At 42.3% G+C, this 124,916-nt stretch overlaps 2 protein-coding genes and 1 long non-coding RNA gene across 16 annotated transcripts; 2 read left to right on the top strand and 1 right to left on the bottom strand.

Moving 5' to 3' along the window:
* The first annotated feature begins 17,367 nt into the window (after nucleotides 1–17,367).
* Nucleotides 17,368–67,274, top strand: TTC1 (tetratricopeptide repeat domain 1). Of its 6 annotated transcripts, none has more exons than XM_005298006.5 (8): nucleotides 17,368–17,758; nucleotides 18,699–19,045; nucleotides 26,711–26,771; nucleotides 29,517–29,629; nucleotides 34,011–34,047; nucleotides 41,787–41,935; nucleotides 52,794–52,848; nucleotides 66,621–67,274. In XM_005298006.5, exons 2-8 carry the CDS (start codon nucleotides 18,710–18,712, stop codon nucleotides 66,755–66,757), a joined length of 888 nt encoding a protein of 295 aa, XP_005298063.1. In that variant the 5' UTR covers nucleotides 17,368–17,758; nucleotides 18,699–18,709; the 3' UTR covers nucleotides 66,758–67,274. The 6 variants fall into 6 exon arrangements, with proteins under 6 accessions (XP_005298063.1, XP_005298061.1, XP_005298062.1 ...); XM_005298004.4 differs by having other exon boundaries at nucleotides 17,375–17,690; XM_005298005.5 differs by having other exon boundaries at nucleotides 17,637–17,789.
* A 15,154-nt stretch (nucleotides 67,275–82,428) lies between these two features.
* On the bottom strand, nucleotides 82,429–123,205 carry PWWP2A (PWWP domain containing 2A). 9 transcript variants are annotated; one of them, XM_024100237.3, is made up of 4 exons: nucleotides 121,913–123,205; nucleotides 102,380–103,347; nucleotides 88,861–88,980; nucleotides 82,429–85,529 (listed from the first exon to the last, which is right to left on the bottom strand). In XM_024100237.3, exons 1-4 carry the CDS (start codon nucleotides 122,707–122,709, stop codon nucleotides 85,516–85,518), a joined length of 1,899 nt encoding a protein of 632 aa, XP_023956005.2. In that variant the 5' UTR covers nucleotides 122,710–123,205; the 3' UTR covers nucleotides 82,429–85,515. The 9 variants fall into 9 exon arrangements, with proteins under 9 accessions (XP_023956005.2, XP_005298056.2, XP_005298058.2 ...); XM_042850793.2 differs by lacking the exon at nucleotides 82,429–85,529 and adding an exon at nucleotides 85,549–87,094; XM_005297999.5 differs by lacking the exon at nucleotides 88,861–88,980 and having other exon boundaries at nucleotides 101,644–103,347; nucleotides 121,913–123,204.
* Nucleotides 92,689–96,221, top strand: LOC135973166 (uncharacterized). The gene is made up of 2 exons (XR_010589873.1): nucleotides 92,689–93,454; nucleotides 95,044–96,221. It is a non-coding gene; the product is annotated as an uncharacterized LOC135973166 (long non-coding RNA).
* Nucleotides 123,206–124,916: the final 1,711 nt, after the last annotated feature.

The raw sequence follows: 124,916 nt of genomic DNA, 5'->3' as shown, positions 1-124,916 counted from the left end.
GAGCCGTATAAGTACATATACAGACTTAATGTACTGCACCTTGGGTCTGATCCTGATCCCATTGAAGTCATTGGCAAATCTCCTGTTGTGTTTAAATGGCCCAATCCTGCTCCTACTGAGTTGCAATTTCCTCTTAAAGGGACACTGCTTATTAAAATAGAAAGGATTTTAAAAATCTTTCCACTCTTTTTGCCGCTCATTTATTTTTTGTATTCTACTCCGCTCAGAAAAGGAAGCTAGACTGGATGATTTTGCTTTCCGCTTGTGCTGCACTAGGATATTCCTGTTCTCTTTGAGTTTCCCACAGTGCAGATGACTGTGTGGGGTTCTTTTGTGTAAGTTTTCATTTTAATTTTTGGAAGGGGTCCCACGGGGGGAAAATGTTCTAAAAACATTTCTAGTCACATTAGGTTTTGTAAATTATTGTTGATTACAGATCAGAATTTTGGGCCTAACTGTTTGATAGTGTCCTTCTACGTTTAGCTTAACAAGTGAGTCATGCAGTGTAAACCCAAACTAAAACAACATCTATCAACTTTGGAGAACTTTTCAGAGCTGATGGTAGAAGGCGCAGCACAGCCAGCATTTCACTCCTCTAAAGCCTTTAACAAAGCAGCTTTGAAAGACTGGCATTTCTTTTTATTACTTTTGGTTCTTAACAAAAGCTGTCTGATCCCTGATAATCATTCAAGCTCCTTAAATAATTGTATTTCATTTTAACGAGATTTCTGTAGTCACCTGTGGCAAGCCTTGAAATTTGATATTGTGCCACTCCTTGCTGGACTGATCTATAAGCACTTGTCATTTTTATACATAGGATACTCCTTACAACATCCAAAGAAAAGATTCATCGCTGCCAATTTAGCTTTTCAAATTTACAAAAGGGAATCTTGATCATTTTAGTGCAGAAAAACCATCTCTCTCCAAGTAACAGAGAAGGAAACCCAGACTGATCAAAGAAATCTTAACTAAGCTTCACATTAGTCCATACCATTTGTCCAGTACCTCCCCAAATCCTCCATTTCATAATCACAGCCAACGCATCAGAGGTAGCTTGCCGGGTGAGATACCACCTTCCAAGAGTAACAAAAATCCAGGAGACGTTCTGTTTTAGGATCCCTGCCACCTGGGAAGATAACAAGAGAAAAGTTAACTTATTCAGCATGGGAATAAAAATGTCAAACAGTTACAGCCAGCCAAAAGTAAATGTATACTGTACTTTCTAAGGCTATGTCTACACCACAGTTTATGTCAGTATAACTCAGTGGTTCTCAAAATTTGTACTGGTGACCCCTTTCACATAGCTAGCCTCTGAGTGCGACCCCCCCTTATAAATGAAAAACACTTTTTTATATATTTAAAACCATTGAAAATGCTGGATGCAAAGTGGGGTTTGGGGAGGAGGCTGACAGCTTGAGACCCCTCCATGTAAAAACCTTGCGACCCCCTGAGGGGTCCCGCCTCCCAGTTTGAGAACCCCTGGTATAACTTATCCCGCTCAGGGATGTGAATAAACCACCCCCTTGAGCGACATAAGTTACATTGACATACACGCTCGTGTGCACAGCGCTATGTCAGCGGCAGAGCTTCTCCTGCTGACATAGTTTCTGCCGTTCACAGAAGTGGTTTTATTAATCTCTTCACCAGACACACTGCAGCGGCGCAGCTGCATCAGTACAGCTGTGCAGCTGCAGCACTGTGCATGTAGACATGCCCTAAGTAAAACATTTCCTCTACAGTCCACTGTAGGCATTCAGCAAGCCAGGCCTTGCCTGGAGCATCTCATTCAGAAGTGGTTCAAAAGCTTCACCTCTTATTGCCATGACATCGGATGCATTACAGAGTGATTGATCCCACAGCTTTAGTGGACCTGTGTGAAAGCAAACAATGCCAATGGAAGCAGTGAGGTGAGGTGACACTTGACATGTAAATAAGACATTATTTCAACAAATTGTGATGTCTCATTAGCTTGAGTCATATTTGTTATCCTATAATTCCTATATTTGGCACCCTGTTCCTCCACAAAATGTGGGGATTCCTCAGATCTCTTTGCAATTCATCTCTCATTCTTTTTTTACAGCCATTCTGGATTCCCCATGACCTCCCTTTAGATATTTCATGATCCTCCTCTTCATAGCTTCCTGCTTCCCACTTGTAGGCTCCCTGCCTTTCATCTCATGAGAACCCCAAGTCCACCTTTTTGGAGGGTCTCATTTTGGGCCGCATGGTTTGGTTCTGCATGGAGCTCCGGTGCCACTCTGGCACCTTTGGGAAGCAACCTGCACATACATGTGAGGTTTCTGTAAAGTAGTGCCAAGCCACAGTTCGAACCTGCAGACAGACTGCCAGGGAGAAGCACCTCACCTCTAATCACAGCATCAACACATATCTGAGACCCCATTACCAAACACAATGTAAAGACCAGCGTGAAGGACTCAGACTGTAAAATGGACTTGAGAGCATCCATTTGTGCCACCTATGAAGGAAAGTAGGGAGACCTGCAGGAGGAATATCTATCATGATTACATTCCTGTCACTGCTGCCCTGGGTTGGGTTTGAGCTTATGGCCAGAAGCTCCATATCCTTTCTCAGAGGAAATCTACTCTAATCTCTTTATTGTACCAGTAGAATCTTTCCAAATCTGCATCCAATCAAGTCCTGCCCAAATGAAGTCCTGCACATCTCTCTATTTTCCCTCTGTTAAGGCCTCCCTCCATTGCTGCTTCTTTCTCTTGGTGAAAAATTAGTCAAGGTAGAGCATCGTCAGCAAAGCTCATGCTCCAATACGTCTGTTAGTCTATAAGGTGCCACAGGACTCTTTGCATGTGAAACTAGTACTTCCTTACGCTACAGCAATGCTCTCTGGGTGCATTCAGAGTCATTGGAGTAGATCTCCATCTGGGGTAAATAAGCATCAAATTACACTGGATAAAAAGGAATGTTCTGAGGTAGTGGCTCCTGTAGCTCAAAACCAACTAGCTCTGAGAGAGCGAGCTGGATTCTATGCTGGCTTGTGCATCAACGGAATTGCTCACTTAGTTCCAAACTGCTCAGGAGATGATGGGGCTCGGTAGATGTAATGAGGCAGAGATGGCCTGGTGGTGACAACACACAAGACAGAGAGAATCCAACTCGACTTTCAAATCCAGGCTGAGTTTGCAGGGCAGACAGTTAGGAAGAAAGGTCGTTTTAGCCTTTGAATGAAGCAGATTTGATGAGACGGTAATTATGCCTCAACTACCCTGAAGGCCCATCACGTCATTTTTAGAATCACTCTAATGCAGAGAAAAAAATGTTTGCAGACGGCTGAGGGGTGGAGCAACAAGAAAAAATGTTCACTGGAACCTTTAACCTCTGGAAGGGTTTGGACAGGGAGCTCCTCTCCTTGTGAATTGGCTGCCAGACTTTAAGGTTGTTGCTGCTGGAATTTTAAGTGTGTTTGCTCTGTCTCTGACCTCCTGTGAACAAAGAGATTAAATCTCCTGCACCTCTTTCTTCCTTTCCTTCCCTGCTTGCCTCCTCTCTAGCTATCCCTTCCCTTCCCCAAGACCCATAGCAGGAAGACTTTGAGCTTAATTCTGCCCTCAGGTATGCATTTACAGTTCTCATTGATGTCAGTGGGGTTGCACAGGCATAAAATGAGGGCAAAATGTAGTCCTTTGATTCTCTTTTATGGTACAACTTGTCCTTTAGTTAACATGGTGGATGGTTTGCAATCAAAGGGGATTTTTTGCCAGGAGGAGCTGTGTCTACAATAAAGGTCTCCAGTTCCAGTTTTGGAAAAGGAAAGTCATGGTGATGTGTGTGGGACTAACTGAAGGCAACCCAGGTTAAGCTTGTTCAGAGCAGGAATCACTGTTGATCAAGATTTCAGTCCAGAGTTAAAATATATGCTGCGGAGGTGTAGCAGTGAGTACCAAACAAGGCAACATCTTGCCATTCAGTGGATTTACTGCTGATTTACACCAGTGTAAGTGGGATGAGAATGGCCCTAAGTCAGGAGGAAAAAGGCCCAGCTCCTCAAAGGCATTTAGGCATCTAACTCCCACGGAAATCATTGGGAGTTAGTACCTACATAGGTTTGAGGATCTGGGTCTATGCTACTGAAAGTAAGTGTTTCTGCAGTTGAGGTAATGGAATATATGGGACATTTCCAGTATGTCTTCTGCCTCTGAAGTCCATGCAGATTACTAAGGCTATGTCTACACTACACAGCTTTTGTGTCGCTACAGCCGTGCTGCCAAAAGTGGCGCAGTGTAGTCGCTGTTTGTCGGCTCTCCTGACAACCAAAAACTTCCACCCACAACGAGCAGTGTTTGCATTGTTGGCAGGAGAGCGCTCCTGCTAACAAAACACTGTTTACACTGGCACTTGTCATGGCAAAACTTTTGTCTTTCAGGGGTGGGGTAGCTAACGAAAAAAGTTTTGTTGTTCAATTGCCACTATAGACATAGCCTGAGACTTATGTGAGTTCATCAACAGAATAAACCCCACAATGTCTGCTCACAAATGCCACCTGTAGGCAATTCTCAAAGGAGCCAAGCTTTCTGGGAATCTTACTGACACCACTCTGCAGTGGAATATGTGGATGTTAGCACATGTCTTGGGTTTCTTTTCCATTCATGCAGCCAAGGTTCATGGATTTATTAACCCTGAAACTCACATTTCCTCCTGTTTCGTATGGTGGTTTAAGACCAGTACTCTACAAGCTTCTTTAGTTATCCACATATATTTTTTTCCTTTGTCAATTAATTTATCTTATGCTTTCCTCACAACAGTTGAATACATTGTTAGAGAACTCAGCAAGTATGTTAAGAAAGGGGGAAAACTTCCAAAGGCTCACATAAGAAAGCAAAACCACACGGCTGGTTTTGAACCTAGACTTTAGCTCACTGCAGCCAACTTCTCAGCCAGTATGCCATAAATATGTAAGAAGGGGATGTATTTGGTGCTATGCACATATTTTCTGAATCACTGAAGTTTTTCTCTAGCTATTATTTCCTACTTAAGTTTCCATATACATATAAATCTAAAAATACCCATGAGTCTCTAGGGATCTGCCATTTCTGACTCCATCTCTGAAACAGGGAAATAATTTCCCTGTGTAAGTGCAGCAATCAGGAAAAAATAATAATCATGACTTTTGTTGTCAATAAGGATGGAAATCTATGGCCTTTTCTTTTCCTTTGGCCTCTACAGAGACTCTTGCATCAACCAGCTGGCGACATGTATGGCCTTTGAAAGGCACCCATCATCTTGGTATCTATGGGCAGATGCTGTATGTAATTGTAATATTTTATGAGAACAAGAGAAAGAGTTCTACACAAGAAAGAGGCATAGTCTAGCTACTCCAAGCAGGGTCTTGGCATCAGGAATTTACTGACTTCTAATCCTGGCTCTGACCTCTGCCTCAGCTCTTCATCCGAAAAATGGAGACGAGAATGTTTATCTCCCAAAGCTGGTATGAGGAAGGATGAGTTAATGTTTGCAGAGTGCTTTGAAGATTCAGGTACCGATCCTGCAAACATTTACGCCTTGTTTAATTTTAAACACTACTCAAGTGCATAAAATTAAGCATGTGTTTGCAGAATTGATAACTATAAAGACTGAGTATAAATTATATAGATGAGGTTAACCTCATTTTTCTGTCAGTTCAATTCACCCTTGTGACAACAGTATGATATTAATGGCCTCAAACTTTTATTTGTATGAATCAAGTTTTCTATTACCCTGGCCAGATACTTTGATGAATGTGCTTGTGAAAAAATGTATCATTCATTAGCTTGGGTGTATTTTTAGACATTGTTTACCTGCAATGCTGAGGTTAGTAATAACCATAGGATCTCTTGGTAGCCTAAAGCAAGGACATTATGTCAACTTGTGTTGCTGTGGTGTTTGCAGACGTGTCTGCATTTTTTATGTTCTCCTTTGTTGTAGGGGAATAGAGTTAGATTTTATTTACATTCACTTGTAATTTATTGACTTTTGCTTGAAAAGCTCTCAGTCTCAGGAACTGTCCATTCCACTTGGGGGTGCAGTTTGATTAAAACTTTTAGCTGAAAGAAAATGTGATTGAAGTTTTAATTTTTTCCACTCATCCACTAATGAATGTTTTCTTTTGACCATAATAAAATAGCAGCCTCATGTTAATTTTACATTGGTAGTTTATTCCTGGAGCTGGGGAATTCCAGAACAATCATTTGCATATCTGAGCTACTTAGCTTTCACAGCCAGTACCAGTACGGGCACAGGTCTAAAATCCACACAAAAGAGAAACATGATCTCTATCACGACTAGGATGACAATCTATCTCTGCAAATTGAAAATGCTTTTGGGTGTACACAAATGGAATTTATAACAGGCCATGGGACTCACAGCTGCAGAATTGAACGGAGGCAAAAACCGTGGCTGTTTTTTGTTTTAATGGGCTAGATAATTTTATGATCACTAACAATAATTGTTACATGTAAACTCAAATAATAGGAGTAGTCAAATCTCATGGTTAATCTAATTTGGCAGAAGCCTCTAGCTGCATATTCCATTCATGTAATTTTAAAAGCCGTAAACTCAACCCAGCCCAGCCCCAGTACAAGTGATAAAGAGTATTTCCTGTGTTTGTTTTTCCCACAGCTCGCTGCCCTGATTTCTAAGCAGGAGTAAGGGGTTGGTGTGAGTTTAGCCTCTGAGAGGAACACATCCTTCTTTGAAGCTGGTGAGCCTCAATAGGTGCAACTGCATCTAATTAGCTTCTGGCTAGGAGGGCTTCCCTGAACAGCCTCTGCACAACAGCTGGGGATTAACCCCTATGTAACTCAGCAAGGCTTTCTGCCAGGGACACCACTGGAGCAAGGAATGGCAGGGCATTGGGGTCCTCTTCATGGAGGGCTCACCCCCAAGACATGAATTTCACATGACAACCCCTCTCCATACACACACACCCACAAACACCCCTTTATGAAGGTTCTCAGTATTTTTTGCATGTACTGAGACCTCAGAGGGAAGGTTATGAGACAAACAGAATGTAGAGACACATTGACAGGAGTTGGCAGGCTCTAGAGGGGTTTGGACAGGGGGCTTCTCGCCTTGTGAATTGGCTGCCAGACTTTAAGGTTGTTGCTGCTGGAATTTTAAGTGTGTTTGCTCTGCCTCTGAGCTTTCACCCCACTCCATACAACACTGCACAGTTGCCTAGATTGGGGTGTTCAAATATTTTCATAGCATGGGGTACATCTGAATAGAGAGATTTTCTGATGGTTGCCTCCCTTCCCATTCCTTGTACACGCTGCATTTCCTCCCCTGCATGATGGCATAACATCTCTGCAGAAACTGATTGCATTGAATAATCACCATAAATAACCAGTGTATTGTAGCTGCCTTTAATCCAATAAGTGTGTTTTCCTTTTAGAAGATCGTCAAGCACATTCTGTACTTTTGCTCCCCCTCCCATCTGTTTCATTTCTTCCAGCAGTAGCATCATGTGACCAGCCAGCTCTCTGCAGGCCACCTGGAGGTGGTCCACAGACCAGAGCTTGGGAACTGCTGGACTAAATACATTAGGGTTTTAGGTTGGCTGGTTTGTGGGTTTGTTTGGGGGACGGCAGATTAGTATCTTCTGAAGTAGCAAGTATTGCCCACAGCTGGGGCAAGCTATTTCTCTAGAAAGTGGTTTGATTCATGGCAAGTCCTAAGTGACCCACACACTATGGTCCAGATATTGCTCTGGTATAAATCGGCATCGTTCTATTGAATTCAATGGCGTTAAGCTGATTTACACCACCTAAGGAGCTGATCCCGTATTTAGGACTGATTGTGTGTAAGGAACACAATGAAGGCAAAGAAAACCATGACTCGACATAGCTCGGAGCCTTCGTTTACATCATCTCAACCTGATCCAAAGTCCGGTGAAGACAATGGGAGGCTTTCTATTGACTTCGATGGGTATTGGATCAGGCATTTTCTAAGAGCAGCAAAGTAGCATGGACGGGTCAGCCGAGGAAGTCTGGTGCCTTTCATGAAAATTCTTGTGTCAAAATATGTCATTAAAGACAAAACAGCACATGTCCTCAGCCTGTTCATTTCCAGGCTCGTCCTCTAAAATCCCAATAAAAAGTTATGAAGAAACAAAAGGAGTTAATGTTAGAAATTAATAAGGTAAAAAAACTCATTCCTTTATTCAGTGAAAATTGGAAAGTGGATATAGTCAAAATGTTATTATATAGATTTAAAAGGCTTTAATTTGCTCTTTCAATATTTCCTTTTAAACATTCATTGGGAAGCCCAATAATCTGAATCCACTGAGACAAGTGTGCAAATGTTTTACTCTAGCAAAGAATCTGAACTTTATATGACCTCTTGAAAATAGTAATTATTTCTTTGGTCTTTGCTTGATGCGTCGAAACTTTGATTTCCACGCTTTGAGGATCCAATAGGGGGAAAAAATCACAGTGCTAAGTTTAGCAGAAGACCTGGTGGCATGGGTGGTCATGCTACAACTTGGTCCTTTTCTTTGAGCTAGTTAAGGGCCTGATCCTGCACTACTGAAATCAGTGGGAGTTTTGTCATTGACTCTAATGAGAGCATATTAGGATCTATATGAGGTGATTGCAGCTGCTGGTATTTAAGATGCAATGGTGCCACCTACTGGGCCCACATTTCACCCATATTCCAAATAATAGCACAAAAAATATTTTAATTCTGCTGAGTTTGGGGGATTTCACACATCATAGTTTGAGCCTCTGTACTCATTCTGTATTAGAAAAGTCAGAGTGAGATTTTCAAGCTACATGGTCTGCAAAGAATGTTTTTAAATTATTTGATGCTTTTTTTGTTTATGATTTTTTTATCTTGGAACATCAGGAGCGTTAACTCTGATTATCTCTGGTGTTGCTGGAGAACTTCTTAGAGGTCTCAGAGATTAATAATGTGAGTTCCCTTAATCTAAGAAGCAAGATAGAATTCCTTTTCTCCCAAATGTTAGATAGGTATTCGTGTAAAACAGCTGTTAAAAAAATGAAAAAGCAAAGTGTTTTAAGTAATCTGACTAAAATTCCCCTTCCCTCTCGCTGCTCAACATTCACTTTTCTGTATTTTTTGATGTCCTAACTTCTTCAGCTCTCAAGTCACAACAGAGTCTTCTAAGGTAGACAGCAACTGATTTTTTAATGTTAAAAGGATGTAGGAAAAAATCCGTTTACAAAAACTTTTTAGACACCATAAAGAGGGCACAAATCCATTTTTTCTCTATTTGTGGGTAACCTGTAAAGCAGGGAATTAAAAGAAAAAACAAACAAAAAAAGCCCACATACTTTCAAGTAAATTTTTCCTATGCTTCTTTCAACATCAGATGGGAAAAACTGAATCAGCCCAGCATGAACATCAGTATTTTTTAGTACTCTGTATAATGCTCAAATTGGTTGCTTACGCCAGATTAGTCCATACTCTGCAGGCTACCAGTTTGTAAAAGGAAAAAAAAACTTTTGGAGGAAAAAAAAGAAAGGGAGACATTGGAAAAAATTGGAGCATACAATCGCTTTGGGGAGAAATAGCATCATCCTTCCATTCCACCTCCCCAATTTGAGCACTGGCTCAAGAAGTTTGTTCCCATTAGAGTGTCACTGGCAGTGGATCATTGTGAGCACTTACTCATGGGAGCAGTCCCACTTATGTCAGTGAGTAGGCGATCACAAACAAGAGTTAAGGGCTCCACAATCTGGCCCTTATTATCCAAACACATTCACTTGCATAGGATCACATGTTCTTGATTTCTTCAACAAGTGTTCAGTTAAACAAACATCATTGCTCGGAAGAATCCCTTAGGATTGAGTAGATTAAACAAACTCCAACAAGTTTCCGTTTTTGGATATAAAAAAGCTTCAGCTTTTCATACATTTCTACCTAGCAGAACAAAGGATTCTAAAAGGCTTATTGAAGCAGAAACGTGCTACATCTGAAGTTGACAAGATTTAGAGGTGAAAGCTGATAAGTGATGCTCTATAATCTCAGGGATATGGATGTCCTGTTACGGCTCCCATGTTTGAAAATAATAATACATAGCATGTCTATGCATTTTCTAAGTACTCTCCAAACATTAAATGATTGATACTCATAACACCTCTGTCAGGTAGGTAAGTATTGGTATAGTACAGGGAAAATGAGCCAGACCGAGGTTCAGGTCAACACTATGAGACTTGGGTGCCTAAAGACAGGCATCTACATCCATAATTAGGCAGCTAATGAGAGTTTAGAGCGGCCTCTGGCTGTGGGATGGTCAGCAAGCTGGTGAACAGGTCTCCTCTGATGGAGGGTGAATTGGCCATTTGGGGACTGAGATCCCATTTGGTTCTTGTGGTGGACATTTCTCCCCTGAATGTTGATGAGCTCCCTTAGCTTGGGGTGGGGGGGACCAAGGGGATGGGTCTCCCTGGCTAGGATGAGGGGGCAAGGAGGAATGGGTTTCCCCTGTATTGTCATAGGGGGTTGGAATGCAAAGGGGCAAAGGGTTCTTCCAGGCTGTCTGCCATCAACAACAATTCAAGCTGCAAGTGGCACCAACAAGGAGAGAGAGAAGGACTGCCAGACTCACATGCAGTGCTGAGGCAGTTCGGCCCCAGCATCTGTCCCTTTCCTCCTTGTGCACTGCTGGAGTGGCCAGAAAGCATTTAGGAGTGATTGTCTGGTGCATCTAGTTTGAGCTCTTAGCGGCACTGGTAGGGGTCCCAGAAGGGGCATTCCTCTTGGAGAAGTAGTGTGGCCATAACAGTGAACCTGTGGTGTGGTAGCTTCCTGAGTGATTAGCAACTGGCTCTTTGATAGTCTCGGGAAGAGCTAAAAATGTTAAGTGGCAGGGTTGGCCTTAGAATTCCTAGGAAATGAGTTTTTGCCACCACTCACTCCTGTCTGCCATTATCACAGCACTCTGCATCAAGCTGGCCTCAGAATTAGCAGGAGGACTAGTAAGATGGTTCTGAGATCCCCCCGAAACTTTACTGACTCCTTTTACATAAAAATGTGTGACCCAGGGACCTCTTTGTGCCAACTGGCAGAGGGCACAAAGATACATGGGAGCCCCTTGGTCTGGTGTCTACATACTAGTCCACCAAAGAATGTCATGTCAAGTCTCTAAAGAAAGCCCGTGTCAGATCTTGGTGGTAGTAGCAAATATTCAAACGAGAACTTTGAAGGCCGAAGTGGAGAAAGGTTCCATGTGAACAGCAGTTGGACATGGATCAGTCGGTCCTAAGAGATAGGCGAGTGCCGTTCTGAAGGCGGCAATGAGAGCCACGGGGGCTATGCTGCAATGAGTAGGAGGGCTGCACCGGTGCGCCTTGAAGCCTAGGGCGCGGGCCTGGGTGGAGCCACCGCAGGTGCAGATCTTGGCCATAATAGCAAATGTGTCACATTGGTCACTCTAGTCATTGTGATATGTATGTGCAGATAATATGTAAGAATATATATATGTGTGTGTGTGTGTATATATATATACACACACACACACACACACACATATATATATATATGGCCTTAAGAACTATAAGGCCTTAGGAATATAATTTCCTATATGTTTCAAGGCAGCTCACTCAAAGGCAGCATGCCATGAAACAAACTTCTCCACTTATCTCCCTAGCTAATTGTTGTGTACTGTGTGTCTACCAATGGAAGTCTATTAGCGTACTAAGTAAAACCCTAAAGAGCTTGCAGGGACATCACAAGAAAATTAAGAGGAGGAGGTAAACAGTGATGGTGGGGAGGAATCCTGTTTTCAGGTGAAGATCAAAGGTCTGGTTGGTAGATGTGGGAGTGCAGAGAAGAAGACAAGCTGCCAGTGGGCTTGATCTTATGAAAAGAGGATCTCATCCATCTTGGTTGAAAACACTGGGGAAAAGATTTGGGGTAAGCTATCCTGTAGGAGATGGGGAATGTCTTATGATCTAGAAAGCAAGTTATGATTTATATATAACCATTTATTTCCAATATTCTTATTCAGTATCATTTGAATCTCTGTTCTTTGATAACAAATTTATTATTGTTTTCACTATAAATATATCTAACGGCTGTGTGTTAAGCAGGGTGGTGATCCTGAGGTGAAACTAGTAAGCAGGTGTGCAGATAAACTGTGCATGTCCAGTGAATCAAGGGCTGCGCATTCCAGAGGGATTGGTGTTTGCCAATTGCTTGCCTGCAAAGGGACAGCAGAGCCTGCAGAGGCTGAGAGGGGAGTGTACTTGTGCTGCCTGTGGCCAGGGCTAGCAGGGAGCTGACCCCGGCAGGTAGAGACAAGGCTCTCTCATGGTAAGGGCAAGTGGTAGTGAGGTGACTCACTACCCTGGGTACCCCTGCGGAGTGTCACAAAGTTAATGTGTGCAAAGGGATCTTTACTCTTTAGGTCTCCTTAGTGCAGCAGCTGCTTGTTTGTTTCAACCCTCAGGATCAATTTATGCTTTCTGGGATCCTCGCAAAGCAAAGGGCTAGAAACTTCTTTTCTCTTAAAATGAAAGCTAAAATTCTCCTCCCTGGGACCCAAAGATCACTTCTGCTAACAAGGGGCTCACGCAAGCCCTGGCTGTAAATCCCCTCTAGCTCATCAGCAGGTTCAGGAGAGTGGAGCCATAGGAATCTTCACCTTTCTTGCTAAATGTAGGGGAGGGATTTATGAGAAAATCCCCCCACCCATAACCGCAAATTGGGAAAGGGGTCTCAACTAAGCTGTTTTTCTTCTCTCCCTCCTATGCACATGGGAGGAGGAGAATCCAGGCTAGATTCTAAATACAAAGTGAGGGAGCCCTAATGTGCTTCTAGCTCTGGGGAGCTGCTGGATGGGCAAATATTTGGAAGCTGAGTAGCACCAACACTAATGCTATATTGCAAAATTTAGCATTTATCTCACCGACTCCAGCTGAGAAGTGTCAATAAAACAACATCTTCCACTGAGAGTCCAGCTGCCCCACTGACAGTTATTCAGTTAATGAATCAGGATTTCTAAAACACATTTTGAAATATACTTCATAGGTACTGACTGAGTTTTTTAAGGTATTACTCTGATCGGTGCATTTTCTTTTAAGGCTGACACTCTAGCTCAGACCCCTGTGCTCTTTGCACATCAATGGAAGTTCCAGCTGGAGTCTCAGCTCCACTTCAAAATTGCTTTGGCTTAGTTTTGTATCATGGCTTCTCTCTTTTTAAAATGATCTGACATTTGATGGGACAGTGTGAGGGTTCAGAAACATTTTCTGTAAATCAGAATAAATTATGTGGCCATACAAGAAGAACAGCAGAAAGAGACATTTTTGTGGGCTAAGTCATTGCAGCTGGGATGGTGCAGAATGCTGACTCCACTTTTCTTGTCCAAAGAAGAGGGGAGGAAGGGAGAGTCAGCATTGGACGTTCTGTTGGCTGTCATTGTAACTAGCAATGCTCTAGCCAGTTTACTGCTGGGTATTTCAGACTCTGTTTAATACTCACATCCATCACTGGCAGTAACAGACTCCTAAGAAGAAGAACAGGAGTACTTGTGGCACCTTAGAGACTAACAAATTACAGACTAACACGGCTGCTACTCTGACTCCTAAGATGGGCTCTTAGTCACATAGTTTTAGGTTAAACTTGCTGAGGCGTTATGCAAAACTTAATTTATGAAAGTTTCTGTTTAGAAGTAATTCTGTATTTATAGTCTACTTCAGAGGAGATCCACACAGGATTAATCTAGTTCCCAAATCCTCATGTGGGGGTTGAACCTGTGAGGTGGAGAGGGCCTCTGGGAAGTGCTGACGTCTGTGGTCCCGTCAGGCCTGATCAAAACCTGTCGAAGTCAGTGGAAAGATTTACTTGAACCTTAGTCCAGACCCCTTTCAGGAGGTATTCAGCCGCTCACATGATCAGGTCCACAATGAAGGTCCTGCGGCTAAATGACACTGATGTAACTCCATTCAAGAGAATGGAAACTGAGAGAACTGAAGAAAGAAATCCACTGACTTCAGTGAAGGTGATACAAGTGAAGTCAGTGGATTTCTATCAGGGATTATTATGCTTAAGGCCCTACCAAACTCATGGCCATGAAAAATGGGTCACGGATCGTGAAATCTCCTCCCACGAAATCGGGTCTTTTGTCTGCTTTTATGCTATACTATACAAATTTCACAGGGGAGACCAGTGTTTCTCAAATTGGGGTCCTGACCCAAAAGGGAATTGAAGGAGGGTTGCAAGGTTATTTTAGGGGGGTTGCAGTATTGCCACCCTTACTTCTGCGCTGCCTTCAAAGAGCGGTCGCTGTTGGCCAGGTGCCCAGCTCTGAAGGCGGCACCCTGCCAGCAGCAGCGCAGCAGTAAGGATGGCATGGTATGGTATTGCCACCCTTACTTCTGCGCTGCTGCCTTCAGAGCTGGGCAGCTGGAGAATGGCAGCTGCTGACTGAGGGCCCAGCTCTGCAGGCAGCAGCGCAGAAGTAAGGGTGGCAATACCCAGGGCCTGCTCCAGGGTTTTTGCCACCCCAAGTGGCGGGGGGACAGGGGGAAGGAGGGAAACACGATCGACGGCACTTCAGCGGTAGCTCCACTGTGCCGCTTCATTCTTCAGCGACAGTTCGGCGGCAGGTCCTTCCCAAATTGCTGCCGAAGAACAGCTGGCCACCCCAAGCACCTGCTTGCTGCGCTGGTTTCTGTAGCCGGCCCTGGCAATACCATACCATGCCATCCTTACTTCTGCGCTGCTGCTGGCGGGGTGCCGCTTCAGAGCAGGGCACCCGGCCAACAGCTGCCGCTCTCCAGCTGCCCAGCTCTGAACGCAGTGCTGCCACCAGAGGCAGTGCAGAAGTAAGGGTAGCTGTACCGCAACCCCCACACAATAACCTTCTGACCACCCCCACACAACTCCCTTTTAGATCATGACCCCTACAATTACAACGCCATGAAATTTCTGATTTAAATCGCTGAAATCATGAAATTTATGATTTTTAAAATCCCATGACCGTGAAATTGACCAAAATGGAGCATGAATTTGGTAGGGCCCTAATTATGCTCCATGATGTTTAACAGTGGAGGCTGGTAGCCTCTGAAAACGGAAAGGCAAACCTGACATGCCTCCTCTCAGATAGTCTGGTGGGAAGCTCCCATAGAAATATAGATGAAGTTTATCTCCCATCTCCTTTCAATAGTACTGTTTTCTCTTGGTGGTGATCCCCTCTCTTTGGCAATCCAATCAGGTTACATTCTGCCTAGCCTACTTGCCCTGGCCAAGCTGCTTTTGTGGTTTATTTGTTTGTTTTTAGCTAGAACTATGCAAAAGGTTCACAAGAAAATCTGAAACTTGCTTGATTTTGTCTTTCATTGGAATTTGCCAGGGGAAAAGGTCATTAACATTTATGGACTTTTCAGGTGAACATGGATCCAGCCAGAGTATTCCTTGGCTGGCTTATGGTTTTGCATAGTAATTTCCAATCAAAATGCAGAGCTCCTCATGACTTTGACTTGAGAATTTACAAAACTCAATGATCTGGCAAAATTTTGCTTTGAGATTTTGCGTTTGTTTAAAATTTAGGGGTGCAGATGCAAAGCAACATTGAAAGAAATGTTACCCGATGTCAGGAATAAAGCCCGGTAGCTGCACCTGCACAGTCTCCTATCAACCAGACCCCTGATGGAATGCCCCATCTCATTAGCTGAGCAAGCTAGCAGGTTTGCTCTTAAGCCCAGCACCAGTTTGTCCATAAACTATTTGTCCATGGATGTGATAGTGCAGGGGTAGGCAACTTATGGCATGCGTGCCGAAGGCGGCACGCGAGCTGATTTTCAGTGGCACTCACACTGCCTGGGTCCTGGCCACCAGTCTGAGGGGCTCTGCATTTTAATTTAATTTTAAATGAAGCTTCTTAAACATTTTAAAAACCTTATTTACTTTACATAGAACAATAGTTTAGTTATATATTATAGATTTATAGAAAGAAACCATCTAAAAACATTAAAAATATTACTGGCACGTGAAACCTTAAATTAGAGCGAATAAATGAACACTCGGCACACCACTTCTGAAAGGTTGCCGACCCCTGTGATAGTGTCTGTATCTGCTCATTGAATCCCAGACCTCCTCCAGGTAATCTGGTTCTGACTCTGGGCTCTGATTCCTGATTTCTACTCTGAACCTTGGCTGTAGTATCTGGCCTTTGTCTCTGGTTCTGATGCTGGGTTCCTGGCTACTGATTCCTGCTCTAATGACTAGGCATATCTACCCACCGACGAAATTGTTGACAACTCTAATTTTATCCACTTCATTGCTGTCTAAGGGCCTGATCTCAAGTCTGTTGAAGCCACTGAAAAGATTCCTCCTGATTTCAGTAATGAGGGGAATGTTGACCTGGGGGTGCTGGGGCGGGGGAGGAGATTGGAAACTTTTTTTTTTAAATGGAAGCCAAGATTCCACATAATGACATGACTCCAGGAACTGGGACTTTAAGAAGAAAACACTGCATTGATATCAGTCAGGTGAATTGTATTAGGAATCAGTCTGGCTGCAAACAATTGGTGTTTAAACATGATTGAAAAGCCAGTGTAGGAAAAGCCGAAAGACATGTCTACAAAGGGAAATTGACCAGAATCTCTCTTTACTGTAACTATATGACCCCCATCACCTTAGTATCTGAGAACCTCACAATCTTTAGGGTTTATCTTCACAACACCCCTATGAGGTGAAGTACAATTTTCCCGCATTTTACAGGTGGGGCACAGAAAGGCTACAGGACTTGCTCAAAAGCCCAGGGAGAGTCTATGGCGGAGTAGGTAATTGAACCTAGATCTCTCTTATCCCAGACTAGTGGACATGGCAAAATACCGTGGAATAGCTATGTGGACACTATTCTGGAATAAAAATCACTTCATTCTGGAATAATTAGTGCATTGTCTGTGTAATAGAAAAACAATAGAAAGATAGCAAGTGCCAGACTGGCTCAGACCCATGGTTCATTTCATCCAGTATCCTGTATCTAACCAGATGTTTCATAGGAAAGTGCAAGAAAGCTCCTAATCCCAGTTGGAGAAGGTTTAAACCCTGAAACATGTGGTTTAATATCCTTTCCAAAACTTCTGTTAGCATTAACTATTTAACTGTGGATATTCATGTTATCCACAAAAATGTCGTCCCTTTTTGAATCGACAAATTAAAAAGAAGCTAAAAGGAATTAACTGCTGTTAATTAGAGCCCATGGCTTTTTGTGCCCTTTTTGTGAAGGCTGGGGCTTGCCAACCAACCCCGGTCATTAGTCTCTCTTTTGGCTTAGGGGATGCCAAGGCAGCCTGCACAGGCACTGCAGCAGCACTAGCGTGCCTTGCGAACGCAGCGCACGGCACTAACCACGTCCCTTCGCTGCAGCCCTCTTGTTTTGCCGTAACACAAGATGGCCGCTCCCTGTCCTAATCCAAGATGGCGCCTCGAAACATTCTGTACGGACAGCTTTCGTCGCCATCCCATATCTTATCACCAGAGGGAACGTCTAAACTGGATGACGTAGAGGACCCCTAGTCCCACCCCTTGCACCCCTCAAGACAGCAGGGGCCCCTGCCTCTTACTCCATCCATGTTTACACATCCCTCCCCTTACCGGAAGTTACTGTTACCTCATAGGTCATCACAAGACTCCAATTCCCAGCCAGCCCCGCACCTTCAGCTTCTATTGGCTGGAAGAGGCAGGAAGTGACCGGGCTATGGACGGTGAGAGATCAGAGGGGACGCTAGTCGCCAGCAGGAGTTGAAGCGAAGCCGGTTCTTGCTGAAGTCTGGTGGGGACGGGTATCCCGCTCCCTTCCTAAGGTGTGGGGGCGGGGCACCAGCCGTGACTCTCGCCCGGGGTCTCTGGGGCTGCTCTCATGGGGCGGGGGGACCTGGGCTCGGGGCAAGTGGGGGGATGCTGACCTGGGGGTGCCTGGGGCGAGTGAGGGGGATGCTGACCTGGGGGTGCCTGGCGCGAGTGAGGGGAATGCTGACCTGGGGGTGCTGGGGCAGGGGAGGAGAAGTGGGTGGTATGCTGATCTGGGGGTGTTTGGGGGGATGGCATATGTGGGGGATTGCTGAGCTGGGGGTACCTGGGGCTCGGGGTGGGCTAGTGGGAGGAATGCTGACCTGGTGGTGCCTAGGGTTTCGGGGGGGGGATAAGTGTGGAGCTGCTGGACCAGTGGGTCTATGGGAATGTATGATGGGAAAGATAGAGAAGCAAGACTGGGTGAGGGATGCTGTGTTAAGAGGCATGGGAGAATGGGTGGGGAAGCCTGGCTTGGGTGGAGCCGTATGTGGCGATGCTGTCTAGACTAGGGGCTTGGCAGGCATCCAGGGAGATGGTGATGCTGTGAGAGAGGAGGGGCGAGTGACTGCTGCGTGTTCAAGGGAGTTGTCACAATGCAGTGATGAGCTAGGGCCTACTCTGAACACTTACTCCCATGCATAACTTTACCTGTGGGAGTAGTCGTATAGAATCCAGTGGTAAGCATTCCTGTGAGTAAAGTTGTTCACATGTGTAAGTGCTCACAAGATTGAGTTGAACAAGTGAAAGTCACTTAAATACTGTGCTTCAGTTCCTTATCTGTAAAATGGGATAACTGTTTACCTCAGAGATTGGCAATGTGAGGGTAAACTAAAATGTATGAAGTACTTTGAAGTCTTGTGACTGAAAGTGCTGTGTACTGTAAGTACTGAGGATTATTATTTCTCCCTTATTTTCAAAAGCTTCCTTCAAGATGGAAGAGACTGAAGAATCCAGTCCACCTGAAGAATTGCTCCATGACTTAAAGCTTTCTGATCAGAAGTCATCAGAGAGCACCAGTCCTTTGACAGCTGGTTCCAAAGATGCACATCATGCAAGAAGCATGGACCGGGGAGATCTTCATTCCTCTTCCCAAGAGGCTAGAGCAGCAGATGAGTGTTTTCATGACTGTAATGACTCCTTTGAGGTAAAGGAACCAGGAATGGAACAGGAGAGAGACAACAGAGAGGATCCTGCAGGGAAGCAGACAGAATTAGATGAAGAATACTTATTAGAACTGGAAAAAAATATGCCAGAGGAAGAAAAACAGGTAACTTTTTATTGAGATTACATTACAATTTTTTAACTTGTTAATATCTGTTTTAAACACATTTTCTCTTTTTGATCTCTTTTTAATACATTTAATCCAATGTGCAAATGAAGTTTATGGACACTACCTTTAATGCTACTAAACTTTTAAAAAGACACTGGCAAGTTAAAATTCACTTAACCTTTTTTTTCTTTTTCTTTGGATCACTAAGAATACTCTAAAGGGATGATGTCAAACTCTCCCTCCCCTTCTGCCCCTCCTCCTCCTCCTCCCCCCCCCCATCAGATTTCTGTGTGTATTTTTTACCTACTTTTGGTATAAGTAATAACTTTAGATAATTATAACTGAAAGACTGCGGGCGGGACGGGGGAATCTGTTCTGGGGTTTTTGTTTTGTTTTTCATTTTACTTTGTGCATTTGACAGCACTTTCACAGTTTTCCCCCTGTTTAGACAGCTAAGCCCTGATCAGTGACAGGGTGGAGAAAAGCACCGTGCAAAATAAGATAACGTGGTTATAAAACTAAAATCTGGCATAGGGATTCAGGACAGTTTTAGTACCTTCTAGCAAATTTCCTAAAGCAAGTTGTCAGTTAGATTTAAAGTTGACTGTATCCCTTCAAGTTATTAAAATTAGGTTGGGCGGACACACTTTGCACTATTTATGCTGCTTGCTTACGTGCACTTCATTCAGCTTGGACAATGGAAATAGACTAATCAGTTTCTATTTGGTTCTCATTCCCTAGTACCATACAGCAGCGGTTTGAATTGCTTTTTCATCTGGGAAATCTTTAATTAAAAAAAAAAAAAAATCCAGTGAATACACTACACTTCTATTAATATTAACTTGAAAAATCTTGTTTTTAAAAATTAGAGTTCAACTAACAATATTCATTTCAGTAATATGATGAGATTTTTGCTATAAATGATGCTGCTCTAAGAGTTTTTAAATATTTCTAAAGGATTTAGGAGTCAAGTTATCTAATATATTTTAATAATTTCATGAGTCACTTTTTTTGCTGTTTGGAAAAATGAAGACTGAAAAATAAAAATCCAAGTTCCAAATCTTATAAAATTGCTTTATGAGCACTCTGGTTCTCTGGTTTTGATGTGTTAGGACATAGAGCCTTTCTTTCTGTTAGCTTATTATGTAGCCTGGTTTCACGATTCCAGAATTGATGAATTCATAGGCCTACTCTAAAATAGCTCAAATGTCCTCAAAGTACTGATTCATGCTTTTCAAATCTGATTAGACTGTCCAGTTAAGGAGGTAATTTTAATAGTGCTTCTCAGCAATGTCTCAGTTTTTCTGTACAGTAATCCACTATTTAAAACTCGGGAAGGGCGTGATTCTGATTCATTTTAACTTGTGTGAAAAGGCTCCTTCAGCAGACTTATTTTTACAACTTTCTAGGTATATGCAGCATTCTTACAGATATAAGAATGCACTGTTCTTTGTCCAAAGTATGTTTACAATCTAAATTACAGTTAACATGCTGAATAACAGATCATGGTTAATGTCAGAGTTGTTCAATGAGGAGGCACAACAGATGACAAGGGAAGGGACTACTGCTCTTGAGAGACCATTATTTTACAGGGAAGGAGGCTGTGTAACTTTTTTTTTTCATGGAGAGAGATCAATGTAAGTGATCGGGACAAGAGTGGAAACAAATATTTAGGGTGGAACAGAAAACCAAAAGTAAATTTTGAGAAGGAATTTGAAGGAGGAGAATGAGATGGTTTGGCATGCAAGAAGAGAAAGGTGTGGAGTTGTGTGAAACTGCGAGAGAAGGATGTACATTAGTACTAGGTTGTATAACAGCCTCCACATCATAATCTAGACAACATTCAAAGTTGATCCTACAGATAAATATTGGAGAGTTTTGTAATGGATTTTTTTTTTTTTTTTTTTTAGCAGTAGGCTGTTTCTTTCTTAGTTGGTACCACAGGTTTTGATCTATGTCTGACCCTATCTTCATTTCAGAATTAAATTGAATACCAATGTGTGCCCCCAAAAAAGTGGGGGGGGAGAGGGAGGGAATGGTCTTGCTAGAGTCTTGCTGTTTATTACCGTAAGTGGAAAATGATAGGGAGAAATATGTACGGTTGAGGGCAACTGAACTCAGAGCTGAGTGAGCAGCCAAGTCAGTGTTAATTCATTTTTTGGTGACATTTTACTGATTTAATCAAAATATGACAAAAATGTAATAAATCCCCTTATTCTTAATTTGTACATGTGTCATTACATGAGCTCCTTGGGGCAGGGAGACAGCTCTGGTGGATAGAGCACTGGAATGAGACTCAGTAGACCTGGATTCTGGCCTGCTTGGTGACTTTGCGCGAGGCTTTTTCCCTCTTGGTGCTTCAGTTTTCCAATTTGTAAAATGGGGATAACAATACTTGTCTTTTTTGTAAAACACTTTGAGATCTACTGGTGGGAAGTGCAAGATCTAGGCAGTGGTGGTATATTTTTACTAGGGCTGTCAAGCGATTAAAAAATGTATTGCGATAATTGCACTGTTAATAATAGAATAGCATTTATTTAAATATTTTTGGATGTTTTCTACATTTTCAAATATATTGATTTCAATTACAAACAGAATACAAAGTGTACAGTGCTCACTTCATATTTATTTTTGATTATTACAAGTATTTGCACTGTATAAAAACAAAATAAATAGTATTTTTCAATTCACCTTATACAAGTACTGTAGTGCAATCTCTATTGTGAAAGTTGAACTTATAAATGTAGAATTATGTACCAAAAAACTGCATTCAAAAGCAAAACAATGTAAAATTTCAGACCCTGCAAGTCCACTCAGTCCTACTTCTTGTTCAGCTAATCGGTCAGACAAACAAGTTTGTTTACATTTCAGAAGATTAATGCTGCCCGCTTCTTGTTTAAAACGTCACCTGAAAGTGCTATGAGAACGCCAGTTCTCATTGTTGTAGCTGGCGTCACAAGATATTTACGTGCCAGATGTGCTAAAGATTCATATGTCCCTTTATGCTTCAACTACCATTCCAGGGGACATACGTCCATGCTGATGATGGGTTCTGCTCAATAACAATCCAAAACAGTGCGGACCAACACATGTTCATTTTCATTATCTGAGTCAGATGTCAACAGCAGAAGGTTGATTTTTTTTCTTTTCTTTTTTGGTGGTTCGGGTTCTGTAGTTTCCGCATCGGGATGTTGCTCTTTTAAGACATCTGAAAGCATGCTCCACACCTCATCCCTCTCAGATTTTGGAAGGCACTTCAGATTCTTAAACCTTGGGTCGAGTGCAGTTTTTGGACAGCAGTATTACAAAATATGCTATTGCTTTGGTCAAATGGGAGAAAATATTGATGACCGAAGTCCATAACTCAAATAGACTTGCCCTGTAGCTAGAGAGAGAAACCCACTTGTCACTTCATTTATTGGAGAGCACCTGTGCTGCTATTTCTCCAGAGAGTTGATCTTGGAAAAGGGCTGGATTTTCTAAATTAGGTGCCTAACTGCCATTTGTGCCTTAGAAAATTTACCCTTAAGCGTGGAAGAAATGTAAATTGTATTAATACTATTTGGTCAGTGCTAAGTCATTAAAACATAGCCCATAGCAAGCTACTGTCACTACCTGTTTGGTTTTTTTTCAGCATTCCTAGCTGACTTATTTAGTCTTATTTTTCAGGGTGTTTTTTTTTTTTTTTTTTTTTTTTTTCATTTCTCGGGAAAGTACAGTTTCTACCAACTTGAGACACTCTGCACACACAAGTAAGAAACTTCGTCTATAACTCTTGTATGCTGATGTGAAGTGGCTACTGTACTCCCTTTTGAAAACTTTACAGCTCTGCAGGTTTGCTTCATCACCCCTGCATTTCACACTAACTGGCACTCTGATTGTCTCTGTCAACAGAGAAGCCAAGGATTTAATGGGCATGATGGAGACTGAGCTCATCCTCTCACGCTTGGATTGTGACCAGTGATAGGGCTGTGAGAAGATACTTAATATATCTGTTCTGTTAATAAATGGAGGGCACATGCCTCCAGAGTTGTCAGTGTAACAATTCTTATTGCTGATAACTGCAGGAAGTCTTGGGATTGGCCTGAGTACCATACTCCTAAAGTGAAACTCAGATGCTTGGATTCATGATGTAGCAATGACTTTATAAGACTGCAGGGGGAAGCAGACAGCTGCTAAATACTGATTTACAATCAGGAAATGGAATTTCAGGCTGAGAAATTTATATTTCCTTAACGACATAAGTGCCTTTGTTATGCACCCTTTGGTGATAGAACCTGATTCAGTGTAAGCAATTACTACTTAGTGACCTTACCAGAGAGTGTTTAAGAGATGTACTAGAGATGCATTTTCACATTGTACAAATAGCCTCAGAGAAGAAGAGGGAGAGCACATGCTCTTCTTGTGCCTTTGGCAAAAATGGATCTAAGTAAAGTACACCATTAAGGCTAAATCAATCCATCGAATAAAATCTATAAGAGAAAGCCAGAGGAGTTGGGCGGGCGTTGCTGAATGGGGAGTTTTGTAGGCCAGCAGTGCAGGTGTCTATTAACTGTGACAGCTGAAGGATGAATGTAGGGATTTAGCTTCTCATGCATTTTTATAAAGCTGATCACTTGCAGAATAAAGAGTAAAGAAGCATAGGTTGTTTTCTTTCAATAGCAAACGAGCTTACTTTGCCTTCATTTTTAACTTTTGATATTTTTTTTTCTTGACAAAGTAGCAGAGTTCATATGACTGTACATGATGGTTTTTTCTCTTGGGCTTATACTCTTTTGTCAGGAGGCCAAGATGACTTTTTCCCCATTACTCTGGGTTAGTCTTTAATCTTCGGTCTCTCTTGCTGATTGCCAGACCGATTTAACCTGTGATTCTAATTCCTTTAAAACTCTAACAATCACTACTTTTTCAGTTCCCATTTTCATAAACCTCTCTTAATCAGGGTCTTTTTGACCATACTTAACATTAAGGGATCACTGTATTAGTTTGTAAGAAGTAACTGCAATTAACTTAATATCTTCACTAGGCTTTTTCTTTTAAATGTCAGTCAGTTCATGCATCCAAAAAGCAAATTCCTGACACTGGCAAATTCCTGACACAGAATTATTATTCTGGCTCATAATTTCCCTGTTCATAGGCTTTTACACTGCAGAAAATGGACCTTTGGATTCCTCTTATGAATAGCACCATATAATGAAGTGTAAGTCAGAACAGTTGTACTTGATTCAGTGAACATATTAATAAAGCCTCAGGGAAAACAAGGTGTCAAGATTAGTTTCTCTCACCTTCCGCCCCTTCCCAATAGAGCATTTTGAAAGTCCATTCTGACCCACTTGTGTCACTGATTGAAGAACAGGCAATCTGCCCTGCAGCTACTTAAATCTCACTCTGAAAATAAGGCAGTGGGGTGACATTCTGCAAAATTTGTCCCACAGACAAGTCACTTACAATTTTTTTCCCCACTTATAATGAAAATAAAATTGGTGGGTCACAAAACAGTTCTGATATAATCACAGTGAAGTGATGACCAGTCACTTTGCAGTTGTTACTCAAGTGAGCTGGAAGTACAGTGTAAAAAGCAGGAAGCTTACAGCTTCATGTTTTCCAGTAGGGTCATCGCCTCCTAACAGTGAGGTTTAGAGGCAAACGCCGCTAGCTAGTTACATACTGGTACTTGAATATTTTGTTCACTGTTGTAAAATCTATTTGTTTTTGTTTTGTTCTCCTCAAGAAGCATGTACCAGTAAAGAATATACATTTCTCTTCTATGCAACATCCATACATCAGGAAGTGACCTTGCAGGTGCTGCTGTTCCATTAGCATTCCCCTAAGAATGGGCTCAGCCTTCAAATGTAGCTGTCTAAATAGGCCAGCCAACTCCTGAATGTAGAAAAGGAATTTATACACTTATGTGCCAACTTACTCACTTTATTTAAGTGCCCACATGTTCTCTTTGCCTTCATGCTGGAGTGCTGCATAAGGCCTTATGTATAACTGGCTTTTCTCCATTATGGACTTCTGAAGACAATGGAGGTCTTTGCTCATAATCCAATGCCTATAGTATCTCACCATGCATGGGGTTTGTAAATGGTAGAGTAGAACGCTGTGGCGCACACTTCATCCAATGACGAGTGGATGAGTTGTTGGGGGTTTTTTTTGTGGTACCTGAGCATGTATCCAAAGATCAGAACAAGATCCTGGAGTGTGAACTTATTTGTGATGTGAAAATTGTATGGTGTTCCCTGAAGTCTGCTCTGTGAAAACTATTGTGGTTTCTGGATTATCATTGTGGTGTCTGTGGTTGGGAGAACTATTTTCCCAGGGCAAAGCAGACAATAGAAAGAACCCCTCTCTTTGTATTGGGTTTGAGTCAGCTTCTTGTCACAACTGTGAAACGATGCAGCTTTCCACACAGACTACTATATTTAGTTGTTTCCAAGGAGATGTTCTGTGTGATATAGATAATTGCATTAATCCTTGATTTACACAATCTTCAGGGAAGGAAACTGCTCCTTTCCCCAGTGTTGGCTTTTTAATCGCTCAATGAGCTATAATTTATAAGCTTTAAATTTGAACACTCTGTGTGCACGTGCGCACATGAGAGTGAGAAATCAATGGTCAAAATGATCACTTGCCACAGAAATAAGGAGTTGCACGTTGTCTCTTGAATCTCGGGTCCCTTGTACTCTTACCCTATGACATTTTGTTTTTATTTCCATGAGCTATATTTGTGTGCCAAGTATTCCTTAGTGATCATTTGGAGATGGCTTGGTGACATCCTTCTGTATTTGCAGTGTTAGCTAAAGGCATTCATGCCAACATCACTTATGCCAGCAGTGCTGTTAAGATATTTGTGGTTGAAAACACACCCCTGCAGTTTTCACTATCTAATAGAACCTTCTCCCAGCCTTTGGGTTTGATGGCTGGTTGTTTAGTCATCCGTGAGCAATGCTAAGAGATACAGCAAGGAGAAAATGTGTATTTCTTCCCTTAGTAAGCCCATTTATTTGTGCCAGTGACCCGTTTTTCAGCCTCTAGCTGCTTGTAGTGCTTGACATCTACATTACTTTCACTGGAGAAAAAAGAATGTTCTGTTAACCAATCCTTCTGCATAATAAGTCTATTCCAAGACAACAGTATCACATTTGGACTAGTCTGTTGTCTCTGCTGCATTGGAAGTGCACTTTTTGCATCCCATCAATCTTAAACCCTCCCCATCAGGGTTCACAGCCCGCTGATTATAAACTTCTTGGACAGGGTGTCTCAAATAATAACTTGCAGGACTTCACTGACTAGACAGATCTTATGTAGACAGTTTGAATGGAATGAAATTAAATGGCACTAGAAAGGTATTATTCTTCCAAAAGAAGAAGCAAACAGTAAATGCCAAAATGCAAACATTCATAAAAAAATTATTTTTAAAATGTCCCTTATATATATTTTATTTTATAAATCCGAGCCCTTTATGCCCCTATCCAGTGTGATGATACACCCAATATGTATAATAGTAAATTAACTGTTTGACAGCTACAAAGGTGTTGTCTCTATTCTCTTGGTTACTTTTCATTCTCATTTTCTTTCATAGTAATGCAGAACTAGCTGACCTACTTGTTCATTTCAGTTAAATCCAGTGAGACACTGAAATTCTCTGATCTGTTGCAGAAAAGAAGAAAGGAGAGCACAACGTTAAAGGAGAAAGGAAACGAGCAGTTTAAGAAAGGAGGTGGGTTAATGTTCTTTAACATAATAAATTCTGAAATTAGTTAATACTTAGATCAGCAATTAGATACTGTGGCAAACCTTAAGGTAGATATGTTTTCCATCACCCTTGGGTCTCTTTTCCCCTCCCACAAAACCATCAGCAACCAAAGAGGAGGAGGGAGATCTAATCGACAACAATAAATGCTAGAGACCAAGTGCTAAAAAGTACTTGGTGCAATGCACACCAAAGGAAAGTATCATTAATATACTTATTAGAGTAATGATCCCACAGAAATGGATACTTGCCTCCAACACAGCTCACTAGAGAGAGCTTTCTATAATGGATGATTGAAACTTTGTGATATAATGTGTAAGGAAAACTTATTGCTGGAATACGCAGGAGGGGAGAAAAATCAACCTGCTGGGTCCTTTACTTTTTGGAAATCTGACAGTGATTAATAACAAGTATCTCCTTCCTTCACTTACCCTTTGCTGTATTAAGCTTGGATATGGGTGTATCTTCAAGGCATGATCTAGAGAAGAACTGTTCTTTAAAGAGGTTTAGCATCTCTCATCAGGTCAGGATTCCTCCCTAGGTTCTGAGAGGAGGTACTGATGTCATGTCATGATTTTTCAGATCAGTGTTGGGCTGGCTTCAACTAAAGAAAAACATTTGTTTTTATTTTGAAACTTTGCTGCACTTTTTAACTTCAAAGAAAGGGCAGAGTTTGGAAGTGAGGCATATGAATTAAAATATGCACAGCAGTGGCACAAATCTAGAGATTGTAGTACTGGGTCCATGTCTTGGCATTTTAACATAGCTAGTATCCTACTAGAGGTGCTGGTTTAAAATGACAAAACTATTGTCATTGGTATGTATTCTAATTCAGCAGGGCACTTTTTCTGAGAGCAGCTGACTGGATGTCTACACTACGAAATTAAGTCGAATTTATAGAAGTCGATTTTTTAGAAATCGATTTTATACAGTCAATTGTATGTGTCCCCACTTAAGACCATTAACTCGGCAGAGTGTGTCCACAGTACCGAGGCTACCGTCGACTTCTGGAGTGTTGCACTGTGGGTAGCTATCCCACAATTCCCGCAGTCTCCACCGCCCATTGGAATTCTGGGTTGAGATCCCAATGCCTGATGGACAAAAACGTTGTTGTGGGTGGTTCTGGGTACATGTCGTCAGCCCCCCCCCCTTCCCTCCCTCTGTGAAAGCAACGGCAGACAATCATTTCTCGACTCTTTTTTTCCTGGGTTACCTGTGCAGATGCCATACCATGGCAAGCATGGAGCCCGCTCAGCTCACCGTCACCGTACATCTCCTGGGTGCTGGCAGACGTGGTAATGCATTGCTACACAGCAGAAGCTCATTGCCTTTTGGCAGTAGACGGTGCATTACGATTTGTAGCCATCGTCGGCGTCTCCTGGGTGCTCTTTTAGCCGACCTCGGTGAGGTTGGTCGGGGTGCCTGGGCAGACATGGGTGCTCCTGGCAGACCTCGGTGAGGTCTGTCGGGTGCCTGGACAAAAATGGGAGTGACTCCAGGTAAATTCTCTTTAAGTTTCATCTCCTAGAGAGTCAGTCCTGCCTGCAGTCGTTCTGCACCGTCTTCTGGCTAGCAGCCAGGAGACGACGATGTCTAGCGATCGTACTGCACCGTCTGCTGCCAGCCTAAGATGTATAAGAGAGATGGAGTGGATCAAAACAAGAAAGAGACCAGATTTGTTTAGTATTCATTGGCTCCCCCCCCCCTCCCTCGGTGAAATCAACGTCCGACAATCATTTTGGTGAGGTCTGTCAGGGGCACCTTGAAAAGTTTAATGGAGATTCAGTCCTGCCTGGAATAGTGGGGGGAGGGATAGTGGTTTGAGCATTGGCCTGCTATACCCAGGGTTTTGAGTTCAATCCTTAAGGGGGCCATTCTGTGTGACAGTTATGTGTGTTTCTCCTTGATGCAAACCCACCCCCATTGTTGATTTTAATTCCCTGTAAGCCATGTCGTCAGTCAACCCTCCCTCGGCACTGCTGTGGGTCCCTGTTATAGCCTCTGTCCTTCATGCCCTTGGAGATTTTTTTTCAAATTTTTGGGCATTTCGTCTTTTGGAACGGAGTTCTGATAGCACAGATTCGTCTCCCTATACAGTGATCAGATCCCGTACCTCCTGTTCGGTCCATGCTGGAGCTCTTTTGCGATTCTGGGACTCCATCATGGTCACCTCTGCTGATGAGATCTGCACTCACCTGCGGATTGCCACGCTGGCCAAACAGGAAATGAGATTCAGAAGTTCGTGGGCCTTTTCCTGTCTACCTGGCCAGTGCATCTGAGTTGAGAGCCCTGTCCAGAGCGGTCACAATGGAGCTCTCTGGGATAGCTCCCAGAGGCCAATACCGTCGAATTGCAATCACACTACCCCACACTACCCCAGATTCGACCCGGCAAGGTCGATTTCAGCGCTAATCCCCTCGTCGGGGGAGGAGTACAGAAATCGATTTTAAGAGCCCTTTAAGTCGAAAAAAACTGCTTAGTTGTGTGGACGGGTGCAGGGTTAAATCAATGCAACGCTGCTAAATTAGACTTAAACTCGTAGTGTAGACCAAGGCTGAGTCTTGCTTTTGTTATAAAACTGATGTTGCTTCAGATATTGAGGAATATGTTTTCCCAGAGAGTTTAAGCTATGTGGCTCTCACTAATTCTACTGGCAGATGCAATGAATGTTGTGTTGTGTTTTGTTTTGTTTTTTTTCTCTTCAATCTTCAGAATATGGGGAAGCAGAAGACTCCTATACGAAAGCTGTACAGGTTTGCCCAGCCTGCTACCAAAAAGACAGGTCTGTTTTCTTTTCAAACAGAGCTGCTGCAAGAATGAAACAGGTGAATGTACTTTCAGAGTATTGTGAATATACAAGAGTCAATGAATGAGCTTGAAGGAATTAAGCCATAGTTTCCAGGTTTTATTATTCACTGACTTGTTGTTGTTGTTCATCTCAGTTGAAATACTGGTGGAGATTTGGGGCACGTGGTGGGGGGAACTGATTTGAAAAATGCAGTTGATCCCACTGGTTGGAGTTGAGTCTTCTGTAGGCACATCTGTCCATGCTACAACTCTTAACTGAGTTCATAACTAGTTGTGGGCATGGCTGTCTCTAAACATGGCTAGTGTCTCCACACCACCTGGTTACTTCTTGTTTAGTAACTTTGGCAAGTCAGTGTTTTGGCCCTGGTAGAGGCCTAAATTGTCATATGATTGTCTTCCAGTAACCAGTTCAGTGCGTTATGACATGGGCAGGACTTCCTAACCATGCTTTTATCAACCAGTCTGGCTGATCCTCTTTTGTCTCTGCTGTCTGTGTGGTAGGACAGACTAGAGCACACTGCCTCATATGCTACTGCTTCTGCTTTTTGTGTATGTCGTCTCTCCCAGTGGTTCTCAACCATGGGTACATGCATACAGCCAGGGATACAGAGGTGTTCTGGGGGTAGATACATCAACTCATCTAGATATTTGCCTGGTTTTACAACTAGCTACATAAAAAGTACTAGAGAAGTCAGTACAAACTAAAATTTTTCATACAGACTCTGACTTGTTTATACTGCTACATTTCAGTGTATAGTACAGCAGTTCTCAACCCACAGGCCACATGCAGCCCAATCGCACAGCTGCGGCGGGTGAGGATCCGGGAGCTGCCCGGCCGGCTGGCCCTCCACCCAGGGCTCCACTCCTGGACCCACTCTGTGGAGGGGTCTCTGGGTGTGAGGCACTTGGGTTGGGAGTGGGTGGGGGGAGAGCATGCTGTGGTTCTCAACCTGCGGCCCAGGTAACACATTGCAAAGAGGTTGAGAACCACTGGTATAGTATATAGAATTAGAATATTTATATTGATTTATTTTATGATTCTATGCTAGCTAGCTTATTTGTAGCAATCTTTTTAGTAACTGTATGCTGTGACACTTGTATTTTTATGTCTGATTTTGTGAGCAAGTCGTTTTTTAAGTGAGGCTAAACATGGGGGTACCCAAGACAAATCAGACGCTTGAAGAGGGTACAGTAGTCTGGAAAGGTTGAGAGCCATTGCTCTATCCCCTGCTTAGTCACTATGGGATAGCTGTCCAGATATTACCAGAATGCACTGATACACTGTTAAGCAGCATGGTAGCTGTGGAGACACAAACATAGCTGTTGGGAGAAAATCTGTTGTGGGGAACCAAATGTATAATTTGTAACCAGTCAAGGGAACTGTGCCTCTATCCAGTTTTTTTTTTTTTTTTAAATCAGTTAAAAGTTGTGGTGTGGGTATGATGGTCTTCATCACAATAAATGTGCTACCAAAATTGCTGCAGAACTGTGGTTAAAAAGAGGGTAATGGAGATGAGTGAGGAGCCAGCCAGGACAACTCCTTAGTACCTTATCTGGCTCCCATTTAGGCCTGAGAATTATGCCATTGACCTCAGTGGGAACTGGAGCAGGACTTAACAGTGAGCATTCAGCAATACTTCCCTGCTTCACAGGAAAGTTGTGGGTCTAAATCGGGGGTAGGCAACCTATGGCACGCATGCCGAAGGCGACACGTGAGCTGATTTTCAGTGGCACTCATGCTGCCTGGGTGCTGGCCACCGGTCTGGGGGACTCTGCATTTTAATTTAATTTTAAATGAAGCTTCTTAAATATTTTTAAAACCTTATTTATTTTACATACAACAATAGTTTAGTTATATATTATAGACTTATAGAAAGAGACCTTCTAAAAACATTAAAATGTATTACTGGCACGTGAAACCCTAAATTAGAGTGAATAAATGAAGACTTGGCACACCACTTCTAAAAGGTTGCCGACCCTGGTCTAAATTAATTGTCTAAGGCACTTGAATACCATGTGTCATAGAAAAGCTTATACAGTTTTCAACACTGTTTTTATACAGGCCATGTGTATGTTGATAAGTAACCTCTGACAGCTTAAGAGGTGGAATCAAGAATTTAGGAGTAGAAAGCAATTTCTCCTTCTGTTGCTTTTAAATGTATTCTGAATAGATACACGTTTTTCTCCCTCCTTCCTCTCCACCCCCACACCAGCTATTTACAATACCCGAAGAAAACTTGCATGACCATCCAACATGCAGGGATAGAATTGGGGATAGAAAACATTGTGACAGTCTCTAATATTAGAGTACTCTGTCCTATAGCTGATATTAAGTGCCAGAAGGTCAGCTGAGCATTTTTGCTCAAGTAGAACCACCTAGACTTTTTATACTACCAGACTATTAGAGCAGAGAATAAAATGAGATTCTCTCTAGCAGCTGCTGCAATAGCCTCTCCAACATGAATGCTATCTGAGCATATTTATAAACAGCAAAATATCTTCACAATCCAGATGTTAAAAATCCATGTCACTGGAGAACTAATCCAGTAATTGCCAAAGTGTACAAGGGGAATAAATGAGTTGGAGATGAACAATTAGTATGATGTCTCCTTATTAGGGTTGCCAACTTTCTAATGGCAGAAAACCAAACTCCCACCCCTTCTGAGGCCCCATCCCTGCTCGCTCCACCTCCCCTCCTTCCGTCGCTCGCTCTTCCCCCACCCTCACTCACTTTCACTGGGCTGGGGCAGAGGGTTGGGATGTGGAAGGGGGTGAAGGCTCTAGGGTGGGGCTGGGGATGAGGGGTTTGGGATGCAGGAGGGGGCTCTGGGATGGGGTAGAGGGTTGGGGTGTGGGCTCCTGGCGGTGCTTACCGCAGTTCCAGGAAGCGGGTGCCAGGTCCCTGTAGCCTCTAGGCACATGGGTGGCCAGGGAGGCTCCGCACACTGCCCCCATGCCCACAGACGCCACCTGCACAGCTCCCATAAGTTGCGGTTCCCAGCCAATGGGCCTTGCGGAGCCAATACTTGTGCCATGGGACCGCGAGGACCTGGCAGCTACTTTCGGGAGCCATGCAGAGCTAGCACAGGCAGGGAGCCTGCCTTAGCCCTGGGCCTCCACTGTGCCGCTGACCGGACTCTTAACAGCCCAGTGCCACCAGGGTCCCTTTTCAACTGGGCATTCTGGTTGAAAACCAGATGTCTGGCAACCCTACTCCTAGCAGAATAATGGCTTTTGGTTAGGCTAACACCATGCCCTGGAGATCTAGAGTATCTTTGTTTTAAGGGGCTTCCACAATAACTTGTCAGTCTTTTTTAATTTATGCCTGCTACAGATATGTTTACTCAGCAGTACAATAGATATTTTAATCAGACATTTCTTGAAAGACCAGTTGGTGCCTTATGGAAAAAAACACTGTTTAGAAGCCATCCTGCATTGTATATCTCTTTCTCAGACTTTGTTCTCTGTTACTCCAGTTATTTTGGATGAAAATAAGATGTTTATTAAACTTTTTATCTGCCCTCATTCCAATACAGCCAGAAACCCTCTCATCTTCCATTGCAAGTTAAGGCAGAGCACATGTGCACTAAAATCTAGTCTCTTCCACTGCAAGGTGTCTCCTGCATTGCTCTTTGTTAAAGACAGCAATCTGCTGTCAAGTGGATCAGCACACATGGACAGGGACTGAGTTGGGAGTATGGGGGAAGTGTTGGCCTATGGCAGGGGTCGGCAACCTTTCAGAAGTGCTGTGCCGAGTCTTCATTTAGTCACTCTAATTTAATATTTCGTGTGCCAGTAATACATTTAAATGTTTTTAGATTATCTCTTTCTATAAGTCTATAATATATAACTAAACTATTGTTGTATGTAAAGTAAATAAGGTTTTTAAAATGTTTAAGAAGCTTAATTTAAAATTAAATTAAAATGCAGAGCCCCCCCGGACCGGTGGCCAGGACCCAGGCAGTGTGAGTGCCACTGAAAATCAGCTCACGTGCGGCCTTTGGCATGCATGCCATAGGTTGCCTACCCCTGGCCTATGGCTTCAGCACTAACCCCTCAAGCAACTGGACCAGATCCCAGTAGGTGGAGAGAAGTTCAGTAGACACTTCAGTGGAGTAGAGGCCTGCATGAGTGACTCAGCCTTTTGCACACTCCCTTGTGTGAGCTGCTGATTGCAAATTAGATGAGTATGTAGTCACATGACTCTGACCCCAGTTGCTGTCATGGAAAGCTGGCCTCTTTCTGGTTTAGACATCTCTAGCATATTGCTAATGTAATTTAAGGCTTTTAATGGGTCTCTACAAAAGTATTCATTCCCAACTGGCACTTATAAGTATGTATTCAGTTATATCACTAGAAATGGGGTAAACAAACTTAACATTATTGATTTGGTTTTAGGACAAGACAGAAGCTGCCCTAAGTGACTGCAGCAAAGGTACGATCCTTTTTCCTGATTCTGAACGTGCTGCTGCTGCGCAATGTCATTGGTGCATTAATCATGCCACTCAGTAGGGCTGCAATTTTTGGCAAGGCAATTATTTATTTATTTATTTATTTTTAAAATCACTCAGAGGGAGGTCATGGTGATAGGGGCAAGTATCTTGGATTAACTTTATAAAATGGCTGTCAGGCTTTTACTACCTGAAATGTCCTGTTTCTCCACTGCAAATAAGAATGGTGTTTGCAGTGTGATAGTAGCAAAATCTTATTACAGAAGCTGCCCTTTCTCCTGCAGCTACTCTTGTAAAGCCAACCCAGCTCTCCAAATCTTAAGAGTTTTAACCTTGAAGTGCAAGGAATTATGTGGTCCCTTGGAATGAAAGGCACCAAATCCCTTTGTCTAAGTCTTTTACGTTATTGCTGACCTCGTGCTCTGATTTCCATGCTGCCTAGTTTTATCTCTTGATGAAATCTGTTCAGCTGTGTACTGTTGCATCCACCAACTCATCCCCATGTAAATCCCCAGATGTCTGGTCTTGGATGTGTGTTATACTCTTTATAACAGCTGGGACAAAAGTCCAGCCTTACCAAATGGAGAACTAATTCAGTGGCTGAGTGCCATCGCTGCTTATACAGTAAGCATTTTTTTGTAAGTGTTACTAGTATTCTTGCCTTTTTGAAAGTAGCAACATTTAACTGACTTGTTCCACTTTGCTTTCTTCCTCTTCCTGTTTTTTTTTTTTTTTTTTTTTTTTAAATGCTTCTACTAATTTTGTACTGGCTGAAAGGAAATCAATCAGCTGTGCAGTGTTACAAGATTTAAACGTTATCATCATTTGACAGTCTCTAAGGGCTTGGCTCACAAGCTGCAGTGCAACACTTAGAGCATAGCAATGCAATTCACACCGACCTGCATCTTGCTGACTGCAGCATTGTCCTTGTCCCTCTAAAAAGAAGAAACAAGCTATGTTTGGCTAGAATATTTTGGGCTGCATTGCTTGCATTAAAAATTATTTTAGTTTTGGGGGATTGTTTGTTTTTAAAAGGTGCTTTTTCCTGTGTTGAAAACTGGGTGGAGAAATGTCTTGAGAGCTTGTTTATTAGCAGGTTACTGTTGTACAGAAGCTAAGCATTCTGTCCCAGCTGCACTGGTAATCATGGTTGTGTCTGTCAAGAGAATAGGGAGATGAAAAAGCATACATTGAATCAACATGCTTCTTTCAGAGTAGTAGCCGTGTAAGTCTGTATCAGCAAAAACGACGAGGAGTCCTTGTGGTACCTTAGGCCTGGTCTACACTACGGGTTTAGGTCGACTTTAGCGGCGTTAAACCGAATTAAGCCTGGACACGTCCACACAACGAAGCCCTTTCTTTCGACTTAAAGGGTCCTTTAAACCGGTTTCTTTACACCACCTCTGACGAGGGGATTAGCGATAAAACCGGTCTTTGCGGGTCGGAATTGGGGTAGTGTGGACGGAATTCGACGTTATTGGCCTCCGGGAGCTATCCCACAGTGCTTCATTGTGACCGCTCTGGACAGCACTCTCAACTCAGATGCACTGACCAGGTAGACAGGAAAAGACCCGCGAAGGTTTGAATTTCATTTCCTGTTTGCCCAGCGTGGAGAGCACAGGTGACCCCGCAGAGCTCATCAGCACAGGTAACCGTGATGGAGTCCTCCCAGGATCGCAAAAGAGCTCCAGCATGGACCGAACGGGAGGTACGAGATCTGCTCGCCATATGGGGAGATGAAGCAGTGATAGCTGAACTCCGTAGCAGTAAAAGAAATGGAAAAGTATTAGAAAAGATCTCCAAGGCCATGAAGGACCGAGGCCATAACAGGGACACACAGCAGTGCCGCGTGAAAATTAAGGAGCTACGGCAAGCTTACCACAAAGCCAGAGAAGCAAACGGAAGGTCCGGGGCAGAGCCGCAAACTTGCCGCTACTACGCGGAGCTGCATGCGATCCTAGGGGGTGCAGCCACCACTACCCCAACCGTGTGCTATGACTCTCTCACTGGAGAAACACACAGGGAAGACGGTTCGGGGAACGAGGAGGATGATGACGATGGAGGTACTGTAGGTAGCTCACAGCAGCAAGGAAGCGGAGAAACCGGTTTCCCCAACAGCCAGGATATGTTTGTGACCCTGGACCTGGAACCAGTAACCCCCGAACTCACCCAAGACCCTCAGGGCACACAGGAGACCTCTGGTGAGTGTAACTTTGTAACTATTTGTAAACATTACAAAAAAAAAGCAAGCGTGTTTAATGATTACTTTGCCCTGGCATCTACTGGAAAAGTCTGTTAACGTGTATGGGGATGGAGCGGAAATCCTCCAGGGACATCTCCAGAAAGCTCTCCTGGTTGAAATGGGGTGATTTTATTAAGGGGACATTCAGAGGCGCCCGTTCCTGCTCTTCTGACCAGAAATGTTCCCCGCTGTTAACCACGCGGTGGGGGGAGGGGTGAAGTGATCATCCCAGAGAATCGTGTGTGTGTGTGTGGGGGGGGGGGTTTACTTGTGTTTGTGCCGCATGTTAACCGGGAAACCGCAGCCACTCCTTTTACATTGAAACCCCATTTTAAATGGACAACCCAATTCATCCTTGATATGGGAAATGCGCTGCTGTTTGCAACCTTTCCCGCATGTTAAGAAGGTTAAAAAAGCCAAAACACTGTGGCCTACGATGGCTGCCTGCAAGCCGAAATATGCGACCTTGTAATGAAAGAGTGTACCCATTGTTCTCTAAAATGTGTCTTTTTTAACCACCTCTCCCTTCTCCTCCGCCAGCTGCAAATGTTTCTCCTTCGCAGAGGCTCGTGAACATTAGAAAGAGAAAACGTAGGACGAGGGACGAGATGTTCACGGAGCTGCAGATGTCCGCCCAGGCTGATAGAGCACAGCAGAATGCGTGGAGGCAGTCAATGACGGAGATGAGAAAAGCCCAATATGAACGAGAGGAGAGGTGGCGGGCTGAATCGCGGGAAGAACAGAGCAAGTGGCGGGCTGAAGACGATAGGTGGCGTCAGCTTGCAGACAGACGGCAAGAGGCAATGCTCCGTCTGCTGGAGCATCAAACTGATATGCTCGAGCGTATGGTTGAGTTGCAGGAAAGGCAGCAGGAGCAGAGACCGCCGCTACAGCCCCTGTGTAACCAACAGCCCTCCTCCCCAAGTTCCATAGCCTCCTCACCCAGACGCCCAAGAACACGGTGGGGGGGCCTCCGTCCACCCAGTCACTCCACCCCAGATGATCGCCCAAGCATCAGAAGGCTGGCCTTCAATAAGAGTTAAAGTTTTAAAATGCAGTGTGTCCTTTTCCATCCCTCCTCCCCCACCCATCCCAGGCTACCTTGGCAATTATCCCCCTACCTCTGTAAGGAACTAATAAAGAATGCATGAATGTTAAAAAAAAATGACTTTATTGCCTCTGCAAGCGGGAGGGGAGGGTGGGGTGGGGTGGTTGGTTTACAGGGAAGTAGAGTGAACCGGGTCGGTGGGGGGGGTTTGGAGGGTTCATCAAGGAGAAACAAACAGAAGTTTCACACAGTAGCCTGGCCAGTCACAAAACTCGTTTTCAAAGCTTCTCTGATGCGCACCGCGCCCTGCTGTGCTCCTCTAACCGCCCTGGTGTCTGGCTGCGCGTAATCAGCGGCCAGGCGAGTTGCCTCAACCTCCCACCCCGCCATAAAGGTCTCCCCCTTACTCTCACAGATATTGTGGAGCGCACAGCAAGTAGCAATAACAATGGGGATATTCTTTTCGCTGAGGTCTGAGCGAGTCAGTAAGCTGCGCCAGCGCGCTTTTAAACGTCCAAATGCACATTCCACCACCATTCGGCACTTGCTCAGCCTGTAGTTGAACAGGTCCTGACTCCTGTCCAGGCTGCCTGTGTACGGCTTCATGAGCCATGGCATTAAGGGGTAGGCTGGGTCCCCAAGGATCACGATAGGCATTTCAACATCCCCAATGGTCACTTTCTGGTCCGGGAAGAAAGTCCCTTCCTCCAGCTTTCGAAACAGAGCAGAGTTCCTGAAGACGCGAGCATCATGTACCTTTCCCGGCCATCCCACGTTGATGTTGGTGAAACGTCCCTTGTGATCCACCAGGGCTTGCAGCAGCATTGAAAAGTACCCCTTGCGGTTTATGTAGTCGGTGGCTTGGTGCTCCGGTGACAAGATAGGGATATGGGTTCCGTCTATGGCCCCGCCACAGTTTGGGAATCCCATTTCAGCAAAACCATCCACTATTGACTGCACGTTGCCCAGAGTCACTACCCTTGCTATCACCAGGTCTTTCATTGCCCTGGCAAATTGGATCACAGCAGCCCCCACTGTAGATTTGCCCACTCCAAATTGATTCCCGACTGACCGGTAGCTGTCTGGCGTTGCAAGCTTCCACAGGGCTATCGCCACTCGCTTCTCAACTGTGAGGGCTGCTCTCATCTTGGTATCCTGGCGTTTCAGGGCAGGGGACAGCAAGTCACAAAGTTCCATGAAAGTGCCCTTACGCATGCGAAAGTTTCGCAGCCACTGGGAATCGTCCCATACCTGCAGCACGATGCGGTCCCACCAGTCTGTGCTTGTTTCCCGGGCCCAGAATCGGCGTTCCACGGCATCAACCTGCCCCAGTGACACCATGATTTCCACATTGCTGGTGCCTGTGCCTTGTGAGAGGTCTATGTCCATGTCAATTTCCTCATCACTCTCGTCGCCGCGCTGCAATCGCCTCCTCGCCTGGTCCGGGTTTCGCCTTGGCATGTCCTGGCTCTGCATATACTCCAGGACAATGCGCGTGGTGTTCATAGTGCTCATAATTGCCGCGGTGATCTGAGCGGGCTCCATGATCCCAGTGCTAGCTATGGCGCCTGGTCAGAAAAAAGGCGCGAAAGTAGTATCTGATGGACCAGGAGAAGGAGGGAGGGCGGGAGGGAGGGAGGGCCGAGTGACGACATGGCGTACAGGTACAGGAACAGGGAGAAACACAAACAACTGTCACACAGAATGGTCCCCCCAAAGATTAAAATGAAAACCCTGGGCTTAGCAGGCCATTGATTTCACGGAGGAAGGGGAAGCATATGAATACAGAACAAATCTATTTTTTACATCTTAAGGTGGCAGCCGACGGTGCAGCATGAGTGACAGCCATACCAGTACGACGATGACGGATACCAATCATAAAATACCATCATCTGCCAAAAGGCAAGGGGCTGCTGCTGTGTAGCAATGCAGCCCCACATCTGCCAGCCCCACGTCCGCCAGCACCCAGCATCGCCCTCGGCCTCTTCTGGGTGCTTAGCAGACAATACTGGGCAATTGGCAGAAAATAGTATATTACGACTGGTAGCCATCATCATCGAAACAGTAGCATGTCTGCCCAGGTGGCCATGATTGACAGCCACACCAATACGATGACGACGGATACCAGTCATAATATACCATCGCCTGGCAAGGGGCTGGTGCAATGCAGCCCTACGGCTGCCAGCCCCATGGCTATCACTCATGCTACACCGTCTACCGCCAAAAGGCAGTTAGCAGCTGCTGCTGTGTAGCAATGCAGTCCCACGTCTGCCAGCACCCAGAGGACATATGGTGACGGTGAGCTCAGCTGAGCTGAGCGGGCTCCATGCTTGCCGTGATATGTTGTCTGCACAGGTAACCCAGGTAAAAAGGCGCGAATCTATTGTCTGCGTTGCTGTGACGAGGGGGGAGGGGCCTGACGACATGTACCCAGAACCGCCCGCGACACTGTTTTGCATCATCCGGGCATTGGAATCTCAACCCAGAATTCAAAGAAAAGGCGCGAACCGCTTCTCGGCTCTCTGAGCTGTGGCGCAAACGTAGTATCTGACGGACTAGGGGAAGGAGGGAGGGGGGCCGAGTGACGACATGGCGTACAGGCACAGGGAATTAAAATCAAGAACGGTGGCTGTGCATCAGGGAGAAACACAAACAACTGTCACACAGAATGTTCCCCCCAAAGATTAAACTGAAAACCCTGGGCTTAGCAGGCCGTTGATTTGACGGAGGGAGGGGGAAGCAAATGAATACAGAGCAAATCTATTTTTTACATCTTAAGACGACGGTGCAGCGTGACTGATAGCCCTCGGCATCTTTCTGGGTGCTTGGCAGCAAATACGGGGCGGCGTATGACGATGGTCTTCAGGCCTATTGCACAATCGGCTGCTCGGGGAAGACTCTGCTAATGTGCGATGACCCGACTTGTAATAGGACGGCTAATAGTCGTAATACACCATTTACTGCCAAAAGGCAAGCCCCACGGCTGCCAGCACCCAGATCGCCGATGAAGGCTACCAGTCTACTGCACCGTCTACCGCCAAAAGGCAGTTAGCAGCTGCTGCTGTGCAGCAATGCAGTCCCACGTCTGCCGACACCCAGAGGACATATGGTGACGGTGAGCTCAGCTGAGCGGGCTCCATGTTGTCTGCACAGGTAACTCAGGTAACCCAGGTAAAGAGGCGCGAATCTATTGTCTGCCGTTGCTGTGACGGGGGAGGGAGGGGCCTGACGACATGTACCCAGAACCGCCCGCGACACTGTTTTGCATCATCCGGGCATTGGGATCTCAACCCAGAATTCAAAGGGGCGGCGGAGACTGCGGGAACTGTGGGATAGCTGTGGGATAGCTACCCATAGTGCAATGCTCTGGAAGTCGACGCTAGCCTTGTACTGTGGACGCGGTCCGCCGACTAGAGCACCTAGAGCATTTTATTGTGTGGACACACACAATCGGCTGTATACAACCGATTTCAATAAAACCGGCTTCTATAAATTCGAACTAATTTCGTAGTGTAGACGTACCCTTAGAGACTAACAAATTTATTTGGGCATAAGCTTTCATGGGCTAGAACCCACTTCATCAGATGTTCTAGCCCACGAAAGCTTATGCCCAATTAAATTTGTTAGTCTCTAAGGTGCCACAAGTGCTTCTTTCATAATTTCTAGAAACAGTCTAAGCATTCATTTATAGGTACTGAACCAGATTTAATCTGTTATCAGTGTAGATTCAGAAGCACTTCAGTGGAGTTACTTTTGACTTACACCATTAGATGAACATAAATTCAACCTCTGCATCTGTCTAAAAGTGATATCCTTTTATCTTCTAGATCCTGTATTTGTACTATATTGGCTTTATGGTACTCTGCAAATTATATCTGAAGTGTCCAGAATAATTACTATGTGTAATATAAATAATACCCCAAATCCTGGTCCCTTCCTTTGACTTCTTCTGCTATGTATCCCACATGTGCAGTGAGAAAAGTTCCAGGATACATGGAGCACAGCAGTGAGGCAAAGCACCATGGGATACCTGTCCAGAATTCTGCACACTTACTTTGCATAAAGTCCATGTGGCCATGTAGACACATTAATCTGTACTGAAACTGAAAACAGTTGGCCATATGTATGCAGTTATTGCATGCTATCCAATACCAGTTAGTATGCAAAAACTCTGAATTAAACCTCCCCTGTAGACACGGCCGTGGAGATGCAAAGAATCCTCTTTGAGTCTTTCTCTTGCAAATGCAGAATATAGTCCCATCCTCCTCCCCCAACCCCCATTAAGATATATCTTCTATTAAACTGGTACTATGCTTGATTTTAATAAATAAAAAACTAAATTAACTTCAAGATATATGTATTCACTTAACCATTAATGTGAAGGGGTGTAGAAACATTCCATTAAAACATACCACTCTGTTTTAATTTTCCAGCAATCGAACTAGATCCTAACTATATCAGGGCTCTGCTGAGGAGAGCAGAACTATATGAAAAAACAGAAAAACTAGATGAAGCCCTGGAGGATTATAAAACAGTCCTAGAAAAAGATCCATCAGTACATCACGCGAGAGAAGCTTGCATGGTAAGCATTTACACCATACTTAGGACTGACCATAAAATTTACATATGCAATGCATTGATACTACTTATGCAAGCTGCTTCACTCATTGAGCTCAACTTAAGTCTCACTAGTGATGCAAGCAGGCTTAAATCTCAGATGATGTTATATTCACGATAGCCAGATGTATATCCCTGTTCACTCAGGATCTCAACTGTTCAGTTGACTAATGTTGGTATTAATAGTAAAGTTACAACTAAATTTTGTCTTTGGCTCTGAAAATTGATTGGGTTTCTCTCCTCGTGCCTTCTCACACCCTCCCTTCCCCTCTCCCATGACAGTATGCTTTACTTGTTGTTAAACAGCCACCCCACCCAGTTTATCACTCATACACTATAGTCCTTTGTTATCTTTGTTCTGTTTGATGTTTAATTTTTATTCTTTCCCTAAAACGAGCAATAATTTATAATGTTCCCGTGAGGAACCATGGCAGGATAACATTGAGGCTTATGTTAATTGTCAGAAATGAAGCTGAAAGTGAATGTTCATAGGTGCTTCTACAATCAGATTCTCTTCAGCGTATGCTCTGTACAATATAATATTCAGATAAATAGCTAAAAAATCTTGATTCAAATTCTGACTTGTTGTTACACCTATATATGTGCCAAGCAAGTGTTCAGGGGCGGGGCATGTGTAGTATGCACCATGCACTTGAGCCCCTGGCCCTGGAACGGAAATCACATCCCACACCACCTCCACACTCTTGCAGAAGTAATGTGCAAAGGCATTTGGGATGGAAGGAATTGGTAGATCAGAAAAAAAGATGCACAGTAACACTGCTTTTGCTAGTTCTTCAGTGGGCTGGAATTTATGAAAAGCACTATACTGTAAGACATAAGTATTATACTGCAATCATTCTTCTGAATAGTGACTCTGGCCAAACGTCTCTACAACACACTTTTCTTTTTTCTGAAGGAGATGGACATAAATAACTGAAATTCAAAATAATAATTTCACTTTTGTCCTGATCATGTAATTTTTGAGGACACCAGAAAATAGGCTTGTAGCTAAACTGATAACTCTGAGGCAGACCTAAAAGATTGTTCAAAATCTTGAGTGGTTTGTTTCTGAAAACTTTTGAGTTCTTTTTGCTAATAGCAGTTTAAGCTTGCTATTTACATCCAAGAGCATGTCCTCTCGTTTTAATGGAATGTAATCTTGTGGTCATAAACAGAAGCACCTCCTGATCTAGCTGCTTTCTTCATTAGTGAGCAAAATGAGGTGTGCAGTTCAGTACTAAATCCCATGTCCTCTTCAATTAATATTACAAATAGCTGTGGGATTGAAGGTACCTTGAAAGAATCTTTTGTCATATCCACTGGTGTAAATAAGTACTCGGAATGTTTTCTTTGGTTTTTGGACAGTATGGATTGGAAGAATAAAGGTAAACCCTTAAAACTCCCTGGAACCCAAATCTGACCTGTATACAGTCCCTAGTCGATGGGGATTTAGTCACTGCCATGGACTGTTGATTCCAAGTTTTAAGCAGCTATTTGTGTGAAATGCCAGCGGAAGTGCTTTTCTGATGGTATTTGGCACTTTAATTCTTAGTGTGAAAAGTGGTGGTGGATTTGATAGATTAGAAACAGTCTGTACAATGTCCGGGGAGGCAGGAAGGGATAGTACTCTGACTGCTCCTCTCCGAGGCTGCTTGTATTTTCCACTGTGTGACATTCCTCAGAGCAGTCCAGACCAGTGAGGGGCTGTGTCACCCCTGCCGTGCAACTTTGGGTGCCTTGCAATGCTTTGCTATTGTAGCTTCCAGCTTGGGTTGTTCACAAACAGCCTGCCAGCATGCAGGTCACACCCAGCATGTCTGTGTACAGCTCCAGTCCTGGTCCAGCAGTTCTGACTGCAGCAGCCTGTCAGCACAGCCTGCTGCTTCCACCAGCCTTGGTTATTGCTTGCAGGGTGACTCCAATATGCTCCTAGTCCTGGGTATTTTCCACAAAAATGTGTGTTTTTTGCACTGTCCCGCCCTCTCCTTGGCCGTCCAGATATTAGGTCTGTTGCCCTTGTAAAGGGATCAAGCTACAATAGTTTGCCACTTTAAATGGAGTTACCCACACACTTCACAACACTGGATTAGTTTTGATTAAAGAATAAAACAAATTTATTTAACTACAAGGAGAGGTTTTAAGCGAGTACAAGTAATGAGGCATTCAAGTTACAAGAGAAATGCAGATAAAATGCTTGCTAAACTTAACAAACTAGACTTGGTTCAAAGTGAAGTTCTTACCTCAGGTTTCCAGTAGAATTGCTGGCCAAGTTTCAGGTGAGGATCTGCTCCCAAGGTCCAATGGCCTGTGTTCTTTTGTCCTCTGAGGTGAAAGAGACGGAGAGAGAACTTGGGGTGCTTTTACCCCCTCACTTTTCTAGTCCAGTCCCACTTTGAGATGCATTTTCCTGAAGGTTACCACTCAAAGTTTATTAAAACAGTAAAGAAGACAACATGATGACTGGTGGTGAACAAAGTTCCATGATGTTTCTTTTTACCTGTTTGCTGGAATGCGGGTTTTCTTTATCTCCTGCCTTCCCCCCTTTTTACAACTTGTATGTAAACTGAGGTAAACACACATTCCTTTTGAGACCTGCGTAAGCAGTTCTGCCTAACTGGGGCTATGTGGGTTTGAACATGTGCCACCAGCATCATTCAGGGAGAATTCATAACTTTACATATAATTTATACATTCCACCATTATATTATTAACCATTATTATTGTAAGGTATCAAATAATACCTTACAAGGCATATTTGGTACAAAGATTATTATAATAGTGTGTAGGTGTGACTACAGGGGTGCATTCCATCGCACACTGGCTCTTCAAGTGGAAGATAGTTCATGCTTCTGTCAAGGCCATGTGAAGGGACAGTAGAGCCCTTAAGGGAGCATGCTGCCAGGGGAAGGTAGCTCCCAAAAACTGCTCAGAGATGATTGCCCTCTACAAAATTGGAGCTGTTTGTTTTTGAATTCTGGGTTTTGGAGGCCCTTCGCTCATACCCCCAAGCAGCTGTCCATTTCTAAGAGGAGCATTGGGTGGTATTTTTAAAAGTGCCTCTTCATCGTTGCATAATTTTTTTCATTACAGCATGTTCTCTAGCCCTTGGGATTGTGGTTTATGGGTTTGTTTTTGTGTAAGTGGGAATGCTGATTCATTTATATTGTTTCTGAGTTCCAGTATTAGTTTTGATGATCTGCTTATAAAATGATATGCACGTTCCTGTGACTATTATGAACAGCATGGGTGTATGGGTTGAAACTACTTTTGATTACTAGTTTAAGGAGAATGGACAAAATGTTCACAATGCCTAAAATTGCGCATCTAAAGTTATATTTAGGCACCTAAATTTAAGTAACCGTATTTTAAGTTGAGATGATCACCTATAGCTTCAATCAACTGCAGTGGGAGCTAGCTGCAAGTGCTCCACCCCACTAAAAATCCAACTACTTCAGTACTTGAAATAAAACTGCAGTTAATATGGATGTAAAACAAAGAGCGCTCAGTCTGTAGTTTGGCCTGAGGTATTTTCCTTGGGCATTATCCATTTTCTCTTTAATATGCTTTTTTTCCTATATAATAATTTTTTTATGTTTGTTGTTTGAAGTTCTCAAACATTCCTTGTTTTCCTCTTGCTGGCTGTACTTGATTCTATTTTATATGCATTGTTTACTGAAGTTACCTTTTGATATGTTGTGGAGAATGTGGGAAATTTCTGTATTTTTATTAAAAAGTATGTGACTCAGTTTCCCCATACATATTGCTTGTTGTGAAGGGTAGAAGTGATTGGGTGTGTCACATAGACATGTCGGGATTGGTATGAATGGACTATCAAGAACAGCTTCATTCACATGCTGGCAATCTTGGAGATACAGTGGAAGACCAACAACTGGACCATTAACTTTAATGATTGCCAGCCAAGTGGACTGTCTGACAACAACCACCTCCTACCTGCAACACAGAGCAGGGGAGGGGAAGGAGAGTTCATGTGAAAATAGCATGACTGGAATCTATGACACAAGACTGAGGTGTTACGAGACATGGAAGAGAATAATGTTCCAGCATGGTAGAACATAGGTTTTCAGTCCGGGATTGGTCCGGGAAGGCTAGAGACATTTTGCAGCAAGCATATAATTTGCTTTGCAGGCCTGGACAAAGCGGCACCGACCTAACTAAACAAGGGAAAGCTGGCAAGTTATGTGAGACGCACGTTCTGGCTTTGATTTGCCCTTTGAACCTAATAGCCCTAACTATTGTATTCCAGTTGACTAATAATGATTTGCTTTGAAAACGTTGTCCTGTGTCACAGCAAATATCTGCAGGTTGTATACCTCTCAAGAGGATAAATCTCCAGTAGGGGTCCAAGCTCAAGCTTATTGGGATCTACTGAAGAAGCCAGTGTGGGGGGAGAAAAGAGTGCTGAAGCTGGGGCCCCAGTCTTAAAGAAGTGAAGTGGTAGGGCTCCCTAAGTAGCAAAGTGGAGGCACTGAGTTAGGTCAGTTAGGTCAAGACTTAAGAACTTAATTTTAGGGTCAGATGTGTAAACTTTTTAAAATTTATTTAAAAAAATGCACTTAACATTAACATGGGGCTCAGTCACACCTTCCGAGGGAAAAAGAAGAATGTGAGCTGAATCTTTTTTTGAAGCTTTCAGTAATGACTGGCTTGAACTACCTGCACCTACCCCAAATTTTGAACATGTAGGTCTAGCATTGAATTCAAAATACTAACTCCCTGTTATGGAGAAGATCACTTCATGTGAATTGGTGTAGCTCTATTGAAGCCCCTTTGTGTCCATCTTTAGTTCTAAAACTGTATCTGAGAGGCAGTTTGATCTAGTGGATAGGACACTGGACTGGGAATGAGGAGACCTGAATTCTAATGCCAGCTCTGTCATTGACTTGCCGCATGACCTTTCTGTGCCTGTTCCCTCTCCTACCCTTTTTGTATCAATTGCAGGCTCCTTGGGGCAGGGACTGTTTTTGTACGCATGTCTTCGTGTATTTGTCCAGCACTATTAATAACTTTAGGCTCCAAATTTGAACATTTTGATCATATAATTGAATGGTCTTACATTTTAAAACCTGCTGCTGGTTTTAAAAACTGCTTAAACTTAGACTTCTGTATAGTTCAATTTGATGTAAAAACACTTTGGGCATCAATTTAAGTAATTTTAATGTTCTAATTTGGCCCTGTATAACTTAAAATAAATTTCATTTTCTGTTAAAAACGCATTATGCTGCTATAGGAGTAGCACTGGAAACAACCAGAGAGAACCTTGGCCTGAAACCATACCTGAAACTACTTTTTTCAGGACTGTATTATTAAGTAGGACTTTCTTCTGCCACTGATATGTGTATATATAAGTCCCATTAATGCTAATGTAAGTTGCATATGTCTAGATGAGGGCAGAATACCTTCCTAAGCACACAGCTCTTGGCAACAGCCTAGTGAATTGACAAGCTTGTCACACATCATTATTTTCATATGTAACAGATGTGCTGGGGCTATTATGTTCTAGAAATACATGTGTAAATATGTTAATATTATCCTTGTTTATCATTTCCTCTTTGCTGAAGCCATAACTTCTTAATCTAATAATTCAGTTAAAAATTCTGGTGACCTTCATCGAGAAAGCAGTGGTTCTCTTACTTTCTGTAGCTTCTAGCATATCCTATATTTTAGCACCATATTCCCTAAACTACATGTGTGTTCTTATAATACATAGACTCTCTTCTTTTCAACCATTTTTCATCCTTGCTCTTATTGTACTTGTTCTCTTTTTAGCAGGGTCTTTCCTAGTTTTTGTGCAGCCCTTCACTCTTCTTGCAATGTAGGGATATTGGGGTATTTTATTTCTCTAAAGTGTCTGCATTTCACTGATTTAATGTCTGGTACATACTGCAGTTCTGGTTTCCTGGTAAGACAGCTTATTATAAAACATAATCTGTGCAAAAACTTAATGTGCGATAGCAAAGTTTCTCAAACTCTGATATAGTGCACCACATCTCTGTAGAACGTTTCATGGACGCTTCTTCCATTCAAGACTCTGTAGACCACTTCCCCTTCAAAATTGTGTAACCTCTCTGTGTGATGCCTACTGCAGTTGGTTATATGGGAAAGTAATATTAAGAAAGCATATAAGGTGTATCTAAATGCATCTTAATGACAGAATCATAGAAATGTAGGGGGTGGAAGAGACCTCAAGAAGTCATCAAGTCCAGCCCCCTGTGATGAGGCAGGACCAAGTAAACCGAAACCATCCCTGACAGGTGTTTGTCCAACCTCTCCTTAAAAACTTCCAATGATGGTGATTTCACACAATCTCTTGGCAGCTGCGTCCAGAGCTTAACTACCCTTATAGATAAATATTAGGAAAAACTTTCTAATATAAATCTTTCTTGCTGCAGATTAAGCCCATTGCTACTTGTCCAACGTTCAGTGGACATGGAGAACTGATCACAGTCCTGTTCATAACAGACCTTAACCTGTTTGAGACTATTATTAGGTCCCAGACTCAGTCTTCTTTTCTTGATACTAAACATGCCCAGCTTCATTAACTTTTCCTTGTAGGTTAGCTTTCCTAAACCTTTTATTGCTCTTCTCGGGACTGTCTCCAATTTGTCCGCATCTTTCCTAAAGTAAGTCACCCAGAATTGGATACACTACTCTAGCTGAGGCCTGACCAGTGCCAAGTAGAGCTGGACAATTACCTCCTGTGTTTTACAGGACCCACTCCTGTTAAATACACTCCAGAATCATATAGCCTTTTACAACTGCTTCACATTGCTGACTCATATTCAATTTGTAATCCTCTATAACCCCCAGATCCTCTTCAGCAGTATTACTAACTACAAAATGGGGAATAACTGGCTAGGTGTGTATTTGGTTTTTCATTTGTCTGTAGTTTATTTCAGACCAGTTCTCCACCTTGTCAAGGTCGTTCTGAATTCTAATCCATTTCTTCACAGTGCCTGCAACCCCTCCCATCTTGGTTTTCATCTGCAAACTTTATAAGCACTCTCTCCACTCCATTATCCAAGTCATTAATGACCTGGACCCAGGACTGATCATTATGGGATACCAGTAGATACACCCACACAGTTTGGCAGCAAACCATTGATGAACTACTCTGAGTAGTGAACCCACATTGATAATAATTTTATCTAGGCTGCATTTCCCTAGTTTGCTTATGTGTGTGTCATGTGGGACTGTCAAAATCCCTCCTAATGAATCAAGATGCAGTTTCTCAGCTGAAAACAGAGAAGAGCCATATAACTAGCCAGGTGTCAATAGACCACCACAAGTGTTCCACAGACCAGGGTTGGTGAACCATTGGCCATCATTAATGCTAAATTTAACAGTATGTTACCAAAAAAAAGAAAGAAGGCTTTTTGGCTGGTTGAAAATTCTCTTATTTAAATGGTCATAGGCCTTGCCTACACTAGAAAGGGTTTGCTGGTTTAGCAACTAGCGGAGATGCAATTTTATACTAGCTAAAGAATTCTTTTGCCGGTATTGCTTAAACCAGTTCCCTGAATAAAATAAGCTATACTGCCACAAGGACCGCCTCTTGTTGGTATAACTGCATCTACAGTGGGGCTTTTGCTGAAATAACTATGTCAGGTAGGGGGGTGACTTGAAAAAAAAAATAAAACTCCTAACCACCATAACTATGCCCGTAACACTTTTAAGTGTAAACTAGGCCATAGAAATTGGTTCTCATTACTAATGTATTGCCTGCAAAACCAATCTAATGTAAGTTTCAGAATCACAAAAGACCCTTTCCAGTGAAAATGTACCTAATGCCCATAGAACCTGACTGCATGAGACACTCAACACCTGGACACATGAGACACTCACAACCTTGTACTGGTCAGAGATGGGCACAGTGGTCTCTTTGATGTGTAGCTTTCAAAAGTGCTTTAAATGTTGGATAATTATCCTTATTTTTGTAGTTAGGAATTAAAGAGAAATTAAGTGATGCCTACATACCCTGTTCTGTCACCTATCTTACTTTAGTCCAATTTGCAGTACTGCAAGATACTGAGGGCTTGTCTACACACCACTGCAGTGGCACACTTTAATGTTAACATTGGGTCTTTCACTAACACTGCTACTCACTTTAGCAGAAATAACTAGTTCAGTGGGGATCAGTATCATTGAGGGGAGGGAAGGGAGTTTAGGTTTTTGCATTCCTCTGTGGGAGCCACCCCCTGGAGGATATCTGTTGAAAAGCCTTTCTGGCTAGTTTTTGGTTCATTATCCTGCACAACTGTCTGATCTAGCTGTAAATGAGCAATGGGGCTTCTAGAAAATGAGTCTATTCCATACCCTAAAAGACTTCTCTCTGCTGCAGTTTTTCTGATTTTTTTTTTTTTTTAGCCTATTTTTTTCTCATTAGTATTGAAGCTCTGGCATAGCCAGACACTCTTCCATGTGTGCAGTAATGGTGGAAACTCAGAGGGGCATCTTTGCCCCCACATACCTGCCAAGCCTCTAATACAGCACAGTAAAGGCAGCTAGACTTTTCAAAGACATTCTTTTAAAAGCAAAACAAACAAAAACAAAACAAACAATCCAATGCTATTTGTAATCTCATGTCTTTACCAGTCTGCAAAGAAATCTTTAGAAGTGTCTCTCTCTCTCTCTACAGGAGCTTCTTTCTTTGTTATAAATAAATATTTATTTATATAGACTATATAGAGAGATAAAAAGAATGTCAGGCTAGCAAACCTACATATAATGGCTCAGAAAGGCTTTAAGTTACAGAATGTAACAAAGGAAGCAAACTTCAGTTCTAGTTCTTGATCCAACTTCAGAAGCAAACTGTTACAAGAAAAGAATAATTTAAAATCCAGCATTTTGAAACTGTAACCCTATTTTCGGAGTTTTTTATGGTGGTGGTGTATAGAAATAATCCAGACCAACAAAACACAAAATTCTCCGACATTTCAAATGTGCGGTGCCAGGTTCTAACTGGAGAGGTCTGGGTCTTTTAAAACATGTTCTGATAATTTTATAATAGCGTATAAATAGCAACTTTTGTTACTGTAGATGTTTCTTGTGCACTCATCTCTGTGGCTGCAGAATCATTATGTCATATGGATTCTTAATAACTAAGTCTATGTCAAAGCTAGTATTAGGGATCTACTGTGCTTACCTAGGTGAGGGAATTGCTAATGACATATTACAACTATGCGTGGAACCCACTACCTATAGTTAGGGGAATCTGGAACACTCTGTACCCTCCCTCCTACCTGGTATCTCCACCCTTTGCTGAAACTGAGATTCCACTACCTCTGAATACCCCGTTCATTCACTCCCAACTCCTGCTTATACTTGAGGGAAGGGGCTGTTTTCACTTATCCCCCCTGAAAAGTGAATTATATGTATAAAGGTTATCTCTAGAGTTCCAGGAGCAGGTGGGAAATTAATTCCTCCCCTGTTATCCTAAGCAGTGATTGTTATTTATGCATCTGTGGAGGCTACTGCTGGAGCTATTCTATCTCTGCTCCTTCATAGGACTGTCTCCAGCCAGAAGAGCTGCTAGCATTAAGAGTTGTGATTGTAGTTCTTCAATGCATAGAATTACTCCCTCAAATGCTCAGTTATAAGCTGATGAGCCCAACAGAAAAAATCAAGAAAAAACCCTTGGAATATATATGTGATGTACAATGAATGGATGTATTCCATACTACATTGTTATAACAAAATTAAAATGTATCCAACAGTGATGGTTCTATGAATCAATGTACATTAGATTGTTCCTCGTTTTTTTTTACCAACGTGGTAAAGTGAATCCCTTAATTCTGTCTTGGTGAAATACTGTATACACTTACAATGCAACAAACTTCTCATTAATATTTTCATGGTATTCATCTGGCAAGAGTTCATTGTAGAATGCACTATAAGGGTGTGAGCTGACTTGATCGCTTAGCAACTGTTTTAGGCATAATTTAAAGAAATCCTTAACTGTTAGAGACATTTAAGACTGTGTGTAAAATTGTCTAATATACTTGTTTTAAAATAAACTTGCACGCTTTTATTGTTGAGGATTGCACCAGTGGTAAGAAGAGTATGTAACTAGGACCCAGATACTGCACAGTGGGGCTTCACATGGGTGCTGGAGTTCCCCTCCACCATGGAGGAACATGCAGGATAGAGTCCTTGATCTAACATTCTGTCATCTCTCAGATTTGGTTGTGTCATGTCTTGCATAACAAGGTGCTTCTTCATTCAAACGAGATCCTCAGGTGCATAAATAGCAGATTTAAAGAACATTGGCAAAAGCAGCATCTGAAATTTTCTAATGTTTCATAAAATGGAAGTTCTCTACAATCTCATGCAAATGACCCAGATTCCCAGCAATCTCCCCTCACACACACACCTAATATGTCTGTGTTCATAACTTAAACACGGAGCCTGCTTGCACTTGGCTTTTTACAGTCTTTTTTATTAAGACTAATAAATGCCACGCTGGAGATGTAGCTAAAAATAGATTTTTATTCTTTTTTTTTTTTTAATTCTATTTGCTTTTCAATTAAAATACTAGAAAACAAATAGGCACCATCTGACCGCCTTAACATAGAAATGAAAAATGATTTATAAATGAACACTGCACTTTTCCCCCTATCTAATAGGGCAGACGTTAGGTTTCTAAACAAGATGAAAGCACCTTTGTTTAACATCTACATTTCTTTTAGCTCATAAATAGTGGGCCTATGTCCTGGGTATTTGTATGCAAAATACAGTATATACGTTTATCTGACAAGATTGCCAAAAGCATCCTTCTGAATCTGGTCTTCTCTATACTCTTTCAGCGATTACCTAGACAGATTGAAGAGCGGAATGAAAGATTAAAGTCAGAAATGTTAGGTAAGTAATTCATGCATATAATTTGTATGCATAGTAAAATTTATGACAAGTTTTGTAGAAATAACAAAACTGCATGACTAGGTAAAATTCTTTGTAGACAAAAGTGGGCAAGTCTCCGAAAGCACTTGTTGTTTAAATGGGGGGAAAAAATCTTATTAGATGTCTGGTTTTGGGGGAGGGGCTTGTTTGGGGGGGGGAGTTCGGTTCTCTCCTCTCCTTCCTCTCCAGCCATGGAAAACTCTGCTGCTAGAAATTGCCTTGCTGAAACCATTATTGAGGAATTAAATAAGCAACTATCCAAGACACTTTTTTAGTACTCATGAAAAGTGAATCTCTTCCTTGCTTGTGCCACACATAGTTCTGTCATGCAGTCTTTCACCTCATAGGGCTGCCGATGTGTCACACTTCTGACCTGTCCTGCTAGAAAAGAACTCAGTCTCCTCTGCGTAAAGAACGTCAGTTTTCTTTTCTACCAAACTCTGAAGATAAATGTGAACAAGGGACTATAAAAATACCAAATTTCCTTTCCCTTCAGATCTAAAAGACTATTTCTACCAGTTTCCTAATGGGATGACATTTTTAAAATTACCCAAATCTTGTTTGTAAAGTGCATATTCCAGCTGGTCCAAAAATGTGAAGTATTTTCCACACACAAAAATAAAATTGTTTGAAACATTTCAATCTTTTGCAGAAATTTTTCCATTTTTGTTAAACTGGAAAATTTCAAAACCAAATTTGGCAGGGACACATTTTTTTTCTTAGAGGCAGTTTTGTGTCAATTTTTCAAACAAAGCTGTTTTGCCAGCTCTAGTGCTTATGCATCTCTGAATCTGCTGTGCATAAAAGAATGGCTGTGAGAAAGTACTTGGCTCTGTGACAGTTTCCATCGATAGATCTCAGAGGATCTCAAATAGGAGGGTAAATATCAATATCCCCATTTTACACATGGGAAAACTGAGGCACAAAGGTGAAGTGACTTACCCAAAGCATCACAGCAGGTCATTAAGCTCTCTGGAAATAGAAGAGTCTCCTGACTTCCAACCCAATGCTCTATCTGTTGGACCATGCTGCCTCTCAGATAAATCTATGCCAAAGGGTACTGTTAATGAAATTGTTCAGGGAAAACAGTCGTCTCATTGATTTAATCAGATCCTAAGTAATTATATGCCCCTGTGATTGCAGTGTCTGAGCACCTGTATGCAATTCTCAGAAATAAGGAAATGGCTCACAAAAAATAAATAGAATTATTATTTTAGTACACATTGGTCAAGTATGATTTGGTTTTCAAATGTGGTATTCATGAGTGTAAGTAATCGTCTTGTATGAAGTCTAGTTCCCTGGCTCAACACAAATGAAAATTGGATGCTTAGAATACTTTTTTAAAAATAGTAATTAGAATATTGGATGCAGTTTTCAGCAGCCCAAATACTGCATTTTCCCTTGTATTTAAAGGATACTGTCAATTGAAATCTAGTCAGTTTGAAAATAAGTTGGTGCAGTTGGTCGGCACTATGCCCCTGCCAGAGTTGTCCAGACACTTTTGGTGCTTTTATTATTTTATTTTCCTTATTTTATTATTTTTATAAAAAATCCTCTCTCCTTTTATTATTAATGTTGTTTGGCAGATGCATACATAAAAGGGCAAGTGATCACACAGGGCACAAACTGAAACTGTTTCATTTGTGTTGAAACAGGACACAACACACAGTGCTGTTGAATGCACAAAACAGACTGAAAAATCTAGAAACAATTTTTTACCAATCTGGTTAGTCACCTCAGATTGACAATAGTAGCTAAAAAGTTCTCATACATGTGTGATTTTTTTTTTTAAAGTGGCCTCTATCCTTTGACTAATCTAGTAAGAGCCTGGGTAAAAACATTCCATCTGTCTTGTGCGCTGTGAGGCTGTGTAATCCCTGAAAAAATTAGGAAGGAAGGATTGTTTCAAGAGCTGCTGCTGAAGTCAGTGTTTTCTTAAATTGAACTCTTCTCTGTAGAGCAGTGAGGCTGAAAGCTGAGTCCTCAAGCTACTCCCGCTCTGTACTTGTCTATTCCCAGTAGGCTTAAGTGAATGGGCACATAATAAGGATTTCTAGAGCTGCTGCACATCACCAGTTTCATCAGCCATATTTGTAAGAGGCTGAAAACATTTATCAATAAAATATAAAGTGTGGTGCTGATCTAAATAAATTACAACGGTGGATAATTCGAGAAGGAGGATATTTGCTTTCAGGATTTGGGGTTAGGTTTGAGTATAGTAAGTTAGATATCTATCTGTGAAAAGGGTCTCTGGAGCTTTTTGGGACTTGTTTTTCTGTCAGAATGATTGCTAATGGTACTGATGGCAGAAAGATTTCATTGCTAATCATCTGAGGCTGTGTTAAAACAATAGCCTTAGCAACATAAGCCATCATTATAAGCCCTATCCTGCGCAGAGAGTAGACTTCAGGCCACATTTGATCTCACTAAATCCAGTGAAGTTCTGGCTTTTGGATTTAAACTGGTGTAACCGAGATCAGACTCTGGTCCTTTGTTGGGAGTTTTATCTCCAAATGAGGAGTAGAGTCCCTAGTCTCAGAGCTGAGCAATGACTTAAGTCCATCAGCAGTCATCTACAGCTGCATGGGCGTACGCAGCCAAGTGCTGACTGGATTCCTGGGAGATGTGATGAGGCATCCAACCCTACATGCAGTAAATTTACTTGTGCAAGAGACGCTGATTTGATATAGTAGTCTTAGGGCTTGACATAAACTGTGAGCTTGACATAGTGTCTTGTGTCATGAATAGTACTCTGTAACACGTAAGTATTATTTTATTTGTTCCATTTGCAATCACTATTGCAGCAGATATGTTTGGAGAATCCTTGTAATACATAGGCACAATAGGAGAGTTAAAAACTAAATTTGGAATACTGATTTTTTTTTATCAGGCTAGTCCCTGAACTTGTCACTTCACAGTAAAGTTCCCTGTACTCCAGCTGGGAATAGGAGTCTTGAGGCATGGCCATTTGAAGGATGTGCTGTGGTCATACACTTAAAACGTGTACACAAGATACCCTGACTTTTTAGAGTTACTCTGGATAGATAAGTGTTACTACAATTAGTGAGTATGAAATTAGAGGGGGACCTGAAGCCCCTTCCACCTGTATGTGCTTTCTAGGCTCAAGCTCTTTCGCTTGTTGCAGTAGACTTAGCTACATCAAATCTCACCCAGCCAATCCTCATCTGTCTGAAACATAAATTAGTTTTCATGACTCTTTGCTCTGCCTGTCAAACATGCATTATGCATCAACAAAAGAGCTTTGGTCCTTTTTTAAAAATAACTTTTTAGATTTAAGCTTTTAATTATTTTAGGGATTGAAAATTTCTCATATTTGTAGCTACTTTGACAACTGTTTTCTTCACCACCTTTCTTAGGGCACTTACATAGTGAGTACATGGTAGATCACCTTGGGTGCTAATAATGAGAATGCCCCTGCCCCAGTCCTCTTCTCAAGGGCTGTCAAAGAGAGTGCAATATATTTAGTGCATCTCTTCAAAGCTCTGGCAACTTAGCCCCTTTTCCTGTAAAAACTAAGTATGCACTTAAGTCTCTGCAAGATCAGGGTACTGGAGAGCAGCTAACAACATTCTTTGGTAGGGATTCACCATGTGGTTTTACAGATTAAATTCTGTCCACCACAGTGAATTCTCACTTTAGATGGATAAAGCCACCAGTAACATCAATTTCCTAGGTTTTTATTCTTCTAGTTAGAAATATACTTTGTCCCCAAGGATAGATTTAAATCAGCAAACTAATACCTTGTCTTGAAAGCTACATGTAGGTATAAACAAACCTCAACATTTTAATATGTAGAGTTAGTTGCTCCTTTCCCAGGTGTTGCATAGAGTGTTTCCAGCTTACTCTTATTCCACTGCTACAACTTGTTACAGCACAATGTGCCAGGAGCGCAAAACCACAGCATCTTAATCAGTTGTGTGTAAATAAGTCAGTGTACACATTCTTCCCTGGATTTTTCTTATGGATTGCCTGGCTGGGAATTTTTGCATGTGAACGTGTTGGTGCATGTGGCAATAAACCACTGACAGAATAAAGATGGGAACATAAAAACCACTTTGGTGTCAGACTATGCCTGTTTCTCCTTAAAGCTTTAAACTACTGTAGAACTACTTAAAGACTGGCATTCACTTTAAATGATTTTCATGCTTCCAGCCAGCCTCTGCAGATGACTGCTGCCTCTTGCCTTGTTGGAATAATCACTTGAAACTAACTTCTGCTTATTTTTCAATTTCACAAAGATGGCAAAAGCTTAACTTATGCAAATCTTTGCAGATATACAATATATTTGCATGACTTTTATTTCCTTTTGACTTCCTCAATGTGAACACCTTATGCCTAACTTAAATTGCCAGGACATGAACATTAGAGAGACAAGGTGGGTGAGGTAATGTCTTTTATTGGACCAACTTTTGTTGATGAGAGAGAGACAAGCTTTCGCTCTGACCAACAGAAGTTGGTCCAATAAAAGATATTACCTCACCCCTGGGACAGACATAGTTACATTTGTACTGCATAGGACATGAACATGCAGTAACCCATCTCAGTTTGTTTTTATTTGCTGCTTCTCTTTTGATTGATTCATTGATGATAACCATAACCCACCTATTTACTGGAAGTTTAAGAGCTAAATGCTGTTTTTTGAGCAGTTTGCGGTTTATGTGGTAGCAGTACAGGTTTTCTGCGTAGTACCACAAAAAGAAAAGAGAAGTATCAAACTGCCAAAACTATCTATACAATCTGTAGGCAGAATTGTACAGATTGCACTGTTGGCCAATCTATTTGACCCAACTCCTGGTCATTAAATTTGTCAAATCGTATAAAAAGTAATGGATACCTCTGTGTAAAGGGCATAAATGGGAGCACACCAGAACACTGCAAAGTGTGCTTAGTGCATAATCACATTATTAACCAGTAGGAAAGCCTATCAAAACAGAGCACCTGACCTCCTTTCTCACAAGCTTTCCTCAGCACTTCTTCTTTTGCCAGCTATATGAGATCAGCAAACGTTCATTAGATTTAGTGCCTAAGAGAATGAAAATTGCTCCTTTCTGCTAGAAGGCACGCTCTGATGAAGTTCTGACTAGTCTGCTAAGCCCTGATATTACAGGTATGGAGAATGTGAGATCATGTGAAATAGTCAGCAACTAAATCTACATCAGTTGTGAGCTTGCTTTTTGCTTCATTTTTAACGCATGACTGGGGGAGGGGAGCAGACTTGCCCTGCTCTTTTTAACTTGTTCACTTACGTTGTTAGAAATGCAGTAGTTTGCTCACGATGAAAACTCATCATGCAAATTAATATGCCTTGTTTTTTTAAATCCATTAATATTATGTTTGCTATGTAGAACAGGAGAAATTTCAAAGCACTATTCTGCTTATCTTTTGATTTCTAAACAAAACAGGTAACATTGGCAGATTCATATTAGAAGAATTACAAGACTCAATAGTGATGAATATCAGATCTGTTCATAAACAAACTAACAAAGTATACTCCTGTGTATCTGTCTACTGATCATGATTGCCAGAGGAAGTTAAATTTCATCTAGCTGAATGATAATAGATTACACACATTTCTATGCCTCATTTGTTGATTTCAGCAGTATTTGAGAGGTTAATGGGGAAATCTGTAAATAGCTATAATGTATTGTCTAATAAATGCTTATGGTTAAACTCTAAGTAGAGAGTGGACACAGTAGAGTATGTGTGAATGATGCTTTTTAAAATGTCAAGACTGATGTCCATCAAAATGACCTTGTTGTGAGCAAACACTAACTCTCTGAAAGGAGAAAACCTGACATTGCTCCAGGACAAATAAGCACTTGACTGCTGAGAGGTAAGATAGAGTTACCATACGTCCAGTTTTTCCCGGACATGTCCGGCTTTTCGGCAATCAAACCCCCGTCCGGGGGGAATTGCCAAAAAGCCGAACATGTCCGGGAAAAATACCGGCCAGGCACTTCCTCTCCCGCGGCTGCTCTGCTCCTCCCCTGACTCTTCGGCTCTGTTTAAGAGCCAAGCTGCCCGAGCCAGCACTACCGGCTTCAGGCAGCCCCCTTGCCTCCGGACCCCCGCCGCCAGCCGGGCACTTCCCTTCCCGGGCTCCAGCTGCTCTGCTCCAGTGGCGCAGGGTCCGGAGGCAAGGGGGCTGCCCGAAGCCGGTAGCGTTGGCTCGGGCAGCTCAGCTCTTAAACAGAGCCGAAGTCTGAGTCAGGGGAGGAGCAGAGCAGCTGGAGCCGGGGAGGAGAAGTGCCCGGCCGGGGGCACAGGGTCCGGAGGCATAGGGGCTGCCCGAAGCCCGAGCGCTACCGGCTTCACAGTTTGCCGGGCAGCCTCCAGACCCTGCGGCCCTGGCTGGGCGCTTCCCCTCCCAGGCTCCAGCTGCGCTGGGGAAGCGCCGGCCAGGGGCGCAGGGTCTGGAGGCTGCCCGGCAAACCGTGAAGCCGGTAGTGCTCGGGCAGCCCTTTTCGCGTGGCTGGGAGGAAAGAGGGGGAGTTAGGGACTTTGGGGAAGGGGCGGAGTTGGGGCGGGAAAGGGGCGGGGCCAGGGCCCGTGGAGTGTCTTCTTTTTTTATTTTTTAAATATGGTAACCCTAGGTAAGAACACTTTGGGCTTGGCTACACTTGCGAGTTACAGCGCAATAAAGGAGCCCCGGGCACTCTAGCTCACTCCCCGTCCACACTGGCAAGGCACGTAGAGCGCTCTGACTCCACGGCTACAGCGCTGCTGGTACTCCACCTCGGTGAGAGGAATAACGTTTGCTGCGCCTTGGCTACAATGCCCGGGCGTCAGTGTGAATGAGGTGTTGCGTTACTGCGCTCTGATCGGCCTCCGGAAATGTCCCATAATCCCCTTAAGTCAAGTGGCCACTCTTGTCATTGTTTGAACTCGCCTAGGAATGCAGATATGGCCTCTGAAATCTCCGTTTCTGACAGCCGGCTCCGAGACAAAGCAACCATTACTGTGGAATGCTGTGTGCGAGAGAGAGAGAGGTGGGGGGTGAGGGGGAGGTCTGCTGCTGTCTGAACTTACAAGACAGCATGCTGACATGCTCTCAGCCCCCCAAAAACCCACTCTCTCTCCCCCCACATACACACAACACGCTCCCTCTCACACTCCACCCCATCCCTCCCATTTGAAAAGCACGTTGCAGTCACTTGCATGCTGGGATAGCTGCCCATAATGCAACACTCCCAATGCCGCTGCAAGTGCCGCAAATGTGGCCACGCCAGTGCGCTTGAAGCTGCCAGTGTGGACAGACTACAGCGCTTTCCCTGCTGCGCTCTACAAAGGCTGGTTTAACTCAAAGCGCTCTACATCTGCAAGTGTAGCCATACCCTTTGTTGCTGAGTCACTTGTGTTTTCAAGCACAGTTATTCTTTAGGAGATTGTGTGTGAGAGAGAGAGATACATACAAACCTTAATCCAGTAGTGGGGGGGGAGGGGGAGGAGTGTCCTACTACAATGATGGGTTTATGTGCTGTAAGCAGAAGGAACTGTGTCTGGGCCAGAGTTCCTGGAAAAAGTAAGTCTTTCTTTCACTTCATTTTAGACTTAAATTAGTAGCAACAAAAGTGGCCGCTATGGATGTCTCAAAAAGACTAAATCTGAAGGTGGACTGTGACCCAACTACTGCTTAAATGATTGAGCAGATTTCTAGAGCGAGAGGGCTTGAACTATCAGATATATCACACAGCATCTGGCTTCCAAAACAAATGGCTTAGCTTGCAAGTAAGAATACCAAGAGAGTTATTTTCTGTTTGTTGGCTTCAGTCTGACCGGAAAAGAGCCAACACACTAACTCTGATTAGAAAAGGCCCTTCACTGTTTCCTGACACAGGACTTATCTGCATGGTCCTGAGCCAGCTGCAGTGCATGGATGATTCGTAAATTGTTTACAACTGGCTCCAAGAATGTGCCAGAGATCCAAACTATGCCAAGATTCTTCCACTGTTAGACAAAGACACTGCTCACCCAAAAGACTGAAGCTAAGCAATGACCAATTCTTTGTTTCCAAATACAATAGTAGCTATTTATCCTGATGACATAGACGCTATGAAGAACTTCCAAGTTCTATGACCAAAAAGCTTTCAGGATGCAGTGTAAATTATAAACTACTTGTCTTAATAGTTCATTAGTGGGGTTAAAGCAAAGGCCTGGTACCAGGAAGCTAATCTAGCTGAGCCTCTCACTGAGTGACCTTAGCCAATTCACTTGACCTCCTTGTCTCAATTAATCCAGATGGGAAATTGAATTAAATGGAAAGATTGCCCTGAAAACCAGCTACTCTGATATAGACTAGGTCTTTCTGGATAAAATAAGCTGAAAGCCTGATAATACTGGCATCGTTTCTGTCTAAGTATAGTTATCCTAGGACTGCAGAATTTTGATGTTGATCTCCAAAGACCTAAATTCCTAAATTCTTTAAGGAATATCCACTAGTGAATTAGCCCTTTGAACTGAGATCTGAATTATATAGAAAATAGGAGTATAGATGTAGAAGTAATGATGATTTTCTTCAGTTATACTTCTGAAAGACCAGCCACTGCATGGAATGGAGATGTGCTCAAAGCAACTGACTTTATCTTTCCTTGCTGTTCCCCATCACCCCCCCCCCCCCCCCCCGAAACCCTAAATCCTCTGAGATTGATTAAATTACAGTGGAAACAGTGCTGCATTTTTGGTTTATTACAGATGGAATTTAATTTGATCTGAAATACTGTCATAGCATACAGCAGTCCTTTTAGTTCCACTTGATTAGAACTCAGGAGATCGGAGTCCTATTCCCACCTCTGTCATAGTCTTGCTGCGTCATCTCTTTCCACCTATTTCCCCATCTTTAAAATAGAGATAATACTTCCCTACTTTGTAAAGCATTTTGAGATCTAATGTACTATATATGAGCTACTTTGTACTATCAGGTGTTTGTACAGTGCATAGCACAATGGGGCCCTGATCCTGCCTAGATCTGTGTGCTGCTACATCATTTTCATGGTGCACAGTGCAAAATATGAAACTGTTGTCATTTAGAGGTGGTGAAGTCATTTAACAAAGAGCTAATGTGATCATTGGATGTTATAAACAGGGGAATCTTGAGTAGGAGTAGGGAGGTTATGGTACCTCTGTGTTTGGGACTGATGAGACCACCACTGTGTCCAATCTTCGTGTCCACAATTCAAGAAAGATATTGATAAATTGGTGAGCATTCAGAGAAGAGCCATGAGATTGATTAAAGGATTGGAAACTTGCCTTATAGTGATGGACTCCAGGAGCTCAATATACTTAGCTTAAGAAAGAGAAGGTTAAGGGTGACTTGTTCATAGTCTTTAAATACCTACATGAAGAACCGAAATTTTCTCTTCATTCTAGCAGACATAGATATAATAAAGAGAGATGTTCTAGTTCAAACAGGAATTAATTCAGGGAAGTTCCATGGCCTGTATTATACAGGAAGCCAGGCTACATGGTTACAATGGCCCCATCTGGGTTCATAATCTATGAATTTGTACAATAGTTCTTAAATCATAGTGAGAGAATAATTTTGGTGTCTGTGTATGTTCTTATTTTGACTCCCCTCCTTGTAAAATCTGTGCCTGATCTCTTGACTTGCAGCATGCTAAACAAAATATATCTAGAAGAGGGTCTGCTTATGTATGTAAGCCTGCTTAAACAGACTGTGATAAACAGACAGTAATAAACCATTGTGGTTGCTGACCAATATTGTTAGTGGGATAGTGTGACAAGACCAGTGGTGGTAACTTTCATTTTCATTGAAACTGAAAGAAGATCTGAACAGTTTCCAGAAATTACTCTGGGTACTCTCCTGCAGCGCTCCATATTCACCAGTAATTACATTCGTGACCTTTGTAGTTTATTGCTACTGATGTCTTGAAACGATGTGCAGAAGTTGTACTCAAACTGAGAGCTCTGACTGAAAGTGCTATCAAATTTCTCTTTGCTGCTTATTAGCAATGTGTAGCACAGGGGTCGGCAACGTTCGGCACGCGGCTCGCCAGGGTAAGCACCCTGGCGGGCTGGGCCAGTTTATTTACCTGCTGACGCGGCAGGTTCGGCCGATCGCGGCCCCCACTCGCCGCGGTTCGCCGTCCCGGGCCAATGGGGGCGGTGAGAAGCCGCGGCCAGCACATCCCTCGCCCACGCCGCTTCCTGCCGCCCCCATTGGCCCGGGACGGCGAACCGTGGCGAGTGGGGGCCGCGATCGGCCGAACCTGCCGCGTCAGCAGGTAAATAAACTGGCCCAGCCCGCCAGGGTGCTTACCCTGGCGAGCCGCGTGCCGAACGTTGCCGACCCCTGGTGTAGCATAAGAACAGCTTGTTTCAGGCTAGCTTGCACATCCTTGATGCAAGGGATATATTTAAGTATGTTTAAGAAATGCCCCACCACCCCACGCACTCAGTTGTGTGATGAGGAAGTTAAGGTTGCAGGTTCGTATTTGTGGAGTGTGCGTGTTACCTTCCAAGAATGGGAGGTAAAGTTAGAACCTAGGAAATTCAAAGATAAAGTAACATTTCTCAGACAAGGCAATGTTCACTATCATGGGTTCCTTTAATATGATTTGACAAATGCTAAATGCATTAGGTGCCAAACTCTGCACTCTGTGAAGTTACTGCTTCACTGTAACAATCAGGCTCAATAGTAAAGCCCTAACTATTGGGCAAAGTCCTGCACGTTGTTGTGAGGAACTTTTAAGTGGCAAAGATGAGGGTTACGCTGCTTGGGAAAAGTAGGGAGTTGGCGCAGAAGACTTCTTTCCAGGACATGTTAAAAAGCAGAGGCTTGTTCCCCTTTCTGTAACAGAAGAGAAGAAGCCAAATATGGTGTCCATGGTAGTCTAGTATCAGACTCCAAGATCCCATACTTGGCCATATCTTGAATGCTTTTAAACTTCCATGCATAGTAATGAACCATATTCTCTACGAGTGAAGAAGAACCTGAATAGCATAGAACAGAACGTTTCTTATGACTGGTATTAGCTGAAAAAAAATGGAGTCTGAATCCGTACCCTTCTTGGCAAGTAGTGGTGTGGGCAGTATTTGTAAGTTTCTTAAATACAGGATCATGAATAAAAATAGTAGTAGTGGTTCTTTTCCCAACTCCTTTGTTCCACCACTTACTATTTTTCCTGAAATAATTTCCATTGTCTGTTTGGAAAGCTGTGCTGATAATGATTAGATGTAGTGATAGAAAACCCTTCTGAAGAGGGTAAATAGCCTGTTACTTCAAACCCAGCGCTGGCTTCAAACTTAACTTGTTTGCTATCTGGGGAGCAGTCTACATTTATCATTCAGCATAGACTTTCCCCTCTTATCTCCTTCAAAGCCAACCAGCTTTCTACATCAACTGTCTGGCTTACTGCTGATCCTGCAGCTGTCTAAGCGTCATTCCAGTGGCTCTGCCTGGTGTTACTAGGCCAGTATTGGGTATTGTTCCCTTTTGTCTGTTTAATTTCATCTTTTTTTTTTTTTGACTGATTTTACCTGTTGTCCGTAAAGAAAACTTTCAGGAGATACTATCAAGCCCTTAAACACATTCACCATCTTTCTGAGGTGCCAATTATACTAATAGTTTCAGGAATTTGAAATCAAAACATATTAATTCTTGAAAAATTAGTACTAAATCAATAGGAGAAACCCCTAGTTTGTATTAACTTTGGTACCAAATATAATACCTGTTACACTACTGTTATACTACTGCAGTTACAGTAGCTGGTGATGTTAGTTTTGTCTGTTCGTTTGTTTTTAAAGTTGGCTACAGAGGGCCTTATTTTCAACAGTGGGAATGCAATTATGTGTCCTTACTTACATGCCCAAATACCAGGCTTTTACAGACAAAATGATCAGTAAGCGGTTATACACTGAAACTTAAATTCTCAGTCTGCATGTGCAAATGCATTTGTATGTACAGACCAGGTTCCCTTTTCTTCGTTCGTTCGTTACACATGGCTATACTTATCTAGAACATGTACATTTTTATCATAGTTCACAAATAAGGAGTAAATATGAGTTTGAAGTCTGTGGCTGTTCCTTTTGAAAATCTGAGGATCCTTATTAAGTCTTCTGAGCTTTATTACGCCTTCCATTGTCCTATTGGCCTCTGATTTTGGCCATTTTCTTTGTTAGAATAGGACTGGATTGAACTCTCTTCAAAGTCGTTTAATGCTGCTCCTTAATTGGCCAGAGGGATAATTTAACTGTAGTAACACTGTGTAACATAATCCAGTCAAGGGAATTACACTGTTTGCCAGCTAATGAGAGAACTGTCAAAACCTGTTTTTGAGAAGGGTATATTTACACAGTTTTACTGATTTATGTGCACTCTGGGGTTAGTTAGAAAGTTAAATGAATGTTTATGTAGCCTATTTCTAAACTGAAGATGTTTCAATTGACAGCCAGGTGGGAATTGAGAATTTTCAGAATGATCAGAAATGGAACAACAAATGGTGCAGTTATCAGAGTTAAATCCACATAGAAGTGCTGGGGAGAGAGCAGCACTTCGCTGTTGCTGTCTTAGGGCATGGCTACACTTGCAGATGTAAAGTGCTGGGAGTTAAACCGGCCTTTGGAGACTGCAGCAGGGAAAACGCTGCCGTGTGTTTACACTGTCAGCTGCAAGCGCACTGGCGTGGCCACATTAGCAGCTCTTGCAACGCCACAATGAGCAGTGCATTGTGGTAGCTATCCCAGTTTGCAAGTGGCTGCAACGTGCTTTTCAATTGGGGGAAGGGGGAGTGGAGTGTGACAGGGAGTGTGTTGTATGTATGTGGGGGGAGAGACAGTGTGTTTTGGGGGGGCTGTGTGTGTGTCAGTATGCTGTCTAGTAAGTTCAGACAGCAGCAGACCCCTCCCCCTCACACACACACACACAGCAGCATTCCACAGTAATGGTTTGCTTTGTCCCGGAGCAGATAAGCATGCCGGCTGTCAGAAACGGAGCTTTGAAAGGGGATATCTGCATGCCTGCAGCCGATTTCAAAACAATAAGAAGAGTGGCCACTGGAATCAGGGGATTATGGGATCTTTCCGATCACAGCACAGTAATGCAACACCTCGTCCACACTGACGCCCGGGTGTTTCAGCCGGGGCACAGCAAGCTTTATGCTTCTTGTGGAGGTGGATTACCAGGAGTGCTCCAGCTGCAGAGTCCAGGTGCTCTACATGCCTTGCCAGTGTGGACACATTGAGGAGTTAGGGCACCCGGGGCTGCTTTAATGCGCTCTAACTTGCAAGTGTAGCCAAGCCCTAAAGTAATGTCTTGCCTTGAGGATTGGTAAGGGAAAATAGAGCCACTTCTAGGCAGCCAGTTAAAATATAATCCCCATGTCTCCAGCGTCTGAGAATCAGGCTCTTGGGGACACAATATGCAATTGGCTTGCTGGTCTGTTTTTAGTTCCTCGTGGACAAGTGACTACATCTCAATAATTGGAAAATATATTGGTCTCAAAGGCTAAGGATTGAATGGGCTGTGGAGATTTCTACTGCATCTGTCTCAGACAGTATAACCAGCCTCTGGAGCTATGGATAATTCAGTACAGATGCTCCCCGACTTACGCAAGCGTTCTGTTTTTTTTTCCCTGTAAGCTCAGATTTGTGTACATCGGGTTTATGTAACTCGGGGAGCGTCTGTATCTTTCAACCCACCTATACACTCAAGCTGGAGTTATATGTTTAATATTTTTTTAAATTTTGCATTTCAGGTAAGCTGAAAGATCTTGGGAACTTGGTTCTTCGACCCTTTGGCCTGTCGACAGAAAATTTCCAGGTCAAACAGGATTCCTCAACTGGCTCATACTCCATCAACTTTGTTCAAAATCCAAACAATAACAACAGATAGCATGAGCTAGGCCTGCTCCTATTAAAAAGCTGGCTTTCAAGCTTTGTGACACCATGCTTGCAACTACCAATAAAAGGGTTCAGCAATCATTTAACATGTAAAATCACTTTATTCAAATGAAAATAGACTTGAGGGTATACATTTCCACTTTGGTGAGATGTTTAAAATGTGGATGAAAAAACAAGTCATTTGATTTCCCTTTTGCAGTGACAGCTTTATGCCCAGAGTAGGTTTTTTTCCAAGTGCATTATTTGTCTTCCCTTATAAGGAAGTTGGTTACCCTGGTCCATTCACTCTCAGCAACATCAGTCTAGCAAGCAATTCAAAGTTGGATCAAAATGCTCACATGCCTGTAACCCAAATTACAGGTGTGTCCAATGGGTGTCTTGTGGTGTTAGTAAATCTATCAGAAGTGCGTCTCTCCACTCAGCCAGTGAGTGTGACAGGCAGTGGCCGTGGAAGCAAGCTAACCTCTGTGGTATAATTTATCTTCATTGTAATAAAGGCTTGATGTTTCTGTTGGGCTGATTTGTGATTTTTGTCCTGTATTTTGGCCTCTCACCAGAGGTAACCTTCGAATGATGGTATTTTTAAATGAATATAAACATAAGTAACCTACAAACAAGAAAGCAAATTTGCAAGAGACTGGTTTAAAAAAAAATGCAAGGCTTTTAATCTTAACATTGTCTTATAGAGTTTATATCATTATTTTTTTCTTGGGCACCCTGGCACCAGAGGTTTACTACTTGACTTTATCTTGATACCCTTGGGAGGCTAGTTGGAAGCTACTTGCAAACCGTCTTAATATTTTTGGTATGTTAACTTTTACTATGAGGTAAGTAAAATTCACCTGCCTGGTTCAGTACCTGTTGTGGGTTTCACAAAGTAGCTTTCTGGTGCTAGTATAATGAGATGCAATTATCCTTGATGTTAAAGTAGGGTGACCAGATAGCAACTGTGAAAAATGGGACAGGGGTGGGAAGTAATAGGCGCCTATATAAGAAAAAGTCCCAAAAAACAGGACTGTCCCTTTAAAAACGGGACATCTGGTCACCTTATGTTACAGTGATTGCAAAAAGGTCCTCAAGCTGTACTGGAGTCTCTGAATCTAGGAAAGGTTTAAAATATCTCTGCAGACATACTATTCAAATATTGTGGGGTTTGAATTGGGATAGGGTTGTGGTATTTTTGCTAGCTTGTAGCTAAGCATGTTTTTTTCCTGTATTGACCCAGTTTTATAATAGTAAGCCAAAACCTGGATGGAGCTTTTAAATTACCATTGATTTGAAAATATCACTTATTTAAAATATTAAATTAAAACTGAGCTATTTAGTAATTGTTGTAAATAGCTATTTACTTATTTTCAGTTCTCTCCTTTAACTTATTCCTGAAACTTGTTAGCTGCGTGCACTTGACGTCAGCTTCCTGTCACCATAGATTACTTTAGTGCTTGCATATCTTGAGCCCCATTTCCAGTGACATGCTGGAAGGGGGCAGTCCCTCAAGCTATTTCCTAGCTTTTATTGTTGGGTTTTTAAGTGCTGCTGATTTCCTTGTGTTTGAGAAGATTTGCATTTTGCTTAGCTATTTGTAAAAGTTGTCCTGCTGCCATGCTAGGTTCATGGGCTGGTTTTGACTCTGGCTACCTGGTACATGCTGTCCATATAGCATCTGTTGCAAACTACCTCACATCCACAGTGAATGTGTATGAAGTCCATGGGGACCAAGCTGTCAATGGAAAAGGCCCTGGTTCACATTGAGGCCTGTGCGGACTTTAAGTTCTTGTGCATAATTAAAATGTCACTTAACTAAACAACAGAAAACAGCCGCTAGGATTTCCATGTGTTTAGACATTAGTCATGAATTGCGCTAGTGGAATGGGGGTTTATTTCTCACAGAAGGCCCAGTCCTCTGCCCAGTCTCTGTTAGGTGCAGCAGAGGTGGAGGAGCTCTGAAGGGGCTGGTTGATCCTGGTGTAATTGAGAGCAGCCATAGGGCTGCTTTTAACTATAACTTGCCTGCAACCGCCCCAGAGAGCTTTTGCCAGGGTTTGAGGGGGATGTCAGAACCTGCTAGGCTGGTTTTGTCATCTGGAGATTCCGCCTAAAACAGGGGATTCCTCTGCTAGTTGTGTAAACAAGATTGACAGCCTCTTTGCACTAGCAAAGTAATGCAAAGAGGATGTGATGGGGTTGAGGTTTGCACCCCAAGGCTTCAGTCTGCTACCACTTTAGAAGGAAAAATAACAAACCTTTTGTAAATATAAAGTAGACTTTTAAACTGGAGCATCCCAAACTGATTCTGGGCATTTGAAATTTTACTTTTTTTTTGACTGGCTGATTAATCAACAAATAACACACTGGTGCTCACAAATGTACATCAGATATGTAAAGGCATAGTCAGTGATTTAACAGCCTGATGCCTTGTCTTACAAACTATTTAAGGGGTAGATTTCTTTCTGCATTATATTCCTGCTTCAGATTTTTAAAGGGTGGCGAATATTTTACATGCATGAGGGGAAATTATTTACCTTACAGAACAAAGATAAAAAACAAAACTTGAATGACTACCTGATGCTACTAGTTTTGTTTTTCGCAAGTGCACGGTCACCATGAACTCGTGGAACATGGAATAAGCTTTTAAAATGTAAGTTGCAGTATGTAGGTATTTAAATAACTTCCACAAAGGACTGTAAATGTGAAGCATGAAAGAATGAAATCAGGTTTGTTGGACAAGACCTATTTTCCATAAAACTATGTTGACTGGCATTAATTATATTCTTGACCTTTAATGCTATATTGATGGAATCCCCTATCAGCTTTTCCATTATTTTAGCCTGACATCAATCCCAGACAACTGGCCTATACTTACTGGGGTCATCTCATTTGTTCTTTCTGAATATTGACACAACATTAGCGCTCTTACAATCTTCTGAAATGTTGCTGGTATGCCAAGATCTATTAAAAATTTACATCTGTGGGCCAAAAATCTCCTCAGCCAACTCTTTTAAGACTCCTGCTTGCAAGTTATCAGGCCTGCTGATTTTTAAAATGTTTAGCCCTAGTAGATGATGTTTTTATCCACCTGAGTACCAATGGACTGAAAAGTACTTCATCATCCTTATGTGATATAAAAACATCGTCCTACTTCTTTCTAAATACAGAACAGAAATTTATTGAACACTTCTGCCTTTTTAATTTTAACATCTCTTGCTATACCTGGGCCTCTACCATTTATAGGATTTCTTTTGTCCCTAACATACTTCTTGTCCTTAACCCTGGATTTTTTTCCCAGAGGTCTTTAGCTTCACACCTTATCAATTTTCTATATTTCACAACTTCTCATTTATATTCTATCTATTCTCCCCCTTGCTTTCATTTCTTATGTATTGCTTTTTTTATTTCTAATTGCTGCTGTTACCACTGGAGCAGGATGGGCTTTTAGCCAAAGTTACCCTCTTTCTTGATTGTGAAATTATGGCTTTTTGGTCATCTAATAAAGAATTTCAATTTTTTAAAGAACTCCCAATTTTCAATCACATTTTTCTGTTTCAGTTTATTCTTTCCAATCAATTTTGTTCATAATTTTCCTCAGTTTTGAAAAAATTTCCCTTTTGAAGCAGTGGGTGGGACTGGTTGTTGATACTGAACATAATGAGGATCATTGGTGCTTAGATGCATTAATCACTGGACTGGAAGTTGGTGGCTGCCCATTTTCTATCATAACGAGGTCTAAAATAGTTACCTAGTGTTTCACTCAGGTGCAATATTTTGTGTTAGAAAATTATTTAAAGTGTTAAGAAGTTAGACATTTTACTACTGCATGACACCTGCATGACACCTCCCACATGCATCTGCCAAAATTGAAGTTCCCCCACAACACAATTTTTCTCCCCACCCATTATAGTAATTCATCCTGGTCTCTGGTTTGATTCTATGGTCTGTAACAGGCGACAGCCACTACTTCTTCCTGATCTTTGTAGTCATATGTTGCTACACCTACAATCAAGATGCTGGGGCTCAAGTTATTGATAACTAAATAAAACTACTAACTGTATTAATGTAGTGCCACCCTCCCCTTCTAACCTAGAACAAGCTCTATAACTAGTGATTTTAATATTCCAGTCATGTGACTTGTCCATCCAGATTTGAGTGATGCCAATTATATTAACTTTCTTCTCATCAGTGAGAATTTCCATTTCGTCTTGCTTGTTACCAGGCTCTTAGCATAGGTATATAAGAAACTAAAAAAATGTTGTCATTTCACATTCTTTGCCATGTCAGTGGAGTTTGTTTACAATATGCTGAGTTTGAGCTGAATTTGTTGTCTTAGCTCCCTTTCCTTGTAGGGCTAGTTAATGGCCGCTTGGTTGCTCCAGCTAGTCTCCAACTGAGATGATTAACTCCCCTTCGCCCATCTCTGAGATGCAAGCCATCCCATTCATACACCCTCCCCTCCCACTGGAATGTGTCCCAATGTTCCTCAAAACCTTCAGCTTCACACCAGTTGCAGAGTCAGTGGTTCCCCTCCAGTATTTTCTGCCTTTCATGCATAGGCCAGAAGAATCTCCAAGATCACTTGGACTTTCCTCCTTTTAAGCTCTCTTTCAAGACAACTTCAGTAATCTATCATTTGTGCAGTTCTATATGATGATGCGTCATTAGTTCTAATGTATATCATCATTAGTGGAGACTTGCCAGATGAGTGCATGATCCTGCCCAATCTTGCAGTTACATCTCTAATTTTTGCTCCGGGAAGACAGCACACCATTCCCAAGTCTCCCAGTCTGTGTGGGGCTGGTGACTGATACTGTACTGAAAGGCACATGGGGCTTTCTAAATTAATGTAATAGTTAATCTTTGGAGGGGCTTTAAGCTGTACGTGAGTTCTTTGAGAAATACTCTGTAATCCCATTTAACCATGGCAAAAGGCACCATTTGACGAGCCTTCTGTACACTCTGGAGACAACTGTGCAAACAGCTTTATCGCAGGCTGTACAACACTTTATCAAAATGTGTTCATTCCAATTTAAAGAGCACCCTCCATTGTAGCTTAATGTAGAAAACCAGAGGGACTCTCAATGCCTTCAACAGTTCCCTCTCCTAAACCCTCATCCTGTAGCTCCAGGTTGTGCAGCCCAAGGTGGGCGAGAATTCCAACATAATAAGCTGTATCTCCCAGCCAACCCCGGCACAGAACGATTGTCTATTTATCATGCTGAGATTTGCCTCCTTCAGGCTGCAAGCATGGGGGCCTTGCTCAGTCCTCTTCTCCAGTTCTAACCTAGCTGGTTCCTTCATGCCTCCCAGAGTCTTGACAAAGGAAGAGAGAGAGGATGCATTTACCTGGGTCCTTCTCACTTATGAACAGTTCTAGTAAACAAGAGAACAGTGATGCTGCCCGCCTCTCTTCCATTCTATAGTCTTACCTCCTTTCTCTCCCCTGATGGAGTGGGACTGCCCTATTCAAACTCCTCCTGACTTGCTGAGGCTCTAGTGCAGGCCTGCACAACTCGTAAAGCGGCGAGGGCCATATTACTCCAAAGAAAACAACTGAGGGCTGAAACCCCCCAAGTGCCGCCAAACCCCCCCCAGCGCCACCCAGCCCCCCGAAACACAACACCCCACCCCCCCCAGCACCACCCACCCCACGGAAACAACCTCCCCAGCGCCGCCAAACCCCCCGCCCCCGTAAGCCCTCTGCTCCACGGAATTAAACCCTCTTCCCCAGCGCCGCCCCACCGAAACAGCAGTATTGAACCTCGGTAATATGTTATAGCGGCCCCTAAGATAGTATAATTAAGGTAAAAGAAAAATGTCTTTTTGCTAGAAATAGAATAAGATCTTCCCCCCCACTTTGTAATCGATTGCCCTGTTGAATGAATGAAGTGTGAATGAGGAAGGCGTGGAAGGCAGGCACCTCTGGACGGCTGCAACGCTTGGAGAGGGCAGGGCCAGCTCTAGGATTTTTGCCGCCCCAAGCAAAAAAATTTTTGGCCGCCTCCCCTTTCTTTTTCGTGCCCCCGGCCCCACCCCAACTCCACCCCTTCCGAACCCCTTCCCCAAATCCCCAGCACCGCCTCCTCCCCTGGCATGCCACATTTCTTGCCCCCATTGCTTCCTACGGGCCCCCCATGACGTCCCGCCCTAGCTCACCTCCGCTCCGCCTGCTCCCCCGGGCATGCCGCCGCTCCGCTTCTCCCCCGTCCCTCTCAGGCGAGGGAGGGCGGAGAAGTGGAGCAGCAGCGCGTTCAAGGGAGCAGGCGGAGCAGAGGTGAGCTAGGGTGGGGGGGCGCAGGAAGTAATGGGGGGGTTAGAGGAACCGCTCCCCACTCCAGCTCACCTCCGCTCCACCACCACCGCCTCCCCTGAGCGCCCGCCGCTCGGCTTCTCCTCCCTCTCAGCCTTGCTGCGTGAAATAGCGGTTGTGCAGGCCTGCTCTAGTGCAAGATGAGGTGCATTTACAGGCTGCAGACAGTGTGACTGCCCCAGCTCTCTGAGCGCTGCAGTATTCCCCCTCTCACACAAAAGGTAAGTGCTGAGCCCTGGTATGTAGGCCCTGTATCTTTACACTAACACTCCCATCTGACTGCCCTAATGCAGGGCACCCCTTAGTGTTTCAAAGCCCAGCCTGTGAAACAGCTTTCCACCAACCTCTCTCTCCCTTGCCCTTTTTACCCTACTACCCACTGCCCCTTCATGTGAGCAAACTGCACACACTAGAGCAGTGGTTCTCAACTTAATATGTGGCCCACAATGTGTTACCTGGGCCACAGGTTGAGAACCACAGCAGGCCCCCAACCCTATACCTCCATGCATATCTGCCTGTTAAGTGACAAGTCTGCCATTAAGGTACGTGAAAGGTTCTGTCTCTTGCTGGATAGCTCTCCCCACATTGACTTGTGCAGCTGGTGTGCGGGTGTTCTGCTCCCCCTCCACCTATTGATGGTCTACCTCCAGCCCTCCTGTTGTTGGGGCTGGCAAGTAACAGGTGCTAGGCATGCTCAGAGCACAACTCTGGAAATGGGCTCACCCACCTCAGATGGTGAGATTGTCAAACTAAGTGAGGGGGAACGCCTGGCTGCTGCGGTGCCTCGGATGGTTTGAGGCGCTGAGCAGTTTGTGAAGCGCTGAGCAGTTTGTTAGCCGTGAGCTTCGCTCCACGCTTAACCAGAATTGCAAATACCAACTCATGGGGACATTGGTGCCAACCAAGTTAGACAGCAGTTGAGCAGCATCTTTGAAAATGTCAGCTCCTAGGGCTTAGGTGCCCAATGCCAGGCAAGGGTTCATGGCCGAGGTTCTTAAGTGGAGGGAGGTGCCTGCCTCTGACCTGTCAGCCAGGTGCACCAGGTCAGCTGTTTAGGTGCCCACACCCCTCTCCTCTTGCTGTGGCATTTCATTCCTGGCTAGTTTAGGCTGCTGCCCCACCATCTGAAAATCCCCTTTTTAGGTGCTTAATTATCCCCCTACGTTGTATGGGGAGCCTGGTCATTTAGCTTGGGGCTGAAAATTCCCCTGAGTGGCAGACAACCTAACCAGTTATATGTTGCAACAGTGAGTGGCGCAACACCTCACTACCTTTAATGATCTGGGCCTATGAGATTAAGGGTCTGATTCTCCTCTCATAGGGTAGTAAATTGGGAATAACTATTGCCATCAGACTTACACTAGTTCCTCACTGGTTGAGGTGAGCTCTGGGTCCAAAGCATTCTGCCCAGACTGCATGGGACTATCACACAGAATAGAACTTCAATGAGGCTTTTCTAATTAGCTCTAACATAAAAATACAGGAAGGAAAAACTGCTAGGGTACACGTTCCCAAGCTTTTAATTAGCTACGCCAGTCTTAAGAGATTGTTCTGATAACTGAGTTTGATTGCTGGCTTTTGCAGCTGAGAACCAATTTCATTAAAGTGCTAACTTTTGAACAGTAGGTGAAATTAGCACAGGTTTATTTAATGTGCAGCATTAATACATGGGTCATTCAATTGCTTTGCATCTGTTTTGGAATAAGCCCAACATTGATTTCCTTGTTCATGTTTAATTATTTTTTATGTGTGCAGCCCTCTACTCCAAAGGGTGTAATTGCTAGGGAGTATCTTTTCCAGCTCCTACTATGACTAGCTGTGGGTTTGTCAAGGAAACAGCTTCTTGAGACACCATAAATTGTCAGGTTCTAGGCTTGTGGGGCTTTACGCCATCAGAGTCATTACAGCCTATCTTGACAAAGCAAAACCTGTGTATTAAACATTTAAAATAGCTGAAAACTATTAACCTTTCACTTCTAATAGCGTGTGTTTGGCGGGTAATCTTTCCACCTATACCTGTGACCATTTTCAATGGAGACTCAACATTGGAAATCCATACTTCAGTTTTCTTTCTCTCTAACTGTTGGCCCCTTGAGAGAGAATTTAAAAAGCTGATACTCGTTTAACTGAACATGTGGCTTGGGGGCTTGAAATGGGTTTACCTTTTTTAGCTCCACTAAGACTATTAATCCAGTCTGTTCCTGGGCAGGACTAGAAAACCGGATTTCATTTTGTACTACTTGCTGTCTGCATCATGGTGAGTCCTTCAGCCCTTTTTTAGGTGACTGGATTGACTAACAGTCCCATATAAACGTGATTCCCAAACTACAGCAGACTAAGAATGTGACTCATTAGCAGCCAGCTGCAGTGCAAGAAGCCTTTTCAGATCCCCAGCATTAACCATGGTGGTTGATCTGATATAAATATTTACACATTGTTCAAGGACTTTTTTTTCTAAGCAGCAGCTTCTGGTATTAGAATGTAAAATGCCATGTGTCCTTTAGCTAGAGCCTTGGATGCAGGGAAGATATGTTACATCCTGCTGTAGCTCTAGTAGTATAACACAGTAGCTTCAGACTGACTCATCCATCAACTGACAGGGGCCTGTGGACTGATGGCTGTTTTGTGGTTAGCTGCTAGAAAAGCTTTCTGAATGTACAGCATCTAGGCCTATTTCATTCCCAGACTTCTGCTGACCGATACCCAGTATCAAAATGTCCACCAAAAGCAGAGAAAGAGGGAGAGAGAGAGAGTGAGTGAGTGAGTGTGTGTGTGTGTGTGTGTGTGTGTACACACACGCACAGGGAGGGAGGGTGGGGATGGGGAGGTTTGCATTCTATTTATCTAAATGCTTTCTCAGTGTAGCTTTTTCCAGTGCATCATCTTTTAGACCTAGGGCACAGGTTACAAATGTCCAAACAGTTTCATTACAGTGTGGGGATTTTAGATTCTGGCATTTCTCTCAGCGTGGGTTCAGTTAGCTGTAGAAGAGAGGTTGCAAGTTCACAGTGACCGCTATACATAATACAAATGTATACTTCTATCCCAAAACACTTAATACAACCAGCATCCGTTTCCCTCTCCCACTGCAGCTCACAGATCAGAACTTGCCCCGATGTGAGTAGGATTGTGCTCCCTGGGGTAGTATTGCAGGCACTGAGCCAAGACACTGCTGGTAATGGATGGTTTCTGATGTGATCTGACATTTCCAGTAAAACTGCATCATTTTGAGATCAAAGCATGGCACAGTGGCCCAATATATGGTGCCTTTAGTCTGTACCATTTCTCTTTCCTATGTGAACCCATGAGTAACAATATGAGCAGTGTCGGTATTGCTGATGTCTTGCAGTCACCTTAATTCTGTGTGGATTCTTCCTATTACACAATGGATTCCACACAGTCCCTGCTTGTTTCCCTGCTCATTACTTGGGGCCCAGAGCCCTGGCATTTACCAAAAAGTGAGCACATCTGCAGCTAGGTATCAGTACTTAGACAGCTGCATTTTGAAAATCAAGTTCCTGAACCCTCGGCTGGAGTCAGAGGCCTTGGCTGAAGGGTAGAATTTCAGAACTGCCACCATTAATCCTTGGCTTTGAAAACTCATCCTAATTTCAGAATCACCAAAACCTAAAAAGCATATATGGTCCCTGTTACAAATTCAAATTGTTCCCTTTGCAAATTCCACTGCCTGTGTTTCAAGATTGTCTTTGCCTATGCTGCAGCCTCACAGCCTAAGAGCACTGAAACACCAGGGCATGGGATAGAGGCACACAGAAACTGGGCTACAGACAGCACTTAAAGTATTATAGCTGCCAGTGCGCTGTCTAAAAGAGGAAATTAGTTTGTTCCTTTTTCTTGTGACATACAGCATGCTGTATCTCTACATCCACTTCCTTTCAAGAGTCATTATTACACAGTCTTCCTGCATGAAGAGATAAGTGAGAAGGTGACTGACAAGTCCATTTGAAAACAACTTTAGGGAGGATAAGCAAGCAAGGAAAAAAAAAAAGAGGGAGTGGCAGTTAATATGAAAGTTCATGTTGGCCTGTTGATATTCCAACAGCTGCTTGAAGGGCTGCTAACACTGCTATGTAATTCTGTTGACATTCTCAGTTTCCTTGCGCGCACACACACTTAGCATTTGTCAGTGTGTGTATTTCTCTGCCACCCGACTGAGGATGGAGAGAGAAAAGATGGTTTCTGGAAAAAATGGCCCAAATTCTCCTCTGCATTAGGACTGCTCTATGCAAAGCAGCCCTAAAGCTGCCATAACCAACGATGGGCTATTCACCTCAATCAGGGGAAAACACGGTCCTCCAAAAGTAAAGAACAGGCATAATAGCTACTATCCCCTACAGCTGGAGAGGAGGGCATGGCTGAGGAAAAGGGGGCATAGAAATGGCTTTAATGTATCTCAGCAATCACCAGGCTGACCACTCCATCAGGTCACCAGGAGCCAGACTGTTCACCTATGCTGGGGAACTAACCAGTGTTGGTATGTCTGCACTTGGATATAGGGATGCAATTCCCAGGTTGAGAAGACAAACTTCCACTAGTTCTGATCAAGATCATACGCTAAAAAATATAGTGTAGCTGTGGTGGTTGGAGGGGCTAGGTGCCTTGACTCTGTACCCATCCAAGACACTGGGCACACATGCAGACGGGTAGCCCCTCCTACTGCTGGCACCACTGGAACTAACCCAGCCCAAGATCACAGACCACAAAGGTAATGTAAAGCCACCTTTGTACCTCCTCCCGCTCCTGTGAGTTTCTTGGTGGCATCTGAGGGTATAGATGAAGATTTCTAGAATGCAATTCTGGTACTGCAGTGTTCACTAGATGATCTCTAATTTGGGTGTATGGAGGTCATCCAATATTCCCTTGACTTTTACCATAGTCCCTCTCTTTCTATAACTCCTCCTGCATGACTAAAGGCTGACCTTGATGGAATCCATTTCCCTCATAGGAAATTGTACCCCTTTATACCTGCTTCCCACTATTTAGCTGGCAAGTGCTTATAAAATCTTCCTGGATCATGAAGTTCATTAAGGAGCTGTGACACATGTTTAATGAGGGAAGAGTAGTATCACCATGTTGATGCTTCCAGGGAGTAATAAACAGGAGTCTACATGACATCAGCATTGGTAGGGATGGTGTTACTTTTATACCTTCATTATAGTGCTACCGTAGTGAGGATTAATCAGTATATCTGTAGAACTCTGTGAAATACAGTTAATTACTCTCATGGGTTCCACGGCCATGTAGCATAAGCAAATAACTCCCACAGTGAGGAGCTATAGAGCCAATGTCATGAAGTCATTAGTGACCAATTACATTTTAGCATGATTTCCTCTTTCCACCTATAAGCCTAATGAGAGAAAACCACAACAGGAGAGACTGCTGCAAGAATGAATGACTAATGGAAGAAGGAAGTTCCTATAACACTGGTCTACAATTTTTGAGAAGTCGTCTGCTTCAGAGATAAAATGTGCTATTTATTATGTATTTTGATGTGCTGAATTCAAATATGACAATTAAAACAACTGATTGGCTACTGTTTCTAAGATATTTAAGTTTTTACATTTTATGTCTATGTATATTGTGTAGATACAGTTTTAATAATAAATTGTAAACCTAGGTCTTTTCATGTGTTATTGGTTGCTTTGCATGATAATATTTCACCTGTCCTGTTTATGGAGCACTTTAAAAATCAGCAAAAGGGTTATATAAATAAAATTGATTATGAAACAAAAAGGCAAAAAACTTATGTGCATAGTTTAGTCCTATTCAGTGTCTACTCGGCGCTTCTTGGCTTGTCTCTTGTATTCATTAAATGGAGCATCTCTTGTCACTGTCCAGCAATAGTCTGCAAGCATTGATGGGCTCCATTTGCCCTGATAGCGTTTTTCCATTGTTGCAATGTCCTGGTGAAATCGCTCGCCGTGCTCGTCGCTCACTGCTCCACAGTTCGGTGGAAAAAAAATCTAGATGAGAGTGCAAAAAATGTATCTTTAGTGACATGTTGCAACCAAGGCTTTTGTATGCCTTGAGGAGGTTTTCCACCAACAACCTGTAGTTGTCTGCCTTGTTGTTTCCGAGAAAATTTATTGCCACTAACTGGAAGGCTTTCCATGCCGTCTTTTCCTTGCCATGCAGTGCATGGTCAAATGCATCATCTCGAAGAAGTTCACGAATCTGAGGACCAACAAAGACACCTGCCTTTATCTTAGCATCACTTAACCTTGGAAATTTTCCACGGAGGTACGTGAAAGCTGCTTGTGTTTTTGTCAATGGCCTTGACAAAGTTCTTCATCAGACCCAGCTTGATGTGTAAGGGTGGTAACAAAATCTTCCTTGATTCAACAAGTGGTGGATGCTGAACACTTTTCTTCCCAGGCTCCAATGACTGTTGGAGTGGCCAATCTTTCTTGATGTAGTGGGAATCTCTTGCACGACTATCCCATTCACAGAGAAAACAGCAGTACTTTGTGTATCCAGTCGGCAGACCAAGCAAGAGAGCAACAACCTTCAAATCGCCACAAAGCTGCCACTGATGTTGGTCATAGTTTATGCACCTCAAAAGTTGTTTCATGTTGTCATAGGTTTCCTTCATATGGACTGCATGACCAACTGGAATTGATGGCAAAACACTGCCATTATGCAGTAAAACAGTTTTAAGACTTGTCTTCGATGAATCAATGAACAGTCTCCACTCATCTGGATCGTGAACAATGTTGAGGGCTGCCATCACACCATCGATGTTGTTGCAGGTTACAAGATCACCTTCCAAGAAGAAGAATGGGACAAGATCCTTTTGACGGTCACGGAACATGGAAACCCTAACATCACCTGCCAGGAGATTCCACTGCTGTAGTCTGGAGCCCAACAGCTCTACCTTACTCTTGGGTAGTTCCAAATCCCTGACAAGGTCATTCAGTTCACCTTGTGTTATGAGGTGTGGTTCAGAGGAGGAGGATGGGAGAAAACGTGGGTCCTGTGACATTGATGGTTCAGGACCAGAAGTTTCATCCTCTTCCTCGTCTGACTCAAGTGAGAATGATTCTGGTGCATCAGGAACCGGCAGTCCTTCTCCGTGGGGTACTGGGCGTATAGCTGATGGAATGTTTGGATAATGCACAGTCCACTTTTTCTTCTTTGACACACCTTTCCCAACTGGAGGCACCATGCAGAAGTAACAATTGCTGGTATGATCTGTTGGCTCTCTCCAAATCATTGGCACTGCAAAAGGCATAGATTTCCTTTTCCTGTTCAATCACTGGCAAAGATTTGTTGCACAAGTGTTGCAGCATATGTGTGGGGCCCACCTCTTGTCCTGACCTCCAATTTTGCAGTCAAAATAAAGGTGATAGGCTTTCTTAATCATAGTGGTTATACCGCGCTTTTGTGATGCAAAAGTCACTTCACCACAAACATAGCAGAAGTTATCTGCACTGTTCACACAAGTACGAGGCATCTCTGCTCACTTTGGCTAAACAGAAATGTGTCCCTTTGCAAAATCAAACACTGACAAATAAGAGAGTACGACACTGTATGATTTCTAGAGCTGATATAGGGCAATTTGTTCAGCAGAGTGATGTAAGCTTCGTTATGATTGCATCATCCATGACTTCTAGGAATAACATGATGCGATTCATATCATGTATGATGCAATACCAGCTTCAGATTGCATCATTCATTGTTTTGCCTAAAAAGCAAGTACTGTCCAAACCCAGTCATAGATTTATTCCTAGATCCAGTCAAAGATGTATTTTAGTCATTTCTGGTTTAAATTGAGATCCCTTCCCTTTATAGCTCACTTATCCTCCGCCATTCCCAAGTCAAGGGTCGTATATACTGACCCAATAGCATATCTTGAAAACTAGAGCCAATCAACAATTTTAAGCATCATTTTCATTCTCAGTGACCCAGAATTAGTAAAGTTTGACTACATTTATTTCAGAAGCATTTTGGCTGTAGAGCAGTGTAATCAAAACAGGAGTAGAAAATGGAACATTTATAAAACGAACAGAAAAAGCATATGCCCTATTTCTACTCCATACAAGAGACTCGAGGAGAGAAGATATGATGCACTTTGCAGTTATACTGGACCAAAAATGTCTGAATAGCATGGAGGATAGATCCAAGGTAGCTGTCACAACAGACTCAGTGCATCTGCACAATCATTTAATTCCAACAAATTAGTTTTAATACTTTGGAAAGGTATTTGGCTGAGACTATTACCAACTGTATTGCACAGTTGATCTGTCCCTTCAGACAAATTGTACACCATTGAAAGAGGAAAATTCTTAGTCAGTCACATGCTTAATAAACATTTCCAAATAGATTTCTTATCTACTTTATATTTGATTAACCTAGACATAAATAAAAGATGTGCTAGTTTTTCCTAAGTATGGAAGATTTAATTTGCAGGAACTGAGAGCATTTTTTTCTTTTACCAGACAGTGCAGCTCCTGTAGATTCTGGAATTTGAGGAGATACGCAACAACTTGACCCTGCTTTGACCCAATGCTACAAATGTTGTGCTTTTTTTAAAGTGAATTACCCATTATGGCATAACCAGTTCACCTCCTTCAGGGAAAATTATGAGATTATGCAACTCAATGTGGGGAGTTTCCTCCCTAAATGGAGAAAGATTCCATTACCCTTACCTGCAACAGATAGATTTGTCTGAAGCTGTTAATATCACAAGGAACCAGTGATTGAATAGCACGCAGATCTTGTTCTTCAAAGGCCTCAGCTCTTTCCTGCGTTCCAGCTGCTTTGTACAATGCCGTCAGAACAAAGTGGTACCAAAGACAGCATTAGCTGGTCACCAGACAATTCCCCACTCCATAGGGGGATTCCTGGGTGGCACAGAGCTCTTATGCCACTCCCTATTGCTATGGCCAATGCAGGGGGTATAGCCACTGTGTCCTTCACCTACAGCAATCCCCATCTGCCATGGTGTGCCTCCATCGTAAGCTGTATCCAGTGCTCCTTGACTGCAACCATGGATTACAGTCATGTTTTCTTTGTCTCTGCCTCTTCATGGTGCACAGTATCTTTTCTCATTGTCTATGTGGGGGCTTTTACTATTTCTTGTGGAAAGCATCCAACTGGTCAAGGAAGATTTAACATGAACCAGCCACCATGGGCCAAACTCAAGGTTGGACAGCGTTAGTCAAGTAGGAATTTAGTCTGGAGGATGCACTCTCAAGAGCAGATCAGCATCCTCACTTTAATTCAGAAAATGTAACAGACATAAGATGTAATCAAAACTTGCTGGTTTAGGAAAGGAAAAGGAAATATAAAGGAAAATTATAGCATAGAAATGTTCCACATCATTTCCCTTCAACAAGTGCTGAAAAAAAAAATCAAGGCTTTATTTGAATAAATGTTACACAACATTCTTTAACATTTACCTCTGAGCAAACCTTAAAAGTGAATCATTTTTTCCCCCTCATTCAAGTCTACAAAATGAAGGCGGCATAGTGACCATTCAATATACAGACAAAAAGGTAGCATGGAGCAAAGCTTAAATATTAAGCAACTAAAGCCAAAAAGTGAAAAGCAATACATTACTGTACTTCTCAGTCATTAAAATATCCCTGACAGTTTCACTTTAAAATGAAAATCTGGTTTCAAACAAAATGGCTGCACTACTTCCCATGAAAATAAACTCATTTTTATGAGCAAATACAGTTTGCTACCTTGTCTATTTTTTAAGCTTTCTATTTGCTTAATTTACCCATATACTCCAATGCAGAGATCTGCATTTCTCTCAAACTATAATGTTCTGTATACTCCAACTGATGTGTGCTAGTGCTCTTGCAGGAGAGGCAGTAAGAGCACTGGTTAAGAGTCAGATGTCATATAGGCAGGCACTACTGGCTTCCACACACAACGTCAATCATTTCAATCCCAGCATGGAATAACCCTGCTATTACAGTCCTGGGCCTTTTTCCTAAGCAGAAACTGTTTTGTGCCATGTTGTCTGGTGTGGTTTTGTTTTTTGTTTTCACGTGGATAAAAGTGACTCCCCCAGTGGGGATGAGACCCCCATCTACTTGTAATACAATCAGGGTTTGGTCTCCAGAGGTAAAAGGCTAGCACATTAACTCGCTGCACCCTGTCCCCCTCTCTCTCTCTAAGGCTACGTCTACACTACGACCTAGGGGTCTAATCCCAACTTGCATGAGGTGTCACTACGCTAGCGTGAGTATACATAGCAGTGTAGCTGTGGTAGCATGTGTAGCTGCAGTGGCAGCATGGCTTAGCTATGCTGAATACAAACCTGCTTCAGACTGGTGGGTACAGTCTAGGCCCCACTAAGCTATGGCTCTGCTGCTGGTACCCATGCTACTGCGGCTACACTGCTATTTATACTCACGCTAGCTCCATGAGAATTAGCATGTGGATGTGTACATCACACACCTAGCTCATAGTGCAGATGTAACCTAAGAGTGAGATGCTTTAATTTATAATAAATCTTGGTCACATTTCGGGCAGTGGAGCAGGACCAGACTGCTGACCCTCTGCTTTGACTACATTAGAAAGGAAGAGTACTGCAGAACAATAATTACTATTCTCTATTTTAAAAAAAAAATCTGCAGTTTATTATGAAAAGTAGCACAATTTGAATCTACTGTACAACAGCAATGTGCAGCTAAAATAGTTTTTGAAAGAAACAGGTGCTATGGTTTCGGTTTCTGGTTTTATAAATAAATTATGAAGTTACCACTAATCAAACTAAAGTAACTACTAAATCTCTAATATAGAACTGCCTTTGACTATATGTACCACCAATATATCTTTCCTGGGTATGGATTATTGTTTCCCCTGCTCTGCTAAAAATATGGATTTGTTACCAAATACCAAAGCAACCGGGAAAAAAATATACATCTATGGTCACCATGATTTGAAATCAAAGGTTACTTAATTCATGATCCATGCACACCGGTTATAAAACCATATTTGTGCCTTTGGAAACCAGAGATTTTTGGAAAAAGTGCTCTCTTTGCAGATAACCTGTAGAAAGATATTTTACATTCCCTGATGAGATCAGAATATTTGTAAATAGGAAAAGAGCTTAGTACAAGCCTTTGCATTTCCATCGAAAGAGGAACTTGTACTTTATTAGAACTTTAGATTATGTGCACATTTTCATTTCTCCAAAATAAATATTTACTCTCCCAAGTCAGGCATCCAGTGAATTCGCTTCTATCATCAAGAATAGCACAGGAAACCATATTGTCAAGAAAATGTGCACACAATATTAAAACAATCAGTGGCAAATAAATTAACAAGCCAATATTCTAGCAGTATGGTCAACATTCACTAGCTTCAGCTGAAATAACTATTACTAAACATCTTTTGGAGAAAGGAAGAAAGAGGATAAAAGATTTGACCTTCTAATTTTGATTTAATGGTATCCAAAGAAGTTGAGGCAATGTGAATCAAGCAGGGGGCTGGACTCTTGAGGTCCCCTCCAGCCCGACATTTCTATGATTCTATTAAATCAACCACCATTAGAACCACTAATGGAAACTCTTGCTGTACTAGCTGCCTGCACGAGCTCTATTCTGGGCTGGAAGGGAGGGGAGGGGGGAAGAACAATGACCTGGCAAACGACTGCTATCCTATCTTAGCAGTAGCATTCTTGAATCCCATACTACGATAGCATTACAAGCAAATCGAAATGACTAATGCTGTCAGAGATGTAGCCCTTCTTGATACGTTTCCAACAATCCTCAATTCCCAAAGTGTTACATCAGCATAAGAATAGAACAACCATTTTCACAGGGGAAGATTTTTCCCATAAATTAGAGATACATGGAGTTACTGTTGATATCCTGCCCATCACCTCTCTGGGAAACATTGGTCTCATTTAACAAGACTGTTCATATTTTACAATACAGCTGCTTTCGGACATGCTTTAGATCACAGGTTATAGCTCTGCTAACACCCATACTAAATACTAACTAAGCCTTGGAGAATGGAAAATGCAGTGCTAAAGTTAAGAATCAAAACAGTCATCTTTCCAGGCAATTGGCTCCATCATTGGGGCCTGTCAAACATATTGATTAGACTGTCACATTAAAAAAAAATATATTCGCAGTGATTCTTCATACTAATAATTCAAGTGGTTCCTTCCATGAACACTTTGTATAATCTCTCCCCATCTCATGCGTCATTTATTGCAAAAAAGTTTTATAAAATATTTCCTAACATCTTTTTGAATTTAAAAGAAAATGTACAATAGACACAGGTGCCCCAATAGGATTAGTGGGGGTGGTTTTGTTTGTTTAACACATTCACCCTGCCCTCTCTTCCCTCTGTTTAAGATTTCAGAGGAAAAATATGACAATTCAGTCTCAAATTTTTGTCATTCCTGATGAGCTGGTGTTCTTCGTGGCAGTGTGGTGAGGTTCCATAAAAACAGCAGGTGCCTAGTGTCTCTGAGCTGAAAAGGGGAGAGAAAGGGAAAAGGGTTAAACTTCTTCCAGAGTACTGCATATGTGGCAAGCAGAATCTGAGGTGGTCAGAACAGTTATTGTTTCACCTGTACATTTGGTGCATTCCACAGTAAGAGAAGCTGGGGGGTGGAGGGCGGTCTTAAAATTGTTATAAAACATATACAAGTGAACAGACCCCTCATAAATATCACCCACTTTCAACATCAAGCATTAATTTAAATTTTCAGAGAAGCTTAGGGGTTGTTAATCAAATGGGAATGATTAATATACAATGCCTTTGGGACCATGTGTAACTCACTGATATACAACTCAAAAGTGTCAACACATTTGCACTTGGCTACAGAGAACTGAAAGCACGCAATGGAGCAGCAAAAATAAAGCTACTGAACATGTTGCCTTTCAGCAACCACTTGGTTCACAGTCTGCCGTTGCCCCACGACACACAGATGAAAATGGCAGCTGAACAAAAGCAATCCAAGCAATAAACAGTTCTTCTACAACACCATCGCCAGTAGCTAAGCACTGAGAGTATTACAAAGATTCAGTGTTATTAGTATAGGTGCACTTGCCATTTAGGTCTGGTTAGGAAAGCGAAGGAGGTTCCAACAAAACCTGCCCAGTTGTGCTGACTCTTTTTACAATCCTGCTGGAGCTTGCTCAGACTAGAATTGCTTTAGATAGCTAAACATATGTTTTCCACTCCCTCCAACACAATGCCTTAAACAATACATCCTGATTAACAGAAAAGACGGTGGATGGACCTAAGCCCTGAGGCTGTTGCTGAAAAGAAGTAACTTCAGAGAAGAGAGGGGAAGGGAAGCTTGAGAAATCACTTGATACGTAAGGGGTGGGATGAGAAGAGAGGGATGAAAAACAGAAGAATAATGATCTGACATAGGAGTGGGCAAGGGGTATTTACTAAGGAACTTCTCAGTTTGAAGGTGCTTACTGTGCCTGGAAAGTTGACTGTAATAGTAGCATAAGAGTTTGAAAAACAGCTCATTTTATGTCCTCTGCTCTGCAGTAAAAGGAAGTCAGATGGAGTGGGAATTTGGGAGTGATTGGACACAAAGGGGAGGAAGCGAGGAGCAATTATGAGGTTTAGTAGAATTGTGGATCCAAGCTGAGATACATCAATTGCTGCATCTTGGCATTCTGGCTAAAAATCTGTTGCGTTAGTTTTAATATCTGATACGTCCTGCATTTGGGTACTATGTTCTGTCTGCAAGAAAATCAAGTCCACATGCCCTTCAGAGATGAATGAATTGAGCAAGCAGAGCTTCTGCAAAGAAAAGGATGCTAATCTTATACTTCCACATAGGGAGCAAGTGCTGATTTTTGCAAAGTATATTTTGCAACTGAAATCAAATGACATTTACCGTTGGTGCAGGTCACTGTGCATGGAGTATGAAGAAAAAATTACATTTGCTTTCCACAAATGTTAAAATAGACTTTCTAATCTCAAAAATATGACAGGTTGCCTAACACACAGTATGGTCTTGCTCTTCCATGCCGGCAGGCCCAGGGCAGCACAAAGGCCTATAGCAGCAGCCTAGAATTAGATAAGCATTGTATTAACTAGCTTCACTGCACCCAGGAAATCTCTCTGATGGAAACCTCCATAACGTCAGTATTACAGAAACAAATTCTTGTCAGAAATTCAACAATACTACAAAAATGTAAGATTACAGTTTTTCCCAACATGTTTAAATGCCTTTGCTCAAAAACCCAGCAACACAAATACATATAGAAGAGGGACCTGGTGTCTTCAAATCAGTCAGTAGATGAACAGCCAATAATCCACATTCCAAATTTAGCCCTGATTTACTCTTCAGCAATACTGCCACCATCAGTCAACTAACTTCAGGGGCTTTCCACAGGAGTAAATGAGGGAAGAATTTGGCCCAATGATTCTAAGCTGTACACTAACATTACTGTTTGTTTAAAGTAAGTAATGGGCAGATGGCATTTACAAACCATGTGGTTTTCTACTGGCCTTTAATAGTGTTTGTAGCAGTTCTAATTTAAGTTTAAGGCCATATGCTTCCTTTAAATGATGCTTAACACAGCATTTTGGACCCTAAAGGAGCACACAGTTTTGCCTTTTATCTTTTTACACCTGACCTCATAATAGCTAGTCTAGCCTCATGTCCTTTAAGATAGTTCACAAGCTACTGTAGTACCAGCAGACCACAAAAATCCTTAGATTATTTTTAGAACAACCCAAAACATGTCTGGATTACTAGACCTAACAAAATGGGATAGTAGTGGATCAAACTCCTCCAAGTCCATAAACCATAACCTTTTTCTTGTGAAGTAAAAGCATCATACAAAATAAGCTCTATTTATTATGTCAGAAACACTCAACACTGTCCTATAAAAATCCTTGCATAAAAATGCATAAAAATATGCATATGTCCATATCAAACATAAATACCGTACCAAGTTGCAAATACTAATTTAGACCTCAATTCAGGAAAACACTTAAGCATCTACTTAATTTTCAGCATGTGCTTTAAATTCCATTGACTTCAATGGGATTAAGGCACATGCTTAAAGTTAAGTGCTATCCTGAATATGGATGCTCTCCTAAATTGGGGAATTGGGAAGAAAAAAATATGTCAATCAAACATGTTCTTTGAGCAGTGGATCCTAAACTGTGGTCCATGGACCACTTTCTAGTGGCCTGCAGAGATCTGGCTGGTCACATGGTTTTAATTCTCCTCCTTGTTTCCAGCTTCTAAATCACATTAAATGCAACTTAAACAACACTAAATACTTTCCTAATTTTACTTGTCCAGGTAAGCCATTGCAGTAGTAGCCACCAGTATGTTATGTAACTGCCAGTGGCAGGAAGAGGTGGTCCACATAATCACAAATGGAAGGGCAGGTGTCCAAAAGACTGTCTCTATTAAGATGTTGTCGACACTATGAAAAAGTGTCCTTATTTTAAGAGACCTTAAGATCCTCATTTTAAAAGATACAGTACTCATTTTGTTATAAAACATTTTTACCTTTACCTAGAGCTCTGTTATTTGAACATGATCATATAATGCAAATCTCAGAAGCCAATGTGAAAAGGAAATTTTCTTGAATAAATTGAAGCTAATACACATCAACCTTATCACCAAGTATGTGTCAGTGGAAACAGCTGAAATGCACCGTCTGTACATGAGGTACAGGTGCGCCAAGTTCAAATGGAAGTAGGAAATTGAGTGAGTGATGAATTCATCAGCTCTAACCTAACTTGTTTTGGGGGATGATTAATTGATGACATAATGCCCCCTTCACTTGAGGCAGGGCTTAAAACAGACAGACCTGCCAATTCACTGTTAACTTCAGTGCCCCCAATCTGAATCCACAGTGGTCTGTCAGATACTGTAAGGGAGCAGCAGGACTCGTCACTGTCTGATGTAATATGCTGCCATTTGTTGAGACCTATGGTAGAAAAGACCAAGTTAACAAAAATAGAGCATTCATTCATGACTTTTTTTTTTTTTTTTAAATCACAATTTAGTTGCTTGTCTTCCTGAATTCCTTCCGGGTAGATTTCTTTAGCTTTACAGAAATGACATGAAAAAGTACTGACAACCAAATGGAAAATAAGGAGGCATCAACTACCTTTTAAGAACTTAACTTAGACTGGACTTGCAGGGCTCAAGTCTCTCTCAGAAATAACATTTAGCAAACAGAACTAGTTTCTAGTAAACATCGTTAATATATTATACACATAGAAGGACTTTGTATTAGATCCAATGTGACAAAATAATTATCTAGAATAACTGAAAGTCACAGGGCTTGATTCACTGTGGATCTGCACCTTGTGCTGTCATTTACGCCTGTCAAGGGAGCCTAAAGCACTACCTTTTCATCGGGTAGTGTTTTATACCCACTTTGCACTGGTGTAAATCTCAACATAAGGAGCAGGGAAGAAGTTAATCAGGCCCATGCATTTTGTTTTTTCACTATATTCAAAAGCAGAGTGTGGCAATTAAACAGCTGACTTGCCACTGTGGCAGAGTGACTGTTAACCTACATCCATGGTTAACCATCACTATGCTCAGTGTCCTAGATTTCTCTTGCTTCCTAAGAAAGGACATCACAAAAATACCTGCTCCTCTCCCTTGCAAGAAGGTCCACAGAAAGGACACCAATCTTTTTTCAGATCTTGAAAATCCTATCTTAAAGAGGTAGGAAGCTGAGATTATGTCTTACCTAGGGCTCTACATACATGTAAAAACACTTCACAGTGCTGCACGTTGTATTTGTACAAACCACTAAAACTTGTATTCTTAATTGTCGTAATTTGCTTAAAAAACAACAGAAGGTAAATAAACTATCAGTTTCTGTATTTTGCTTCTCATTCTTTATTAAGAGCAATCACATTTTAAAAACCCTCCATGGTCTTTATTTTTTTAGAGAGCATGTGGTCCTTCAAACAATTCTTCAATTGAGGTAAAAAAATGTTCTGTCTAGGATATCCATGTCTGTTGACGTGAGTACGGTATGACAGAATATTATGATCACACATGGTGAAAAAGCAAATGGGGCAGTTGCTCTCTTAGGAAACAAGGGTCCTGATTTCAGGCAAAGATACTTAGTAAAAAGACAAGTAAAGGAAAATACAGAAAAACATATTTACAAGAAATAATGCTTCTGAATACAGTAAAACCTTACTAATCCACCCACCCAAAAACTGATGGTCTTACCTCACTCCCACTAATGATTTAATAGTAGGTGTTTTAGTGAGCTCCCATATTACTAATACTACAGTAATATGAAGTACTATAATAAATAATTAAAACTAAACTACAACTGACAAAATGAATGAATAAGATACATTTTGTTTTCTTGAGTTTGTTCATTTGCTTGTTTAATGAGAGCTACTGGTAATGAGAAAACAGTGGCATTAAATAAACAAACAAACAAAAAAAACAACTTTCACTTCTTGAGGCCTTGTCTACACATACAAGTTATACTGATTTAACTAAATTGATTTAGAAACGAGTGTAGTTAAGTCAGGACAACCACCCTGTAAGGTACCCTTAAATTGGTTTGAGAGTGCCTTACACTGATTTACTATAGGTCAATAAGGAATCAGTGTGTTAAATTGATATAAGGACTTAAACCAACTGCAGAGCATTCAGACACAGGGGCTGACCCAATTTAACTTTGCTGGTTTCTAAATCAATTTACTTAAATCAGTACAACTTTTGTTTGTAGACAAGGCCTGACATAGCAAGAGTAGAGAATCACAGTCTCTTTAAAATGTACTAACTACAAAATGAAACCACATATGTGCTGTCACACATTTCCTACTCTCCTTCCAGGCCCCGCAAAACAAATACCATGGAAGAACATTTCTTATGCTGAGGAATCCCTCGTCGTGAGTTACGCAAAATGCTGACTACTGATGTAAAGGACAAAAGGTACAAAGAATGGTTGAAAACTGGAGTTGCTGAAAAGAATGAAGTGTGATTGGATCTTCAGAGGCCAATGCTTCTACATTTCTAAGCTTCCTGTGTCGGTACAATGTCTGTGTCCTTAAATGCCATCACCCCTGTGAATGCAGCTGTTTATCTGTTATTTCATTCAGTGGGTTTCACTGCATTGTATAATCAGTGATTTGAAAATCTCTGATAGCAAAGACATTTTGACAGCAGCACTTGACTGCTATTAGCAGACCTACAGTGGTCTAGGCAGTACGGTGGGACTATTTATGTGTAGGGCGCTACCAAATTCATGGTCCATTTTGGTCAATTTCAGAGTCATAGAAATTTACAATTTTTAAAATCCATGATTTCAGATATTTACATCTGAAATTTCAGGGTGTTGGAACTGTAGGGGTCCTGATCCAACTCTGAAGGCAGCAGTGCAGAAGTAAGGTGGCATGGTATGGTATTGCCACCCTTACTTCTGTGCTGCTCCTGGATGGGTGCTGCGTTCAGAGCTGGGTGCCTGGCCAGCAGCTGCCGCTCTCCGGCCTCCCAGCTCTGAAGGCAGTGCAGAAGTAAGGGTAGCAATACTGCAACCCCACTACCATAACCTTGTGACACCCCCTCATGACCCTCTTTTGGGTCAGGACCCCCAATTTGAGAAACGCTGGTCTCCCCTGTGAAATCTGTATAGTATAAGGTAAAAGTACGCAAAAGACCAAAGACCAGATTTCACGGCCGTGAATTTGGGAGGGCCCTATTTATGGGGACTGCTGGAGACTATGGATAAAAGTAGTGTAATAATCTTTGACCTTGTCCACATTAGAAAAATCAGTATAATTATCAAAGCAACTGCAAGCTATTGTTGCAGGACTAGTATAGACAAGGCTTAGGCACTTTTACCACTGTATCATGTAAACGTGCTCTACCTGACCCATGCCGATACCTGTAGCTTAGCACTAGTGTAGCTGCATCACTGCTGACTATCGCTGTAATACAGGTTCTAATTTTTTTTAATGTATGCTCTCTAGAGGTGTCCTTGAATCCAAGAGGTGACACACTACTTATTCTGAAGCAGACCATGGCAGTCAGCAAGGGGAAGAGACAGAAAGAGAAAAAGCAGCTCAGAATGATAAGGCAAGTTAAACCCTAAATATCCCTCCTAGTGTGCCTGAAAAAGGGAGGGAGGATCTGAAAAGAGGAAGGAGCCCTGGTTCTCAACTGGAAGCCCAAAAATTTAAAACAGCACTTACAATTACCCAATTGTCTGTTTCTGCATAGAGAACTAACAGTAAAGTTTTGCTACACAAAGCCACACCCCAAGAGAAGCAGTACACTCTGTATTACTGCTACTAGTTTATAAACCCATCTTTTAACCAGTTTTTGGAATGAGGTTAACTTTATTCTCCAATTAATGAACTACAAAAAAGTAAGTCTGGCTGTTGCATCCCTTCCCCCAAACCTATTTTAGCAAATGTAATGCTTTTAACTAAATTACAGCTGACCCACCAACAGATTCATATTTTCCTTACTTTACATCCGTTGTCACTCACTCAAACATACACACTGAGAAGAATTTCCAAAAAATAGCAAAACCAGCTCTGTGATATATTCTGAAACCTCAACTGACAGCTAAAAATAAAAGCCTGGATTTTCCATGGAGTCTAAGGGCAGGTCTTCACTACCAGAGCGGGGGGGGTGGGGGGGTGGGGTGTCAATTTAAGATACGCAAATTCAGCTACGCGAATAGCGTAGCTGAATTAGACGTATCGGAGCCGACTTACCCCGCTGTGAGGACGGCGGCAAAATCGACCTCCGCGGCTCCCCGTCGATGGTGCTTACTCCTACCTCCGCAAGACGCGATAATTCGATCCCCGAGAGATCGATTTCTACCCGCCGATTCAGGCGGGTAGTGTAGACCTAGCCTAAGAGAGATAGATGCCCAACTCCCATTGAATTTTAACGGGATTAGGCACCTAATTCCTTTAAACTTCTTGGAAAATCCCAGCAAAATATCATGTTAACATGATATTCCAGCCTAAAAGCAAGCATTGGCCCAAAGCCATTTTTATTTTCATTCTTAAAGGCAGCCTGCAAAGAAAGTAAATGTGTTTGCGCCCTTTCTTCTCCTTTTTTTGGTGAATAAAGAGGACATGAAAACTTCTTTGTTTTTCAGAAGAGGCATTTTTCACATTAAATTTTGTCTCCCTTGTTTTCTAGACACTCCGTGGAAAACTACAGGATTGAAGTGGCAGCTCCCTCAGCCCTTGGTTGCAAGCTTTCCTCCCCACTATCTTCCTGGCAATGGAGTTAAATGAGTGTTATCAACACCACCACCAATCTGAGGAAAAATCTCTTCCTCTTAACATCTCTTTTGATTTTAGAATTCCACAGTCTCCTAAGAAATCCTCAATATGCCCCATCATTTCTAATGAAAAAATAAGAGAAAATAATGTTTCCCATGGGAGAGAAACAAGGTAGGAATCTCCTTAATTCATAAAAAGGGTGCAATGAATATTTTCTTCTCTTTGCCAATCACCTTTAAATTAAGATTTCATGGATGTCCCTGATAGATCACATGGTTTCAACCCGTCAGCAAAAGGCAACTGGTCCATTTCCAATTCCAGCAGCTATAATGAAACTTGCTGTACACATTTACCTTCCTGTGAAAAGTAATTCTCTGAGAAGGTATAAGGCTCTTCCATTATATTCCAACCAATCAAATCTAAATCTCTAAAAAGGTATTAAACCCAGGATCCTGTCCAGAAAGACCACTAAGACCGAGAATTTTAACTATGTTACTAGTTTTTTTAATCATTCATTGATTAAAATAAATTAGTACATAAGGTTAATTTTAGTGCTGGATGTTTTAGAAAAACAGGTCCTAACATGCACCTTATTAATATCAATACTGAAATGATGCATTTTGGTCTCAAAAAGACCAAAGAGCATTAAATAACATGCAATTCTTTATGAAGTGCTTATTCACATAGATGCCAGTATAATCTGAAGATATATTTTTTATTGATCCTTAAAAAGTATTTCTTCGGTTCTTGATAGAACCGCAAAGCAGCAAAAGTAGGGGTGGCCAAACTTACCGACCCTCTGAGCCACATACGATAATCTTCAGTTGTTCAAGAGCCTGGCACGCCTGCTGGGGCTTCTGTCCTGCGTGGAGGGAGGTCTCAGGGTTTCAGCCCCGCAGGAGGTGCCTGCCAGGGCTTTAGCCATGTGGGGCATGCTTGTTGGCTTCGGCCCCATGGGAGGCGCCTGCTGGGCATTCGGGCTTCAGCCCCACTCCTGCTGAAGCCCCGAGCCCAGTCAGATGCGTCCTGAGCCCCAGCAGGCGTGTCCAACATGCTGCAGGGCAGAAGCCCTTAGCTTCGCCTCCCCGTCCCCAGTCTGGTAGACAGGGAATGGAGGGGAGGGGGATATGCGGGGTTCCACAAGCTGCACTTTAACTGTAAAAGAGCCACATGTGGCTCGGGAGCTGCAGTTTGGCCACACCTGAGCAAAGACATCATTACACCTTAGACTCAAGCTAACACTTCTTAGACACCTACAATTTGGCTCATCTTCAGAGGAACTATCAGAACTTGTTTCACAGTATCTACAATTTTGAAATGCTGGCAGGCCATAATCAAATACCAACAATAAATATTAATATTTCTCCAGAGCCCAGCAAAAAATCTAGGCACAGTTAGGGTCAGAAAAGCAATAACTTCTAATTCAATAGAGATTTGTGCTGTATCACAGTAAGTCAGTCTTCCCTATTTTATACACCTGTTATCACTGCAAAGCAAATACTGGTGGGAGAGTAAGCTGGATTTAGTTCATGTATCACCATCATTAAACTGAGTTCCAGTTGCAGAATCTATTACTGATGATAATGCAGGAGCAGGACCTGAATCTGCTCCCTAAGGACTAGATCATGGAGTTACTACAAGCTCTAGGCTACCCCAGGAGCACATTAGGCACCATATTTTGATTCAGAGTCACCATTTGATCCCTGCTTCCCCTTTGGTCCAAACTATACTTTGTACTGCTTACTTACCCTCTGCACCAGCTTCTTTGGATTGGGGGTTGAAGGAGAAAAATAAAACAGCATCCAGACTCCCCATCCTGTGAAGGTGGAGAAACAACCCTGAAGCACTAGCTCTCCCCCACCACACACAGACCAACGATGTTGGGAGCCTACACAGATGGATAAGGAGCTGTCTTAGGCCATGTCTACATGTACAGCGCTGCAGCTGTACCGATACTGCTGCGCTGCTGCAGTGCATCTGGTGAAGACACTCTATGCCTACAGGAGCTCTCCTGTTGGCATAAAAAAAAAAAAAAAAGCACTGCCGTGAGCAGCATAAGCTATGTTGGTGGGAGAAGCAGCTCTCCTGCTGACAGCGACGTGCACAATAGCACTTATGTCGGTGTAATAAACTATTCCCCCACAAGCAACTCAAGCCACTCCTTACAACATTATTTTTGACCCTGTGTGCCATTCAGCTTTGCTCTCCTTCTAGTTCCACAACACCCAGTTCTTATGGCTACCTTTACAACACCTAGATGAAAATAAAGTAAATAGGGACAAGAAATCTCATCTCAACCTTTCGTCATTGTAAGTGTTGTGTGTAACTTTACTCACCTCCATGTTTACTGATTTATTGCACAAAATAGCTAACTCCTACCCCTGTAACAATAGACTGCTAATACGCCTGTTACTTCGTGTTTAGTCATTTATATGACAATATGTATCAGCTGTTCCTATTTATATAATTGCCTGTATAACCTCAGGTATATTTTATGCCCCTTCATGTAATTATCCATTTTAATAAATTATAAATTGTAAATGAAAGGAGACAGGAGCTGAATTAACTTATTGTGCTTCATTGCTTGTTCTTGTTTATTAGCTTGTTTCCTAATCTCCTCAGGAAATAGACCAATTCTATTTCCTAACACTGCTTCACAAAACACCTATCAGGATGATGAGTAATGATTCAAGAGGACATGAGGATACACCTTCCTACTGCTAATCTGGTTCAATTAAGTGCTCCTAGTGTACATCCAAAAGCAAAAGTTGAAGCACAGCATGCAAGTCATCTGGCATTTCAAAATTTAAGAAAGTGCGGTAGCTTGCTTTGCACCTTAAGCTGGCACTGAACGTTACAAGTCTCATGTCAATTTTCCATTGGTATGATCCATTAAGGCGAGAGTCTGGCTACCCTGAGAACAAGACACTTTTTTTTTTTTAAATGTGGTTTTATCATACCCTAAAAAATCTTGACGTTCTTAGACCTAATACAGTTTAGCCAAATAAAAATCCTTTCAATGCTGAAATTGAATGAAGAAACTGTTTTACTAGTCAAATATTAGAAGCTAAGTAGCATGAATGTTGTCTTTTAAATAATATCTGTATTAAAAGTTATAGCTCATAGAGATTTAATGAAATAGAGTTCTTAAACATTTGTTTTTAATTTCCTGTAGAACTTTGCTCAATAGAAGATGCAAACAACATTCACATTCAATTTCATATGTGGATGAATGACTGTATTTTTACTCCAAACCTCTGAGACAATGATACTTACAGGGATTTATTGGGATTATATTCTCTCCCCTTCACATCAGATGCTTCTAATTTAGCTTTAGAGGCCTTCAAAGCAAAGTTATGTTTTGTATCCACATTCATGGCTGACAGCCTCCTATTTTCTCACTTGAAATAATTTGGGTAGATAACAGATGTACTGAAAAAGAACTGCAGAACTGCAAACCCCATAATCCACTGGCCGTGATGTATTTTCTTAGGCTGGCAGCAAGTTAGGCAAATCACCACTACCCTTTACTGAAGCGTAACACTTTCCTTCGTAATACATAGGCTGCTGATAGATGATCAAATAGTACATTTTCACTTCGGCACTGGTTAGGCCTCAGCTGGAGTACTGTGTCCAGTTTTGGTCACCAATGTATAGAAAGGATGTGGAGATACTGAAAAGGATCCAGAGGCAAGCAACAAAGATGATCAAAGGGATGGAATGCAAGCAAAGGCTGAAGGAACCAGATATGTTTAGTTTGGAAAAGAGGAGATTGTGGGGGGCATGATAACAATCTTCAAATGCTTGAAAGGCTGCCTAAAAAAAAGGATTGAGAAAAGTTGTTCTCTCTTCCCACAAACAGCAGGACAAGAGGCAATGGGTTCAAACTACAGCACAGACTAAGATTAAATCTCAGGAAAAACTTCCTAACTGTAAGAACAGTAGGACAAAGAAAAAGACTGCCTAGGGAGGTTGTGGAAGCTCCTTCGCTGGAGATTTTGAAAATGAGGCTAGATAGTCATTTGTCTTGGATGGTTTAAACACAATAAATCCTGCATGTTGGCAGGGGGTTAGACTAGATGACCCTTGCGGTCCCTTTTAACTATTATTCTATGATTCCAGCAGTACCATGTGCACTAATAATTACATAGCTTAGTTCCAAAGATGCATCATCCAAGCACTGTAAAAACAAATGCACCTACTATCAGGTATTTATGAGTCTTTAAAATGATCTAAAATTGATTTAAGAGCTATTAGATTGTGAATATACTGAAAACCACAGGTACAGCACAGCCTGTGCTCACAGTGGAAACATCCACTGGGATCCGGTGAGCACATTAAACAATTTCTGGCAAGTACAGAGCAGGTTGCATTGGATTAACTTCAAATTTTCCATCACTTAATAGTCCCCAAGGACAGGGTAATAAGGTATGAGGTACAGTTGCAGCTGTTTACAGTTAAAAAGTTTTAACAATGCTTAACATTTGCTCCACCACTAACTCAACTAACTCTTTGGACGGAGAGTACACCACAGATCCTTTTCCATGATTTAAAAGGAAGACAGTGGTGAAAGTAAGTTCACCTAAGCAAGCATTTTAGGCAATTCATATGAAGTGTTGTGGTGCAAAGAACTGACAGGTTTTAGGTTACGAGACTAAGTATTAGACTAGAGAACAGTTTTTGTTCTTAATATTACATGTGCAAGATTTGTGCTATCTGTATTACAAAAAGTCATTCACTACAAAGACAGAACGTGTGTGTATATAGGTCATGATGACCACTCATTACATAAGACATGCACTCTCAGTTTCTTGTGAAGTTATATTTGAAATAGATTTGTTTCTTTCCCAACTCACTGAACAGTCTCTGAACACTATATACACTAGTACTATGCTACTCTTATATGGTACAGTAACACCTCACTTGAAGTCATCCTGGTTAAAGTTGTTTAGTTATTAAGTTGCTGTTCTATTAGAGAACATGCTCGTTTAAAGTTGCGCAATGTTCTGTTATAACACCCTCCACCACCACCCCCAGCGCCTACCAGCAGCCCCACAAATCAGCACCTCCCCTCACCCTCTCCGCGCCTCCTGCAATCAGCTGTTTCGTGGCGTGCAGGGAGGGATGGGGGAGGAGCGAGGATGTGGCATGCTCAGGGGTAGAACTGGGTGGGAAGAGGCGGGGCGGGGCCGGGCCTTGGGGGAAGGAGTGGGGTGAGGGCAGGCCTAGGGTAGAGCCAGGGGGTCAAGCACCCCCCAGCAGTTTGAAAAGTCAGCGCCTGTGGCCCCAGAAGCCTATGGCTGTCTCCAGCTGTGCAGAGATCTAGAGGCCAAGTGCCTCTGTGTTGTGTGTCCCGAGTGTACCATGCAACCTGGCAGATTGGGACCCTTAGAAGACTATTGGTCTCCCCAGCACCCTGGGGCGGGGGGGGGGGAATGCATTCAGTGACTAACTTGAGCAGGCATTTGTGTGATCTGCTGCTCAGAGGCTAGCAGACACATCCCCATTGGGTGCTGGAGAAGGATTCAGCAGTGTCACTTCTGATGTGCTGCCGCTTGCCTGCTCTGCCTGGCTCCCATGTTGAGCCCAAACACGCAGAGTTTGCACAGGGAGGACTCAGCAGGCCTGGGAGGTGGGGCGGCGGGGTGTTGTTGGCCCACACCCTCACCAGAGCTCTGGGGCCAGAGGATATTCACTTACCTAGTCACAGCTGTGAGTCAAACCGCATATAATGTCTTTTGTCTCGCAAATTTTTTCCTGGAACCTAATCCCTCCCCCCCCCACCATTTACATTAATTCTTATGGGGAAATTGGATTCATTTAACATCGATGTGCTTAAAGTCGCATTTTTCAGGAACAACTACAACGTTAAGTGAGAAGTTACTGTATTACAGAAGATACTATCCAAAAGTTCTAAATATTTTAAAAAGTTGCAGCAAGTTAAGTATCCAAGTATTTTACCTCAGATTTTTGGCTCAGAACATAAGATGGCTTTTATGATGTGGGATCAGTTCATTTTGAGCTGCCTGAAACTAGATATCTGCTCTATACATATAGAGATGTCTAAAAAAAACCCAGAGTGAAGTTTTTGTCTTCTGAAAACAGCCTGCTTTAAATCACAAAGTAAGGCTTATGTACTGAAATACTGTAATTGTTTCTGTTTGCAGGAAAGAATATATAAATACAAGAGTGAAACAGGATTTCACATTATGAAAATTTTCATTGTGTGTTTATTACATTCAAAAAGCATTGACTGACCTCTTGAAATTTATTTGTTAGGGAAAAACCCTAGTATAGTTGTAAAGTTAATTAGCATCTACCACACAGATTGCAGTGAGATCCTCAGGAAATCTGAGCAAAATCAATTTGGACCAACATGTATTTGTGTGGGTTTTTTTTTTTTTTTTAAACACACTAGATATTCAGTAGTTACATGAACTTGATATCAGAGTAACTGAACAAGGTTGGAAGACACTCAGTGTTTTGGAAACCAACTGACTTGTCAGTTGCAAGGCAGCATATTAAGCTTCTAAAACTGCATCACAATAAAGATTCTTTAATGGGTTCAATCACTAAATCCTGACACTGTATTTTAGTTTTACTACTACATTCAATTTAAGTTTAAATTTGTATTCCTCATCTGTGCTTTGCCAATATGAGCAAAATGGAAAAACTTGGGATGGGAATTGTTCTGGAATGAAGGCAGCCAAATTCTTCACAAGATCGTACAAAGCTGGAACAGGAAAAAAAAAAAAAGATAGTAACTCAAATGGTCAGGTATAGACCAAAACTAGGAAGGAAAAATGTAAATCGACTGCATGAAAATGCCCCAACACTGAGCAACAGACATGCAAGAGTAGCTAACAATAGTGGAGATTGGGCTTAATTAGCTTTTGACAGATGGAAAAAATGGTGATTGAAAACATTTCCTTACTGTATAAGTCATATTTTCTGTCTTTGTTCAAATCTATGGAACAGAACTGAATTTATGGAGAAATAATTTGACAAGCTTTACCTAAGACAAGAGCCAGTTTTTGGGGAAACAGATGAATGCTTAGTCTCAAAATTAGAACCCTAAGTATATACCAATAGTACTTTACAGCAAATGATCTTTTAAAAGTGCTGAATGAGAAAGAATTTACATTTTAAAGGGGGTGTCTCCTCTCAATATCATGTACACAGAAAACACCCTAAAAATTTTTCAAAGCTTTTTGAGAAACACACACAAGTAATTCAGATTTAGTCAATTTTATTTACAGTTTTGTACATTTCAGAGCATTACACAATTACATATTCTCATTTTCTGACCTGCAAACAGATACCTTAAAACGGAAATATTAAAAAAAATATGAAGTTAGATACATCCAAAATGCAACAATTACACATCTGACAATTCACAAAGTGTAATTTACCAGGACGTATCCTAAGAATTTAGGAACAACCAGTCAGAAGAAAATCTGACTAGTTTCAGCAATCAATTATTTACACATTCAAACAAAACCTCTCTTGCTCTAAACTCCCAGACAAGTGGCCTGGAAGATTTTTCAGTGGAAGAAAGACAGGAAGTTATGATTCACACCTATGCAGCATTAACAGCCCTTGATCCCAAAATACTGAGTAACATTTCAGTTTTGCCTTTGGGCAAGAGGCATCCCCTCAGCTTGTCAGACCCTGAAGTGTCGTACTTGTGCCCCTGTGTGCATAGAAAGGCTGAGTGTTTGGGGAAAAAAGTGGTCACCAAGACCCCATTTAATCTGGCCTTTAAACTCTGTTTAAAGGGGTTAGTTAAATTGGTTTCTAACATAATTTAAACTGGCCATGTGGATGAAACCAAGCATGTTTTTAAACATGGTTTGAACTCACTTTGGCCCCATTCACACCGACCAGCTATATGTATAGAAGCTACTTAATGCAGAAGTGTTGAAACAAGGTTTAAAGGCCAACATAAACAGGGCTTAAGTTTTTACACTTCCCCTGGTGGGCCACCCAGGTCACAGCTATTAATTACTTCCATCCCTTGTTTACCCTTTGCCATCTAGTGACTAGATACATACCGGCTAGAAACTACTAAAAATTCCCTGCAAATAAACTGCCCTTCAGCTGAGGCTATGGCTCCTATGCATGGGAGGAGTTTTTAATTTAAAAAAAGATTTTCGTTTGAAAAATACGGAAGTTCTCACTTTAATTTTGATTGCATGTTCAATTTGTTTAGTTAACTTTTAAGAAACAGCTACAAATTAGAACAATTTTCGTATAAAAAGAGCAGCCAACTGAGTGCAACGTTTTGAATTGGCCAAGTCCTTCATGGCAGCTCTCTAACTAGGCTATAAATTTTGTGGAGCCTCCAAATTCTTGCCTACCTTACTTTCCACGTTCACGTTTCAAACTGTGTCAGCAGGGCCCGAACTTCGGGAGTCAGCTGCTTAGCAGCCTTAGCTGCCTCTGTGATGGCCTTGCGGTAAAGGCCCTTTCTCTTCTTATTAAAGCGCGACTGAAAGTTTTCTAAAAAGGGGGACAGTTGTGAAAGAGCAAGAAAAGATGTTGTTGGGGACCCAAACCACGAAATGCGGGCCTCCTGTCGAACTAAAAGGCCATTATCTTTCCGGCTCACAGTTATAGTAAGAATACGGGCTGGCCACCAAGGGAAGCCATAAATCTTGGCCCAAACAATGTCCCCTACACATATGGTCCTGCCATCTGGTGTGACACATTTAGAGACGTTTTTGGAAAAGACTTTCATTTTCAAGGAATTACTGAGCTTTTTCTCTTCCTTTGAAGAGGAGGAGGAGGAGGAGGAAGAAGAAGGTGCATGCATGCTGCCTGGAGGAAAATCAAAGCTTTCAGTAGAACTACACTCAGAGTTGGTGGATTTCAAATCATCTGTGCTATCACTACTACACACTGATGCACTGGAAGAGTCAGATTTCTTTTGATTAAGGGTCATGTAAACTGTTATATTGCTTTTGCTGCCTCTCTTGCCCAATGTCTGGTGTTCATCCTGATCAACAGTTACATGCACTTCACTTGTGTCCTGAACCTCACTGCTGGCCTCTTCAGGGCCTTCTGAGGGGCTCTGATTTTCTGAAGGGGCCTCACCTGCTGAGCGGGTGGAGGAGCAGCGAGACTGGGGCTTAGTTGCCATCTTGCCACTCCGTATTTTCTCAAGTCCTGTCTTGAGAGATGAGTCATTTTCTTCATTCCGGTACCTTTGTGGTTTTAAACGCAATCGGGGTGGGAGGGAACCTGAGCTGGTGTTCTGAAGACGTCGTGTAAAATGGACCTTTGAATGTGCATTTTTGGAAGTGGAAGTTGCACTCTGTTTCTTTTGTGCCTTCTCTTTGGCCATTTTCAAAACTTCCCGAGCTTTTGCATGATCCATGTTTTTGCTCTGGAGAACTTTTTTAGTATTTAACTGAGCTTTCGAAGTGTTTGCTTGAGCAGAAACTTTAACTACTTTGCTTCTGCTGTGGGCAATATTTGAAACTTTGACCACAGCATTTCTTTTCTGGCTTTCATTTTGGCTTTTTCCATCTATTTTATGGTCAGTTTTAATTTTTTTATTCACAGTAGTTACACTCTCATTTCTTCGCTTTTTATGATCCTCATATTTTAAGCAGTCACTTGCATTGCCACTTTTTTTAATTTCTTTTTTTTCCGCAACAACACTGTTTTTACATTTGTCACATAAGACTTGCCTAGGTCGTAATTTGATAGCATTCATAATAGAAGTGGGTTCCTCCCTGTACATTTTCCGCTTGGGCCGCTTAATTTTTCGGGGCGGAGGCTGAGGTATTGATTGGTTATACGTGTCCCTGATAAACAAAGGAGGAGGATATGGCGCTCCCTCATGGAAGAGGGGAGGTGGTTTAGAAGTCCATAGGCTTTTAGCGAGGCTAGGTTCTGATGGCTGAATCGGAGAAGAGTCATCAGGGATTGCACCACTGGCTTCACACTTCACCTGTGTCTCATCTTGGAATGGTTTACTTTGGAGCTGCATGGCTTCAGGTTTATCCTTGTATTCCCTTTTAGGAAATATGGTCACAGGGATTCCATGGGGTCCAAACCTTAAAGGGAAAAAAAAAAGATAATTTTAAGTGTCCTCATTTTTTACTACACTGAAACAGATATTTTTAAGAGGTCCCTGCTACGGAATTGCTATTTTTAAAGACATTTTAGCTATTTATCCAGAGTCTAAGAATGTAGTTTTATTTTTCCTCAAAACAAGACACTGGACCTGTACATTTAACAATATACAGTTAGTATAAGTCACTGAACACAGGCTCCAGACTCATGAACAAGTCTTAAACAGTAGTACCAGTTTGTGCAGTAGCTACAGTTTAAGTGGTTGCTACAAGTGGCCCTAAACACACATTACTGTAGTCTAGTCTCAAGATCTCACTAATGGAAACTGGATCTACTTTGTAGTTCTGCAGAAAATGAATGCTGAGAGAACTAATTCCAAAGGAGAGTGAATTTATTACCTCCCAAGAAAGTCAGCACAAATTAAATTGCATGCTAATCCAATCGAGGCACAGAATTCCTAGAAGTCTTTTGAGCAATACAAAAATATTTAGAACATTTTTTGAGAGTTATCAAAGCAGATTCAGTATGTTTTAAAAGTATTCAATATATACATGCTAGTACCGGTTATAATGGATAAAATAAAATGTAAGTGATAGCAAACTTCGTTCTTCATACACAAGTTTTCCTTAAGAACAGTACTTGATCATTTGATGCATTACATACAGTCTGAGACAGAATGCCAAGTGACTTTGGGTCTATTCTGGCAAAGATATCCTTGTTACTTCAATACACTTGGTACAAATATGCTCTCCCTTCTCTTCCCCCACCTCACAGCACGTCTTATGCCATTCTATTTCTTCCAGCTAGCCCTAGCCAAGTTTTAAGATTTATACTGCAGCTACAACTGTTTTCGTGGAGTATGTGCAGCAGACTCAAATATTTAATTCTAATCCAATGGAAAAGAAATCCCTGAAAGAGCTGTAGGCATTGGCTCAATTTTGACTGGGCACCTGTCTTCACTGCCTTATTAGCTTAAAGTATAACTCAAGTTTTGCCCCTAACTTGATTCCGATTCACACACAAGATCTCTAGCTCAAGTTAAGTGGTATTTTAAACTCAAGGTAGCTAGACCAGGGGTCTCAAATTCAAATGACCGTGAGGGCCACATGAGGACTAGTACATTGGCCCGAGGGCCGCATTACTGACACCTCCCCCTGCTGCCCTCAGCCCCGCCCCCACTTCACCCCTTCCATGAGGCCCCACCCCTACCCCGCTTCTTCCCACCTGTTCCAGGCCCCCATTCCAACCCCTTCCCCGAAATCCCCACCCCAACTCTGCCCCCTCCCTGCCCCCAGGGGGTGCAGGAGGGGAGTGGGGTATGGCAGGGGCTCAGGGCAGGGAATTGGGGTGTGGGGTGCAAGAGGGGGCTCAGGGCAGGGGGTCAGGGTGCAAGGTGCAGCAGGAGGCTCAGGGTGCGGGGTATGGCAGGGGGCTCAGGGCAGGGGGTTGGGGTGCAGGATACGGCAGGGAGTCAGGGTGCAGGAGGGGTGTGGCAGGGGGCTCAGGGCAGGGGGTTGGGGGGCAGGAGGAGTTCGGGGGGCAGGCTCTGGCCTGGCGTGCACCAGGGGCAGGGCAGGCTCCCTGCCTGCCTGCCCTGCCCCCGCGCCGCTCTGGGAAGCGGTTGGAACCTGGGGGAGGAGAACAGGGGTCTGTGTGTTGCTGTTACTTCAGACACTGCCCCCAGCAGCTCCCATTGGCCGGGAATGGGGAACCACGGCCAATGGGAGCTGCTGGGGGCGCTGCCTGAAGCAAGAGCAACACAGACCCCTGAGCTAAACCATTAGGGATATGGTTTGAAGCTTAAGTGCTACTGAGGTTCACATGAGCTAATAATGCAGTGGGGAATCAACAGATAGTTATAACTCACTAGTTGCTAACCAACCACTCTGAGTACATTAACTTGAGCTAACCACTGCTGTTCAGACAAGCCCATAGATAAGAGGCTGTCATGCAGCATGCATTAGTGTTGGCTGTACCATTCTCTCTTTTCAACATGAACTGAGTGCATAATTGCAGTAAATGAAGTTAGGTACTTAGAGACTAGTGTCACTTACCAATACAGCTTAACTAAATGCAAGTATGCTGCTCTATTATGAAACAGGGCACTATATGTGCTAGAAGATTCTTTACATTGTCAACAAGTCTTTACTGATTTACTTTAATGCATACTGATTAAATGTGGTAAAAAAAGTTAGAGGTTATAAACAAAGCAATCTTCAGACAAAGCTGAAATGAATATGCTGCATCCAAACTGACATGGGCCATTATTCCGCCCAGTTGTAGACCATATATAATTTTGCAGAGGAAGAGCAACCTCAGTGGAGTTTGGTTTCCACAAAAGTGCTGAAAGGAAACACCCGAAAACTTACAGAAAACTAACATATTGACATAGTCGTGACTGTTACCTACACACCAGCTACTGTTCTGTTCATCTGACCTTTGAGCTATAAGGGAAGAGAACAAGAATAGTATGTGTTAACAGTTTAAGCACTACAGTGCACCTCTACACATGCTAGTGTGTATTGTTCTTCCCTTCCCCACAAAATAAACTAATTTCCCTTTGAAATTCAGTTCAGGGGGCTCTACCTGCTTAATATCTAAAGTTTAGACACTCCTCCATTAATTCAGAAGAACACTGTTCATTTTAACTATTTCTCTGATGTATTATTGAAAGCTTCAGACATTGTATTATGTATACACTCAGAAATGAACAAATACCTCTACAGTTATTTGGAGGAAGTACACCTGGCATAAATCCACTGGGGACTCATTTTTGAAAATCTGAGATTGTAACTGCCTTAAAGGTCCACCAAATGGACCATTATGTTTATCCAGTCAAAGAATACTTACATTACACAAGTAGCATTCTGGTCTTGTTGAGGCTCAGAGGTAATTTATTCACAGGAAAGTTAAATTTTAGGAAAGTATTTACAGTATCAGCTAACTATTAATGACAGGTTTCAGAGTAACAGCCGTGTTAGTCTGTATCCGCAAAAAGAAGAACAGGAGTACTTGTGGCACCTTAGAGACTAACAAATTTATTAGAGCATAAGCTTTCGTGGACTACAGCCCAATTCACAATACTTAAAATGCAATGTTTTTGACTGCATTACATAGTCACTGCTATCAAGAAACTTTAATTTCTTCCATACTGGTAAGGAAGATCTGTATCCACTTTTTGATCAGTTAGATTAAGGTATCAGAACTTGGAAAATGCATACAATAGACATTATCCCAAGAAGTAAACCTACCAGACAAGATATGGCAGTACATTAACTGCCATGCACTAAGGCCCTACAATTTAAAAGGACAAGAGAGCTGTACTCTTGATAATGGTAACTAAAAACCCTAGATAAGCTTTCCATTTAATTATTTTTCTTAAAGATAATGGATTTTTTCCCTACATTTTCCAATGTTCTCTCTTTTTACACCTCTTTCCCTACATTATTGTAAAGTGGGGCCTGTCTTATAGCCCTCTCTTCCGGCTGGACCCAGGTTTGCTCTGGCTGAGCCAGCACTCTCCCTGTGAACCTTCCCTGGACTCTGTGAGAAGGTCATTTCCAACAGGGTCAGTTCTTGCAGTTTCTTTTATTTTATTTCAAGTTTCCTCAACAAAACAAGATCAAAACTTCTAAGTCTGTCCCCCAAGCCTGTAAGTTCCTGAGCCCAGAAGTTCCTGACTTTTACCTCAGAGCCTTTGTGATAACAGGATTTTCCAATCTCCCTCCTGTCCATTTTGTTTCTGGGCGCAGTTCCTCCCAACAGTCGCTCCAGCCTCTTCTGGCTGCCCCCCCCCCTTTTTTTTTTGGAGGACCAGCCCATTAAGTTTCAGGTCTTCTCCCAAGTGTGGCAGCTGGGGTTAATCAGTCAGCCAGCTACTGGCCTCTCACACCAGAGGAATACCATCCTTTTACTATAGTTACAATTATGCTCTTTACCACCTCTCCTATATTTTGTCTCTTCTGTTTCTTCCTCACCACCCCCCCCCTCACAAAAATGACCTGTATATTCTTAAAAGCCTACTTTTCTATCTTATCTACTCAATTCTTCCCTCTCTCAGTTACATCCACTCATTCCACATCTACCCACCCCTGCATACATGGGTTTCTGATAAGTGTCAGCCCTAAAGAGCTACCAGACCAGACTGAGATGGGGGACTACATTGTCAAGTGGCAATATCCAGACAGGAAAGTACCACAATATAGCCATTTTATACTCCACCTTCCCCCTCTCCCCACCCCCAGATCCTGGGTCCAGTTCTATATTTTTCCTAATCTCTAGTTTAAAGAGACTTCTGTCTACTGCCTCAGTGAGCCAATAACCCAGCCATTTTTCCTAAAGAGGACAACAATGGTTTGATTAGATGATATTGGGTTATTATTAAGATGTTCTTTCCCCAAACAAAAACAATAAAGGATTCAAATTAATTTAGGAACTAACTATATTCTGTTGTGTTGCAGGGTTTCACTCCCCATCTGCCATTAAACATATTTTTAAAAAACTCCACTTCCCACCCAGTTCTACTTACCTCCAATTCCAAGCAGACAGTTACCTCCCCAATAGCTAGTTTTGAGGGTGGGTTTCTCTGCTCTTAGTTTTTTTTGTTTGTTTGTTTGTTTGTTTGTTTCAGGGAAGTATTGCAGAACCATGGTAAATAACATTGAGAACTGGCTTTTAAGTCCCATCACATTAACAGAGGTCAGTCAAGTTTATATAAAGATGTGAATTCCATATACAGCTCAAACTTAGACAATCTGTAACAAATAAGAAGCTCACCTAATGATTTCAATCACGCTTGTTTGACCTTGTTGAAAGAGGGACAAAATCAGAAGCCACAATCTAAGGTCAGCTTTACGCTCAGTAACCTCTCTTATTTTGGTCATCAAGTGCTTACTGGAAAGTGTTCTATTTGTTATAGTATAAATCTAGCAACCAGAAACAATTTTAAAATCACTTTACATAGTATAAGATTTTCAAAACAGGGATGGTGCTTTGTTTGTTTGTTTTAAGACTACATAACACCTAGTCCACTGAGGATGCTGCAAAAAACAAGTAGTAATGATGCTCAACCGTTCCTATTTAACAAATCCAATTGTCTTCCCTCTCAAAGTTCTGTGAAACTTAGGGGCTAGTGAAGCACAGGACCCATGGGACAGTTCTGGGAAGCATTTAAATTAAGATACATACCAGTTTAAGAGTACATTGTATTAACTCACTGTGAAGTTGGGTTCTTCATTATAAAATGCAGTGCTTATAATGGATTACCAGGAACTGTCATTGCATAGTTTGCTGTAACTTTCTACTGTTGGAACTGGTTTACAGTACAGTAACGCCTCACTTAAAGACGTCCCGGTTAACGTTGTTTCGTTGCTGATCAATTAGGGAACATTCTCTTTTAAAGTTGTGCAATGCTCCCTTATAATGTCGTTTGGCAGCCGCCTGCTTTGTCCACTGCTTGCAGGAAGAGCAGCCCGTTGGAGCTAGCTGGCGGGGGCTTGGAACCAAGGTGGATCGGCAGCGTCCCTATCGGCTCTCCGCTCCCTTAAGTTCCCTGTGTGGCAGCCGCTCAGCAAGCTATCAATTGCTGGCAGTTCAGCTGTCCCTCCCCGCACTGCCATGTGCTGCTCCCTGCCCTCCGCCTTGGAGCTGCTCCCGGGAGCCTCCTGCTTACTGTGCAGGGGAGGTGGAGAGCAGGGCTAATGTCAGGGTGTACCCCTCCCCCATGATCCTGCACCCCACTTACCCCATCTCCATGGGGGGGGGGGGGGAGACAGGATAGGGCTCAGGATGGAGGGAACTTCCTGGGAGCAGCTGCTGTCTCAACTTGCTGATCTACTTAACAAGGCAGTATACTTAGAGTGGGGTCAGCGTACTTAAAGGGGCAATGCACATCTCTCTCTCTCTCTCTCTCTCACACACACACAGGGTGTCTCTCTCTGTCTCTGTCTGCCATGCCGTCTCCCCCTCCCTACATTTGTGCTGCCTTGTAGAGTGTGAGGCTACACTAACAACAATGGGCTAACCCTTGAAGGCTCAGCCAAAAGCTAGTTAATCATTTAGCAGTAAGGCATTCCCTGGGAAATATCCCACCCTCTGACTTCTCAACCAAGCTTCACAATCATCATCGCTGTGTACAGTATTAAATTGTTTGTTTAAAACTTACACACACACTAAAAAAAAAAGTCTTTTCCAGGGAACAAATTTTCACCGGACAACCTAACCCCCCCTCCCATTTACATTAATTCTTATGGAGAAATTGGATTCGCTTAACATTGTTTCACTTAAAGTTGCATTTTTCAGGAACATAACTACAACGTTAAGCGAGGAGTAACTGTATTTTAACATTAATCAAGACTTCCCCCAACGTTTTCAAACATGTGATAAGACAATACCACTGTAGAGTCCACACTTCTAGTACAAAGGGTTCACTGGAGCCAAAATTTGGCCCTGTATGACTTGAAAGATGAAGCTCCTAAATCAGGTTCGGTACAGCCAGTTTTCCCCAACAGCTAGATGGGTGCTGGCTTCTTACTTGGATACTGCCCCACAGCAATGGGCTACCTTCCATCTCTTGTATCTCTCTGTCATTAATAGGTTTAATTTGTTGGTTATTAGGCATCTAGTAAAGTTCCTGAGTCTGTCTGGATGCATGGGTGGGGAGAGCGTGCGAGTGGGAGAAAGGAAGAGATTGACAGGGTAAGTTAGAAAAGAGAATTGAAGTGGAAAGGTTTGGGAAGGAGAGAACTAGAAGAAAAAAGTAGGGGTGATAGAGAAAGGAAGGAAGGAAGGAAAACACTGAAGACGACAAACAGTATTTCTTTCCTATTGCATGAGGGGGGAAAAAAAGGGCAGAAAAAGACAGAAAGGGGATCTAACAAAGCCAAGGGAAACAGTAAGGGTGATTACTTAAATAACTTGCCAAATATTATTCAGGTTTCACTAATTTATCAGATGAAATACCACAATGTACTGAATAAAAAATAAAAATCAAGCCCCATCTCTATTTCTGTAGTCACTTACTATTTACAAAACCTCAAAAAGGTGTTCTGCTAAGTGTTTTTGTTCCACTCTCAGTTTCTTTGTATTATATAGACTAGATATTTCAAACGAACAGAGCAAATGGTTTTAAATTTTGATAGAATTTCTACATGTTTACAAGTTCTAAAAGAAAGTGTTTTGGTTAACTAGTATTAGCAAAGGTGAAGAAGGACCACAAGAAAAATGCCACTATAAAAATTCAAAGATGAAAAGCGCATCACCACTCTTCAGATTAATCTTGACATCAGGAGTCACCTTTACTGGCCTATGTTCTGAACTGAAGTACATCCTGGAAGTCTAAAAGGTTTGTAATGTTTGCCATCTTTTAAAGCAACCAAAACCAATTATGCAACATAAGTTAGGCCTGTTTAACCATTCAGTTTGAAATAAATGCAAAGTGGCAAACACTGCAAGTGATATCTTCAATTTGGCCTCATATCCAAATATAATGGTAAAGCTAAGCAAGAGCATTCCCTGAACAAAGAACCTGTCTCAGGTACAATATTACTTTTTATTAAACAGAATGACATCCCTTGAAGTTACCATGTTTCTATGATCTGCTAAATACAAAAATAAAATTTATTCTTGATGCATGACTCCAGTCATGAGTGATTTATATTGTTCATAGGACAATGTAATCTATAGCTTTTCATTCATTTTGATGTAATTACACAACCTACAACTACACCCTAAGTCCTCATCTGCAAAGCAGGAAAGATCTTGTGCTAGAGCCTCTTATGTAACTGAGCTGTGCTTGGCACAGGACTGGAGGAGGGCAGGGCAAAAGGTAGTTTAAGAGTACTTAACCCAGGTACTAGCCCAGGTCTGGAATAATTCAGAGCAGACCTGTAGCTGCTCTAATTTACAAATGGCTGCATATGAGCCTCCAAGATGCGTTCCAGGCCTTTGTCAAAAAAAACCCACCCATATCAGGAAGGGGTTGGGGTAGAAAATGCTATGCCAGTTTTTGCCACCAACTAAGGAATTCCCCTCAGAGGGCTAGTTAACCTAGCTTCCCTGAGGCTTTGTGACACAGTAGGAATCAGGACCTGTCCCCTTGTTTCAGAAATATATAGCTGAGGGAAGACTTTACTATTCCTATTAACATTTTATAGTAATGCACTGCCACATTTAAGTAATGAGCTTGACATATCAGTCAGAGGTCATTTCAGCCTCTGAGATAAACTGGGTGCATGAGCATTAATGCTGTTAGGGATTTTATGTGCTTAGGATATGAGGGAATGGCTAGAAGAAGTGTTAAAAACAGAATAAATGAAGAAAGATTTAGCAATCCCAGAGAAGAGTGAAGAATGATTCAGACATGAAGTAGCAGAAGTAGGGCACAGCCAGACTACCTGTACCAAAATAAGGAAACTTACTGGAGCATGCATGACCAGCCTTACTTTTAAAACAAAGACCATTTCTGATACTACCAAATTTACCACATCACTAAATTTTTGAAGTCATCACCGGTCAAGTACTTCATAAGGTTTTTGTGCAAGTCCTGTGAGCTATGAGAATTAATGAATATTCAGAGCTAATTATGTGGTCCTCTGTAATTATGTATAGACTAGTTAAGTGACATCAGTAAAACCAAAAGCTGCAGAAGCTTCTCACATAAATTTTGATAAACTGATATAACTAGAAAAAAAGCTAAATCTACATAAATTTAAGTTCTCTGAAGGGTAGCGAGGAGAAAATAATTATGTATACTTTCAGAATTCTGTTCTCAAGTGGCGTGAGCTACCACAAGAACGTGAAATATTTGAGTCTTTGCCTGTATGTGAATTAAGTTAAGACTAAAGCAAGAAAAGTGAGTACACGTTATAAACGCTCTTCTACGATTATAAGCCTATTTAGGAATTATCTGTAGTATTCTTTAGTCTAAACATATGCACACAAGCATTTAAACAATGCATGATGGCATGGAGGTTTACTTTAATGGGTAGGACTTAAGTGAACCCTTCCTGCATTTGCAAACTACATGGGGGAGGAGGGGAGTGGAAGAGGAAAAAAGCTTTTCTAGCAAAGTAACAACCTCCTGCAGAGAAAAGCCAACTAGGATAGTTTTAAATCTAACGATTGAACATGAGCCATGTTTCTTCAGTCTCTTGAAAAGACTTATGATTTCATGGTGTCTGGGCATAACTCTTATGAGAATGCATGATCACTAATCTAAATCAGAACAGGAAGTTGATATTTCAGGAAATAATCAGATTTGATTTAATACATCATTTACAAGGAGTCCACTGACCTCTGATGTGTTATCACTGACAGTCAGCCTACAATAGTCTGATTATAAATTAAAATATTCTCTCAATTTGTTTTTTGTTTTGTTTTTTTTTTTTGGTTAATCTTACCCAGTACAGTATTCCTAATGTGTATTCTGCAGAAGCCAAGACAGGAATCATTTGGTTTAAGGTTCAAACATTTTGTAGTATGTTGGCTACATTTATTAAAATATTTAGCACCACTTAATTCTGAGCATCTTTGTTTCATGCATCATCTACTTAATTGAAATATTTTACTCAGAATTTGAAGGAATTAGTTTAATAATAAAGCTCCAATCTGACTGTTTATGCACATGAGTATTCAATAGCTATATTGGTTATATATTATGTAAGCTACTTAACACCAAGCACAGTATCCTGAACATGGGTATCCAGAACATACCCCTAATATTTCACTATTGTTCTGCTTAGTGTAGAATTTAAGTGTCTACCTAAATATATACTAAGTATCCACCGGGACACCAGTAGGTATCCACAGAAGCGGAATTATTTTCTCAATAGTTTATTTCCCTCCAGAGTAATATAGCACCAGAGTTCACAGTTCAGAAAATGCAGTATTTCATTTAGTCAAAGTTCCAGAACAATGGCTTGCATCTCCAATTTGAGTTACTTCTATTTCTGTAAAAACAGCACATAGTAAGTGGCCAATGCCTTTCACCACCCCAAACGTTGCTTATTAGGATCTGCCAGTAGTAATAATTATGCATGTCCCATGCATGTTGGACTGATGGACTCTACATATAAACAGAATACTTATGGGATAATATATTTCACTTACATGTAAATGACAATCACAAGTCTTTATTTGGTATAACTTCTGAGCACGTAAACATCTTCCAACTGAAGTTAAAGATTTCTACAGTTAAATATTGAGTTGAGTGTTTTAATGAAGTTACATCAGGAATTAACAGTTACACCTGTCAGAGAAACTAGATCAATATCAAATAGGGCTTTTTGAAGGCCCAGATTGAGCTTCACATAGCACACTGAGTTTGAGAAAACACTGTACTGCTTGCAGCTGCATGCTTCTAGCTCCCCTTACATACAGAGGAATCCGTTTTTTCACTGCATCTTTCCCACCCACCCAGGACCCTGTGGGTCTGCATCTATAAACAGCGAGGGGCAAGCTCACTGATCACCAATAGAAAATATTGATGTAGAAGTTGTATTATTTAGAGTGCAACCCTGAAACTAGAAACCCCTCTTTGAAATAGGGGGAACCACACAGGCAGCACTCCCTACTATAGCTTCATGAAACCACATTCTGTATAGACACCCAGGGCCATCTCCTGAGAAGTCTGAAGGATCTGTGTATGGGGCGGGTCCAAACCCCTGATTTTTCCAGAAATGTAGGAATGTAGCCCCTCCCCTCTCCTCCTGGAAGAACTGGAAGGAAGCTCCATGTAAAGTTTTCTGCAGCTTCATCTCCACATCAGCATGTCTAGATAACCAGGTTACACTAAGGTAAAAAAATATATGCCAATTTTGAAATGGGTTTTTATTTTTAAACTTTAACCTGGATACTAAGTACAGCTTTTTTCTTTTGTCATGACACAGTGCTAGGGACTCTGGGCTGATCTAAACAATTTTCATACCTATAAACTCAAGTTCTTTTTAAATTGGTTTTGTTAAAACTGTGCAATCACTTTTTAGTAGACATTCTTTAATTAATTTCAAAGTTCAATAAGCACGTTGCACTGATTACAGTAATTCAATCAATAAAGAATCACTGATGTATATGCTCAGCCTTCACTTCACCTCAGTGTAGTTTGTCTGGGAATTTCCTTTTTAATTAAAATATCTAACACTAAACCAGAAAGTCAAAAAGTACTATCATGCAATATTTCAAATGATCTAAAGATTAATGTCAGCTGAAGTCTTTTTCAATTTTAACTTTTAGCACCATATTTAGTTGTGCTCCAAAGTGACATAAAGTAGTCAGACTATACCAGGTTGTACACCCAAGTTTCCCCTCCACCCTCCTGTCCCCACATTCCCTCAAGTGAAGGGAAGCCAAGTTGCCCTCAGAAAACATAGTGGCATCCTATGCTGTCAGAAGGCGGAGAACACTACTATAAGAAGCAGATATATGCACTGGCCATATATTCTAAGATCAGTCCAACTGAGAACAACAGAAGATGGCAGCCATTTTAAAATAGGGCATTTCTTTGTGGAGTTCTCTGTAGTCTGCACTGGAAACTTTTGCCAGCACAGGAGTGTCAGTTAGTGGTGTGATTTCTTTGTAAACCAGCTGAAGCCCTAGTGCAGATGTAGTTATAAAATTTATTTTGCTTTATTTAATATAGCTATCCCAGCAAAATTTAAGTTTAGATGGGATCTTATTCAGCCTCTCTTTTATGAAGAGGAAAAACGAACAATCTTAATATATTATTTCTTTCAAAACATAGTCTATGTACAAGATTCCAGTAAAGTGTTTTACTCTAATGGAAGCTTGAAGAGTCCGCATTCATTCCATTATTAAAATGAATTTGTCATCAGGAACAATAAAGAGGTCTGACAGGATACACAATATCTTAGGAGACTCATTTTAAAATTAATTTTAATTTGATTAATGGATTTACTTACATTTCCAAAAATATTGCTCTATACTTGGAGGAAGTGCTAGGCTTTTGGGAAGAATATGCTGTAATTTTCATACATAAGAGAATCTATACTTTAACTGAAAAACTCAATCCAACTACAACTGACACCTCCATAATTCTTTTTAATTATCTGCATTACACTAGCACCTAAGAGCCCATAATTATGGACAAAGAAAAAGCAGACACTACAGAGATATTTGACATTTTGTGGTTGTTTCCTAAACAGCTTGTCCTACCTGGCTTTTTCACAAGTCCAAAGAACAACTGCGTTTCCCTACTTTTTAAGTCACCAGAAAGAGATTGTGACTCCTAAGCTATGGCTACACTAGAAAGCTTACAGAGGCACATCACCACCAATGTAGCTGTGCCACTGTAAGCTCTCTCCATAGCTCCCATCAGCTTAATTATTCCAGCCCCAGCAAGCAGCAGTAGCTATGTCGGCTCGCCCAGCAACAGCAACACCAGCGCTTAATTCAGCATAATTTATGTCGGAAGGAGAAACAATGTTAGAGTCAAAAGATAGGCAGAAGTTGGCCTCCCCCCCCAATTTTTGTGACTGAATATTAACTTCGTAAACTTCAGTAGTTCCATAAAACCTAAAAACAATATCAACCTGCACCGTAGTTCCTTCCCAAAACCAAAATGTACGCAGTTCATGACAACCTGGGATTTGGACAATTTTTCAGTACTCTTGTATTTTTTAATAGAAGCTACATTGGTTTAAGGAAGCTGACTGGAGAAAATTCTTTACCCCTTCAGGGACAGTCAGGTAAAAAAATATCTAAAAGACAGTTTACCTATATTGTTACCACAACCTTAGATTCTCAGACCGGAAAGATTAAATTTTAATCTTATTTTTCACTTTTGCTTGGTGTTAAAAGTGAAGACAGACTAATCAATCTCACTTTCCAAAGCTCATGCTTTAATCAACACCAAGCTGCCATGTTTGAGCTATAAACACTGAGAAAATGTGTTTATATCGAACAATCTTTGGACCAACTGTGACAGTTCACATAACCTCACTGGGGTCTACAAATTCTTTCTACATATGGAAGTAGAAGTTCTATATGAGCAGAAGCAACATAAGCTTCTAACCACTTTAGAAGTATCATTGGAAGAGAGCACCATAACAAAGCAACAAATAATAATTTTACAAAAAGAGTTGAAGATTTATAAAGTTCAGGTAAGCCAACTGGATAAGTTACATGACAACTCTGCTTTTAAAAATCATTTTAATTACCATTTTGTTCCAACCAAAACCCAATTTTCATACAACTTTGTCTGCCAATATGTCAGACTGCTAGAGATTAATGCTCTCTCCTCTGAAGTCTGGTATCTCATGCTTTCAAATGGCAGAAGACTTTGGTTTCTAGCTTCATGGTTGTTCTTTCTAGAGCTGCTATGATGAAATTCAAAAAGGGGAAAAAAAACCTGCACGTCAGAATTGTGATTTTTAAGGTTCAGTACATCATGATATACCAGGGCTAGAAACAAAATCTTTCTGTTGTTAAACTAAGAATTCTGTGATTGTTCACAAGAAAATAGAACTTAAAAAAAAAAAAGGAGAGACACGGTGAAGTCTTAAGACTCAGCCCAATATAGTTTTAAATCCTGGAATAGCATTCCAACAAGATGAAAAGCACTCACACCACCTCTTAAAATTTAGAGGTGCTATACTTCCTAATGTCTGCTTCCTCCAGGTGCAGAGTGAGCCTTGCAGCAATTCTGAGCCAGCAGGTGGCATTAATGTATCAGAAACCAATATAGCTGCATGCAGTGTCATAAGACCCTCAGAATACAGTGCATGCATAGAAACACATTAATTTAAAAGGAGATTGTGTCTAACAATTTTTGCAGATGGCAACGGATATTACTATAACTAAAATGTTAGAGAAAATATCTCTATCCAAGTTCACCATGTGCATGATCAACTTCTGTTTTGATAGTCAGCTGCACTTCCCCTCTCATGCATTAAGATGATACCACCACTTATGCACTAGGAAGGAGCTCTCAAGCATTACCTTCCTGAGAGGACGTAAGAGGAGCTTAAAGGTAATAGCAGCAGCACTACTAGAATTAAAATCAGCAGCAAGCAGGCGTGTGGGAGTGTAAGCAGGAGGAGAGTGGGCTCAGTGATACTTGTTCTTGAATTTCCCAAAAGACGTTTCAGAACTTCAGCTTAGGTACAAAAACTCTCTTTAATAAAAATATAAGAACCAGGTCCTGGGTCTGAAGAATGTTCAATTGGAATTATCTAGGGCCGTGTTTCCCAAACTTGGAACGCCGCTTGTGTAGGGAAAGCCCCTGGCAGGCAGGCCGGTTTGTTTACCTGCCGCATCCGTAGGTCCGGCAGATCACGGCTCCCACTGGCCACGGTTCGCTGCTCCAGGCCAATAGGAGCTGCTGGAAGAGGCGCAGGCTGAGGGATGTACTGGCCGCCCTTCCTGCAGCCCCCATTGGCCTGGAGCAGCGAACCGCGGCCAGTGGGAGCCGCGATCGGCCAGACCTGCGGACGCGGCAGGTAAACAAACCGGCTCGGCCCGCCAGGGGCTTTCCCTAAACAAGCAGCGTCCCAAGTTTGGGAAACACTGATCTAGGGAATTGGACTGGGACCCAGAAGACCCAGGTTGAATTCCCAGATCAACTTCTGACCTCCTATGTGACCATGGGGAAGCTGCTAAATTTCTTTGTGCCTCAGATCCCCATTTGTAAAAGTGGGTATAATACATCCTTATCTCACAGGGATAGTGTGTGGATAAAATTTATTAGTGATTAGGGCACTTGCACTACAGTGATGAGGGCCATAAATACTTAAATAGGACATTATTTTTAAAGGGGGTACTCCAACAGAAAAAATGTTGATATTTGTCAATTAAAAATGTAATTGACAATGTTCCTTTATATATGCACCGTTTACCTCATTTAAAACTCTGCTGGAATAAATACAAAGGCTAGCATTTCATTTCAGCAGCAGAAATAGAAGTAGTAGAGGTTCAGAGAAAAACAACAAAATTGGTTGAAGGCATTTTGGCTGTGCTTACATCCCACAATATAGGAGTGACAGCACTAAAATTTAGAGGGGCAATAAACTTGCCTGCATGAAATGCATATATTTTTTACACACACGTTAACCTTCAAAGTCATTGCCATACAATAATGAGGCAAACAGCAGTCTCATTTCCATTTGCTAGAATAAAAGCGCTATTAATCCTCTTTCTTCAGAGCATAAGGTGATTTCCCCCACCCATAGTTCACTGTGGGTAGGGTGAGTTAGAACCTATAACTGAAGATGTTGGTAACCATTTAAAAACAAACAAAAAAGAGTGGACTAGGTTAGATTTTTTTATCCTTACCAAAAATTTACTTGACTTGCATAGGAACCGATCAGTTTAAGATTTCTAGAGGAAGCAGATTAGGAGGCAGTGGTCATGTCTGCACTGGAGAAGTTTAAAAAAAATTCCACAAATTCAGATGAATTGGTGGGAGCAAAGTTCCAATGGCCATATTTTTTTCTATATTAGGATTCCCACCATTTCAAGTGAACCCATGTTAGAACTTGTGGGGCTTTTGGTTTGGTTTTTCCCCAGTGTAATGATTCCTATAAAAAGTTGCAACATTCAGTAAACAGAGACTCCCAGAAGAGAGTTACGGTTAGTCAAAACTTGTATACACCTCTACCTCGATAGAACGCTGTCCCCGGGAGCCAAAAAATCTTACCGCATTATAGGTGAAACCGCATTATATTAAACTTGCTTTGATCCACCGGAGTGCGCAGTCCCACCCCCGAAGCACTGCTTTACCACGTTATATCCGAATTCGTGTTATATCGGGTCGCGTTATATCGAGGTAGTGGTGTACTATTGATGTTTTTAAACAAGTCCTGCTACAGGAATTATACATCTCATAAAAAGACAAATGAAGAGACCATCATAGTTTTCTGATATTGACAGCACTATCCCAAGGCAGTAACAGGCCATCAAAGCATAAAAATCTAGATAAGCTAATGCAGCAAAACAAAAATAGCACAGAAGTTGAGTTTATCTTAAAAAAATGTGTTTAACACTTAAGTGCTGAAATATTCTATAGTTAAAACGTGCCTAGTACATTTCTAAAGTTAAATCCCCAAAAGAAGAATAAAGTAGTAAGTTGAGTCCAGATCTCACTTGCCAGTTCACATACACTGGTATCACTAGCAAAACATTGCAGAGCCTGTATGTAAGGAAGTCCAATTCTCACCCTAGGCCCGCTCCCGAGCTTTGATTAAAAAAAAAAAAAAAAAAGAGTCCAAACTTTATCTTCCACATCCACGTGAAGAGGGACCATCCATGAATTCCAGGATGCACATGGACAGAGGGACAGACACAGAAGATGCATCATTCCCTCATCAGCCCATAAGAAAAGGTAATACAACCCCTAGCTGTACTACCTTTTCCACAAAGCCCTGTGATGAGGAATGCTTCCCCCTACCTTTAACAAATGGTTTGGGGCAATCTTGGAAGCATGGATCCACTGAAGCCACACTACCAAGGAATCAAGGAGCTCCTCCTCATCCGTGTGGAGCCATAGTGCTTCTATGCAGATGGCCTTGTGCCTCAAAGGGATATTGGAAATCCACATGTTGGAGGACTCTCAGTGGTGAGACAATTTTTGTACCCAGAAACCACAGGCATTTATATCTGAGAGAATACACTAGGTCAAATATAAGTGTTTAATAAGACGCAGGTAATTTTTGTTTGTTTTTTCAGGAGGGGAAAGAAATCAGGATTTTCCTTACTCATACATACAGGATCCAGAGTCATTTAATGGCAAGTGATTTGACACCCACATAGTGTAAGTGACTGAACAGAGTGAGAACCAGCAACTTTGAGGGTCTGGATTTCAGATCTACAAAAGAATAGAATTAAAAAATAAGTTAACTAGATGGGTAACTGAATGTGCCTGTCACTGGCTTGGGGCTTTTCAGTATTTCATGCTAAAAATGTACACAATTAAAGATCAGCCTCAAATCAATTTAATAAAATGTGAAAGTGTCTTTAGACTTTTCAAACTATAGATGGTTAAGTTCTGAGTTGTGGAATTAGCTTCCATGATTTTTAAGATGTTTCTAACATCTTAAATCATCTTCATTGAACTTAGAAAAGGCCATACTCCTCTCTAAACATCTGCCCCAAAAAACAAGCTGACCCCAAAGCAAAAATGCTCAAAGCCATTGGCCCCATTTCTAAAGGAAGCACTAAGAGCAGAGAGACTACAAAGGTAAATAATTCCTTAAAATTCATACAGGTTCTCTATGTCACAACCACTATCTTGGATTACTAGATAGTAAGAACATTTGCAAATTCCGTTTTCCAAGATTTATGGTTTTTACTTTTTGCACTTCAGTTAGAACAGGTAATGAAAATAGCCTAGTCAATGTCACTTTGTTCTGTACTTGCTTAATGCTGAAGTATTAGACTACAAACACCAAAGAAAGGGGAGGGAGGGGAAGAGATATTTATATCCTTAAATACTTTCCTTAGAATTTTCTGAGCAGTTTTTACTCCCATCAAGTTGTGTAAGTTTCCCCAAAATGTTGGGCTTGAACTAACAAAACTGTCTCTTCAGGCCCAGATTTACTAGGTGGATATTGGTTCCTTGAAGAGAAAGCCCCTCCCCATACACAAGGAGAATCATACCGATAAACCCTTCAGGGCACCAAGAACCTTCAATTTGAAGATTGCTGTAATCCAAAAGGTGTCAGTGGGCTTTTAAAGGATAATATGATGTGACTTGGTCAATGCAAGCTGTAAGTTAGAGATGAGCACCCAAAACAGAACTCTGGATCTGAAGACCCCTATGATTTGGGGAGGCTCAGGCCAATGCTCTGCGTTCAAGCTCATGACTGTTACCAGGACGGTGGGATTAGGAAGGCCCAAGATGAATCCTAACTGAGTTAGAGGGAAATGACCATGTGCTCTTCCTGCCTCTCTCATATTTTCTAATTCCCACAAGGCAACAACTCTTATTATTTAAAACAGCAGCACAAAACGGGGGGTGGGAGGTTTGTTGGTCAGTGACCAGCTTTTATCCTATTTTTATTACTTAAAAGGAAAGGGCCTCTCCCTTACCTTTAACCCAGTAGTAGGCCAGAGGACCAGAGAGCGTGCGTGGCAGCGGGAGAGGCTACATCGCATCAGAACTGGCGATCGGAGAAGGTGCTTTTAGGCATTGTCTCAATGCAACGAGGCTGCGGGGGCACCGTTCCTACCCATCATGGCACGGCCTGGGGCTTAGCCTGCGATAGGGGCCGGGTTCTTTAGATAGTAATTAACACGGGGCAGTTTCTCCTCCCTCACACAACGGGATAGAGCTGAAGGGGTAAATCGGCTCCAAGCACCCCGCCTCCATCTCCAGGAAGGATGGAGGGCCAAGGACTACTTCTGCACAGAGCCCGAGTCCCCTACACTCCATCTCTCAACCGGGAGGGAAGGAGGCGGCTGACGGAAAGGTGCGGAGCCCGGGCCTGCTCTCACCCTTTGCGGAAGTCCCTGAGGGCCTCGGGGTCAGGCCCGGGGATCCCCCCAAAGCGCTGATCTCCCCCGGCTGGGAGGAGCTGTTCTCCAGCGGGATCTCACCTTTTGGAGAGGTCCATGAGGACCCCGGAGAAGAGCTTCTCCCCCAGCCGAAACGACACCACCAGCGCGTCCTCGATGATGTGGTCCAGGGTGACCCGCACCTCCGAGCCAGGCAGCAGCGGAGCCTCCGCCTCCCCCCCGGCCGGGGCCACCGGGGAGCCGGCAGCCGGGGGCTCCGGCTTTACAGCGGCAGCATCAGCAGCATCCGGCTCCTCCTCCTCCGGCCGGCACGGCTCCTCCCCGGGCTCCGGCTCCACGGAGCCCCCAGCAGCCGGCGGGCAGGGCTGCGGCTCCTCCTCGGGAAGTTCAGGGTGCCCAGCAGGCTGCGGGCAGGGCTGCGGCGCGTCCTCGGGCTCCGGGCTGGGCGCTTCTCTAGGCTCGGACTGGGGCAAACCCAGCTCCGGTTCCTCCGGCTCCGTCCTCTCAGGTTCCGGCTCCTGGGTCCTAGCCGGGCTCCGGGCGAGCTCTACGGGCGGCGGCGGCTCCTCGGCCTCCCCTGGAGCGGGCTTTCCCCCGTCGGCCTCGTCCCCATCAGGCACGGCCGACTCCACGGCCTCGCTGACAGCGGGGAGGGGATCTGCGCCGGCCTCACTGCCCGGGATGGGCTCCATCTCGGGCTCGGCTTCGCCGGCTCCCCCGTCGCCCGGCACCGCTGCAGTCGCCGCCGCCTCCGCAGCCATGGCCGCCATTTTCTCTGCTGCTTCGCCGCCGCCTCCCTCCAGCAGCGGGATCGATAACCGCGGCCTTCTCCGCCCGCCTGGGAGGCAGAGCCCGCCCACTGCGCTCATCATTGACATCTCATTGGAGGCTACGGCACGATTCTAAGCTCCTATTGGAGTTTGGGAAAGTCCATCAAGCCGAACGGAAACTTCTCATTGGCCATTAGAGACTTCATTCATTCAGGGGTCGGGAAGAGGAAGAAGGGGCTGAGTTTAATACCTCTAAAGATCAAAGGGGCCTACTCAGGAGGCAGTTGTGCCTTCCTATTGGCGCAGGGAAGACTCTCCTCCCCCTTCAGCCCTCTGAGAGGCTGTTAATTGGTGCAGAGTTACATCCATCAAACTGAGATGGGGTGCCTTAGGCCTGGGGTTCAGTGTAAGGGGAGGTTCCTGTTGGGGGGGGGGGGCAAGGGCACAGAGGTGGGAGGTTAACTCACTTGCAATGAGAGAGTAGTATCCTCATATTCAAGACTATGAGCTTATTGGGACAGAGACTGTGTCTTCCTGTCCATACAGCACCTAGCACCTTGGTGTCCTGATTCTGACTCAGGTGTTGCTCCAGCACAAATAATATAATGATCTCACCATCTCTAGTTTCAAGACACCCACATTGGGGGAGTGAGCAGGACCCATTGCAAAAGGGACCAAAGATGGAGAGAATTGTGAAAAGAGAAGGAACAAATATTAAAAGTCAATAAAGGGGGTGGCCAAATCAGAAAGAAAATTGTCTGGAAGAAAGAGGATTTTAAGGGGAAGAGGGGAGTGAACTATAACATTTTCTAAAAGGGATAAAATTAGACACTAAACGAGACTGAAGAAAAGACTCAGGGTATCAAAGGAGAAGTGGAGAATGGGGAGAGAAGGGAGAAAAAAGCAAATGACACTTGTATATTTTACAAGTATCAGGGGGTAGCCGTGTTAGTCTGTATCTACAAAAACAACAAGGAGTCTGGTGGCACCTTAAAGACTAACAGATTTATTTGGGCATAAGCTTTCGTGAGTAAAAACCTCACTTCTTCGGATGCATAGCTATGCCCAAATAAATCTGTTAGTCTTTAAGGTGCCACCAGACTCCTTGTTGTTTTTGTAGATACAGACTAACACGGCTACCCCCTGATACTTGACACAATGCAAGGCACTAAATTTAGCCGTATGGAGTGAAAATCCATCAACCTCAACAAAAAACTTGCACAGATACAGACAGACATCATCTTCCTCTCCAAATGCAAACAGATGGACATCATACCAAAAGGACTGAAGGTAAAAAATCCATTGCAATCAACATACTACACTGAGTATGGTGAGAGACTGTGCCACACACTCTCAAAGAAACTGAGGAACCACCTGATCAGCATCCTGTACAGTAGACAGGAGAAGATCAAGAATGAGCTCTCAGAACTGGAGACTCTCATACAATACCAGCCTTCTACACAAACTTCCACGTGGCTGGACTTTACAAAAATGAGACAAGCCATTTACAATGCACACTTCACTTCTCTACAGAGGAAAAAGGACTGTAAGCTATCTAAACTAATACCTGCCACTGGGGGCTATAACAATGGTACCCTCAACTCATCTAACAACATTGTCAATCTTTCCAACCACACACTTAGCCCAGCAGAAGGTATATTTTACAGTTTGGCTCATATGGTACTTTGAATCAACACTAGCCTTTTCTTCCCAAAACTATGAAAAATTTCCCAGTTTTGGTCATTCCTCCCCAGATTCAAACCCCTTGGGATGCTATAAATCGGCCACCATTATCTATTTTGGAAAGTTGACATGGATGTGGAAGAATGAAGTAGAGGAGATAGATGGACAGCCAAAGGGCAGAAGGAGAAGATCTGTGAAAGAAAGACAGAAAACAAGGGGAAGAGCTAGAGATGCTTAGCATGAATGTAATTTGTAGGCCTTACTCCCCACCAATGCAATTATAGGGAATAAACTATTGGCAGAGAGTGAAATTTGTGGAAGAGTAATGACCTGAATCTCTAATGTTTTGAGGGTTTTTTTAAATACATAGTTTTAATAATAAATCTATAGTTATCCTTTCTGAAGGATTCTAAAGAGGTTTATTGCATCACTGAAATGTAGCCACCTCTCTGTTGGAAGGCAGTAATCAGGCAGGCAACTAACATAAAGCAATGATGGTGAGGAAGTAGTGAAATTTTGGCAAAGGATACCGGAGCAAATCCCTCCGCAGTTTCAAAGCCTAGTTGTATACACTGCCTTTAATCTTTCCACACTGGGAAAATTGATGTCATGCAGTTATAGCAGTACAGTAA

Source organism: Chrysemys picta, chromosome 8, assembly GCF_011386835.1.
Source record: "Chrysemys picta bellii isolate R12L10 chromosome 8, ASM1138683v2, whole genome shotgun sequence".
Classification (NCBI taxonomy): domain Eukaryota; kingdom Metazoa; phylum Chordata; order Testudines; family Emydidae; genus Chrysemys; species Chrysemys picta.
Note: the sequence above shows the minus strand (reverse complement) of the source record. Positions and strands in the feature narration are given on the sequence as shown.

What these genes read in the sequence shown, in the direction of transcription:
- PWWP2A (XM_005297999.5), bottom strand. Translation starts at nt 122,709, where the DNA reads ATGTCAATGATGAGCGCAGTGGGCGGGCTCTGCCTCCCAGGCGGGCGG. An exon ending in CTCATGGACCTCTCCAAAAG is followed by an intron (nt 103,348 to 121,912) that starts GTGAGATCCCGC and finishes TTTCCCTTTAAG; the next exon opens with GTTTGGACCCCATGGAATCC.
- TTC1 (XM_065554914.1), top strand. Translation starts at nt 35,721, where the DNA reads ATGGAGTCCTCCCAGGATCGCAAAAGAGCTCCAGCATGGACCGAACGG. An exon ending in GGGCACACAGGAGACCTCTG is followed by an intron (nt 36,265 to 36,845) that starts GTGAGTGTAACT and finishes CTCCTCCGCCAG; the next exon opens with CTGCAAATGTTTCTCCTTCG.